This window comes from Stegostoma tigrinum, chromosome 8 (genome assembly GCF_030684315.1).
Source record: "Stegostoma tigrinum isolate sSteTig4 chromosome 8, sSteTig4.hap1, whole genome shotgun sequence".
NCBI lineage: Eukaryota > Metazoa > Chordata > Chondrichthyes > Orectolobiformes > Stegostomatidae > Stegostoma > Stegostoma tigrinum.
The window spans coordinates 32727737-32871915 of NC_081361.1; the positions used below are offsets into that span (position 1 = coordinate 32727737).

The 144179-nt window shown below is 43.8% G+C and overlaps 3 protein-coding genes across 6 annotated transcripts; 1 reads left to right on the plus strand and 2 right to left on the minus strand.

Annotated features, from left to right (window-relative positions):
* Window positions 1-5328: 5328 nt before the first annotated feature.
* On the plus strand, window positions 5329-50514 carry aldh9a1a.1 (aldehyde dehydrogenase 9 family, member A1a, tandem duplicate 1). The gene is made up of 11 exons (XM_048539264.2): window positions 5329-5676; window positions 12787-12932; window positions 25696-25825; window positions 32080-32214; window positions 33049-33245; window positions 34195-34335; window positions 42227-42415; window positions 43757-43844; window positions 47949-48090; window positions 49952-50064; window positions 50172-50514. The coding sequence occupies exons 1-11, from the start codon at window positions 5511-5513 to the stop codon at window positions 50264-50266; spliced, it is 1542 nt and encodes a 513-aa protein (XP_048395221.1). The 5' UTR covers window positions 5329-5510; the 3' UTR covers window positions 50267-50514.
* A 1077-nt stretch (window positions 50515-51591) lies between these two features.
* mgst3a (microsomal glutathione S-transferase 3a) lies at window positions 51592-75920 on the minus strand. 2 transcript variants are annotated; one of them, XM_048539265.2, is made up of 6 exons: window positions 75788-75920; window positions 68922-69049; window positions 64530-64603; window positions 56601-56658; window positions 53890-53962; window positions 51592-51862 (listed from the first exon to the last, which is right to left on the minus strand). In XM_048539265.2, the coding sequence occupies exons 2-6, from the start codon at window positions 69036-69038 to the stop codon at window positions 51726-51728; spliced, it is 459 nt and encodes a 152-aa protein (XP_048395222.1). In that variant the 5' UTR covers window positions 69039-69049; window positions 75788-75920; the 3' UTR covers window positions 51592-51725. The 2 variants fall into 2 exon arrangements, with proteins under 2 accessions (XP_048395222.1, XP_048395223.1); XM_048539266.2 differs by lacking the exon at window positions 75788-75920 and adding an exon at window positions 75459-75565.
* Window positions 75921-104957: 29037 nt separating this feature from the next.
* LOC125456003 (coiled-coil domain-containing protein 190) lies at window positions 104958-117772 on the minus strand. Of its 3 annotated transcripts, none has more exons than XM_048538603.2 (5): window positions 117696-117772; window positions 116228-116370; window positions 112196-112405; window positions 110504-110654; window positions 104958-107989 (listed from the first exon to the last, which is right to left on the minus strand). In XM_048538603.2, exons 3-5 carry the CDS (start codon window positions 112389-112391, stop codon window positions 107317-107319), a joined length of 1020 nt encoding a protein of 339 aa, XP_048394560.1. In that variant the 5' UTR covers window positions 112392-112405; window positions 116228-116370; window positions 117696-117772; the 3' UTR covers window positions 104958-107316. The 3 variants fall into 3 exon arrangements, with proteins under 3 accessions (XP_048394560.1, XP_048394559.1, XP_048394561.1); XM_048538602.2 differs by lacking the exon at window positions 117696-117772 and adding an exon at window positions 117277-117475; XM_048538604.2 differs by lacking the exon at window positions 117696-117772 and having other exon boundaries at window positions 116122-116237.
* Window positions 117773-144179: the final 26407 nt, after the last annotated feature.

The following is a 144179-nucleotide window of genomic DNA, read 5'->3' on the forward strand; positions in this document are numbered from 1 at the left end:
TACAGTTGAACATGACCTAATTCTATTTCACTGTAAATTTAAATTTCTCAAATAACAACATCACTGAAATAAAAGTTTCTCCCATGGCTATAACTTTGTGTTGTGCTTTATCAGCAAACCCTTTTATGTTTCTAAATTAAATGAAAATATTTGGACAGCAGCTGTCCAATCATTATCTACTAACCTTGAAATGCTGAGAGCTAGATTTCTTGAGTCTGTTCACTTTCTGATGACTTTTGTTTTCCACCTGGAATTATACACATTATTATAGAATACATTTTATAATAGTGACTACATTTCTAAAACTTTGTGCTGGAAAGCTCCCTGAAATATCCTGAGCTTCTTAAATTTACTCTATAAATGAAAAATTATATATTGTGATGTATTTTTTAAAAATAAGGATCCTTTCAACTTAGAGACTCCTTTCAAGACTTTATTTGTATTATTCCATATAGGCAAACATTCAAAAGTGTTTATTTTGTTATTTTCTTTTGCTGTATTCGCAATAACTATATTTGGCAGTCTGTCTTCCTCTCAGTGTCCTCCCCTTCCAAATAACAACCAAACACCACCTCCCTCACTTGGCAGGAGAATTGATACATCAATAAAATAAATCTTTCTGCAATTTAAAACAAAATTGACAAACAGTTGTATAAGCCATCTGAAAGTTGCATCTAAGTCCACACACATGACTACACTTTGCTATGTAGAGATTTTTAATCCAAGCCACTTGTGACAGGAGATCAACACATTTTTTTTAACAAAATATATTGATTTCAGATTTTCAATGCATTTTAAAACTTTCTACTATCTTCGCTGGATTACTATTCATATTTATTTCGAAGAAAGTCACATCCTTGATTAAATTAGTTATGATAAATTATTTTCATTACCTATGAAGTAGGTTTACATAGAACATACCTGGATCTTTGAGGTTAAATTATGAGGAGAGGTTATATAAATTAGGCCTATTTTCTCTAGAATTTAGAAGAGTAAGGGGTGTTCTGATTGAAGTCTTCAAGATATCGACAGGAAAAGGCAGGATAGATAAAGCGAAACTATTTCCATTAGTTGGGGATTTTAGAATTTGGGGGCATAGTCTGAGAATTAGGGCCAGACCATTCAGAAGTAGATGCTAGGAAGCACTTCTACACACAACGGGTGGTAGACGTTTCAAAATCAATGTCACAAACAGGAGTTGTTGAGAGATCAGTTGTTTCTCTCACATCTGAGATAATTTTTTTTTAGTTAAGCAAAAATATTAAGGGATATGGGCCAAAGAGAGGTATATGGAATTTGGCCACTAATAGCCATGATCTCACTGAATGGTGGAATAGGCTTGAAGGGTGAATGGCCTACTTCTGTTACTGTGTTAAACTACAAGTATATGCTAGGATGACAGGTTTGGCTTCCTAAGTGCCAACTTATTTCTTCTTTGCAACATTTGTAGTTTTTGATTGTTTTCTCTCTGTCTTACTGGGGGGGGCGTGGGGGGGTTAACAATCATTTATCATTGTACACTTTCACACTTCTCTGACATCAATCTACTTGGCAGTAAGATCAGGAGAAAGGTGCCAAATAAAGTGACATCCAAACAATTTGCAACAGCAGAACAGGAAAAAGAAATCTGTGCCTCACGCCAGCTGCAAAAACTGCAGCTTTTAGGTGGTGCCAGTTACTGTGGTTTGACAAGTTGCTGAAATCTGACCACTGAACTATCAAAATTGTGTACACAAACGATGGTGACGCAACATTCCACATTAAGGTCATGTATAGTCTTCCAACAGGCTCCATGCTAAGTATATGTTGATGGCGAATTCACAAAGTGGACAGGGCTGTGAACCTAGAAGTCCCTAAATAAAACTGTAATCAGAAAACATACATTTAAGAGGTATCTTGACAGACATGTGAATAGGCAGGGAATAAGGGGACACAGACCATATGGAGATAAAAGTTTTTTTGGTTTATCAAGGGGTCAGTTATCGATGCAAGTTTGGGGAGCCAAAGGACCTGTTCCTGTGCTGTACTGTTCTTTGTAGATTGCCGAGAAATGATGCAGGATATTTGCCTTAAAAGTCCATTGCCTGCTATTGAACTGCCTTCAGAAAATACTGAATCTATCCCGTTACAGATATATTTTCTGCAATGTTTACAATTCATTAGCAGCTTTGGAGTAAGCTTGGCCAGGCTAAACATTAAAACTTACAACATCTCATCAAGCCTCGAGAAGAATGGAGGTCGTGATTTGCCACTGGGCCACACATTACAGATGATGTAAGACTCAAAAAGCGGAAGAAAAAGTTGTGAAAATCATGAAATTAACTTGAACTTGGTAAACATAGAAACAAGTATTGTGACAATGTATTTTAATTGAGAAACTATGATAAATGGCCATGATTCATGGTGGAGGACTACATACTTCACCGTAGGTTCTGCCTGCTCCATCCCCACAGTAAAACAAGGGTCCTGACCCGAAATGTCAACTTTCCTGCTCCTCTGATGCTGCCTGGCTTGCTGTGTTCCTCCAGCTCCATAGTGTGTTATCTCCGACCCCAAAGATGTGCAGGCAAGGTGGATCGGCCATGCTAAATTTCCCGTAGTGTTGTGTGTGTGTGTGTGTGTGTTATAGGAGGATAGAACATAGAACATAGAAAATTACAGCACAGTACAGGCTCTTCGGACCTCGATGTTGTGCTGACCTGTCATACCGATCTCAAGCCCATCTAACCTACACTATTCCATGTACGTCCATATGCTTGTCCAATGACGATTTAAATGTACCTAAAGTTGGCGAATCTACTACCGTTGCGGGCAAAGCATTCCATTCCCTTACTACTCTCTGAGTAAAGAAACTGCCTCTGACATCTGTCCTATATGTTTCACCCCTCAATTTAAAGCTATGCCTCCTCGTGCTCGCCGTCACCATCCTAGGAAAAAGGCTCTCCCTATCCACCCTATCTAACCCTCTGATTATCTTATATGTCTCAATTAAGTCACCTCTCAACCTTCTTCTCACCAATGAAAACAGCCACAAGCCCCTCAGCCTTTCCTCGTAAGACCTTCCCTCCATACCAGGTAACATCCTAGTAAATCTCCTCTGCACCCTTTCCAAAGCTTCCACATCCTTCTTATAATGTGGTGACCAGAACTGTACGCAATACTCCAAGTGCGGCCACACCAGAGTTTTGTACAGCTTCACCATAACCTCTTGGTTCCGGAACTCGATCCCTCTACTAATAAAAGCTAAAACACTGCCTTCTTAACAGCCCTGTCAACCTGGATGGCAACTTTCAAGGATCTGTGTACATGGACACCGAGATCTCTCTGCTCATCTACACTGCTAAGAATCTTGCCATTAGCCCTGTACGTTGCCTTCCGGTCACTCCTACCAAAGTGCATCACCTCACACCTGTCTGCACTAAACTCCATTTGCCACCTCTCAGCCCAGCTCTGCAGCTTATCTAGGTCTCTCTGCAACCTACAGCATCCTTCGTCACTATCCACAACTCCACCGACCTTAGTGTCGTCTGCAAATTTACTAACCTATCCTTCTACGCCCTCATCCAGGTCATTTATAAAAATGACAAACAGCAGTGGACCCAACACCGGCCCTTGCGGTACACCAGTAGTAACTGGTCTCCAGGATGAAGATTTCCCATCAACTACCACCCTCTGTCTTCTTTCAGCAAGCCAATTTCCGACCCAAACTGCTATATCTCCCACAATTCCATTCCTCCACATTTTGTACAATAGCCTATTGTGGGGAACCTTATCGAACGCCTTGCTGAAATCCATATACACCACACCCAGATGTATCTGGGTGGGATGCTCCAAGGGACAGTGTGGACTCGTTGGGCCAAAGAGGCTGTTTCCACACTGTAGGGAATCTAATCTAATCTAATCCAGCTCTGCAGTTCTTACCATCTCTGAGTGCTGTAACTTGGCTTTTCACACTAATCTATGTTCTGAGCATAGTACTTACAGCTGACTTGTACATCATGTTCAGTTTGGTCATTTACTCTGCATTGGGTGCAAGGCAGATTTTAAATGCAGTATTTACTAGATAATTTCTCAAATCTCACTGTATATCATTGACTTTTGGAATGCTCTTCTTTAAGCTTCCTGACCTCCAGCCTCAGCAAGCTCAGCTCATCCACAACACTGTGCATTTCCTCGAGCCTGGATCAAGTCATGCACACCCCGGCTTTGGGAATTTAAGAAATAGCCTCAGGGATACGCCATTCAGACTCTCAAGCCTGCTCCACCATCAATGACAGTCCAGTTTCTTTTCTGCCACCACATTCCATCTCCACCTCCTTGACTTTGCTGACATCCTGTCCCCCAAAATGCCTCCAAATTAAAATTCTCGTCTGCTGTTTTTATATAGTTAGATAGCATAAGTTCAAGTCTGGTTCAAGTTTTAGCATAGCCTGCCTCACAGCACCTGGGATCTGTGTTTGATTCCACCTTTCTATGACTGTCTATGTGGAGTTAGCTTATGTGTGGGTTTCCTCTGGTTACCTCCCACAGTCCAAAGATGTGCAGGCTAGGTGGATTGGTCATGCTAAATTGCCCACAGTGTTCAGGCATGTATACACTCGGTGGATTAGCTGTGGGAAATGCAGGGTTTTACAGGGTGAAAGGGTGGGTCAGAAAGCGATGCTGTTCAGAGTCGGTGTGGCCTTGATAGGCTGAATTGTCTGCTTCCAAACTGTAGGGATTCTATCAGAGATAAAAGGAACTGCAGATGCTGGAGACTCCGAGATAGCAAAGTGCAGAGTTGGATGAACACAGCAGGCCAAGCACCAAGCAGCATGTTAGGAGCAGGAAAGCTGATGTTTCGGACCTAGACCCTTCATCAGATTTTCTGTTGAAAGGCCTCGGTCCGCAACGTCAGCTTTCCTGCTCCAAACATGCTGCTTGGTGCTTGGCCTGCTGTGTTCATCCAGCTCTACACATTATGTAGGGATTCTATGAAGTCCAATCTGCTCCAGAGCGTGTAGAACAACATCCCTGAACAGGTTGATACTGGAATTATCTATGATCTTTGCAACTTGTCCCCCTGCCCTTTCTGACCCCCCTTTCTCTGACACCAGGAGATACAACAATCATTCAAATGAGCATCATTTTTAAGGTGCGGTAACATAATGTGCCGGCTTCAGAAACGAAAGCTAAACAGATCGACTTGTACACGCAACATCAGTAGCTAAACGTGTAAAACAAAATCCTTTCCGATAATGCAAAGTTAAAGTGCCTTTATAACAGAATGCCCAAGTGCATTGCACACAACTGTCCATCCTAAATCTCTCTCCAATCACAAAACGGGGGAGGGTCAGTTTGTAACGAAAAGACGAAGGTCGTGTTGTAAATCTGTTGCTGCAAGCTTCATTGAGTATTTGCATTTTTTTGGTCCCTTTATCGAGTTTGCATCCTCGCTGTAAACATTTGATAATAAACAGCTTGGGGCTGGATTTGCTTATGTGCTGCTAGTTCTGGTTGAAGGCCCTGCTATGGAAATCCTCGGCACTCGTCTCATTTCCCCCTCTCTGCTCCGTGCCGCCACCACCGGCGCTTTCCAACTCAAGGAGCCGCTGAACTACCGGCACGGAGGCCGGGTGCAGCCGGCCAAAGGGGATGGGGACAGCAGGATTGAGAAGGTGTATGAACCCGCTACAGGTAAAGAGAACCTGTACATTGGGCAGCACGTTTACTCTAAAGTTCCACTAACCCTGACAATTGGAAATGAAACAGTTTTGTTTATTTGTTTTGTGTAGAGTTCAAAATGCCAGCTGGTGTGAGTGCACGCCGAACTGAAGTCTGCTCGACATTGAAGCTCTACGCGTTGTAATTCGTGAATACAACAGTTCTTGGTGCAATTAACTTCCAAGAAATACCTTGCCATGGGGCACATTTACTGCTTGTTTGAGGTTGCTGCATTTGCCTTAGTCAACATTATAACCCTAGGCAAGTTGGCATGAGTTTGGGATTTTTGGCTAAAGCCTTGTGCCTTTTTTAAGGTATCATTATACTGGCTTCTGATTTTCATGCTGTAGTAGATAGGATTGTAGTTGGGACCAAGTCAACTCTCTTTAAAATTTGCAAAGAACATTTGAATTCTTGGCTTTATTATCTTTGTCTTACCAGATGGCTGCAGTCAAATTAGTTTCTGAATGTTTATCCAGGCTGTCACTAAGACCACCCTATGTCCACCTTTGTAACCTTTCATCTGTCTTGGATCATAAACTGAACTCCTCACTTATTCTTATGATACTCTGGACTTGATTATTCCAGTGTACTCTAGAATGGTGTCTGACTTTCTGTCTGTAAAGTTCAGCTCCTCTAAAATGTTGACTGTCATCACATCTCGTTTCAGCATCACCCCTCAGCTTGCTAATTTGCAGATTAGCTCTTGGTCAAGCAGCATCCTGATTTTACAATTGCCAGCCTTGTTCTCAAAACCCTCCATGACCTACATCCCTCCTTACTTTTGGCAATCGAGTTCATCCTGCGTGTTCAGAGATAACTGCACTTGTCTATTTCTGGCCTGTTGCACAACACTGATTTTCAGTGCTTTACCATTCAGTTGTTTAGGAGAAAATTTGTCTCCATTTAGAGAGGCAAGATTTGATCAGGGATAGTAAGCTTGTTCAGTAACCTTAATAATGAGTAATTTTTAAACTTTTGTTTGAAATGCAATTCTTTAGAACTGCAAAATTGTTATGTAAATGCCAATAATGCAATCAAACAAGACATTTTTACACTTTTAAAGTTTTAAAACAAAATCATGAGTACAATGTCAATAAAAAGTAGGGAAAACAAAAACAAGACAGTAATTACTGTAAAAATGAATTTGTTTGGTAAATGTGGAGCCACACTAGTGTTTTTAAATAAATAGCAGTTTGGAGACCCTTGGCTCTAAGCTCTGGAATTCTCTCTCTACAGCTCTACCTTCATGAAAGAGACTGCTTAAAACCTGCCAAACATTTGACCATCTGACCAATTATCTCCCATCTATGGCTCATACTTGGCTTTATAATGCTGCTGCGCAAGTGAATTTTATTATAGATGCGTTAATGTTGCAGTGTGTTTTGTGTGTATATATATTTTGGGCATGCGTACATGAGGTTGTGGATTCTACATTCAAAGAACAGGATATGCGCTACTGACATAACCCAAGTACTTTGTTGTGCTGTGGTAGCAGGTACTGTTTCTAACAGCATCTAACTAACATTTAACTGTGATGTTAAATAAGCTGCACTGCCTTCAGTGTGGAATTAATGAGCAAACCTAATTTCTGCAACATTTGGTGCAGGGAGCAGTCACATCCACGTTTAGTGGTTGTGAAAAACCTGTTGCCCAAAGATTTTCCACTCTGTCAAGACTGAGACCACCAGTGTCTCATTGGTGGTAAAGCAGCAGAACAGGTTAAGTCTTCAGTGTAACATCTTTCAGAATCTGAAAGCTATACACGCTTGAGGGTAGTCTCGCACCTGGAGCCAGCTGATGTGAGTCCAACCACATGCTTTACAGTGCTATAACAGCATTCAGTTATCACCAAACAGTGTGAAGGTAGCTTAAAACAACTTCACACCTGTGACCAACAGATGTACGTCGAGGCTAGTTTGAGACTTGTGAGCAAAGGACTTGGAATATGTGTATTACATTAATTTCCTGAAAATATTCTTGCTCGAAGACTAACTTGCCTTTTTATACATGGCCAATCCCAGTTCTTGGCTCACTCTGACCAAAGTTGGAGTCCATGGCACTAAATATGGCAGATTAACCTGATCAGAGATGTTATTTCTTACCATCAGAACCTGGGCAATCTAGACCAGAAAAAGGCTAGAATACCACAGAACCCATCCAACTTTGTTTATCTACTTGCTCTTTTTTTTATACTTCAATAAACTTTTAAAGACTTGCCACTTATGTGTCATGTACTGGAAATGACAGGACCCTGGCCCAAATTTTCAAATTGTTTCTGGCCACAAAGGAGGTGTCAGAGGACTGGAGGACAGCTAATATTGTTCCACTTTACACAAATAGTGATAGAGGTGGACTCAATGGTCAATAGACTAAAGAACTAACATCAGTGGTTGGGCAACTATTGGAGAAAATAGTGAAGGAGAAAATTTGTCTCCATTTAGAGAGGCAAGATTTGATCCGGGATAGTAAGCTTGTCTTTATCAGAGGGTGGTCATGCCTAACAAATCTGGTGGAGCTTGGTCAGGAGCTGGCCAAGTGTTTGGATGAGGATAGGCAGTTGATCTAGTTGTATGGATTTCAGTAAGGCCTTCGACAAGGTAAAAGCTCATGTGATTCAGGGTAACTTGGCAAGGTTGATCAAATATTGGCTTTGTGACAGGAGGCAGGGTTGTGGTACAGCTATTTGTGTGACTGAATCCAGAGTGCAGTGCTGTACCACAGGAATCAGTCCTCAATTGTCTGTGACATCCATGAATGATGGAGATGAGAATGTTGGATGGATAAGTAAGTTTGCGGATGACATGAAGATTGACTGAGTGGTTGACGGTGAGCGGGAGGGTATTAGGTTACAGGAGGATATAAATAGATTGAACAGATGGGCAGATCAGAGGCAGATGGAATTTAACCCTGATAAATGTGAGGTGATGCACTTTGGGAGAAGGAACAAGACAAGAGCGAATCAAGAGATGGTAAGACCCTAAGGAGCTCAGGAACAGAACAATCTTGGGGTGCTTGTCCGCAGAGCCCTGAAAGCTGACAAGTGAATAAGCTGGTTACGAAAGCCTCCGGGATGCTTGCCTTTATCAATCATGGCATAGACATAGAGCAGGGAAGTCATGTTCGAGCTATACTGGACTTAGGTTAGGTGAAAGTGGATACTGTTCTAGTCACCACACTATAGGAAGGATACGATTTCATCGGAGGGACTGCAAAGGAGATCTGGGATGGAGCTTTTCTGTTGTGAAGAGTGGCTGGATAAGCTCAGGTTGTTTACTTTGAAGCAGAGAAGGCTGAGGGGGTGTTTGGATAGAGCTGCAGAAGACTGAATAGACAGGCTGAATTGAAAACTGCTGTTCTCCTTAGTTGAAGGGTCAACAACAAGAGGGCATAATTTTAAAGTGAAGGGCAGGAGGTTTAGAAGGGATTTGGGGAAAACTGACTTCAACCAGAGAGTGGTGGGAATCTGGAATACATTGCCTGGGTGGGAAACTTCAGCCTTTATAAAGTACTTGGATAAGCACTTTCGAGGCTGTGGGCCTAGTACGGGAAAGTGGGACTCGTGTAGGTAGTAGCGTATTTTTGATGGTGCAGACTCAACGGGCCAAAATGCCTCTTCGGTACTTGCTTCTGTGACTGGCAGTATCCTCAGTGAGTTGAGTTCAGTAATTGACTCTGTTTAAGTACTCTGTCACTTCACAGATACTAAACCATTTAAAATCTCGAGTGAATCGGAATTTCTCAGGATGTACTGTTTTGCTAATCAATTGAAATTGCATAATATTATGGTCAGTGTTTGCTGCCCAACCGATATTAATATTGACTGGTCTCCAAATACAGACTTTTAATTTTAATCTGTTACTACCCCTGGTTGCTTTGTTACTGAAAATAAACTATCTTGACTAATTTCTACAAGTTTGTGGGTGTTGGAAGGCCATCCGGGGGAGTATTTGAATAGTTGAGTGTGGAAGTACCGAATACGTTTGTGGAATTTTGTGAATTTGTGGAAATTTTGACTCGTCCAGTGTTGAATTTCGGGCAAACATCTTGGTGTCAAAGAGAATGGAAAAGTTGAGAGAGGTGGTAGTGTGTCTGAATTGGGTAATGTGGAACCTGACTTCAGTTGCAGGTAGATGTGATTCGTAATTTTGATTGGAAGTATTTCCGTGCTGTAGCAGGGGCTAAGAAACCTGGTTGGAGAGGTCCAAACATTGTCGGTGTGGAAAAAAAGTGAGCATGAGTCTGGGAGGCAACTGTTAAGGTTTTGGAGATGGGGCAGTGTAGAAGGATGGAGACAGCGTTGGTTGAAGCTGTTGGGTGATGTTTACTAAGGAATTGAAAGGAAGAGAGATGCCATTGTATGGAGGAAGCTACTTAGGGGCCAGCCAGTAGTGGGAGTTGCCAAATGTAGCTTCATTTCATTTGCACCGCTGATAGATTATTTTCTCGTCAAATTTGTATTTTATGGCAATTAGAATGAATTTAGAATAATAGAATGAACGTTAATGAAGATTCAGTAGCAGTATTGCCTGAGAAATTATGCCTGCTTCATGAGGACCTTATTGGTAGACCCAATCGTAGATGGAAGTAGGAGAAAGCAGCCATTACAATGGCTGGATTAAGAAAATGACAGTGAGTCATGTGTGTTGGAAAGGAATACAGCAGTCGGGTGGCTGCCTGTGGTAATTGCACATGTTCTATGGGAGGACTGTGATGTAAATAGTGGTGGATGGCAGCGAGGTTTTACCTTGTGTATGCTTTTCATGTGGTGCAACATCAGTAATAGCATTTCCTACAATCCAGCAAGTGGTTACAACTCAAAAAAAGTACCTCCTTCATTCACCGCAAAGCACTTTTGGAAGACCCTAAGGGCATGAAAGCTACTATGTGGACTGCCTTTTTATATGCTTGCTTCCCTTAACTTTACCCCTTCCTCTTGTGAAGACACTGCCATCTCCGGATGTGAGTTTGCTCGCTGAGCTGGAAGGTTAGTTTTCAGACGCTTCGTCACCATACTAGGTAACATCATCAGTGAGCCTCCGACGAAGCGCTGGTGTTATGTCCCGCTTTCTATTTATATCAAAACTCGCTAACACTGCCATCTGCCCGGAAGTAGATACTACAGATTGCCCATCAGTCATCTCGGGCAAGATCAAGGTCAAAAGGTCCTAGAATAGCTTGTACCAGGTGAACCAAGACCTGCTTAAAACAGATAAGGTGGCTTGGAGGGGACCTTGCAGCTGAAGTTTTCTTATGTAAATCTGCTGCCCTTATCCTCCTAGATGGTAGAGGCCATGAGATGAGCTTGGCCTGCTGTGTTCGTCCAGCCTCACATTTTATTATCATGAAATGGGAAGGTACTTTTGTTCTTGGGGGAAAAAAAAACCCTTGATGAGTCACTGCAGTGCGTCTTGCAGATGGGTACACGTGTCAGCTGTGGAGGGAATGTATGCTTGAGATGGTGGATGGATTATGCTCATTATGCAGATTGCATAGTCCTGCATACTCCAACTGCATTTGTCAAGCGAATGTATTCGGGCAGTGGCTTGTCAATAGTGCACAGGCTTTGGAGAGTCAGGAATGAGTTACTTGACAGGGTTTGACCTCCTGACCTCCTCTTGTAGCCATAGAATTCATATGGCCAGACCAGTTGAGTTTTCTAATTGATGATAACACCCCAGGATGATTGTGCGGGATTTGATGATAGTGAAGGCATTGAATGACAAGCAGAAGTAGTTAGATTCTCTCTTGTTGGAGTTGGCCGTTTGTCTAGTTGTTTTGTCAGGTGAGTATTACTTGCTGCTTATTGGTCACAGCCTGGATATTGGCTGGGTCTTCAGAATCTGGAAAGTCAAGAATGGTAATTTTTCAAAGGGCGGCACGGTGGCTCAGTGGTTAGCACTGCAGCCTCACAGCGCCAGGGACCCAGGTTCGATTCCAGCCTCGGGTAACTGCCTGTGTGGAGTTTGCACATTCTCCCTGTGTCTGCGTGGGTTTCCTCCGGGTGCTCCGGTTTCCTCCCACAGTCCAAAGATGTGCAGCCTAGGTGGATCGGCCATGCTAAATTTCCCTTAGTGTTCAGGGGTGTGTGGGTTATAGGGGGTCTGGGTGGGATGCTCCAAGGGGCGGTGTGGACTTGTTGGGCTGAAGGGCCTGTTCCACACTGTAGGGAATCTAATCTAATCTAAATTAGTTTGTGGGTTATGGGTGTTGCTGCCTGCGACATTTGTTGCCCATCCCTGGTTGCCCTTGTACATTGTCTAATCATCGGTAAGCATTCCTACTTCTGACCTTTTATAATGGGGGCAGGGAGGGCCTTTGATAGAGCAGTTGAAACTAGTTGCACCTAGGACATTACCCTGAGAAACTCCTACAGCAGTGTACTTTGACACAGATGATTGATCCAACAAACACCATCATCTTCCTCATGGTAAAGTGCAGCTCTAACCAGTGGACAGTTTTCCCTGGATTCTAATTTTTCTGGAGCCCTTTACCACACGTGCTCAGTTGATGTCTTGATGTTAAGGTTCGTCACTCTCTCCTCGCTTCTTTGCTTGAAACAAGGCCCACTTCTGATTCAATGAAATGATTCAAGTAAATTGGGCCATGACAATATAGTTCGGAGAAATAGAATTTACTTTTCATGTCAAGTAACTGTCATCAGAATATTTGAGTAAATGGTCTTTGACCTGTGAAATTATCGCAGTTTTCAATCCAATATTACAGTATTTTAAATAGACTGAAGTGTGTTTTGAGGCCCATGGAGGTTGCTACTGAAATGCAAGTCTGCCTTCCACAGATGTTGCCTGATTGTGAGCATTTACTAGTATTTTCTGTTTTCATTAAATGATCACAACATCTGCAGTGCATCGATTTTGTTTTGAATATGATTTAGTCTTGTGGACAGTGCCCTACATGAATGAGTTAAGTGTGGGCGGGTGATCAAATTTTGCAATTTTCTAGATGACTGTTTCCCATGATTGCGTGGTTTGGTGGAACAAATTTGAAACCCTGAACTATTTTACTTAGTTCAATTTTGGAGTGTTTGATTCAGCACTTACCTGTTTCTTTTTTCTTTTGTAGGACGTATGATATGCGACTTTGTTTGCGCAAACCAGGAGGAAGTGGACCTCGCTGTGCAAAGCTCTAAAGAAGCATATAGAAGCTGGAGTCAGCTGTCTGGGTCAGAAAGAGGCCGCATCTTACTTGAGGCTGCAAGACTCATAAGAGTAAGAGGGATATATCTATCTTTCTGAATGACTGAAATACGAACAGTAGAATACGGTAGTAGATTCACCAACTTTAGGTACATTTAAGTCATCATTGGATACGCATATGGACGTACATGGAATAGTGTAGGTTAGATGGGCTTGAGATCAGTATGACAGGCCGGCACAACATCGAGGGCCGAAAGGCCTGTACTGTGCTGTAATGTTCTATGTATGAACAACTTGAATTTCTATATCCCCATTAACTTCAACTGTTGAGGAAGGTTGTACAAGAGTTTGATGGAATTTGACAGTGGACACATAAGGAAATATTAAGACAGGTGAGGACGGTTTTAAGTGCATCTTTGAAGTGAAGAGAATGGTGGATATGCAGAAAGGATTGAGGTGGGAAATCCAGAGTCTAGTGCTGAGATGACTGCGACTGGGGACATCACTGGAAAGCTGAAGGAAGTTGGGTATGTGCTCTATGTTAACAACACCTGAGCTATCTGAAAGTTGTAAGACCGGCAGAGTTTGAGTGGGAGGAGCGTGGGGTTCTGGTTTGGAATCAGTTGTTTTCTATTCTTTAAGCGGTTCAAATTGCTCCCAGACCCCTGGGTCTGGACACTGGACTTATTTAGGGAATATGAAATGAAGAGGCAGATGTTTCAGGGCAAAAAGAATCGCTGCAGTTATTTAAAATACAAAAGGCAATTATAATATGAGAAAATAGGCGATGCAACAAATCAAGTAATCTTTACACAGGAGAACAGTAGCACTTTAAATACATTAGTGACTAGATAACCATAGACAAACACTCCTGCTGACACCAGGAAACGAGAGTGTTTTAATTTTAGACTTTTTAATCATAATTCCTATCTTTGGGGGTCCCAATGCACTATTACCACCCGCCTTCCCCTCCGTGCTAGCTAGGTCGTAACTTTGGGATCTCGGGTGTTTACGCTCACCACTCAGAATGCAGTTCTGAACTGTACCTGGTTCCTGAGTTCTTTGCCATCAGGTTCTTTGGTTCAGAACAGGCCCTGATCTGGAAGCCTTTGTTCAGATAACACTTGGTTAGTCACCCCCTGCCCCTCCCCACCCCACTGTGATGTCCTTTGTTCTGGTGATGGTCTTGGCTCTGCTTCCTGATTCCACTTCTCTTGGGTCTTGCTTCAGAAACTCCTTGTCAGGGGCGGAAGCTTGTGGGGAAGCTGATTATGCAGAAGTTCATTGTTGCTTTCGAGTGAGATCGAATTATACTGACTGCGTGAACTGTTATCTCTCCTCAGGTTTGTCATATTAACTGAGCTGTTGATGTTCTGAATTTTAATTGGCTCTCTGATGGTTGTAGTATGGGTTTCGACCGAGATTGACTGTCCAGTGTCTCTGCAGGCCCCACACTGTCTGCACTGTGTAGCCCAGAATGTGAAAGCTGTCTCAGGCTAGATTTTCTCAAGAAGGGTCCTGACCCGAAACGTCAACGTTCCTGCTCCTCTGATGCTGCCTGGCGTGCTGTGTTCCTCCAGCTCCACGCTGTGTTATCTCTGACTCCAACATCTGCTGTCCATACTATCTCGGGCTAGATTCTGTTGGTTTCGGTCAATTGTCCTTTTGGAGAGGAGGTGTAAATTGAGATTTTAGGCAGAACAATACTCTCAGCCAGCATATCTCCGTTCCCACCTCTGCTGCTTGTGTACTTCCCGCAGACTCATTTCAGCTTTCATTTTTGGTTTTAAAAGTTTTGAAAGTCCAGGACTCTTGTCCCAAATCCAGGGTTTTGTCCAGAAGTTTTAATATTGGGGATTTTTGCATGATCTTACAGGAGAGAGGCCATGAAGGGATTTGAATAGTCGGGGAAAATTAGTGTTTTAGCTTTACTGGCCAGGAGCTAATGTAGGCCAGCAACAAAGAGGCAATTGTTGAGCGGGAATTACTGTAACTTAGAATACGGGCTGGAGAATTATGGGTGTTAGAGGTTCAAGTTCAGAGGTTGCTAAATAGGGGAGTTCTGTCAGGGGAACGTTAGATAGTCGAGCCTTAAAGTAGCACAAGTGTGGATAATAAGTCTGCAAATTGGTAACTTGGCGGCACGGTGGCTCGGTGGTTAGCACTGCAGCCTCACAGCACCAGGGGCCTGGGTTCCATTTCCCCTCGGGCGACTGTCTGTGTGGAGTTTGCACATTCTCCCCGTGTCTGCGTGGGTTTCCTCCAAGTACTCAGTTTCCTCCCACGGATTGGCTGTGCTAAATTGCCCGTAGTGTTCAGGATTGGATCTGGGTGGGTTACTGTGAGGGTCAGTGTGGGCTTGTTGTGCAAAGGGCCTGTTCACTGACTGTTTCTATGGGGGGATAAAAAAATCCCGGAGGATTGTTTGCTTGATCATCATCCTAGGATGGTGCTTTATAATTCGAAATCAAGTAAGATGTGCATGAAGTTTTTTACATGGTGTTACCGGTTAGAAATCAAGAGAGCTAGTATTATTTGTATAGAATGTCAGATGAGCGTAGGTATGTATCCTTAAGAAGGAAAGCAGAGTTTAAGTTGCTATACAGGGAAATATGAGTTGGGGTGAGAAATGTTTTTGTTTTGTGGAGGTATTTCTTTTGGTCGTTGGTTTTCAGTTTGGTTCCCTTCATTTACTGCCACTTCATGAAGGCACTGACTCGAAGTGAAAGTTCCACAGATATCCAGTCACTTGATACCATCATCACTGATTGCCCCTAGATTTGAGGATGATATCTACTCGAGGCTGCAGGCTTCTGCCTTGATTCTCCACGTGACTGGACAGACCATTTCTCAACCTCCAGGTCTGTGGCCACATGAGGCAGAAAGTTCCAGCAAATGAATGGACCCTGAGTGCAGGGCTTGCATCCATTTCCTGTCTTTCTCTGCTGCTGTTCTGCCTCATCATTCAGACACTGTGATTCTAAGGATGATTTAGCTTGACAGGCAAGTTGTAGCCGTTTTGAATGATTTGGCCGTGAATACGTCCCAATCCTTGGCATCAATACCACTGAGTCTTGAGGAGAATTGTAGAGGGTCGTCTTTTTCCTTTGCGATTGCGTTGTTCTGAAAGTTGTTTCTTCAACTTTGCAGAGAGAGACCTTTCAGCCATTCGAACAGTGTTCACATCATCAAAGTTAGTTTTGCAGGAATTTTTCCTGAACGCTTGTGTCACTAAAGACAGTAGCATTTTTTTTGACAGTCCCCTTCGAATCCAGAGGAAGGCAGAGAGTTGGGATAAAAGGCTCTTTTTTCGGAATGGTGTCCCGCAGGGTTCAGTATTGGGGCCACAGCAGTTCACTTTATACATTAATGATCTGGATGAAAGGACTGGGGGCATTCTGGCAAAGTTTGCCGATGATACGAAGATAGGTGGACAGGCAGGTAGTACTGAGGTGATGGGGAGGCTGCAGAAAGATTTAGACAGTTCAGGAGAGTGGTCCAGAAAATGGCTGATGAAATTCAAGGTGAGCAAATGCGAGGTTTTGCACTTTGGCAAAAAGAATACAGGCATGGACTATTTTCTAAACGGTGAGAAAATTTGTAAAGCAGAAGTACAAAGAGATCTGGGAGTGTTGGTCCAGGATTCTCTAAAGGTTACCTTACAGGTAGAGTCCGTGATTAAGAAAGCGAATGTAATGTTGTCGTTTATCTCAAGAGGGTTGGAATATAAAAGCAGTGATGTGCTTCTGAAGCTTTATAAAGCTCTAGTTAGGCCCCGCATAGAATACTGAGTTCAATTTTGGGCCCCGCACCTCAGGAAAGACATACTGGTGCTGGAGCGTGTCCAGCGGAGATTCACACGGATGATCCCTGGAATGGTAGGTTTAACGTACGATGAATGGCTAAGGATCCTGGGATTGTATTCATTGGAGCTTAGAAGGTTGAAGGAAGATCCAGTAGAAACTTACAAGATAATGTATGGCTTGGAAAGGGTGGATGCTGGGAAGTTGTTTCCGTTAGGCAGGGAGACTAGGACCAGTGGGCACAGCCTTAGAATTGGAGGGGGTAAATTTAAAACTAAAATGAGGAGACATTTCTTCAGCGAGAGAGTGGTGGGCTTGTGGAATTCATTGCCACGGAGCACAGTGGAGGCCGGGACGTTAAATGCCTTCAAGGCAGAGATTGATAAATTCTTGATCTCACAAGGAATCCAGGGCTACGGGGAGAGTGCAGGGAAGTGGACTTGAAATGGCCATCAGCCATGATTTAAATGGCGGAGTGACTCAATGGGCCGAATGGCCTTACTTCCACTCCTGTGTCTCGGCCCATCAAGTCCACTCCGCCATTTAAATCATGGCTGATGGCCATTTCAAGTCCACTTCCCTGCACTCTCCCTGTAGCCCTTGATTCCTTCTGAGATCAAGAATTTGTCAATCTCTGCCTTGAAGGCATCATTTGGTTTTGGCAGCATTCAGTTCAGAACCTGAGAATGCCCCACCTAGGAGCAGTAATTCAAGCGGGCAGTTTGCTACCACCTTTCGAGAATATTTGGCGATGGACAAATAAATGCTGGCCCAGCCAGTAATCTCCATATCTCATGAATGATTTTGTTTTTAAATTCATTGAATATGCCAAGTTTCTTGTATGCAGGATTAACAGATTGAGTGTGGCTACCAGGTCCTCCGTCAAATGGGCAACAACATTTCAGTCATTGCCCGCTGTATGTAGATCATGTATGTCTGTTGTCGATTTGGTACAGAGTTTTAAGGCTTTCCATCTGGACCGTACTTAATACTGCCACCAGAGGGCAGTTGATCTTGAGGAGGTGAATAGCCACTGTCACATAGATTGCAATGATAAATGTAAAGTTGCTGCAGTCATTTTGGACCAAGGGGCTGCTCTGTCATGAGAGGTAGGCAGCTAGTGGTGCATTAACGTGACGGTCACCTTTAGGCAAGGGGAGAGGTGGAAAAGGAGAGTCCTTCACAGTATCTTCAGCTGGTGTGGGAATTGAACTCTCGCACTGTTGGCATTGCAGATCCAGTCATCTCGTCGAATTTGTAAATGGTGTGGAGACTTGCTTGGCTCTGGTCTAGATTTTGAAGGTATCTGTTTTCAGATTTCCCACTCAAGAAAGCTGCAGCCATGAAGTAAGGGAAAATAGTGACATAGCCCTAAGATGCTGCTTGGCCTGCTGTGTTCATCCAGCGCCACACTTTGTTATCTCGGATTCTCCAGCAACTGCAGTTCCCATTATCTCTGATACATATTCCGCAAGTACTGGTTCTGGACTGGTATTCCCGAACCCCGGGTTGTTGGTTCTGGGGACATGGATTTGAGTCCCAATTAGATCTGTAATAAATGCTAGTGTAATGGTGAAAGCGCACCTACTGTTGAGTGTCATTTAGAAACTCATCTGGTTCACCAAGTGCCCCTTTAGCGAAGTAAATCCTCCACTCTCGCGTGGCCTAATGTACACGTGAGTTCAGACCTACAGCAGTGTGGTTGACTGTCATCCCTTCTCTGGGCAGTTGGAGATAGGCCAGCCTAATGTGTGACACCCTCATCCTCTGAATGAATTAAAAGACAAAGCAGAAATATAGATTTGTGCTGAAGTTTCTCGGGTGTACAAATCTTTTGGAGTGGAATCCAGAGCCTTGCGGTTTACTGAATCAGATGGCCAAGTCGATGAATGAATGAAGTTGTCACTCATTTGGATCTCAACTATTTTCTTTAAGTGACGTTGAACTACTGAGTGCTGAAGATTGATATTATTACTTTGATCCCCTCTAGCTGCACGTCTGCAATTTCCAGAGTGGGAACACTTTTTGTAGGGAGCCTTTGGTTTCCCTTACTCACCCGCAAGAAAATTAGCCATCTCCAGCCAAATCGGGAACACTTCAAGCTGAGGTGCTTCGGTGTCACACTCGGCTGTGCACTTGTGCACCAGGCCAGTAGGGGACCCTGTTGTTTATTGCCCATTCAACGACAGCAGCTTTTGTTCATCTGGGTATGTTTGTAGTAAAAATCCCAAGGTGTTTCACGGGTGCAATATCAAACAAGCTTTGGCACCACACCACATCAGCAGCCACTGGGGCAGATGTCCCGAAGATTGGTTGAAGATGTAAATTTGTAAGGAGCATCATAAAGAAGGAGAGTTGTGGGGAAGTTTGGCAAGGGACCTGCGGAGTTAAAAGTGATATATAAATGCAAGTTTTTGAAATGACGAGGCATTAGATGCCAGCCTTCGTTTCTTAGAACTAACTGACAGTAGAGTGGGTGGGGGGGTGAACTTGGTGAAACCCAAGAGGTCAGAATCAGAGGAAAAGGGATATCAGAGATGGGGGTTAGGAAGGCATTGTGTTGCGATAGATGAGTTTATGGAGAAAGAGAGAGGAACACTGGGTTTGGGAATTGATATAGACCATTGAGCAGTGAGGTAAAGCTCCCAGTTGTCCAGTGAAGCTTGTGCTGATCTACATGAAACACCGGTAGCATAGAAGATGCATGGAAGGCAGATGAGAATGCTGACTTAAGTCACATATAGGCCAAACCACACAAGGATGGTTGGTTTTCCTCTTCCCAAATAAGTTTGGCCTTTTTTTTTGAAAAAAGCAGGAAACCGATATGATTTTCTTTTGTTCTTGTTTTACTGATGCTGTCACTTTAATTTCCAGATTTATTTTTTATTAAGTTCCAAGATGGGGTTTGAACTCCCATTCCATGGATTTCCAGAACTCCAATTTAGTGACTCAATAAAATGATGCCCACTCTACAGTATTCACATCTCACTGCAGGCCTGACTCAGAACAGAATGGGACTTTGAGACCAGGACCCTGCTTAAGTTTGTGGCTCAGTGCTACACTGCACAACATCTGCTGTCACTTGGCCATTAGCACAAATCCTGATTGTTGTATTTGCTACTGTGCATTCATTGTGGCCAAATTGTAATCCAATTCTGAATTGTGTGGCTTGCAATTTAATTTGTGACGAGCTGAACTTTTGGTTTCATACACCGAAACAAAATAAGTTAAACTAAAGCCCTTCTCCCTCCAGAAAAGCGCACAAAAGCAGGCTAATCCTTAGGATGAAACATTTTATAGATTCATAATCAGAATATTGTCATGAAATTGAATTGTGAACAGCTGAGAAGGAATAGGGAGGTGGTGAGCTTATACCAGACCTAGTACACTGTTTTCCTCCTGATTATTCTAGTCCCAGGAGCCGCAGCTAGACATTCTTCTGATACCATACTTCCGAGGATAATGTGTCGTTATGCTGTGGTTATATAAGATCCAGGTTAGACCCCACTTGGAGCACCGCGAGCAGATCTGGGTGTCACACTTCAGCAAGGATAGATTAGACTTGGAGAGAGTACAATGCAGGTTTGCGAGAATGATGCCTGGACTTCCGGAGTTAAGTTATGAGGAGAGGTTATATGTGGATGCAGGTACAGTTACAATATTTAAAAGGCTTTTAGGTAAATATTTTTTGAGGAATATGGGCTGATTGCAGGCAGGTGGTGTTAGTTTGGTTTGGGATTATGCTCAGAATGGACTTGTTGGAGTGAGATCTCTGTTTCTGTGCTGTATGACTCTAACTTTTGGCTGTTTTCCGTGGAATTTAGAAGGTTCAGGAGGGACCTGTTTGAAGCCTTCACAATATTAGCAGAAAAAGACAGGGTGGATAAATGTAAACTATTTTCACTGGTTGGGCATTTTTAGAACTAGGGGACGCAGTCTAAAAATTAGGGCCAGCCCATTCAGAAGAGATGCTCGGAAGCACTTCTTCACAGAGCGCTAGATGTTTGGACCTCTCTTGCACAGTCAGAAATGGATGATGGCTCATTTATTAGTTTTAAATCTGAGGTGGATAATGCTTTCAGCAAAGGAATTAAGAGATATAGACCAAAGTCAGTTGTATGGAGTCAGACCATAGATCAGCCACGATCTCATTAAATGGTGGAACAGGCTGGAAAAAAAGGGGCTGAATGGCCTACTTCTTTGTTCCTTCCTTTGTAGGATAGTTTGCTGCCCAGTGTGTTGTAGCTGAACTCCATTCTGGCACTGTGCAAAATTCGCAAACAGGCTAGTACTTGGTGGGATTAGGAGCCGAGCCACCGAATGACTGGGTTGTTCGAGGGCACGCGGCCAATCGGTCAAACACTGAGACCCTGAGGAAGAGAGGGGAAGTTGGGTCGCCTTCAGGTTGGAGAGGCGCCGAGCGCAGCACCTCAGCAGGCGAGCGCTACGGCTTGGGCTCGTGCGGTTTTTGCTTTTAGTTCGACCAGCTTCATGGTCCGACAGCCCAGCTGTTGCGCTTGTTTCCAGAGGCCGCTTTGGTCTGGCTGTGGTTCCCCCCAGCTGCTGTATCGAGCTGTACGTTTCTGGCAGCCTTGCTGTTGTTGCATGGGAATAAATGATCTCAGCCTTCACAGATGGGGGACTGGTATGTAAAGATTTCAAGGAGCAAAGGAAATTAATCCTTCGGATAGGGGAAGAAATTTACAAATGAATACAAGTGACCTCACTTAATGTTTTTTGAGTTTGTCCTTCTGGCTATACTCAGTAGTATGCTAAGTGTAGGATTTTTTTTTAATGTGCATCCTCTTGTTTCCAAGCATGGGAACCATGGTTACAGAAATGTTTTGGTGGAAGAATGGAGGGGCAGCACAGCGGTTAGCACTGCTGCCTCACAGCGCCAGAGACCCGGGTTCGATTCCACCCTCAGGCGACTGTCTGTGTGGAGTTTGCACATTCTCCCCGTGTCTGCGTGGGTTTCCTCCAGGTGCTCCGGCTTCCTCCCACAGTCCAAAAGGTGTGCAGGCTGGGTGGATCGGCCATGCTAAATTGCCCGTAGCGTTCAGGGGTGCGTGGGTTATAGGGGAATGGGTCTGGCTGGGATGTTCCAAGGGGTGGCGTGGACTTGTTGGGCCGAAGGGCTGGTTTCCACACTGCGGGGAATCTAATCCAATCTAAATTGCCCACCGTAGTGCTCAGGGGTGTGTAGGTCAGGTGGGCCTGGGTGGGATGCTCTGAGGTTCGGTGTGGACTCGTTGGGCCGAAGGGCCTGTTTCCACGCCGTCGGGATTCTAATGAATTTGAGCTTTCTTTTCTTCTTCCCCCATTTTGTGCCATCGCTGATGTATTCCTTGAGTTGTCTTCCTGTGCCATTCAAATTTCCTACCGGCATGCCAGCATTGCCGAGGCATTATCATGCAGTTGTCCTTGGCTGAAGTGTCATTTGTAAAGTTACCATGTTGGCAGTGACTAACCCAGCCGCCATTTCCTCAACAGTTTGTCATTTGTTTGAAATCTAAGCTCCACCCTTGCCACACTACTTGCCCAAAGGGCAGAACAGTTTAGCAAAGGTTATTGCAGGGTTTGATGATCTGACAGTCGGAAGATTGGCTTTTTTTAAATTACTTCCAGTGTTGGAAGCAAAACCAAATTGGAGTCTCACAGGCCACTGCTCAGGATCATGGAGAGAAGCAATGGGTTGGTGTGACTCAGCATTTGCACGCTCTTCCCGTGTCCGCGTGGGTTTCCTCCGGGTGCTCTTTTTTCCCTCCCGCCCACCGAAGATGTGCAGGCTGGGTGGACTGGCCACCAGAAATGCAGGGATAGGGTGGATCTGGGTAGCATGCTGCACGGAGGGCTGACGTGGATTCAGTGGGCCGAAGGGCCTAGTTCCGCACTGTTGAGGGTTATATGATCCTGTGAACTGCCTGAAACCATTGAATGTCTTTTCTCCCTGAGGATGTGGCTGTCTGGCTACATGTTTCCAGCTATTGCTCAGATACCATGGATGACTCGCATTTCCAGTTTTCTGGCTTTTTATGGAGAGAAGTACTGTGATCCCAACTTTCTTCTGATACTGCAGGCAATGTGAGGGGCTCAGAGCATAAAGAATGTTTATCTGTGCTGCTGATTTGTGACTCTGACGTAAAACGGTGCACGTGATCCTTTTAAAAAGGAAGCCTGATAGTTCTCTCTTGGTGTTCTGGCCAATAATTATTCCTCCGCTCCATTGTTTAAGTATCTGGCCATTATTTTGTTGCTGCTTACGGAATCCTGCTGTGTACGTTATGCTGGCTGAGTTTTCCCACATCATAGCAGTGACTGCATTTTGAAACAAGCACTTTCTTGGCCATGGAGTGCCTTCTGCACCCTGGGGGCATTAAAAAGCAGTCTATAAAAATGCACATTTTTCCCTAGTTTGTCTGTGTGAGCCTTTTTGAACACCTAGATGAGGTTCTGTTACAGGGACTTTATCGTGTATGATAGCCTAGTGCTTCTCTTCCTGGACTATGATCCATAAACCATTAGCTAGAAACATCTCATCATGAGAACTGGAGAATTTAAATTCTAGTAAACTAGAACCTGGATTGAAAAGCTAGTGTCAGTAGTGGTGACAATGAGATGCAGGATTATTCTAAAATTCCGCCTGGCTTACTGATATTCTCCAGGGAAGGAAATCCGACAGTTTTACCTGATCTGATTCCAGAGTCACAACAATGTAATTCATTCTTAGCTGCCCTCTGAAATGGCCTCATGTGCTTGATGTTACCAGATTAAAGAGATAAGTATTTTTGGGGGGTAATTAAAGATAACAGGTCCACAGCATGTGAATATATTGGAAACAAAAGAATTTCAAAAATCTCCCCATCCCCAGCCTCATCCCATGACCAACTCTCCCTCACAGCCCCACCTCCTTGACCTGACACAACCTGTCCATCTTACCTCCCACATAACGGCTCCTCCCATCTCATTGACCAATCCCCACTTAGGCCTACCTGCACTCACCTATCATCATCCCACCTACTTTCCCCAGCCCAACCCCTCCTCTCTCTCTCTTTATTTCTGTGCTCCCTTCCCACTCCCCCATTTCTGATAAGGGCGCCGACCCGAAATGCTTTCCTGCTCCTCTCATGCTGCCTGGCCTGCTGTGTTTCTCCAGCTCCACACTGTGTTATCTCTGACTCGAGCATCAGCAGTTCTTACTATCTCTGAGAAAGTCGGTGGTGAACTTGCTGGCTGCATTCCTGGAAAGAAATGCAAAGTTAACCAAGACTTTTCATCAGAACTGGGAAAGGTGAGAAAGTTACCGAGTGAAGGAAGAGAGGATGGGGAAGTGGACCAATGTGAAACTGAGTGAGGGGAGAGGCAGGAAAAATTAAATGACAAAATGCAGCCAACCTTTTATTAACTGGCACCTATGGGGCCAGGAATGTGCTGTTAATCAAGTATTCCAGTTGATCAAGAGATCCACATTAATCCATGTAAAAACACGCACATTAAGTTGAGAAACGTAATGCAGCGGGTACACGCAATACTGTTATACTTTAAGTTATATATACTGCAAACAATGCAACTTTTCTTTAAATAAAAATTACCAGCAGCGAGCTTTCTCACATGGAGATTGCAATAGTACGGTAAACTTGGTGATATTTGAGGTATATCACTTTTGCGGGTTTATCAAGGGTGCTGGTTAAAACAACGTTTGACGTAGTTTCATAACGCAGTGCCAAAGGGACTGGAAATGAGGCAAGAGAAATAAAACATTAGTCTGGAGGTGGTGTGAATGGCAAGAACGTGAACACTGGCCTTCGGAGAACAACAACTCCACACCTTACAAAAGAAATGATCGCGGTGTAAAATTGTTGAACTCAGAGGTTGCATCCACATGATGGTAGAATGCCGAGTTGAAGGATGAGGGGTGGATTCTTGAACATGCATTCCATTCACTTCTGGAGGTAAAGAACAGGAAGCTGAGAGTGGGAGCAGGTCACTGATCCCAAATACTAGGTGCCGAGAAACCTGAGGGTGAACGGGGAGGAAATGATGATGGCCTTGCTTGCAGACTCAAGAGAGGTATAGTGCAAACCCGTTGACCTATCTACAGTTTGGTCTCCCAGTGTAAAAGTAGTGGCCTGCTGAGCGCGGAATACAATGGGAAAGGGATTTAGGAGTAATAGGTCATTTGGCCCTTTTTGAGCCTGCTGCATCATTCAGTAAGATTGTAGCTTGATCTGGTGTTGGTCTGTGCTCCACTTGCCTGTCTGCCCCTCTTTCTCTACCCCCCGCCACCACCACCCTTCCTCCTCCACCCTCCCCCCCAACTTAACTCTAAAATCTCATGTCAATACAAAATCTATGTACTTCTGCCTTGAATGTATTTAAAGACCCAGCCATCATTACCTTCTGGGGAGGAGAATACCCCATGCTAACAACCTCCTCCAAGAGAAAACCACTTCCCTCATCTCTGTCTTTAAAAGTGCTTTTGAGCCCTAGATTAAGGGAGAGGGAGCAAAGCCTTCAGCACATCAAAACGAGAGAGGGAAGAGACAGAAACTAAACCAAGAGCTGTGAAAACTGGACATCTGAAACAAAAAAAAAGAGCTAGCTGGAGAAACTCAGCAGGTCTGGCAGCATTTGGGGGAAGGAAACAAAGTCAACGTTTCGAGTCTGACTCTTCTTTGGGTGAGAAAATGTTTGGTGACGTTGCATGGAAAGTAGCAGAAATGTTAGAGAATGATCTGATGAGTACAGAGCCTGACATTGTTGCAGGTGACAGTATGGGAACCTTATAAAAATTGGTTGGATGGGGACTGGGGAAGGATGTGATTGGAAGTACTAAAGCGCACACTCCAGGGCCCTCGAAACAAAATGCTGGGGATGCATTTAAGGAGTAAAGGAGATTGCGCACTTCCTAGCTTCTGCGTTGATTGTTTGGGTGGGATACGTTAGTATGAATGTATCAAGTGAAAGAAAATTTCTCTTGTCCTGTGAACTGTTGTACAAAGCACTGAACTATTTGGCTTATGCCAACATAGGAACAGAGAGAAGATATTGCAATCGTAGAATCCATTAATACTGGGAAGCCCATTACCGAGTCAAGAGTTGATGTGGACACAGCATGGCAGGCTGTGGAATATTACGCTGGAATTGCTGGGTCTCTAGCTGGTAAGGACAAACTTTCTAAACTGAATGAACCTACTGCAGTAGTAAATGATGCCCTGATCAGTCAAAGTCAAGGCAACTTCACAAAGTCTTGTAAAACCGTAGTTGAATTCCTAATTTTTCTTCACTCCAGCGTTGACAACCATCCTTTTAGCTGCCAAGGATCTGAGCTCTAGAAATCCCTACCTAGTCATCTTTTCTCATTAAAAAGGTTCATTGAAATAAACCCGAGCATCAAATTTTATTCCATAACAAATCTAAAGTACATTGGAGAAGATATATTGCAGTTGCTTTATCAAAACACGTTGATCCCATTAATATTTCTTCTAAATTTTCTCCCAGTCTGCAGGACAGTATTTAACCATACAGTGGCACCAAACTGTGACCATTACTTTGACATCTGGTAGTCCTTTCAGGGATTTCTCAAGTGAAACTGGGAGGCATTCTGCAAACCTGAATGCAATAAGTTGACTTCCGTTCTCTTCTGTTGCTGAAACAACATGTTTGTGATTCCTCCGTCCCTCCAGTTCCCCCGTTGAAGATGGGAAAATGATTTGTTTTCATAAATTATTGAGGAAAAATAAATCAACTTCTCTGTGCTACGTTGCCTGAAGTTTGCTCCTTGAGTGTGTCTGCCTATCGTGCAAGGAATAGGCTTTCCTTGCCAAAAGGTGGTCTTTTGCCTGAATAATCCGTACAGGCTCTCGGTGTGAGAGCAAAACTTAAAATCAATATGGTCTTTTTCTCTTCTCCCTAGTCTATGATAAGGAGGACATGCCATACCGCACATACAAACGACATGATTTCTATATCAAGTGAGGTATTTGTTTTCTGGAAAAGCAATACTCATTGCTATCATCTTTATGGCCAGGTGCCGAGGAAAAACTTCTTCACCCACAGAGTGGTGGATATATGGAATGCTCTGCCCCAGAAAGCAGTGGAGGCCAAGTCTCTGGATACTTTCAAGAAAGAGATGGATAGACCTCTTAAAGATAGTGCAATCAAGGGTTATGGGGATAAGGCAGGAACAGGGATACTGATTGTGGATGATCAGCCATGATCACAATGAATGGTGGTGCTGCTCGCAGGGCCGAATGGCCTACTCCAGCACCTATTATCTATTGTGTTTGATTATTATGATCTCTGCTCCTCCATCTCCCCACCTCCAGTAGCCTGCCAGCTAAGATGGTTTGTGAGGGATCTGGGGCTGGCTGTTTTTGTTGAACAAGGGTATAAGGAATGTGTAACATAGAAACAGGATGAGGCTGTTCACTTCCTTTAACATGTTTGGCCATTCAATCAAATCATGGCAGATCTGAAATGTAACTCCACATGCCTATCTTTTATAAGGCATAAATATCATGCCTTAATATTTTTGGCCAACAAAATTCTGTCAATCCCTGTTTTAAGACTAAGGGAACTTAGTCTAGTGCATGTCTCTTAGGTTGTGTTAACTTTTTTTTACAATCGTGCAGCTCCTCCTTGAAGCTCTTGCCTGCCTGATTGATGCTCTGAAACTGCAAGGCTGAGTCTTTTTTTTTAATTGAGAACATCAATCTCGCTGAGGAACCCAATCCACAGTTGACAACCCGCTTTGAAAACGCTGCCCACGTTTTGGCAGCTGTGACAAATATCCCACATCTGCATCACTCGACAAACATCGAACATTTAAAAGAAAACAGCTCTCGCGGCTTAAAGTCAGTTCACCCAAGTAAGAGGTTCTGCAAATACTCGAATGGGAAAAGCATGACTAAAGCTAGTGTTGGTTTTTTTTTTTGTGCAATTAGTCTGGGGAATTAGTTAATGCTAAACAAGAAATAGTGAGGACTTTGAAGAGTAGTTTGTCTGTCTTCACTATGGGAGACTTGAAAAACTTGCGAAAGGTATTTGACATTAAGGAGTGAAAGGGAGGAAGGATTTTAAAACAATCACTTACCAGGGAAATAGTATAGGGAAAACCATTAGACCTAAAGGCTAACAAGTTCCCAGGACCAAATGGTGTGTATTCTAGAGTGTTAATATAAGTGGATAGTAGACATGTGGATTTATTTACATCTTAGGGCCATTCCCTCCCTGTGTTCCAGGTTTCTTTAAAACCTGTTAATTTTAGTTTTCATTGTGTATTATTCACAAATAGACTAATGGGTGAAAACCTTGCCTCGGCCCACCTTCAGCGATGGGAGTATTTAACAATTGTTCTATTGTCCTTGCTGAACTTCTATGAGCATAAGAAATGGGAACCCAAGTAGCCCACTCAACCCTGATCTGCCGTTGAATAAGATTGTACCCAGTCTGATTACTCCACAGTCCCACCTAACCCTGAGAACCTTTCATCTCTTTCTTTGGCAGTATCTTACCTACATTAGCCTTAGAATTATTCAGACTTTGCTTCCACTGCCTTTTGGATGAATCGACTTCCCAGGACACTGTACCTTCTGTGGGAGGGGGAAAAAAGGCCTGTTCCTATCCTATCTTAAATGGGTGCTCACCTATTTTAAAACAGAGCCCCCCTCGGCTCGAGATTCTCCCAAAGGTGGAAACAACCTTTCCATCTCCACCCTGTTGAGACACCTCGGAATCTTGTGTTTCAATCAAGTTGCCTCTCAACTGGTCCATTACAGGGATTATTCTAGTAAGCCTCTGAACTGCTTCCAGTGTATTTACATTCTTCCTTAGATAAGGATCAATACCCTTAGTGCGTAGAAATATTTCTTAGTTTCACCACTGAGTGATCCGGCTCTAATATTTTGACTATGCGTCAAAGTTCTAAGGGATTAGCTAACTATTAGAAGACAGAGAATTAGAACAAAAGGGGCACTTTCAAGAGCTGGAACGAGTTGTGTACCATAAAGATCATTGCTGAGGCCAAAAGTTTTTACAATATAAATAGCTTGGATGACAGAAGTCTCTGTGCTATCATCAAATTTGCAGAAAATACATTAATAGATGGGAAGGCAAGTAGTGATGATGAGGCGTAGTCTACAGACGGCTATAGACAGGTTAAGCGAGTGGTGGAAGTTTGGCAGATCGACTGCAGGGTGGAGAAGATGTGAGGTTATGCATTTTAGCAAGGAGATTAGAGGAGCTGAATATTATTTTGCATGGGGAGAGACTGCAGAGATCTGCAGCGCAGTGGGATTTTGGGATCTGTGTGCATGAGTCACAAAAAGTTAGCAGTCAAGTCAGTGGTGAGTGGGGTTCCACAGGGCTCTGTCCTTGGGCCTCTACTGTTTGTAATTTTTATTAATGACTTGGATGAGGGGATTGAAGGATGGGTCAGCAAGTTTGCAGACGACACAAAGGTCGGAGGTGTCGTTGACAGTATAGAGGGCTGTTGTAGGCTGCAGCGGGACATTGACAGGATGCAGAGATGGGCTGAGAGGTGGCAGATGGAGTTCAACCTGGATAAATGCGAGGTGATGCATTTTGGAAGGTCGAATTTGAAAGCTGAGTACAGGATTAAGGATAGGATTCTTGGCAGTGTGGAGGAACAGAGGGACCTTGGTGTGCAGATACATAGATCCCTTAAAATGGCCACCCAAGTGGACAGGGTTGTTAAGAAAGCATATGGTGTTTTGGCTTTCATTAACAGGGAGATTGAGTTTAAGAGTCGTGAGATCTTGTTGCAGCTCTATAAAGTTTTGGTTAGACCGCACTTGGAATACTGCATCCAGTTCTGGTCGCCGTATTATAGGAAAGATGTGGATGCTTTGGAGAGGGTTCAGAGGAGGTTTACCAGGATGCTGCCTGGACTGGAGGGCTTATCTTATGAAGAGAGGTTGACTGAGCTTGGTCTCTTTTCATTGGAGAAAAGGAGGAGGAGAGGGGACCTAATTGAGGTATACAAGATAATGAGAGGCATAGATAGAGTTGGTAGCCAGAGACAATTTCCCAGGGCAGAAATGGCTAGCACGAGGGGTCATAGTTTTAAGCTGGTTGGTGGAAAGTATAGAGGGGATGTCAGAGGCGGGTTCTTTACACAGAGAGTTGTGAGAGCATGGAATGCGTTGCCAGCAGCAGTTGTGGAAGCAAGGTCATTGGGGTCATTTAAGAGACTGCTGGACATGCATATGGTCACAGAAATTTGAGGGTGCATACATGAGGATCAGTGGTCGGCACAACATTGTGGGCTGAAGGGCCTGTTCTGTGCTGTACTGTTCTATGTTCTATGTTCTAAGTTCAGTGCATTCATTGGGAAGGCAAATGGTATGTTAGCCTTTGGTTCAAAGGGAATATAACGTATAAAAATAGGGAAGTCTTGAAAAAACTATACAAGGCAGTTAAGGTGTGGAGCTGGATGAACACAGCAGGCCAAGCAGCAGCATAGGAGCAGAAAAGCTGATGTTTTGGGCCTAGACCCATCATTTCTGATGAAGGGTCTAAGCCCAAAATGTCAGCCTTCCTGCTCCTCTGATGCTGCTTGGCCTGCTGTGTTCATCCAGCTCTACACTTTGTTATCTTGGATTCCCCAGCATCTGCAGCTCCTACTATCTCCTGTACAAGGCAGTTGTCAGAGTCCTGCTGGAATATTGGGAACAGTTTTGTTCCCCTTTAGCTAAGGAAAGATATACTGATATTGAAAGCAGTCCAGAGAAGGTCCATAGAATGCCTACAGTGTGGAAACAGACGATTCGGCCCATCGAGTCCACACCAGCCCTCAGAAGAGCATCCTGCCAGATCCACACCCCCTATCCCACCCCAGTAACTTTGCAGTTCCCATGAGTTAACCAACTTAACCCGCACATCTTTTGGACTGGGGAAAAAAGCTGAGCACTAGAAGAAAACCGTGTAGAGTTAGGGGTAATGTGCAAACTCTGCAAAGACAGCCGCCTGAGGCGGGAATCGGACCCAAGTCCCCACCACTGAGAGGTAGTGGTGCTAACCACTGAGCCTCTGTGCTGTCCTCTTTATTGCACTTTTGTCAATTTAGGAAGGATTTTCTTCCAAAAACAGGTTGTGTAGGTTGTATTTGTTGCAGTTTAGAAGAAAGAGAATGAGTGGAAACATGCAAGATTGTTGAGGGGCTTGGCAGGTCTGGTGCTTTCATATAGTGGGAGAGTTTAGGACCAGAGGAATAAGGTCACTGTAGTCTTTGGGGACTGTAGACCCACTGTATCATTAGAGAGAGAAGACTGGTGGTGGTTTAACCCACAGGTCAGCAAGCCTCTGCATTGCAAACCAGCTATCCAGCCAACTGAGCTAATCGATTCTTCTCCCACTTGTAGGTGGAATACAGCTTTCATGAGGCAATAAATCTCTCCCTGACTCATCACCCAAAAAAAAACTGGTATTTTAGAATCCCTACAGTGTGGAAACAGGCCCTTCAGCCCAACATGTCCACACCGATTCTCAGAGCATCCCACCACATCCATCCTCCTACAACCCATCTAATCTCCACATCCCTGAACACTCCGGGGTAATTTAGCATGGTCAACTTATCTCGCCTGCACATCTTTGGAATGTGGGAGGAAACTGGAGGAAACCCAAGCAGACATGGGGAGAACGCAAACTCCACACAGGCAGTTGTCCGAGGGCAGAATCAAGCCAGGGTCCCTGGTGCTGTGAGGCAGCAGTGCTAACCACTAAGCCACCGTGCTGCCCCAGTTTTCTTGGAGAGTTTATACTTTTGTTGCAGAGTACTCCACTGTCTGTTTATTCCCTTGTTGTACAAATATTCTGTCAAATCTGCAAATATGTGAAAATGCTGAACACTTATGTTGTATCATGGGAAAATATTGGATACATCATACATCAAACCGTATTAGATGGACTGGTAATAGAATTACAAGCCTTGTGTTATTAGCCATTACATCTGTTGACAAGATTAACAGCTGCACAGGGTATAACTTGAGCATTTACTGTCTGTTTGTAACCAGTGTTGATGTTCAATGACTTAATAAGGTGGGAATTAAAATCGAGGACCCCTTGACAAGTGATGTCAAAATATTAGCAGCCAACATCTTCCGGACCATCTTATGTAATGACAATGGGTTCAGTGCTTGACTGCAAGGATGATGATTAATTTAATTTGTTGGCAGAACTGTGCACAAGTTTATCGATCTTTACTGACCTCCTCCTTGTACTGAGGAACCTGGTACTTGAAATGAAGGATGGACTGGCTTGTACTCCTGGAATATTCCTGACCCGAATGGTCCTGCCACATCATTCCCTCAGTCTCTGATGTTCATTTTCTCTGGGATCAATTGTACGTATCCTGAATCTAGCACTAAGTCTCTTTCCTTTATCTCTGTGCACAGGCCAACATATTCAGCTCCCTGGAGGATCATTTGCTTACACAAGGAGAGAGCCGCTTGGTGTGTGTGTGGGCATTGGGGCTTGGAACTACCCATTCCAGATAGCCTGCTGGAAGTCAGCTCCAGCTCTGGCTTGCGGTGAGAATGTGTGTTATGCTTTCATCTTGTGGCAAAAATATGTTCTTTCTAACTTAAAGAGATCGTTTTGATCAGTTAACATGCCTAGTGTCTTTGTTCTCCTCTTAGCCCAAGTTTGTCCCAAGATATATAGTGTATAAAATACATCCACCTTTCTAAAACAAAGTTTCCATTCGACTCATCATGACACCACAAGAAAAGTTTGACGATTTTTTTTAAAGTTTGCACCATTTATTTCAGAAGCATGTTTGATTTTTGACCGTTATTGTACATCCCCTCCATGAAGTCATTAGCAGTCTTTTTAAGCTAATTTTTACATTTTAAAGTATTTTTCTGCATATCTTAGCTTCTATCTTCACCATGTATATATGTCCCAATCTTTATATAAAACAAAATTAAATTAAATTCACTTAATAGTCTCCGGCCAAGCAGAGTCGAATTATTATCTGGTCAGGGAGTTAGGTGAGTTAGAAGTTGCATACCAGTGTTCATTTAAAGCCTGCAGTGTAATGGTTCTGAGTTGTGTGTCTCTGAGAAAAGACATATCTTCTGAGGCAGATATTGGTATCTTTGTGACATACAATTTAGTTGCATTCCCTTTGCAATAATAGGTCTTGCAAGATCACAGTGTAGCAGATATTTGTATCCTCTTTGGCCCAAATATGATTCAGCATCGCAGCAGATGCTGACAAGTGAGTATTTGTCACCAAGTCAGCACCATGTGCCTTGCTTTTATCTCTGGGTGTTACAAGCCAAGAGGGAGGAAGGAAAGTCTTTGTGCTCAGAAGGAAAATTATCTTAAAATATTATTTTTACTATCTCCTGTCCAAACAGGAAATGCCATGATTTTCAAGCCATCACCTTTGACCCCTCTGACCGCCGTGATGCTTGCCGAGATCTACACACAAGCTGGGGCACCGAATGGGTTGTTCAATGTGCTTCAAGGGGCTGTAGAGACTGGAAATCTCCTGTGCAAACACAGAGGTGTGGCAAAGGTTTCTTTCACTGGTAGCGTGCCGACTGGAATCAAGGTAACTTCATGGTTGGGTCTACAAGGGAAAACAGTGTGGAAATTTTTTTTTGTTGAATTTACGGAGCTGCTCTTAATTTAATCAAGCCTCTTGGGATTGAGCTTCATTCATTTGGGATGGAGCATGAGATGTCAGTTGGATACCTCTCTACAACTGTGTATCTAGAGTACCTCAGGAACATGAAGAGAATCGTGGGCAAAAGCCTCATTCCACCTCGCAGTGCCTCCAGTATGTGAGCCCCGCAATCAATCCTAGCTTGGAAGATCGGCTGCTTGTGATCGGCAGCTTTGCCTGGTCAGTTTCAGGGCAGTGTCAATGTAGTCGGGGAAGGAAAGGGAAGGGTTAACTTTAAGGGGTGTGCTGGACGACACCTCCTCACCATCTACCAAGAGATGGGGTGGGGTGGGGAGAGACTGTCCGCCTGATTGGAGACCGGCAGTGTCACCCTGAAGGTACAAGCACCCCTCACTTGAGACCCAAGTTCATTGTTGGATCCCATTGGCTGAGTGACAGACATTGGGTGGCAGGATCCTGGTTCCAGGATGGGAATTATGTGGGTAGGTGCCAGGAGCACAGGCAGGGGCTGGCTCAAATTAGGTTGTCATCCTCTATGAATAAGCTGGGAGAGGTTGCATGTTCTGGTGTCATTCTCCCCATATGGTCTGATCAGGTTCCTCTCATTTATGGGTTTTGACTTCAGCCATAAATATCTGTTGTGTTTGTCTAATCAAACAGCAGTTTGCTGCGTGTCAATACTGTAAAACAGGCCTCCGAGAGACAGCCTGCAGCATTTAATTGTAGATTCTCAATGCTTGTCAAGTGACATTAGTGGAATTATTCTGTGGGGAAAAGTCTCAATAGGTGTTTCATTTTAGAATTTTCTGGAAGCTCCAGATCCCAAATGTGCAAAGCGTTGGACAAATATTCTGTCTGTGCTTCAACTCTCCAGATCATGGAAACGGCAGCAAAAAGCATCAAGCATGTCACACTCGAACTCGGAGGGAAATCTCCGCTCGTCATTTTCTCTGATTGCCATTTGGAGAATGCTGTGAGAGGTGCAATGCTGGCAAACTTTCTCAGCCAGGGAGAGGTATGGAAACCACCCCTCTATGATCTTTGTATCAGCTACTGGTTCTTCTTCTATAAACCATTTCAATTTCCTGCCCTGTCGACGGGGTCACTGGCAAACCCTTGGTTTCTTCCTTCAATTCCGAGCGAAATGCTCAGTCGTTCGTTTTCAGCGTATGGCGGGAACGTTCTGTCCTTTTTGTGAGCAAAGAGCTTTGTTTTGGTTGTAGTACTCAGCACTCCAACATCGAACACTTGAGGCCTGGATTTTTCTTCTTCTGCCTTTGCAACAGGTGGCTGGAGTTGGGACCCTCGGTTCTGCCATCAGTGGTGTGGGTGTGGGATGGATTTGTGCCTGACACCCCTCCAGAAGCAGGTCAGAAGTGGCCACAAATGTGGCTGGCTACCATCTTGTTTAAAAGACCCACCTCCATTCTCTGAGCATGTATCCCATTTATTTGCTTGCATTTTGGGCCCTCTAGCCCTCATCTTTCCCCATTCATGTTGCCAACTAATGTCCCTCACCCACTCCCAAAGGATCCTCATGGGGATACTACTGGATGGTGGGTGTGGACCTGATGGGCTGAATAGCATGCTTCTACACTATAAGGATTCTGTGATTTTCAGGCCTTCGCTATTGGCCTTTCCTCATTTCTTCCTGCTTAAATGAGCCACTTCATAATTCTCTGATGAAATTTAACCACTCACTTTTGGAATATGGTGTGCATTTCTGCTCACCCTGCTACAGGAAGGATGTTGCGCATCTTGAAAGGGTTCAGAATAGATTTGTGAGTATGTTGCCAGGGTTGGAGGGTTTGAGCTAGAGGGAGAGGCTGAATAGACTGGGGTTGTTTTACCTGGAGCGTCGGAAGCTGAGGGGTGACCTTTATAGAGGTTTATAAAATCATGACGGGCATGGATGGGGTAAATAACCACAGGCTTTTCCCTAGGTGGGACAGTCCAAAACTAGACGGCATAGCTTTAAAGGGGATCTAAGGGGCAACTTTTTCACGCAGAGGGTGGTGTGTGTATGGAATGAGCTGCCAGAGGAAGTGGTGAAGGCTGGTACGATTACAACATTTAAAAGGCACCTGGATGGGTATATGAATTGGAAGAGTTTAGAGCAATATAGACCAAATGCTGGCAATGGGGCTAAATTAATTTAGGCTGTTTGGCATAGATGAGTTGGGACTAAAGGGTCAGTTTCCATGCTGTACAGCTCTGAGACTGTGTGACTCGATATGTCTGCCCATACCACCGCGCTGTATGTGTTCTCTTGAAGTATGTACTGTCCTCCTTATTGTTGATAATACTTGCAGGTTTTGTGAGCTTTGATATTGTGTCTTCCGCGCTGAAGTCTAGGTCAGTAGCACAGATCCAGAAAATCAATTACCCTAGTTCCCACCCCTGGACACCCCACTCTATACATTCTTCTTGTCTGTCAAACATTGGTTCAGCTTTTCTGTTTCCTGTCACTCAACCAAGTGTTACATCCGTGTTATCACTGCCCCGTAGACTGTTTAGAAAATTATATATTTTTTTGCCTTCTTCAACAGCATTTTGGAAGTCCATGTCCTTCACATCAACTGCAGTACCCCAAATCAACCCCCTCTGTTCCTCACCAGAAAATCCAGCCAAATTAGTTCACAAATCCATGCGGCCTTTCCTTAATTGATTCACATTTGTCCAAGTGTATTGAATTTTGTCCCAGATTCTCTGCTCTGGAAGCTTTCCCACAGGTGGAGTGAACCTGACTGGCCTGTAATGTCAGAGATAATGGGAACTGCAGATGCTGGAGAATTCCAAGATAATAAAAATGTGAGGCTGGATGAACACAGCAGGCCAAGCAGCATCTCAGGAGCAAAGCTGACGTTTCGGGCCTAGACCCTTCATCAGAGAGGGGGATGGGGAGAGGGAACTGGAATAAATAGGGAGAGAGGGGGAGGCGGACCGAAGATGGAGAGTGAAGAAGATAGGTGGAGAGAGTATAGGTGGGGAGGTAGGGAGGGGATAGGTCAGTCCAGGGAAGATGGACAGGTCAAGGAGGTGGGATGAGGTTAGTAGGTAGATGGGGGTGCGGCTTGGGGTGGGAGGAAGGGATGGGTGAGAGGGAGAACCGGTTAGGGAGGCAGAGACAGGTTGGACTGGCTTTGGGATGCAGTGGGTGGGGGGGAAGAGCTGGGCTGGTTGTGTGGTGCAGTGGGGGGAGGGGACAAACTGGGCTGGTTTAGGGATGCAGTGGGGGAAGGGGAGATTTTGAAACTGGTGAAGTCCACATTGATACCATACGGCTGCAGGGTTCCCAGGCGGAATATGAGTTGCTGTTCTTGCAACCTTCGGGTGGCATCATTGTGGCAGTGCAGGAGGCCCATGATGGACATGTCATCTAGAGAATGGGAGGGGGAGTGGAAATGGTTTGCGACTGGGAGGTGCAGTTGTTAGTTGTGAACTGAGCGGAGGTGTTCTGCAAAGCGGCCCCCAAGCCTCTGCTTGGTTTCCCCAATGTAGAGGAAGCCGCACCGGGTACAGTGGATGCAGTATACCACATTGGCAGATGTGCAGGTGAACCTCTGCTTAATGTGGAATGTCATCTTGGGGCCTGGGATAGGGGTGAGGGAGGAGGTGTGGGGGCAAGTGTAGCATTTCCTGCGGTTGCAGGGGAAGGTGCCGGGTGTTGTGGGGTTGGAGGGCAGTGTGGAGCGAACAAGGGAGTCACGGAGAGAGTGGTCTCTCCGGAAAGCAGACAGGGGTGGGGATGGAAAAATGTCTTGGATGGTGGGGTCGGATTGTAAATGGCGGAAGTGTCGGAGGATGATGCATTGTATCCGGAGGTTGGTGTGGTGGTGTGAGAGAACGAGGGGGATCCTCTTAGGGTGGTTGTGGCGGGGGCGGGGTGTGAGGGACGTGTTGCGGGAAATACGGGAGACGCGGTCAAGGGCGTTCTCGATCACTGTGGGGGGAAAGTTGCGGTCCTTAAAGAACTTGGACATCTGGGATGTGCGGGAGTGGAATGTCTTATCGTGGGAGCAGATGCGGCGGAGGCGGAGGAATTGGGAATAGGGGATGGAATTTTTGCAGGAGGGTGGGTGGGAGGAGGTGTATTCTAGGTAGCTGTGGGAGTCGGTGGGCTTGAAATGGACATCAGTTACAAGCTGGTTGCCTGAGATGGAGACTGAGAGGTCCAGGAAGGTGAGCGATGTGCTGGAGATGGCCCAGGTGAACTGAAGGTTGGGGTGGAAGGTGTTGGTGAAGTGGATGAACTGTTCGAGCTCCTCTGCACATCTGCCAATGTGGTATACTGCATCCACTGTACCCGGTGCTGCTTCCTCTACATTGGGGAAACCAAGCGGAGGCTTGGGGACCGCTTTGCAGAACACCTCCGCTCAGTTCGCAACAAACAACTGCACCTCCCAGTCGCAAACCATTTCCACTCCCCCTCCCATTCTCTAGATGACATGTCCATCATGGGCCTCCTGCAGTGCCACAATGATGCCACCCGAAGGTTGCAGGAACAGCAACTCATATTCCGCCTGGGAACCCTGCAGCCATATGGTATCAATGTGGACTTCACCAGTTTCAAAATCTCGCCTTCCCCCACTGCATCCCTAAACCAGCCCAGTTCGTCCCCTCCCCCCCTGCACCACACAACCAGCCCAGCTCTTCCCCCCCCCCCACCCACTGCATCCCAAAACCAGTCCAACCTGTCTCTGCCTCCCTAACCGGTTCTTCCTCTCACCCATCCCTTCCTCCCACCCCAAGCCGCACCCCCATCTACCTACTAACCTCATCCCACCTCCTTGACCTGTCTGTCTTCCCTGGACTGACCTATCCCCTCCCTACCTCCCCACCTATACTCTCTCCACCTATCTTCTTCACTCTCCATCTTCGGTCCGCCTCCCCCTCTCTCCCTATTTATTCCAGTTCCCTCTCCCCATCCCCCTCTCTGATGAAGGGTCGAGGCCCGAAACGTCAGCTTTTGTGCTCCTGAGATGCTGCTTGGCCTGCTGTGTTCATCCAGCCTCACATTTTATTATCTTGGCCTGTAATGTCTGAGGCTTTCCCTGCACCCTCTTTGAAGAAGAGTGTAACATCTGGAAGTTCTCAATTCCAAACCGCGCCCAGCCCCAGTGCCTGTATTTGAGGACGGTTGAGCGATTCTCATCAGTGCCTCTGAAGTTTCCTCCTTCGTTCATTCCAACCCGTGTGAGTTGCCAACTTTTAGCACAGCCACTTTATCCAAAGACTATCAACTTTTACGCAAACGGTACGTCAGCGACGGGGAGGCAATGTCTCGGTGGTAATGATCACTAGACTAATAATCCAGAGACCTAGGCAGTGTTCTGGCAGACCTGGGTTCAAATCCCATCACATCAGATGGTGGAATTTGAATTCAGTAAACGAATCTGGAATTAAGGGTCTAACGACAACCGTGAAATCTCTGTTGATTGTTGGGTAAACTCTTCTGGTTCACTAATTTTCGTCAAGGAAGGAAATGTCATCCTTATCTGGTTTGGACTCCATGTGACTCCAGACCCACAGCAATGTGGTTGACTCTTAACTGCCCTCTGGAGAATTAGGGATGGGCAATAAATCGCATGCGAAGGCGATGGCCTGGCGGTAGTATTGTTATTAATCCAGAGACCCAGATGATGTCTTGGCAGACCCAGGTTCAAATCCCATCACAGCAGATGGTGGAATTTGAAATCAGTGAGTAAAGAAAAATCTTAAGTTAAGAATCTATTCATGACTGAAATCATTGTCTGCTGTCAGAAAAACCCATTTGGTTTGCTAATGTCCTTTTAGGGAAGGAGATCTACTATCCTCACCTGGTCTGGCCTACATGTGACTCTAGACCCACTGCAATGTGGTTGTCTCCCCGTTGCCATCTGAAAGGAAACCTCCTACTGATTACTGTGTACCATCCTCCCTTGGCTGAGGAATCGGTACTCCTCCATTGTTGAACAGCATTTTCAGGATGGTAAGGGCACAAAATATGGGGGATTTTAATGTTCATCCCCAAGAGTTGCTCAGCAGCAGTACTACAGATTGAGCTGGTCGGGCCCTAAAGAACATAGCAGCTAGACTGGGTCAGCGGCAGGTTGTGAGCGGGGGAAGAAAAGAACCTTACCTCATCCTTACCATCCTTGCCAGCTGCAGGTGCATTTGTCTATGACAGTATTGACCACTGCACAGTCCTTGTGGAGACAAAGTCCTGCCTTCACATTGAAAACAACCTCCATTGATTTGTGGTACTATCACCATGATAAATAGGACAAACTTTGCACAGATCTAGCAAATCAAGACTGGGCATCCATGAGGCACTGTGTGCCATCAATAGCAACAGAATTGTACTCCAGCGCAATCTGTAACCTCATGGCCCAGCATATCTCCCACTCAACTGTTACCATCAACCCTGGTTCACTGGAGGGTGCAGGAGGGCATGCCAGGAGCAGCACCAGGCATACCTGGTGAAGCCACCAAGCAGGACTACTTGCACGCCAAACAGCGAAAGCGGCAAGTGATAGACAGAGCTAAGTGATCCCACAGCCAACGGATCAGATCTAAGCTCTGCAGGCCTGCCATATCCAGTCGTGAATGGTGATGGGCAATCAAACAACTCACTGGAGGAGGAGGCTCCACAAATATTCCCATCCTTAATGATAGAAGAGCCCATCACATTAGTGCAAAAGAGATGTGTGAAGCATTCACAGCAATCTTCAGCCAGAATTGTCGAGTGGATGATCCACCTGGCTTCTTTCAGTGGTCCCCAGCATTACAGGTACCAGTCTTCAGCCAATTTGATTCACTGGATCCTGTAAAGGCTACGGGCCTGATAACATTCCAGCAATATTACTGAAGACTTGTGCTCCAGAACTTGTCACTCCCCTAGCCAAGCTGTTCCAGTACAGTTACAACACTGATATCTACCCGACAATATGGAAAATTACCCAGGCACATCCTGTACATAAAAAGCAGGACAAATCCAACCTGGCTAATTATCGCCCATCAGTTCCCCTCTCAATCATCAGTAAAGTGATGAAAGGTGTCATCAACAGTGCTATCAAACAACACTTACTCAGCAATAACATGCTCAGTGATGCCCAGTTTGGGTTCTGCCAGGGCCACTCAGCTCTTGATGTCATTACAGCCTTAGTTCAAACATGGACAAAAAGCTGAATTTCAGAGGTGCAGTGAGAGTGACAGCCCTTGACATCAAGGCAACATTCGGCTGATTGTAGCATCAAGGAGCCCTGGCAAAACTGGAATCGATGGGTAACAGGGGGAAAACTCTCAGGTGCTTGGAGTCATACCTGATGCATAGGAAGATGGTCGTGGCTGTTGGAGGTCAGTCATCACAGGTCCAGGATATCTCTGCAGGAGTTCCTCAGGGTAGTGTCCTTAGCCCAACCATCTTCAGCTGCTTCATCATGCCTCCGTCATACAGTATGAGGTGGGGATGTTCACTGATGATTGCACAATGTTTAGCACCATTCGCAACTCCTCAGATACTCAGTGTCCAAATGCAGCAAGATCTGGACAATACTGAGGCCCGGGCTGACAAGTGGCAAGTAACATTGACGTCACGCACATTCCAGGCTATGCATCAGCAATAAGAGATAATTAAACCACCAACCTTTGACATTCAATGGTGTTACCATCACCGAACCCATCAACATTCTTGGGGTTACCATTGATCAGAAACTCAACTGGACTCACCACATAAATGCAGTGGCTACAAGAGCGGGTCAGAAGCTAGGAATACTGCAGTGACTGTCGACTCCTCCAAACTCCTCAATGTCCGGCCACCATGTACAAGGCACAAGTCAGGAGTGTGATGGAATACTCCCCACTTACCTGAATGAGTGCAGCCCCAACAACTCTCAAGGAGCTTGACACTATCCAAGACAAAGCAGCCCGCTTGATTGGCACTACACCCATAAGCATCCACTCCCTCTACAACCAATGCTCAGTAGCAGCAGTGTGTACTATCCACAAAATTCACTGCAGAAATTTACCAACGATCCTCAGACAGCACCTTCCAAACCCATGACCACTTCAATCTAGAAGGACATGGGCAGCAGATATATGGGAACACCACCAATTCTAAGTTCCCCTCCAAGTAACTTGTCATCCTGACTTGGAAATATATCGGCACTATTTCATGGTTGCTGGGTGAAAATCCTGGAATTCCCTCCCTAAGGGCATTGTGGGTCAACCCACAGCAGGTAGACTGCAGCAGTTCAAGAAGGCAGTTCACCGCCACCTTCTCAAGGGCAACAATCGAGGTGAGCAAGAAATGCTGGCCCGGCCAGCGACAGACACATCACACAAAGTGAGTAACTAAAGAAAAAAGCTGACCTAGCCAGAGACGCTGTGATATCCTGTGAGTGAATGAACGAAAAGCTGCGTCAGCTGTCGCAGTGACTTTAGCTGCATCTTCCTAGGCAAAGATTCTGAATATTCGTTTAGTGGTTTTCTGCATTCTTGTATTGACCCCGTATTTTGGTTCCTGATTGGCTCTATTCCTCCTCCTTCACCTTCTGAGACTTTGTAGAACCCCGATTGGATTCTCTTGGTTTAGCTGCCAGTCTCTTCTCTCGCTCTCTTTGCTTCTCATTTCTTTCCTCACTTTCCCTCTCAACTTACAGCTGAGAAGCAAGTTGAGCTGAATTCCGGCTCTGAGGTTACAAAGTGTGATTTTCTGCCTCCGATGACAACGCCACAGTTGAACCACAGCCGACACTTCATGTCGGGACCTGAAACGTTAACTCTGAAGTTTTCTTCACTGATGCTGCCAGACCTGCTGAGCTTTTCCAGCAACTTCTGTTTTTCTTCATGTCGATCATCTGTTGTGTACGAATAATTATTTGAGGTCAACATGTCTGGTGATACTGTTTTGATTTTGTTTTCAGGTGTGCAGTAATGGCACCAGGGTGTTTGTACAGAAGGATATAATGTCCAAGTTTGTGGAAAAAGTGGTGGCAAAGACAAAAGCAATAAAAGTTGGGGACCCACTGCTCGAAGACACGCAAATGGGAGGGCTCATCAGTCGCCCACACATGGACCGAGTATTGTCTTATGTGAAGCAAGCCAAGGAACAGGTAATAAAGTGTGAAGCTGGATGAACACAGCAGGCCAAGCAGCATCCCAGGAGCACAAAAGCTGACGTTTCGGGCCTAGACCCTTCGTCAGAGAGCTCTCTGACGAAGGGTCTAGGCCCGAAACGTCGGTTTTTGTGCTCCTGGGATGCTGCTTGGCCTGCTGTGTTCATCCAGCTCCACACTATTATCTTGGATTCTCAACGTATACATTGTTTGTAACATGAAGTCGGGACAGGGGTCTGGTTTGAAGCAATGCAAGCTCTTGCGGAGACTGGTGTGGCTCATTGTTTTAGTTTGAGCGCTGCATTAGAGATCTGTTAGAGCTCCTCAGCACGTTATAAACTAAAGTAGCAGACGGAAGTGATGATGCGTCGGATTAATGTCGGCTGCCTTCAATCTTGCATCTCCCAAATTTCATTCATACATGGGAATTGGGCATCGTTGGCTGGGCAAGCATTTATTACCCATGTTTAGTTGCCCTTGAGAAGTGGTGGTGAGCTGCCTTCTGGTACTGCCACAACATTTTTGGTGTAGATAAACTCAGGGTTACTTTAGGGACTGAGTTCCTAAGGAACGGTAATATATTTCCAAGTATAAAGGTGGTGAGTGGCTTGGAGAGTGAACTTGCTTGACCATGTGTTCCACACGGAAATGACTTCTCCATAACCTACACTGTTGCCTATCTGAGTTTTGGATTATCCCATCAGATATCAAATCCCTAACCATTTCATGCTGTCCCTGTTTAGCTTCACCACTGCCTCTTCTAGGTGTCTTCAGCTTTGAGCTTCAACACATTTAATGCATCGTAGTCCGTGTGTTCACTTAAACTTCATCCAACATTATCATCTTCCTGTCTGGTTTGAGCTTTACTGCTTTAGCTGTAAATTTCTGAATTTTTGTACCTCCTGTCAAATTTCTACATGGCTTCTCCCCAAGCCCACTTGGGATGTCCTCCATGTTGCCTTGCTGTACACCACCTCTGTTCATCAAACACCTTCCCTGCACTCTCTCGCTCCCTTCCTGGCAAATGTTCTTTCTCAAATTGTGGTCTGTTGGAATTTACTGTCAGCTTTCTTCCATGCTGCCTTTTTAAAGTCTGCCCTTTTTAGATTAGGGAAGTCAAGGTCACAGAAGGTCTCCAGCTCACAGGGAGGCCATTTGGCCCATTGTGTCTGCACTGTTTGAGCAATTCAGAGTGCCTCTCTGCCCCGTTTCTCCTTGTAATTCCTTCCTATGCCCAGTGAGCAGGGTGTCATTTTCCACATCTCTGCAAAGACGCTGTGAGTGAGGAAGTACACATTATATTTGAATAACTAATGTGATTATGATCCTTGTTTACAGGGTGCAACTGTTCTTTGTGGTGGAGATCGTTTTGTTCCTAATGATCCGAAATTGAAAGATGGATATTTCATGAAACCTTGTATTCTGGGTACTGTTGCCTAATGCCATACTTGAGACATCAAATGCAAGTTAAGCTTGATAGAAGATAATTTTTAAAATATTTAACTCAATTGGAGCAAAGTGATATTTTGACATCCTTAACAATGATCAATACACTATGAACGTGTAAGGTGCAATTGTTCAGCCATTATACATAAGTGAAATTGTTCTCTTTCCGAGGATGGAATGTTTGTAGAATATTTAAAGTTGCAGCCGGTCTGTTCTCCAACAGTATATACATCTCACTTCAAAAAGCCACTTCCTGCAGTAGGTTGTTGTCTCTAACTTTTTGGTGAATTTAGTGTTGCATATACTAACATCTCATTTAGAAAATGCTGCACTTCCTAGACCATGTATTTCAGGATCAGCCATGGCTTTTTTGTTCCATATCACCATCATGGAGAGGTACAATTGACCAGAGACTTGAACTGCACTTTCCATATGAGTGCTGTGGCTACAAGAGGCTAGGAACCTTGCAGCAAGAAACACATCATCTCATTCCTCAAGTCCACATCAACAGGGCACAAGTCTCACTACTGTGAATAGGTACTCTGCACATGTCTGGACAAGTGCAGCTCCAGCAACACTTGAGTGGCCCTTGCTTCTGACATGCCATTCACTACCTTAAACCTTCATTCCCTCACAGTGTGCACCATATACAGGGTGCACTGGAACACCTCATCCAGGTTCCTTCATTTGCGCCTTCCAAACCTGTGACCTCTGCCATGAAGGACCAGGGTAGCAAATCCATTGGAACACCACCACAGCTTGATTATATCAAAGCCCCGCACCATCCTGAGTGGAACTGTATAATTTTCTTTGCTTGTTACAAGATCAAAATCCTGCAAATGCATTCCCAGCAATACGAGATAACGTGGACTGTAGCTTTGAAGAGGTGGTGAACTTTCACCTTCTTGAAGGCAGTTGAGGATGGACAATAAATGTTGGCCTAGCCAGTGATGTTAACGTGCTGGGAAAGAATGCATTTTAGAAATGCCATCAGTGAGTCTTCGCACCTGATTCAGTTCAATTGAAACAGCAATAAATTGCTTGATTACGTATTGCTTTTGACCATATTTCAAAGGTTTTACTAATGTGGAGTTTCTTTGGAGTCTTTTTAATCAGCATCTTTAGATGAGCATTTTACATAAATTCTCACCTCGACAATGACCAAGCTCTGTCTCGCGATAATGATTCGGAACCAGTTTGAATTACTGGTATTGTTAGCAAGCTGTGCTATTTATTGTCCGTCCCTAGTTGCCTGAGTGAAGGAGTGTCAAGTCTGTCTGAAGGCCTTTATGCTAAGGGAGGTTTCAGGTCACAGGACCTTGCCTTAGGACATCAATGTTTTTTCCAGTAGGATGCATCATTGAGGGCGTCCATTAGTGTTAATGGGTCCGCCTTCTTGCTGCACATACTGTCTGGGGAATAGTTTACCTCATAAAGTCTTAATTCTGAGAGAAATTGATAAGCAGGTTGGTAGTCACTTGAAGCAAGTTGCAATTGTGGGTTGGATTTCCGATGTAACCCAGCACCGTCAGGTCTGTAGTTATTTGCAGTCCTTTTGTGTGTTCGCTGTGGCTAATGAATGTGGCAGCACACATACCTGTGAGCCATAAGGTTGTGGGGTTCAGTGCTCCTCTTCAAAAGCAAGCCATGTTTAACCCTCAACCAGATCACTTTTTTTAAAAAAGATTATCTGGTCGTTTAGCATTGATTAGCTGATTTAGGAATCTTACTGTGTCAAAATTATCTGCTCTGTATCCTATTTGTGGTAGAGAATTCCTCAGATTAGTTACCTTCCAAGAAGAAATCCCTCTTGATCTCAGTGTTAAATGGGTGCCCCCTTTCCTTTATCATTACACTTTCTGGCCCTGGGCTGTCCTCCAAGGGGAACACTATCTGTCCGTATCTACCTTGTGAAGTCACTATACTTTTGAAAGTGCATCAGGGTGCCTTGAGGTCATGAAAGGCGCCGTAGAAATGCAAGACCATCTGTCTTTTCCACAGAATCATAGAATTCCTATAATGTAGATGCAAACCAATCAGTCCATCAAGTCCACACAGACCTTCTGAAGAGTATCACACCGAGACCCGTTGCCTACCCTATCACCATGCCTCTTTATTTCCACCTAACCTGCTCACTGTGGGCGATTTAGCATGGCCAGTCCACCTAACCTGCTCACTGTGGACGATTTAGCATGGCCAGTCCACCTAACCTGCTCACTGTGGACGATTTAGCATGGCCAGTCCGCCTAACCTGCACATCTTTGGACCGTGGGAGGAAACTGGAGGAAAACCATGCAGTGGGTGGAATTGAACCTGGGTCCCTGGTGCTGAGAGGCAGCAGTGCTAACCATCGAGCCACCATACCACCCCGATATATTAAATCGTTTAACATAAAATAGTTATGAACACCTCCAAACAAAATGTCATCATTTTTAAAATCACAAGCGTTCATAAGAAATTGTCATTACCTTCATTTTTAAAAAAATTCCTAGTGTTGTCATTTCACTAAACTATTTTTTAAGCAAATGTAAAAATGTTCTAGCTTGGAGCAGGATTGATTTTTCTTTTCCCTCCATTGGTTGAGAGGAGCGGGCACGCTGAAGGACCAGAAAAGAGCCCACTTTTTGTATTGAAACATAGGTGCTCATTTAGGAAGGAATAATAATGAAATATTGGACAGGAAGAGCCTTACTGCTTTTTTTTGTAGCAGTAGTACTATGATTATCAGTGGGGGTTGTTGAAATACTGCTCATAGAGTTCAGACTGAATGCTGTTTGAGCATTCTGCTTCGTATTGGTGCATTTCAAAGTGATGGTGAACAATTTGCCTGAGCCTGACTCCTCATCATATCACTGGTAGTGATTTGAACATCGATTTCACTTTAAGTCAGGCCTGGTGGATTGACTTTTTTTTCTGTTGTGAGATGCTGTAACGTGATCTGTATGGTGGAAGTACACTGATTTACACCCGTTGGTGATGAGTTCCTGCTCTCGAGCCAGTCCAGGTGGCTCAGTGGTTAGCACTGCTGCCCCACAGTGCCAGGGACCTGGGTTTGATTCTACCCTCGGGCCACTGTGTGGAGTTTGCACGTCCTCCCCGTGTCTGTGCGGGTTTCCTCCGGGTGCTCTGATTTCCTCCCAAGGTCCAGAGATGTGCAGGTTACGTGGATTGGCCATTCTAAATTACCCATAGTGTTCAGATATGTAGAGTAAGTGGATAGGCCTGGGTGGGATGCTTTGAGGATCGGTGTGGATTTATTGGGCGAAAGGGCCTGTTTCCACACTGTAAGGATTTTGTGATAATCTACGATGATAAGTACATAGCCTAAGTGTGTGTTGATAGGCTGAATAGCAAGTCTTTGCAGGTGATCAAAAGTGTTAAACGATGTGAATGAAGTGTCAACAGCTGAATAACAAGTGAAGGGATGACCAATGAACGGATAAATTAAAGTGGAGAGATAACCTAAAATCAGATCATGCTGAAGATAACCCACATGGCTGGATACCTACTCATGTTATCCCAGCTGTTTGGTTTGTTAGCAGGAATGTTGATTTTCCGAAAGGGAGAGTCGAGGAGCAGAGGGCATGATCTCGGGGGTCACACATTGAAGACAGAAATGAGGAGGCATTTCTTCTCTTAAAGGCTACTGAATGCTTTACCACGAAGAGTTAGAGGTTGGGTCATGGATGATGTAGGTTTTAATCAGTTAAGGAATAAAGATTATGGGGTAAATGCAGGAAATTGGAGTGAGGTTTATCAAATCGGCCACGATCCCATTGAATAGCAGAGCAGACTCAGTGGTCTGAATGGTGAACCTGTAACTACCACCTTCATGCCAGATCATGACTACAAGTTTCCAGACAACCGTTAGATGGAAGGAATGTTTTGGAGAAAAAGCCACATTAGTTCTGTCCTGCACATGAATCGGTGTTAGGGATGAGGGCGCCTGGCCCCTCTCTGAATTGAACAATCGTCTGATGCTGGGAAGATGGTCAATGCAGTGGAGAGGTTGAACACTTTCTTTCGTGTTGCAGATGAATCTGTGGCATCCATAAGTAGTGATATATCGTTTTTATGTATGCAGGAAATTGCAACGATGAGATGACCTGTGTTAAGGAGGAGATATTTGGACCTGTAATGTCAGTGTTGGCATTCGAAACAGAGGAGGAGGTTATAGAGAGAGCGAATAACACTGACCTCGGTTTGGCAGCTGGCGTGTTCACCAGGTACAGTACCCCTCACGGAGATCGCTCACTTAATAATTTACTGAGGATTACTGTGGTTTTTTCTGTAATGTGGACCCAGCTAGATGATCTCAACAAGGGTGATTTTAGGGATTGAGAAGAGAAAAATTGACCAGAATTTTGAATCCTGGCCACTAAGTGATGCTTACTGATGAGATCAGTCCAGACTGTTAGGCAGTTGCAATAGGATTGCTTGCCCGTACTATGCCCATACATGCCCGGAACTACACACTGAGCATGCATGTGGATTTCCAGAGCTAATTCCTAAGCAGTTCTTTCCTAGTGAAGAGGTTATACGCTCTGAGGAGAATGCAGTCCAGAACATTAATACTAATGCTTAAGGGGCTGTTCGTACCTTTTTTGTTTCTAAATAATTTCAGGGAAAACAGCCCCTAATATGATGTGATGAAGCCTCTGTTCTCTGTTTTTGAATACTTAGATCCTTAAGGCTGCTTTCCTTACTGAGTGGCAATTACGTTTCTTTCCTCAACTAAATGGTTAAACCCTCCCTGAGATTGTCTCTGTCTCTGTATCATAGTCCTTGATCACAACATTTTGTCACATAACTGAGCTGTCAGCATGGCATCCTACTGAAATGCTGCAATAGAATCGGTCAAATTAACGATTTTGCTGATTTGGACCAGCTATTTAATGGCCTGACCTAATGTCTTGCAAAGTGTTTTTGTCTAATTATTTGAAGTGGGGCTGGGGACAGTGTAAATTTGGATTCACGTGAACATTTGGTTCCTGCTCTAACCAAAAGAGGAGGAAGAGTGGTTAACGTGTGGGTAAGTGAGCAAGTATCCATTGGTTGAGAGGAGCGGGCACGCTGAAGGACCAGAAAAGAGCCCACTTTTTGTATTGAAACATAGGTGCTCATTTAGGAAGGAATAATAATGAAATACTGGACAGGAAGAGCCTTACTGCTTTTCTTTTGTAGCAGTAATACTATGATTATCAGTGGGGGTTGTTGAAATACTGCTCATAGAGTTCAGGCTGAATGCTGTTTGAGCATTCTGCTTCATATTGGTGCATTTCAAAGCGATGGTGAACAATTTGCCTGAGCCTGACTCATCATCTTATCACTGGTAGTTCGCTTTAGGTCGCCTGGGTTCAAAATGCGCTTCACTTTTGGTCACCTTTTGATCTCTGTGGCCATGTTAGGGTGTCGCTAAACCAAGCTGCAGAAAAAATTCGCAGACTGTTAGGAATAATTTTTGTTTGGTTGTTGCTCATTCACGGGATGTAGGCGTCACTGGCTCTGCCTGCATTTATTGCCCATCCGTCATTGTCCAGAGGGCAGTTACGAGTCAACCGCACCTCTTGGGTCTAGAGTTGTATGCAGGCCAGACCAGGTAAGGATGATATTTTCCTTCCCCAAAGGGCATTAGTGAACTAGATAGGTATATTCTGACAGTCAACACTATTTTGGTCGTCATTAGATGCTTGAATTTCATTAAAAAACTGAAATTAAATTCCACCATCTGCCACAAATGGGATTGAAACCTGGGTCCCCAGAACATTACCTGGGTCTCTGGATTAACAAACCTAGTGATACCATCACCATTAACAGAGTTAACATTTTGAGACAAGTGACCATAATATTTCGATTCTAGAATCTTCTGAAGAAGGGCCACTTGACTTGACACGTTAACTGTTTTCTCTGCAGGGATGCTGCCAGACTTGTTGGGCCGAAGGGCCTGTTTCCACACTGTAGGGAATCTAATCTTAAAAAATGTCACTTTTATTGGACAGTTGTGAAATAAGGAGATGGTTTTGGTGGGCGGGGGGGATGTTTGCTTCTTTCTGTAAATGTTGATTAAATGGGTAATTTTTTTTTCAGAGATTTGACTCGGGCTCATCGGATGGCAGCCGCTCTTGAGGCAGGGACATGTTTTATAAACAACTACAATGTCTCCCCCATTGAAATGCCTTTTGGAGGATATAAAATGTCAGGTATCGATCCATTCTGTTACGTGGTGGGGGAGTGGGGGAGCTTTTTTTCTTCCCCTTAAAGAGTAATTAAATTTGCAGATAACTGAAAGAAATCTCAACTGTTGCAGGGTTTGGAAAAGAGAATGGAATAGCGACAATTGAATATTATACACAACTGAAAAGCGTTTATGTGGAAATGGGAGATCCAGAATGTTCTTTCTAAATTGCAATACTGTTCGTGCCTAAACTCGACCTCTTGTTTCAGGTTAGTTTATAACAGTGGTGGCTCATTTTCTTGTTTCTGATTTAAATGTCCAAACTGTGTGTGTTGATATTGATTATTCTGTCATTTGAAAGCCCACGATCACCATTCAAACCATAACTGGACCCTCTCTTGTAAAATGATTTTTGCTGTCCTGTTCTTCATTAAAATTGGATTGTCTTGCTTAATAAAATCAAAACATATCTTCACTGTTTTCAGTAGTAACTTCTTGCACGAGTAGCTCTAACTTCAGGTTGGATTGAAGCAGAACGTTTTGACCAATTTCTTTACTTTGGTGTCAATGGAAGTTTTAACCTAAACCTCTGATTTGTCATTGTAGCCTCAGTCCCTTCTCTTGCTTGAAAGGAAGGTAACCCATTATCTACTGTAAATTGTGATTGCTAAAATCTAAACCAGGAATCCCAAGTTGGATATGTAGCTATGCAACAATTTGGATTTTGGTGCTACTTGTACATAATTATGTTCATGGTACTATACACCTCATGGCGTAAAGGCAGAAAGTTTAGTGTATTGCTTGACGATGAATGTCAAAGGCAAGGGATAGCATCTGAAAGTTTTACCATTTTCAAATGGTGGGAAAAGGTAAACTGCAAAAATAAATAGCTAATTTAGTTTTGTTTTAAACCACACAAACTGAAGACTCAAAGTTGTTTTTAAAAGGTGATTTTTTTTTATTTTTGCAAGACAAAATGACTATACCATTCATGAACATTTCTATGCAAGATGCTCATTAAGGTTACTGTTCTAATTTCTGAATTTCTTAACAACTGAAAAATTCTTCGGCAAGGTCATTTTTTGAAAGTTAGTGTGATGTGGGAGTTGGTTATTAAATGTCAGTCTTTGGTATATTTCACTACTATCTGAAGAACCTGCTGTTGAGATGCTATGTTTACTAAAGCAGGCAGCTGTGGTTTCAGTGCACTGTTGAGGACTATAGAAGTCAACTTGAGAGTAAAGGCTGAACGAGTCCTTTGGATGAAGTTGTAAACTCACCCAGGCAAGAATGCTACAGTAGAACCAAGCTGATAATCAACCTTATATTCCCATATTCAACTTCTGCCCTTTCCAGAACTAATGGTAGGAAAAACTTGAACCTCACTCTTTCAGCAGTCTGGAGCTTGTCTTGTTCAACAATCTGCTTAATAAATAGGCCGAATACTCAGTTTAAAGCAGTTGATTAAAAATTCACACTTGTAACAAGTATGTACATTTTCTGAAATGTAATGTATGGGAGGATGCACTGCTGTACAAAATCAATGAAACAATTACCACATGCAAGAACTTTATTCTCATTTTATAAAAAAAAAGTTCACTATACAAACGTCAGAAGCAACTGATTGCTATTAGAGATAAAGTTACTGCCAAGCGATTTTGCTAATAGAGTATACACTCATCACGGTTATAAATTGACTTTCATAGGTCTCCCATAGCAAGATCTTTGCCATCCCAGTTGCTGAAATCCAAATGACACTGCAGTCCCCATGAGGCCCAGCAGTGCTATTGAACCAAAGTCACCATATCTTCTCTTACTAGGATCTAAGAGAGAACACAACGAATTATGAATTCTAGTTTAAAGAAAAACTCTGGATTAACCTGATGCTCATCCATTACAAAAGTGCTTCAATGTTGAAGTGTGACTAGTTCACTACTAGATAAAGGCAATTGGAAACGCCTAGAAACGCCAACATCCTGTGAAGACTAAACACAAAAAGGCTTCAAGTTGTCAAACTGAGAATTGGTGCATAAGAACTTTAAGGAAACTACCAGAGGCTACACAGTACCTTTTTAAGCCTGTGACTCATCATTTGCGACACAGGAGGAGTGGAATTAAGCAAGCTTGGGCTCACAGACATGTTTTAGGACAAAAAGGTTTTGGGGCGGGGGGGGGTGGGGAGATTGATTCAAGTAAAGACTGCATGATATAAAAGCATTTCTTAACTTGCTGTTGAACATTAAAATGTGACAGATGTTCAAACCTGATATTTGTGAATCCCTTGACACATCCTACTGCCATGTCTGATTTAGCACACAAATCACCCCAATAAAGCTTGAAGAGCCCTTAACACTACTGTAAACACAGGAAGAGATCTTACAAGCACCTATACTTTTGTTGGATTGAGTGTTGGGAAACTAGAATATTATGTTTAACTGGGGTGGTTACAGTATCTGTGGAATGCTCCACATTCATATAGCCCTTCTGGGAAAAGGTATTTAAAGGAAAAAAAATCTGCATATTCATCTCTGCAAAAACAAACAAGCAAAGTTATGAAGTGTTTGAGAAAAGGTGGAGTTTTTAAGTGCACACAATTCAATGCAAAACCTTAATCAGGTCCAGGCTGGAATAGCACATTGGAGTTAAATGATAGATTTGAGGGGCTTTATTTCTCACTCGAAATTTCTTGGTTAGTTATCGAAGACTTGAAACAGAAGCATTTGCCACTGACTGGATGGAGACTGAAACTGGTTAAGACCAGTGGTCATCACTTAAAGTTGTTCAACCTGAATCTAGATTCTATCTTCACACTTGCTCAGTTTGACTCATGGTAGATGCACAATGGCTCATGTGGAAGCATTTCAGACACAAACCCATTTAGAGTGCAGGTTCTCCATGTGTCACCTCATCCTGAGGTCAGGCCACCTCCAGGATGGACAGAGAACACACTAAGTGTCAGTGGTATAACTACCATCCCTCAAGATACTCAATGTTTCAAGCCCAAGCCTAGCGAATCCATTGAAAACTAACTTAGAGGCTGCCAGTCTCTTTGATATTTAAATTTCCAACCTGCCTCTCTGTCAGAGAGTCCACTTTTGGAAATAAAGGTGAATGTAAAACCATAGGATATTTACAATCATTACAGTGCTTCCCCCCCGCCAAAGGAATTCCACTATGTACACTATGCTTGTGGATAGTCACATCACCCTGCAATAAGATGGACTCATCTCCAATCAGGTCACTGTGGTAGCATTTCTGTAGGTTAAGGAGTGATCCTCAACAACACTCAATGTTATACTATGTTGTGGTAGCGCAGGTGGAGAATCTGCGTCTTTGTAAAAGAACTAAAATGTTAAATACTGACATCATACTAAATACATGAAAATAAAGCTGTAGCTTAAAGTGGAGGGCAGCACACTGCAAGTATTTCAGTTAAGTCAGTACCTTCACACAGATGCACCTGGATGAAGGGAGGGTGAGGGTGGAAAGTGTGTCAAGGATGATCATTTCAGAGAGATTATAATTCTTCAGCCTGCCTCTAACTCTGTTCATGGAGACAAAATGCTGGTTTTTGTTAAAAAAAATCACAAACAGTTGTTTCTTAAGCCGATTTTTTTTTAAAACAGTGTGCTGCCAAAAATGTTAGCTTCACTTGGGAGAGTTGCTAACTTTTTAAAACCACTCTTAGTTTCCATTAATGTTGAACCCAAATAGTGCAGCTATTAGGAAATTGAAAAATGTAAGTTGTCATGTTGTGCTGTTGAGGATAATGAGTAAAACTGTACATTTGAAATAATACAGAAATGAAAGCAATTTGTTTTATACACGTTATTTAGGACAATGTATTTACCTCCAGTGGAATAACCATGTGCATAAACAAGTCTTCCAATTATCCAAATTCCTCCAAGTGTACTCGCCAGTCGCTTTAAAATAAACAGGAAAACAGCATTGGTGAGTTTCACTGAACTTGGGATACTTCACAGGATTGGCCTACAGACAAGCATGTGTAAAGTTACAGTTCGTAAAGTTGGAAGGGTTGCACTGTATTAGTCTAGTGTTAATTTGAGGTATTGACGAGAGGTGGTCAAAATGGATCCACTGGTAGATAGTTCTCCTAGTTACTTCACCAATATTCCTTCCTTAGCCAAAATCACTAATCAGCTTCTTCAGTTATACATTTCCCTTTTGTGGAGTCTTGCTGTTTACAAGCTGCATATTGAGTATGTGCTTGCCGTCCTGATGACAATTGATTCAGAAATATTTTCGGGAAAAAAAAATCAGGAAGTTGTCCAAGTCTCTGCAGCTCAGGGGAGCAAGAGGACTACTGTGGCTCAATTAACTGCAACTTCAGTCTTGCCTTGAAGATTCATCATTCGGCTTCATCCAACATTCCCGGCACTTATTGACAAGGTTCTAGATTCTGGAATGCCGATTGCAGTTAGATGTGGCAGTGTGTAGCAAAGTGAGGAATTTCATTTGTTCATCAAATGCAAATCCATTAAGCCAAAGTTTTTATTCCCTCATGAGACTTGGACATTGCTGGCTGGCCAGCATTCATTACTCCTGAAGGTGGTGGTGAGCTGCCTTCTTGAATCCTGTAGACCACACGCTGTAGGTCATCCTACAATGCCATTAGGGAGAAAATTTTGACCCAGCGACACAATGATGCATTTCCAAGCTAGGTTGGGGAGTTTTGTTTTGAGGGGAACTTGCAAGTGGTGGTGCTCCCATGTATCTGTTGCTCTTATCTTTCTAAGTGGAAGTGGTCCTGTATTTGGAAAGTGCTGTCTAAGGATCTTTGAATATCTGCTGTGCATCTTGTAAATAGTACACACTGTTGGTAGTGGAGGGAGTAGATCTAGTGCCAGTTAAGTGGGCTGCTTTGTCATAATTGGATGTGCAGCATGGAAATGAACCCTTCGGTCCACCTCATCCATGCTGATCAGACGTCCTAAATTAATCTGGTTCCATTTGACCCACATCCCTGTAAACCCTGCCTATTTAGGTACACATCCAGATGCCTTTTAAGTATTGTAACTGTACTAGCCTCCACCACTGGGGTTCGAGAACACCCGCGACCATATCTCCCACAACTCATCCCTCACACCCCCTCCCCGCAATAACAACCAAAACAGAATCCTCCCATGTCCTCATGTACCACCCCCACCAACCTCCGGATCCAATGCATCATGCTCCAACACTCCCGCGATCTGTAATCCGACCACAACGCCAAAGACATTTTTTCCTCCCTACCCTTTATATGCTTTCCGGAGGGGCCACTCACCATGACTCCCCTGTCCGCTCCCCACACCCCTCCAACCCCACCACACCCAGCACTTTTCCCTGCAACCCCAGGAAGTGCTACACCTCCCCCCTCACTCCCGTCCCAGGCCCCAAGAAGACTTTGCACATCAAGCAGATGTGCAGGTGAACATCTGCCAATGTGGTATACTGCATCCGCTGTTCCCGTTGCGGCCTCCTCTACATCAGGGAAACCAAGCAGAGGCTTGGGGACCACTTTGCAGAACACCTACGCTCGGTTCGCAATAAACCACTGCACCTCCCAGTCGTGAATCATTTTAACTCCCCTCCCATTCCTCAGACGACATGTCCTTCCTGGGCCTCCTGCAGTGCCACAATGATGCCACCCGAAGGTCGCAGGAACAGCAGCTCATATTACGCTCGCGAACCCTGCAGCCCAATGGTATCAGTGTAGATTTCACAAGCTTCAAAATCTCCCCTCCCCAGTGCATCCCAGAACCAGCCCAGCTCGTCCCCGCCTCCCTAACCTGTTCTTCCTCTCACCTATCCCCTCCTCCCACCTCAAGCCCCACCCCCATCTCCTACCTAATAACCTTGACCCTCTTGACCTGACCGATCTCCTCCCTACCTCCCCACTTACACTCACCTTTACCAGCTCCATCCCTGCCTCTTTGACTTGTCCGTCTCCTCTCCACTATCCATCTTCTATCCGCCTTCCCCTCTCTCCCTATTTATTTCAGAACCCCCTTCCCCTCCCCCATTTCTGAAGAAGGGTCTAGACTTAAAACGTCACTTTCTTGCTCCTCTGATCCTGCTTGGCCTGCTGCGTTCACCCAGCTGCACACCTTGTTAGCTCAGATTCTCCAGCATCTGCAGTTCCTACCATCCCTGAATCATCTCCCCAGCACTGTTGTTGACAGGGCCTTCAGCTGGGTCCAAGCCACCTCCTGCACTTCAGCCCTCACCCCCTCTCTCTCTTCCCACAACAGTGATGGGGACACCTTGTCCTTGCCTACTCTCCACACTCTGAGGATCAATAGCTGCTATTTCCACCACCTCCAGTGGCTCAGTGGCTAGCACTGCCGCCACATAGCACCGGGGAGGCAGGTTCGATTCCACCCCCAAGCTGCCATCAGTTCTGAGGATGCATTACTTGACCTGGAACATTAACTCTGCTTTCTCTTCCCAGATAATGCCAGACCTACTGAACCTTTCCAACAATTTCTACTTTTGTCATAGGAGGGAAAAAAAAGAGAGGCTTCAGGAAAAAAAAATTCAAGAAAATGTAGCTTTACTTACTGGATAATGTATTCCGCCAACTGCCAGAAAGAACAGGAATGCCGGATATGCTTCTAGTCTAAAATATTTAGTGAGAGATAGGAAAAAAAATGTCATTAAAGTTGATTCCTTTCCATCTTCTAGATAGTAAAAGTCAAACACGTAGTCATTTTCAAACTAAATCGCATCAACTCCCAAACAAAAGAATGCTCAAACTGGATGGAGCCAAATTTGAACAGCTAACCAAACAAAATAGCCTGATACTTCTGATCTGCAGAGATCCTATGTGGGGAGAAGTCACAGGACCCTGCTTGTGGGCTTCCTCCTGGGTCTGGCTAATGTAGCCATTAACAGGTCCAGGCAGTGGCTGTGTGTCACCAGTCCCTCTTTTGCATTATGTCCCACTTGGGTGTCTGTACAGAGTGAGCACGCATGCTCACTTACATGGTAGAGATCTTTAGAGACTGCTGCTCATCGCAGGGACTAGAGTACCGGACACTTAATTTAGCATGTTTCTGGTTTGTATTTTGTTCCAATCCCCCCAATTAGGGGATGTTTAACAAGAAAGAAGTGCCAATGGACTTGAATAGTCATCTATACAGTCAAGCATTATGTACCAGCTATATACAAGGTGGACAACTGTACTGAAAAGCAACATTTAGTGCCTGAAGACATGAATGCACGTGAACAGAATTCTAGAACATTCAAGATATCAGCAAAGTGCCAGAGAAACTCAGCAGGTCTGACAGCATCATCTGCAGAGAGAAACTGTTGATGTTGAGAGTTTGGTATTTAAGAGTTTGAGTTTTGACTACATCATATCAAACTCAAAAATTCTGGCCTTCGTCTCTCCATAGTTGCTGTAAGACCTGTTGAGTTTTTCCAGCACACCAGAACTCAAAGAAAAACAGCATTTTGCTTATATTCGATGATGTTAGTTGGAACTTCTCTCTCCGAAACTGAAAGACAAAAATTATTAGTTTGCAATTCAATCTTGGTTGGCTGTTAATTAGATAAAACTTTGTTTCATGCAAGCTGCAGAATAAATGGACACATTCTTTTTAAAAAGGAAGAAGCTTTGTTACAGTAGCATAAAAACTGCAGATGCTTTTATTTCAGATATCTAAGGTGTTGGAAAAACTCAGCAGGTCTTTGTCAAGTGTAATCAATTTGTAGCTGCATATTTGTATCAATCTGCCCTGAGATGCTATTACACACAGGGGTGAGTTCAACTTTCAGCCAAGTGGCCTGAGATAGGGACACTGCCACTGCAACACAAGAACACGGCTCTCTTCTTATAGAAGGATTTTTGTTTATATTTTACATTTATTTCAATTAATCTAGCACCGAATCACCTAGGTCTCTAATTTAAACATTTGGTGAAGTGAAAGTGCTGCCCTCCAACAACAAAAGGAGAGGGTAGGAAGAATTGTTGTCTACCTTACTGCTTTTGGTCATTTCCACCCACTTCCTGCATTCCTTTTTTAACGGGGATTTTAAAAAAATACAGCAGAGGAGAAAGCCAGTCAGGGTGAAAACTACGTAACGCAGCCGTGGCTGAGCGGGTAAGGTGACAGACCCAAGATCGATGAGGTAAAATGCTGTTCAGGTTTGAATCCTGCTGATCTACTTTTGTCTTCATGCCTGATTTTGGGGCTCATGAGACACAGCAGTAGTGTCATTACCTCTGGGTCAGAAGGACTGGGTACAAATCCCATCTGGCCTGGAGGGGTGTCATAACATATCCATTAAAAAATAATTTAAATATCAACTTGATCAAACAGCAATGCAGACTCCAAGTCTTCTGTTCTTTCACCAAGTATTTCTCCCAGTTTATATCCTGGTCAGTTTAAAAGGCAGTGCATCCCAAACCCCTGACCATTCACTGGATCAAAAATGGTGTTGCCCCCTGATATCATCACTGATTCTTTGTCAAATATAAGTGTTCCTCTGCAAGTCTGTGTTTTTTGGTTACCGGCCGTTCATCTTTTACAGTTTTCAATATTCACCCCCCCCACCTCCAACTTCAATCCCCCGATTCTTGGAATAGCTGTAAACCTTTCTCTAGCTCCTCAAATGGTTCCCTTGTACTATACTTTCAACTGTCTTTCCAACAAAATGGCTCGTTTTTTTTTGATTTTGGAACTTCAGCTCCCATTTCCAGGAGACAAATATCCTCCTCAGGTCTGTTGCTATTTTCTTATTTTCCTCATGTGTAAGATCTTAAAGTTTTAATATTGTAGCCTCCAAATCCAATACTCAAAAACTGTGCATTTAATACTGAAAGCAATAGACTGAAAAGGGCCAAGCAGTTTAAAAACAAAAGAAAAATTCAACTCCAGTTGGTTTGAGATCCTTTGGTAATAGTGTTTCCTTCCAACTACTGCCCTTAAGGTGTATAGGTGCCAAATTTAACAAGTGTGATATTTCAAACAGTTTTGAAAATCCATATAAACACTAAGTATGATGTCATTATTAGTACTGAATTTTTTTTTGTTAAGCTATTATCAAATACCATGTCATAAGTCATTTAGTTTCTGCAGCTGCTCAGGTCGTCACTACAATATGATTCACATGGATTTCCCCAGGCTGAGGCTTCTACCTCGTACAGTCCATTGCTAAGACTGCAATATTTTCCCCATTTCCAAACGCTGCTAACCAACCGATTATTCACTAATATGCTCACTGAAGGGGAATGTCCCATCATTACATCTTCCAGAAACTTGATATAATAGGTGACACTGCCCTCACGTTCTTTCATGCGGAGTGCTGTACAAATACAGTAATGCATCGTCACTAGTTGACAAAGAATGTTGCTGTTCCAACAGATCAGCTCAAAACAGTTAAATCACACGTGGCGTCTTACAGGGATCTGAGCAATGTGGGGCAATGGAGAAATTTGTGGCAAAATTTGGAAGAGAAAGCTGGCGAGGCTGATCTCCATGGCAGGAGCATCTCACCCTATCTCGTGCTTTTGAGAGTTTACCGCTACGCAGGATGAGTTGTCAGTGAAGGGGGATTATTGCTTGTTATTGCCCAACTCACTTCATTAAGATTCAGTTTCCTAGCTTACTAAACAAAGGTAGACATTGATAAACAAGAATGGACAACTGGTGAATTCAGCTCACCACTTGCTCCCAACAACTGCCACTTTATGTATGACCAAACAGCATCTCAGGTCCACAAGTGCCAGCTACAAGCACCACTTGTCCATTAGCATTGGCATTTGTGAACACATCACAATCATCTTAGCACCTCCCTGATCCACTTGCTCAGTGGAGATTTACATTACACTGGCAGCTAGCATTGAAATGCCAGAACAGGGACACTTTGCACCCAGCTTGTGGATTGAACCAGGGTGTAACTCAGGGCTTGCTTGCTCTCTCTCAGTGCTTGTAAACCTAGCGCCTACCTTGTTGTAAACATCATAGAGATGTACAGCATAGAAACTGAATCCTTCAGCCCAACTTGTCTGTGCCCACCAGATATCATTTGGCCCATATCCCTCTAAGCGTTTTCTGTTCATGTACCCATCCAGATGCCTTTTCAGTGTTATAATTTCACTCGCCTCCACCTCCTCTGGCAGCTTGTTCCATATACACATTACCCTCTGCGGGAAAAAGTTGCTCCTCAGGTCCCTTATATATCTTTGCCCTTTCACTTTAAACCTATGCCCTCTAGTTTTGAGTTCCCCGACTCTGGGAAAAGATCTTGTCTATTTACCCTATCCCTGCCCCTCATGATTTTATAAACCTCTATAAGGTCATTGCTTAGCTTCTGACGCTCCAGGGAAATAGTCCCAGTCTATTCAGCCTCCCCATGTAGCTCAAACCCTCCAATCTTGAGAACATCCTTGTAAATCTGAAAGAGTTTGGAAAAGATTTACTATCCTTCTTGTTGCAGGGAGACCAGAATCGAACGCAGTACTCCAAAAGTGGCCTCGACAATGCCCTGTACGACCACAGCATGACCTGCCAACTCCTATACTCAATGCACTGACTAATGAAGGGCAAGCATGCCAAACGCCACCTTCGCTACCCTCTCTACCTGCAACTCCACTTTCAAGGAACTACGAACCTGCATCCCTAGGTCGCTTTGTTTAGTAACACTCCCCAGGGCCACACCATTAAGTGTATAAGTCCTGCCCTGATTTGCCGTTCCAAAACGCAGCACCTTATACTTATCTAAATTAAACTTCATTTGTCATTCCTTGACCCGCTGGCCCATCTGATCAACGTCCCACTGTACTTGGAGATAACCTTTGCTGTCCAGTACACAACCAATTTTGGCATCACATGCAAACTTACTAACCATAACTCCTACATTTACACTCAAATCATTTACATAAATGAAGAAAAACAGTGAAACAGACACCAAGCCTTGTGGCACACAGCTGATCACAGGACTCCAGTCTGGAAAAAAACAAATGCTTCATCACTACCCTCCATCTCCTACCTTCGAGCCAGTTTTGTATCTAGTTGGCTGGCTTCATACCATACCTGTTAGTACTTTGGTACTCAGGGCCAAAAGATAACAGACTGCTGCACTGATGTGCCGTGTTGCACAGGCACATAGACAGGCTGGTGATCATCAATAAGGAATTGTCCTGGTGTGGAGCAACCAGGATCATGAACGCACACTGACATGTCGATCTAACACCTATAATCATGTGCCAGCTCTCTGTAGTAAACACCTGTTTAATACAGCCACATGGCACCTTCACAAGCTGGAGGGTGCCAGTCCACAGTGCAGTCGAGGGGAGGTCACGGCCAGTTGAGGGTCCTGATCCGCATACAGACCAGGGGCTTAGCTAGAGTCAGGAGTCTGCTAGGGAAAGGCAGGGGGACAGGTCAGACTGCAGTCTAGGGGGGGGTCAGTCGTGCGAGGCCATCAGAGAGCCACAAACACAGCAGTCAGAGGTCTACTCAGTCACGTCTGTGGTGCAGTGTCCGGGGGCGGTGTGCAGGCTAAGGGCGGTGTCTGTAGGGTGAGGGGGAACAGCAGGGGCTCAATGCCAATAAAAGGGGTGGCGAGGATGAGAGCTGGGGACAAGGATGGGGGGGTGGGGGTTGGTTGGGAAGGGAGGAGGGGAGAAATGGTGGTGGTGCCGGTTGCTAATGCCAGGTGCATTTGGACGGGATGTGGGGGCGGTGTGGTATTTGGAACAGCAGGCCATGGAACACAGGTGCTGTGGAAATGACAGCCATTGTGGCTTCCAGAAAGGGCATCATGTAGCAACGAGGCAAGTGTCATTAAAGTTGTTCTGCCAGGAGGAATGCAGGACAGTTGCAGGTGAATTTCAATGTGATCTTCACACTTTGGTGAGCGTGCTGGGAAGAAGAGAGAGGTCGCCTTTGGAAATGCACTGTTGGGGTGCTGTCCGGTAAAGTAGAGACGTAGAGGCTCTGGGAGACGTGGGCGAGAGACCTTGCAACCAAGCAGATGTTGATGGTGTCCACTGTAAAGCTGTATTCCCTGATTTGGCTTGCTGTGCTCTACATGCAACTTGCAAAGGGCTGCAGCAGTGCCCAGAATGGAGGTGGGGACAATGCCAGTTTGATGGGCAAAAGGGCAAGTGCTACATCCACTGGGCACTTGGACATCAAAGAGCAAATACGTGGAGCAGCCATTTGCAAACCCCATGTTCATTGTCCATTTGCTACGTGTGCAGAGTGAGATGTTTAGGGGTCATATAGTCAACAGCAACATTTGCTCTAACCTCTGTGGCTGCCCTATGTTTCTGTGCACACTAGTCGGCACGCTGACCCATCGACACCTAGGTTTGGAAACAGCTCCCTCGCACAGCTGCGAGAGGTCCACGTGGTGGCCGGAATAATTTTACAGGGAATGTAAGTCAAAAGATGCTTTACACCACACCATTGTGCCTACGAATGGAACATTGTTACAAACATCAGCATCATCGACATGCCAATGGTATTTAAAAAAAGGTGAACCATGATTTGTACAGCTTCCAAGAAGGCTGAGAGAACGATTGGAGATAATGGATTCTCCAGCATCTGCAGTTCCCAAGATAACAAAGTGTGAAGCTAGATGAACACAGCAGGCCAAGCAGCATCTCAGGAGCACAAAAGCTGATGTTTCGGGCCTAGACCCTTCAGAGAGGGGGATGGGGAGAGGGAACTGGAATAAAGAAAAAATAAATTAAAAAAATCGGGAGAGGGGGGAGGCGGACCGAAGATGGAGAGAAAAGAAGATAGGTAGAGAGGAGAGTATAGGTGAGGAGGCAGGGAGGGGATAGGTCAGTCCAGGGAAGATGGACAGGTCAAGGAGATGGGATGAGGTGGTAGGTAGGAAATGGAGGTGCGGCTTGAGGTGGGAGGAAGGGATGGGTGAGAGGAAGAACAGGTTGGGGAAGCAGAGACAGGCTGGGCTGGTTTTGGGATGCAGTGGGGCGAGGGGATGAGCTGGGCTGGTTTTGGGATGCAGTGCGGGGGTGGGGGGGGAGGAGGGGAAGAACTGGGCTGGTTTTGGGATGCGGTGGGGGAAGGGGAGATTTTGAAGCTTGTGAAGTCCACATTGATGCAATTGGGCTGCAGGGTTCCCAAGCGGAATATGAGTTGCTGTTCCTGCAACCTTCGTGTGGCATCATGGTGGCACTGCAGGAGGCCCATGATGGACATGTCGTCTGAGGAATGGGAGGGGGAGTTGAAATGGTTCGTGACTGGGAGGTGCAGTTGTTTGTTGCGAACTGAGCGGATGTGTTCTGCAAAGCGGTCCCCTGAATGAGGGAGACATGGCCCTTGTTATTGGGTGTTTTACATATCACCGTGTGGAGGAGTTTACAGTGCTCATCTGCAGCATATGTTACTAATGACTCAGAGACCCAGAACCCCTCTTGTTCTTTTTATTTCCAACATAGGTTGTCTACTGAGAGACCTGCACCCTGTGCTGGTGAGGGATGCCAGTTGCTGTGGATGTATTTCAAGCAGCGTAGGAGGACCAGAATTGACAGCAAGCCCAGGAGCAGCACTAGGTCACTCCAGTGAGTGAGGGCACTGGTGAAGTTGACGCTCTTCTTGTCTGTGAGAGAGTGGAGCTGTGTCGGGTGCTACAGGCCTGACAGAAACTCAAGTCCTGAGTGCAGCAGACATTACGGAGTGTAACATGTAGTCATTGGTCACCATGCCAGAATTTGGGTTGCACTGTGGAGATGAACTACAGCCTCTGTTGGTTTTGTTTATGCTCTTTCTTTTTGCCGTCCATAAATAAGAGCGCATGTTGAATTTGTCTAGTTGCTTGCACATGTGATGTTCCTCACTGGACAATGACAAGCTGCAGGTCTTCAGAGAGCAGACAGAGGGAGTTAGAGACAAGTAAACCACGTGATGATTGAAGAGCAAAAAGGTTGAGAGAATGGGTTTGTATGTCTATCAGCCATGCCAGTTCTATGCAATGGGCAGTGTGGCTTTGTAGCTCCTGTGCCATTGTGTTGCTGTGAAGGAAACCTGGATTGCCTGTCCAGGTGCACAGCAGTCTCTATCAAAAGATGTGCCCGGGTGCCAGGGTTTCTAGTCTTTTGTCAGACATCAGAAGAATGGAGCACGGTTTTGGGAATGGCAACGGGGCAAGACGGGGCCAGAATGAGACACAAGGGACACCGCAGGGGCAGAGTTGGTAAGCTATGTTGAGAAAACTCATCATCTTCATGGTGAAAAACATTCAAAAAAAAAAATGCCTTCATGCAACATACACTTAGCCAAACAAATGAAAAAAATTCCACTCAAAGACTGCGTGTCAAATCTTAAACATTCTATAAATGATAGACAGACAGACAGACAGACAGACAATCAAGCAACTTCTTGCCAGGGTTTGATCTTCAAGTGGAATTGATGTTTTTTTTAAAAACAGCCCTTTTGAGATATAGAAAAGGTCATATGCAAATTCATGGAAATTGAATGGATGTAAATTACTGCAGATTGTCATACTTACGTGTTCTGGTGAGCTCGTTGGATACAGTTGAACAAATGTCCATTTTCTGGATCATCACTGTACATTACAGGGTACTTAATAAAGAAAAATAACACACATTGTTAGAAACAGAGGATCCCTAATGTTGAGATTTAGACTATACACAACTGAACTGTACCTAACATGACTATAGAACCCCTAGTGGGGAAGGAAGCTATTCAGCCATTGAGTCCTCACTACCCTTCAGAGCATCCCACCCAAACCCAGTCCCCTACTGTATCCTGCGACCCAACACTTAACATGGCTATCCACACCTAGCTGATACAATTCTGAACACTATGAACAGTTTCAGTATGGCCAGTACACCTGTGGGAGGAAACCAGATCCGGACTGTATTTTTAGTTGTAATTTTATTGGACTTATTGTTGCATCCAAACGTGCTGACAGAATATAAAAACCAAAAGACCAGTGGATGCTGCAAGTCAGGAAAAAAAACAAACTTGCTGAGCTTTTCCAGCAACTTTGCTTTTGTTCCGGAGACAATATAGTACATCTGTATCAATTAATGGTAGGATCTCAAGAAGCACCAGAGGATCAGAGCATGATATCCTGGAAGGTAACAGGACAGATAGATAAGGTGCTTAAAAAGGCATATTGGATTCTTTCCTGTATTAGGAAAGGCATGAAAGGCGAAGGCAGAGAGTTATAGTGGATTTGTGTGAGATCTTGGTCAAACAACAGCTTGAGTACTGAGAGCAGGTCTGGTCACCACACTACAGGAAGGGCGTGATTGCACCGGAGAGAGTACAGAAGAAATTCACTGGGAATGTTGCCTGGGCTGGAACAGTTCAGCCCTGAAAAGATACTAGATAGGTTGGAGTAGTATCCTTAGAGGAGAGGAGAAGTGTACAAAATTATTACAAGCATAGACAGGAAGAAACATTTACTTTTAATTGACGGATCTGTCACCAGGGACACAGATTTAAGGGAAAGGCAGGTGTGGGGTTTAAAAAGGAAGAACTTTTTGTGGAACTCACTGCCTGCAAGTGGGTAGAAGCAGAACCATCTGCAGCATATGTCACTAATGACTCATCAGAGACCCTCACATCATTTAAAAAGAATTTATATGGTCATTAGAAGGGTCAAAGCAGACAAGGCTATAGGCCAAGTGCTGGAAAAAGGTGAGTAATTAGGTGCCCATGACTGCCACAGGCATTGTGGACTGAATGAAGAGCGTATTGGTGACCATGTAGTGACTTTTTTTTGGAGCAGACTTATGAATTATCATCATCTGCTACGGTAGGATTTGAATGCATATCTCCAGAATATTAGCCTGAAGTCCTGGATCACTTGCCCAGAATGCCTCCAGCTTCCACAATTACTTAGTTTATGTTTTTGTAGCAAGTGTAGTAGGTCATTAATGTGCAAAAGCAGTGACATCATGACACAGTCAAAGAGAAGATAAGAGCAAGGTGTTGTCTTGTCGATTGTAATTTGTGTAGCATCCTTTGCTCACTACAAATTGCTGGCTAATTTGTATATTTAAGGTCCTGCATCATTTCTGCAAAATCTGGCTCATGGTAACTAAAGGCCTAGTATGCAAACAAATGTTGCTCAGCAGGTTCACTTTGTTCATTACTTGGTTTCCTAATCCCTTGTATATGGACTACACATGGTTCCCCTTCAGAGACAGTCTAGGACAAGAGGGCCTAATCTCAGTGTAAGGGATCATCCATGTAAGTCCATAAAATATAGGAGCAGAATTCGACCATTCAGCTCAGCGAAGTCTGCTCCACCATTCAATCATGGCTGGTAGGTTTCTGAACCCCATCCTCCTGCCTTCTCTCTGTAGCCCTTGATCCCCTTACTAATCAAGAAACTAGCATTACGTCCTTAAATGCACTCAATGACTTGGCCTCCACAGCCTTCAGTGGCAATGAAATCCACAGATTCACCACCCTCTGGCTGAAGAAATTTCTCCTCATCTCAGTTCAAAAAGGTCATCACTTCTGAGACTGTGCCCTTGGGCCCAAGTCTCTCCTGCAAGTGGAAACATCTTCACCATATCCACCCTATCCATGCCTCTCAGTATGCTGCAAGTTTCAATGAGATCACCCCTCACCCTTCTGTAATCCATCCGGTACAGTACCAGTGTCATCAACTGCTCCTCACATGACAAGCACTCATTGCTAGGATCATTCTTGTAAACCCACTCTGGACTCCCTCCCCAAGGCCAGCACATCCTTCTGTAGATGCAGGACTTACAGTATTCGAAATGCAATCTGACCAGAGCATTACACTGCCTCAGCAGTATATCCCTGCTCTTGTATGCTAGTCCTTGACAATAAACATTAACGTTGCATTTGCCTCTGTAACTGAACCTGCATGTTAACCTTAAGAAAATTTTGAACCTGGACTCCTAATCCCCTCATGCTTCAGATTTCTGAAGCCTTTCCCCATTTCAAAAATAGGATACAGCTCTATTCTTCCTACTGAAGTGCATAACCTCACACACTATGTCACAGATGAGGAATTTTCTTCTGTAAGCATAATCAATCCAAAAATCTTTACTGCAGAGGGCGGTTGAAGCTTAGTTGTTAAGTATATTCAAGGCTGAGATAAAACAGGGATCGTTATCGCTACACACCTCAAACCAAGCTCTGAATCATCTGAAATTTATGTTCAGTGATGGTGTATGCCCTTTGGCTTCTTCCAAATCGCATTTCCTGCCTTTCACAGCTAACATAATACTACTTAGTTACAACCTCTCCTCCCAATTTGCACATTGATCAGCAACCTTGTGGTGTACACTTCATCATGTGACAACAGAACAGGAAATGTTTTCCACTCTTCTTCCAAATCGTATTTGAATTTTACATTAGATACTCATTCTCACATACAAAGAGAAAAATGCATGAGTTTTTCTAAAAATTAGTTGAAGAAATGCTCTAGTTCAGTCCTTTTCCCAAATTGATAGGAAGGGCCCCAGTTTATCATTCAACTCAAGATTAAGTTTAAATTTCAACTTTTCAGTCAAATTCAAAAGATATACATGCACCAGTTAACACAAAAACGACAATATGGTATGAACACCGCTCACTGTTGCTAAAAAGTTTATTTACACTTCAAATTAAACACTTTATTTGGCTCAGAAGATGCTGAACCAACTGTTTGTAGGTCCTTCTGCCTGTTTGATGTTGATACACAAAGTATGACTAAGTTGAGACTGTTATCTGAAATAGCATTACAACATCTGCAATGCTGGGCATTCATGGAATGGTCATTCCCTGCACACAATCATCTTAAAAATTAGATTTGCCACTGGAATCTAAGGATGTGGAAAGCTGTAGCGACAGTGTATTTGTTTAAAGCTTTGCTCCCTCTCCTCGAGAGGTGTGGGTGTTCGAGTTAAACTACAGCTACAGAACTAGAGAAAGGGAAAATTCAAGCAGTACAAAATTCCTGAGTGAGAGACATCCCACATGAGGTTATGATATAGTGGCTAACTACTGGGAAGTACATTCATTAGATAATGCCTTTTGTTGAACATGACTGAATTGCAGCACAATTTGTAGGATTCAGAAAAGGATAGGAGCAAGATGAGGCAATATTCTGGTTATTCTTGCCCACCACCCCACAGGTGTGCCGCCCAGCTTTGTTGGTAGTCAGTAATTGAGTCAACATCTTGTGTTTTTGTATTAATCTTCTTGAGCTACAAGTCAAGCAAAGCAAAAACAGGTTTGAAAGACTCTGGAGGTCTAATTATAATGATACAGCTTGCAATTATGCATTGAGGTTTCAAAAAAAAATCACTGAGAAACCAGAGGTCCAAATGCAAAAACGTAACCAGGGTTGAGAACTGTTACTGTGAAAAGGCAGAACAGAAAAGCCATGAGACATTATAGATCACACAAAAGAAAGTCAGCAGGGCAAATATGAATGGTGTAACTGATGTGCAATTTGACAAAAATGTAATTAAGCAAAATGTTTGTTGTGTCTTGTAAATCTCCACATCACATGGCTTGTTCAAGTTGGTGACCTACACTTGAACTGGTTAATAACTAAACTGGTCACAGGCATTAACCACTTGAATTCAGACGGCAGTTGGAAAATATCTTGAGTGTAGAAGAATAAAGGAGTTACTCAGATTAAAATTAGATGACATGTTTTAGAAATTGAACAGAAAAGGCTTCAACAGCAGGTACCCACTGCCTAAACCACACTTACACAGACCTGAAAGGCTTTACAACTGTCTCTACTTCTTCATGGGTTGTCTTGAGCCATACCGAAGAAAGGTATGGCAGACTGTGCATCAAATGTGAACTTGCTCAATGGTTTCACTGACAACAATTGCTTTTTTCAGTAGGATCCACAGGCAACCCCAGCTGGTAATGCCCCTTGGCATAAACTCACCTCCACTTGGTACTTTTTGCGCGCTGCTGAAACTTTGAGGGCAAGGTAAGTGACCATGGCAAAGCTGGCAGTGCCAGTCAGCACCACAAACCCATACTCTTTGGAAAGCACCACCATTTTTTTGGCCCCTAAAAACAAAACAGAAAAATAATTATCTTGTTCCAGCGATAAATATACGACTTACCATGCTAGGTTTCTGACTACCGATTAGCCCAATTATGCTCACTTCCCACCCGCTCAAATAAATTAAGCTTTCGCCAAGACCACCAAAATTTTACAACATTCTCTCAGAAATCAAAGTCTTCCTCATCAGTTTTAGCAACTGAGGACTTAGGAGCAGGAGCAGGAGCAGATCCCTTCGACTCATTGCGGTCACTACTGAATGGCAGCACAAGCTCAATCAGATAAGCCATTCTTAAGGTTACTTTTCCAGAGAATGAGAATTCCACTGATTGAAAAAGGGGCCCCTCAGATAAAGATTTCCTATCGCCATCTTAAAAAGGGAGACCTCTTATTTTTAAAAACAATGTCCTCTAGTCCTACTCTCCCCGCCAGTGGAAACATCCACCCCGTCAAATCCTCTTGGGATCTGATGTGCTGCAATAAAATCACCTCTCATTCTAAACTCCAATGGTTAACACCCATTGTTCAACACCCCTTCATGAGACAATTGTACATCCCAAAAATGGGTGAAATGAACCCCTCCCCCCACCACCACCAAAATTGCATCTTACTTGTAAAGAGGATGTAGATGAAGGTCAAAACTATACTGAGTACTCCAGATACAGTCTAACTAAAGCTCTATACATTTCAATATAATTTTCACAGAATTTCAATACTTTTACATTCCAAACTCCTTACAATAAATACCAACATTCAAGTTGGCCTCCTAATCACTTGCTGTAAGTGCATATGAACTTTGATTCACTTACCAGGACACCCAGATACCGCTGTATTGTATGTTCTGCAATAACTACCCAGTTAAATGGACCAGATTTCATCGAGACGATAGCATATCTGACAGTGCAACACTCCCTCAGTATTGCACAACAGTTTGGGCTTTGTTTTTGTGGGCGGTTGTGGTTGCAAACCTTAGAGATCTGATCCAGAGCCTAGAATGCTAACAACTGAGCCACGGCTGACAGACGGGCGGCAAATTAAGGGGGAGGAAGGCGAGACTACCAGTCGGTAAGATTTCCATCAAGGTTACAATGTTGATTCAAATTATCCAAATAATACTCCAGAATGGCAGCAGGAAAAAGCCAGGATCAAGGAGTAAAGGCAGCTTGTGGTGTTAAAAAAAAGCCCAGATCTCCTGAAATGGGAGAAATGAGAAGATGCATGACGGAGAGGAGGCCTAAAGAGAAAAATAACATAAAGGAAGAAAAAAAAAGAGAAAAGGGAATAGCTTGTGGAATTCATTGCCGCAGAGTGCAGTGGAGGCCGAGGCATTGGATGCCTTCAAGGCAAAGATCGACAAATTCTTGATCTCAAAAGGAATCAAGGGCTACAGGGAGAGTGCAGGGAAGTGGTGTTGAAATGTCCATCAGCCATGATTTAAATGGCGGAGTGGACTTGATGGGCCGAATGACCTTATTTCCACTCCTATGTCTTATGGTCTAAGTGAAAGCTTTGGAACTGGAATGGCAGCCAAAATGGACATGTGAATGGATGTAGGGGGAAAAATTACACATAGTGAGGTCAGGGTAGCTACCACCTGGTAATAAATAAACAGGGGTGAGAAGGAAGACAATTAGAAGACCCTCATTGCATTAAGGTAACTGCCAATAGGTAGGGTGGCATCTGCTTAGAACACGGATAAACTGATATCATCTGATTTTGAAATAAGACGCTGGGGTGATGAATGTGGGGAGAGCAGGCACACGTAAATTCTTGATAGAACGTTGAAGGGTGCTAACAGATGACCAAAAGATTTGTTTAAAAAGTGGACAGAAAATGATCCAATGCAGCCACCAACCGTGACAACCGGCGGTGGGTGGGGGGGGGGGGGCTGTGGGGTAAAAATCTAACAGTATTTTAGACTCTGAATGTGCAATTAGCATGATATTGAGACCAGTTGACTCTTTTTCTTAAAAAAAAACCAAACTGCATCTCCATCTGTTGATGTCAATTAAAAGATCAAGCTTGCCTGGGATGGTGGTGGTCAAAAATGAATAATTTTAAAAAAAGTGTCCAGCCAAATCTGTTAGTGCGTGTCTAAACTGACATTGGATACTTTAAAGTCTTCCCCTCTTGTATTGGCGGAAGGAATGAGTAAGACGGGTAATTGTAAGCCTTTTACTGTGGTCAAGGGCATATAAAAAGATATTCATGACCAAACTAGTCAAAGCCCCAGAAATTTTTACAGTAAGTTCAAAGCTAAATGCAAGATAGCTGAAGACTTGAAAATACTCTAACAATTGACTTAGAGGTGAAGGAGAAGAATTCTTTTTCCAAACACTAAACACAGTAGCAGGTAAGACAGGATGCAGATATTGAGGAATACAAAGATATGATCAGAGATAATCTGGTCTGTTATTATGGATATGGGCGTGGTGGGGCTCACGAGAGCACAAGGTTGAGAGGGTTTGTATGGAGGGAACTGATCAAGGAGGACAGGAATAGTTTCAGAGATAGTAGGAACTGCAGATGCTGGAGAATCCGAGATAACAAAGTGTACAGCTGGATGAACACAGCAGGCCAAGCAGCATGATAGGATCAGGAAAGCTGACATTTTGGGCCTAGACCCTTCTTCAGAAAACCTTCAGAAGAAGGGTCTAGGCCCAAAACATCAGCCTTCCTGCACCCATGACACTGCTTGGCCTGCTGTGTTCATCCAGCTCTACACCTTGTTATCAAGGAGGACAGGAAGACTGGGAAAGTGAATTTACACCAACATTGTAATAACCGAGGGTACAGATTGACTCAGTGCAGAAGCTGAGGGAAAGAGATTGCGGGCAGAAAATTGGGATGGGCATGGGATTAGCAGTGGGAAGGGGAGAAAGGAAGTGGAACATGGTGAGCTCTGAAATGGATAAAAAAGTGGCAGGTACAATGTGGAAAGAGACGGAGATGAGGTTTAAATTTAAAAGCTGAATCTCCAGGGAAGAGTCAAATTGTCAGAAACTCCACTAAATGCTTCAGTACCCAGCCCGAAGCATATTTAACTAAATGGAACCATTATTTTACTGACTTCCTCAATAAAAGTAATCAAAATTTGTCATTTTTGTTATCTGTAAAAAGCGTTTCAAGGCAACACAAAAAAGGGGGGAGGGAGGTTGTGCAAAGTATAGACAATATTATCAATGACCTAGTAACTCTGAGATAATCTTAACTCAGTTCTTATCTCAAGTCAAGCGTTAGCTTTACACAAAATGGTTGAGTGAAAGGAGACTGGAATGTGTTGACCTACACAGGAAAACTGGGTGGAAACCATCCATTTACAAAATCTCAAGTATAACTCATACCAGAAAATAATCAAGAAGCCTCACGGAATGTTGTCATTTTTATCTGGAAGGCTGGAGGGACAGGGATGCAGAAGTTACACTGCAGCTATACAAAAGGGTCATTCGAGTCTGCTTGGAGTGCTGACAGCAAATCTGGGCACCACACCTCAGGATGGATATATTGACCTTGGAGCGGTACAATGTAGGTTTACAAGAATGATACCTGGACTTCAGGGGTTATGAGGAGAGATTTTACACTTAGGCCCGGTTCTCCCGAATTTAGAAGATAGACTTATCTGATTGAAGTCTTCAAGATATTAACAAGAAAAGAGAGAGGGAAGATAAACTATTCCCGCTGGTTGGGGATTCTAGTACTCACGACATTGTCCAAGAATTATGGCCCAACCATTCAGGAAGCATTTGTACACACAAAGAGTGGTAAAGGTTTGAAACTTTCTTCAGAGTTGGCCATTGATGCTAAATCAATTGTTTTAAATCTGAGATCAATACATTTTAATTCAAAAAGATAATAAGGGATATGGGCCAAAGGCAGGCATATGGAGTTCAGCCACAGGTCAGCCTTGATTTCATTGAATGGTAGAACAGCTTTTTGAATTGGGGGTCTGCAGAAAGGCTGAGATACAGTTCATAAACATTTCCCCAACACAACGATAGCAGAATCCCAGCATCAACCACTGCAGCCTTACAGCTCTGGAAGATGAGTCAGCTACAGCCCTGCTTTCATATATGACAGCCCAACCCCAATCTGACCTTGATTGTCCTCAGCATTTGGAAAGGCAAATCAGGGCAGAACTTATTCACTTCAGGGCAAGGTTCTGGGGGAGTGTTGCTGAGCAGAAACTTTGGAAAGTGGTGTCCCAGGTGGAGACGATACAAACAAAGTGTTTGTTATGCTTGTCTTTACTGGTCACCACAGGGAGAATAGGGCTTGGGACATCACGTTGCGGCTGTACAGGACATTGGTTAGGTGACTATTAGAAAACTGCATGCAATTCTGGTCTCCCTGTTACATGAAGGATGTTGTGAAGCTTGAAAGGGTTCAGAAAAGATTTACAAGGATGTTGCCGGGGTTGGAGGGTTTGAGCTAAAGGGAGAGGCTGAATAGGCTGGGGCTATTTTTCCTGGAGCTTTGGAGGCTGAGGGGTGACCTTGTACAGCCTTATAAAATCACGAGGGGCATGGATAGGTTGAAGAGCCAAGGTCTTTTTCCCCCCTGAGTAGACGAGTCTAAAACTAAAGGGTGAGGGGGGGAAAGATTGAAGAGGGAACTAAGGAGCAACTTTTTCCACACAGAAGGTGGTGCATGTACGGGAGGAAGTGCCAGAGGAAGCGGAGGCCACTAGTACAATGACAATATTTAAAAGGCATCTGGATAAGTTTACAAATAGGAAGGTTTTAGAGGAAACAAAGTGTGGAGCTGGATGAACACAGCAAGCCAGGCAGCATCTTAGGGGCACAAAAGCTGACATTTCAGGCCTAGATCTAGGCCCAAAACGTCAGCTTTTGTGCTCCTAAGATGCTGCTTGGCCTGCTGTGTTCATTCAGCTCCACACTTTGTTATCTCGGATTCTCTAGCATCTGCAGTTCCCATTATCTCTGATCACAGGTTTTAGAGGAATATGGGCCAAATGGAAATAGATTAATTTAGAATATCTGGTCAGCATGGACAAGTTGGACCAAAGGACCTGTACAGCTTTATGGGTCTAAGTAATTTCAGTCAGTAATAACCAAGTTCAAGCTGAATGGCCTGCTCCTGTTCTTAGATAGCTTCTGAAGATATCAGAAAAGTCAGGTTGGGGCTGTTTTCTATAGATAGAAGACTTTAAAAATTAAGAGTTTGAAGATGCAAACATATTTTGATGTGTAGGGGTATCCAAAAGCCAAGGTTATAAATATAAGCTGGGAAAGTCACTAAGAAATCCAAATGGCATTTCCTTACTTTGGAGAACGCAGACCTCACTATCAAATACAGCGATTGAGGCAAATAATGGATGATTCAGGGAACGCTAGATGAGAACAAGTGCTCAAAACAAATCTAAGAAACAAAAGCATGGAGAGACCAGACTGCCATTCAAGCCTGCTTCAGCATTCACCACGGCTGACGTATACATCGACTTCCCAACCTGTTCCCATTATGGCCAAACATTTAAAAACAAAATGACCTCAGTTCTAAACATACTCAAAAATGGAGCATCCGCATGTCTCCGAGTTGGAAAATTCCAAAAACTCCAAACGCTTGAACGAAACAAAAGGCTTGTATCTGCCTTTAATTGACAGCTCTGACGTACAAAACAGCCTCTCAGCGTGCACCAGCATAAACACCTTTCTGAATTTTATACATTAAGGGACTGCTTCTCATTTTTCCAAACTGACGTGAATGGAGGCCCATTCTATGCTTAGCCCTCAACACAAGGCAGCCCCTAGGAATTAAAGCAATCGACCGACATTTGCTGCCCCACCTCTAGGGCACACAACCTTTCTGAGGTGGAGTCTGAAACCGCATATCTGTAGGTGTGGTGTATCCGAAGCTCTCTGTACAATTGCAGCGCCAATCTTTACTCACGTCCCCCAAACTCATTACAAACAGAAGCCAAGATATGGCTCTTCAACTGCTCGCTGGATCTGCACGTTTCTATTCTGCATTTTAGCAATTAACCAGCCTTCAATTCGGGCTGAAATATCACACAACCCACGAGCACTAATTTTGAAGGCTTTTTTTTAAAAACGAGACGCAATTACACCCAAACCCATTCACCCTGTTAACTATACCATGAAGAAAAATCAAATAAAATGGTAATGGTGAGTGGGGTGTTTGAAAGGGGCTGTAGTGTAAACCTAAGCACAAAAATATCACTTTGAAGGGCGAACGTGAGAACGAGGAATATCGAGAGCTTGCTAGTAATAAAAGCCTCATTTAAAAAAAAATTGAGTCGGTGATCGTTGGAGGGCACGTGAAAGACAGTTCACCAACGTTTCCCAAACAGAATGACAGCAAAATCCCACCGTCAACCAGTCAAGCGTGGTGCCTCCTGAGGGAGAGTTAGTTACACAGCCCTCCCTTCACACTTACGGCAGTTTCGACCTTGTCTGTCCTCCAGCAATTTCAGTCTGAAATAACCAAGTTTAGGTCTTCTCCCTGATAACAAAGTGTGGAGCTGGATGAACACAGCAGGCCAAGCAGCATCTCAGGAGGAGAAAAGCTGATGAAGGGTCGAGGCCCGAAACGTCAGTTTTTGTGCTCCCGAGGTGCTGCTTGGCCTGCTGTGTTCATCCAGCTTCACACTTTGTTATCTCGGATTCTCCAGCATCTGCAGTTCCCATGATCTCTGATACAACTTTAGTCTTCTCCCTTCTCCTCTTAATTCCGCGCCCGCCCACCCCAACAATAACCATGCATACCGGTGTTCCTGCAGAATACTCCGGCTCTCGCCTTTGTTCCTGTCCGACTCGCCACTCAAATCACTGACAAAGCTGGGCGTTTGCAGGGACGCCGCGTACGGGTGGTTTGGAAAAGGCGGATTGCGGATCAAGGGAGAGTAGCGCACAGACTGTGCGAGAACATTAAAAATGAAGCCCACGCCAGAAGAAGTTCCCTTGATTGATTGCCTGCTGAATTACTCATGGCATCAGCTGGCAATTGGGACGAGTGTAGATTGAGTGTACCTATAGCAGTGCAGACTTGGGTTTCTGAATTGCACTGCATGGTTCTGGGAGCTGCATATTTGGAAGGAATGAGATGTTGGAGAGAGACGAACGCAAAATTCATATGAAGGGCTCCAGGGATGAGGAACTTCGTGGACTGGAGAAGTTGGGACAGTTTTCTTCGGAATCAAGAAGGCAAAACAGGAAATCTGATAGTGGTATTCCGAATCATGAGAGGTCCAGGAAGAGTACTTAGAGAAAAAGTTCCCATTCATGAGAGGATCGTGAATAGGAGGACGCACTTAAAAAGTTGTTGGCAAAATAAGCAAAAGTGATATGAGCAAATGGTTATGTAATGAGAGGCATGTTAAGGTCTGAAATGCACTATCAGCAGGAATTCCTGAGAACAGTGTCCTAGGCCAAACCATCTTTAGCTGCTTCATCATTTGCGATTCCTCAGAGATTGTGTCTAGGTACTGTAAGACCTGGACAGCTTTGAGGCTGGGGTTGATAATGGGTAGGATTCACACCGCAGAAGTGCAATGACAAGAGAGAATCTATTACCCCTTGACGTTATCACCATCGAACCCCTGCCCCATCATCATCCTTGGGGTTATTATTAAACTGAAACTGAACTGGACCAGCCATATAAGTACTATGGCTGCAAAGCAGGTCACGCACTAGGAATCCTGTGTTGAGAAGCTCACCTCCTGACTTCCTAATGCCTGTCCACTATCCAAAGATATAAGTCGGGAGTGTGAAGGCCTGAAGAAGTGTAGTTCCAATGGCACGGAAGAAACTTTGTCATCCATAGCATCGAATGCACCTCTTTCAACATTCATTTATCATCAGCAATGCACTGTGCAGCAATGTGTACCATCCATGAAATGCACTTTTAAAACTCACTAATGCTTCTTTGATAGCACCTTCCATATCTGCAATCTCTACCAAACAGAAAGATGAAGGCAGCAGATAAAGGAAACACTGGCACCTGCAACTTACCCTCTAAGCCACACCTTATCTTGACTTGGAACAGCACCACTGTTACTTCACTGTCACTGGGTAAAATCCTTTCTAACAATACTGCGCATGTCCTTACACCCCTTCGAATTTTTTGTTATTCATTTGTGGTATGTGGCTGTCACTGGCTGGGCCAGCGTTTATAGGCTGTCCCTAATTGCCCATGAGAAGGTGGTAGTGAGCTGCCTTCTTGAACTGCTGCCATCTACCTGCTGTAGGTTGGTCAGCAATGCCATTAGGGAGGGAATTCCTGTTCAAGAAGGCAGCTCACCACCACTTGTAAGTAGGGATAAGCAACAGATGTTAGTCTAGACAGCACTGCACTCATCCTGTGAATGAATATAAAGAATAGAATACTGGAGACAAGTTGAAAGCATTTAGAAGGAAATTGGATTGAAGAAGGAAGAATTTATGGGACTAATGCAGGAGAATGAAAAGATCATTGGAGAGTCAATGCGGAATCAGTAGGCCAAGTGGGTTCCTTCTGCGCTTTAATATTGCTGTGATTCTGTTACCTTATTCAGCAATTTTAATAAACATTTTAGTTGAGACACCTGACTTCTGCTAAAACCCAGCTATTGTGCAGCTGGCAATCCAGTCCTGAAATTAGTTAGGATTTCAGAGCTCTACTGAAATCTGCACTGCTGCTTTTGAACTGATCTATTCTATGCTGTTTTGTATACATTGGAATATGTATTGAAATTAAGAAAAATTAAGGTGAATTTCAATTATTTTGTGACTGTAATATATATGGGATATACAACAGGTTACTTTAAGATATTTTCTAATCAAACTGTACAGAGATATTACAACATACATTTGGAGCTGGCGGGACCTGAATCCAGGCCTCCTGGCTCAGAGGTAGTGACACTCTTATTGTGCCAAAAGATTCCAAACCTCAAACTGATAATGCAACATGCAAATGTCACATTAAACAACAACAATAAATTGCATTTATATAGCGATGTTAATATAACTAAATGACCCAAGGTGCTTCAGACAATTAGATTCTGTGAAAAGATCATACTATGAAAGAATTTCCTTTTTAGATTGTGGCTTGAGCCTGTTATCAGTTGGCTCAGCTGGAATTTTGTGTCACGTTCTGGGTTTCAAACTTTAGGGAGGATGTGAAGGCACTGGAGAAAATGTAAATCAGAAATAAAGATTTGACGCAAAGTCATGGACTAGGATGTGAGGTCAAGTGACATAAAGAACATGAGTCTCTGCAGGAGATGAATAAAGTAATCCTTGGTCAATCTCAATCAGAATAGGTTGATGCAATGATTCCAGATAGCCCATTATTGCAGTTTGTTGCTTGCTTATAGGCAGTAAAGTTCAACGTTGGGTGAGCTATAATATGACGGCTAAAAAGATAATGACCCTGGTAGAAGAGAAAAGGTTAGGTCTTGTGAAGTTTGAACCAAAGAACAAAAAATATCTTTTGTTAAATGTTGAGGGCACTTACTTCATGCCAAAGCAATTTCAGGTTTGAACTTCCTTACCCGTAGCCAGGATGGCAAATAAAAGATGCCAATGAAGCTAGCATTTTGGACCTTCGGAAATAATCTAATGGACTTAAAACATATTTTCCCTTTTCAATTTAAAAGATTCCTCTTGAACTCAGTTAGTTTAAAACTTTTTTATTTAACTTCTTGAAAAACAATCTAACCATTCCCAGCCTGACCGCATGTTCCAGCCTTCACTTTCTGATCTCCTCTGTATCATGCCCCCGTCCTTTTCCTCCTGCACCCCTCCCCACTCCCATACCCCCTTCACTTTTGAGAGTGACAGTAGCTTGTATTTATAAGATACAGTAAAATCCAAGTTACTTCATGATGAAAAGGAAAAAGATTAGGAGAAGTAGCAAAAAATCTGAACACTTTATAAAACTTTATAAAATCATGAGGGGTACGGATAGGGTGAATGGCCAAGGTCTTTTCCCTGGGGTGAGAACGGTCCAAAACTAGAGGGCATAGGTTTAAGGTGAGTGGGGAAACATTTAGAAAGGACCTGAGGGGCAACCTTTTCACACAGAGGGTGGTGTGTGTATGCTAGATGAAATGATGGAGGCTGGTACAATGACAACATTTAAAATGCATCTGAATAGATATATGAATAGGAAGCATTTAGAGGGATATGGGCCACATGCTGGCAAATGGGACGAAATCAGATTCGAATATCTAGTTGACATGGACAAGTTGGTTCAAAGGGTCAGTTTTTGTGCTATATGGCTCTATGACTCTTTAAGGAGCAGGAGAAGAAATGACAGCAAATTTAGGAGGTTGATGCCAGATCCCAGTTAAATGTTGTTAGAAGTGATAGGATGAAGGGGACTAGACAGAGGAATGGCAGTTTGGGGTTCTAGTTTGGCAGAGCTAACAGAGAGAGTTGGGGAGATGATAATGGAGGATTTTAATCAAAATAATATGGCGAACACAGGTATTGGGAGATTAGGTGCCAATATACTCTTCAGAATAGTATTGATGGAGTGGATGGAATATTGTGGAGATAGGATATTGGAGGAGAATTTTGGATCTTCTTTATCACCCTCCCTCCCCTTTTCAAACTCTTCTTCCCATCTGGCTTGTTCCCTTTTCTCACTGTGTTTCAGCTACATCATTGGCCTTTTAACTCATGCTTGATCAGAACGCTGTGCTTTGTTCTCAACTCCTGATGTGTACATCATGGAAGGTCAACCTGTTATAAATGGTATTTGCTGTTACAATTTTCTTTTCTATTTTGCACAGCTTTATACTGATTGTTTTATTTGACAGTTACAAAGGTATACATTCCAACTCAACAAATTCTTGGTGTGCAATTTACAACCTTTGTGATGCTCAAAATTGATGTCCAGAAATACATTGGCACAAGCTCCCTTTCAGTTGGTGGCGCACATTATATCCTGGTTGGTTGATGTGACATTTGTCTTTGGTTTGACAATCTGATTCACCAATATTATTGTACAGTTATTCACAAAGATTTACTCACAATTAAAGTATGTTGTTAATACTTAATTTTAAAGGAAATGTTTAAACAGCCATGGTTCAAAAGATAATGTAATACAACCATTTGTAAATTAATATTTACAATTAATAAGCCATTAACTCTTGCCTACAATTTTAATTGAAATCAAAATCTGAATTATTTCAAAATGAAGTTGCCAACATTTTTCAGATGTTGCAACTGGAAGGGAATGGAAATCAGGGTTCTTCAAATATATCCTCAAAGAAAATAGACCTCAGTTTGGACAGAGCATGAACATGTTCTTGCAGTTTTATTTATTTTAAGTTTCTTACTATTATAGCTTGCACAGAAGAGGTGCAAAATTATACCATATGGGTATATGGATAGCAACAATCAACAGGAAATAGAAGCTCTAAAGAGCATCATTCTAAATTATTGAAATGAACTTGGCTCCACAAAGAGAATTGCATATTCAAAATTGCAGCAATGCAGAAATATTTTACATGCATACTGGTAGCATATGTGTTGTGAAAGTTAGAATAAATGAAACGCTTTTTGCCGATGAAGGATATCACATGGCCTGTCTCATTAGATTTTTGTTTGCATATGTTTAGATTTTAAAAGACTTTGCCCACAAAAGTTCTGGAAGTGTATTTTGATTTGATTGATTTATTGCCGCTTGTACCTAATTACAGTGAAGAATTTTGTTTATGGGCAGGACAGGCAGATCATAGTAAGCAAGGGCATACAGATTATTGGGTGACAAAAATAAACTTAGATGAAGCTGAATAGGTTACGTTGCACGGGGCATGTGCTGAACAAGATCAACATTAGCAAGATCAGCATTATTTGAAGTTAGACAGTCCATTCATCGGTCTAATAATGGCCAATATGAAGCTATTTCTGAACCTGTTAGTGCATGTATTCAATTTTCCGTATCTTCTGCCTGATGGAAGAGGTTTGAGATAGCATTGTTGGGGTGTGATAGGTCTTTGATGACGTTGGCAGCATTTTCATTGGCAGTAAACCGCGTGAACAGAGTCTATGGATGGAAGGGATAGTAAGAACTGCCGATGCTGGAGTCCGAGATAACAGTGTGGAGTTGGAGGAACACGGCAGGCCAGGCAGCATCAGAGGAGCTGGAAAGCTGGCATTTCAGGTCAGGACCCTTTTTCTGAAGAAGGGTCCCGACCCAAAATGTCGGCTTTCCTTTCTGCTCTGATGCTGCCTGGCCTGCTGTGTTCCTCCATCTCCACACTGCGTTATCCATGAATGGAAGGTTGACTGTGCACGCAACATTCTGTAGCTTCTTACAGTCCTGGGAAGAGTAGTTGCCATACGAGGCTGTTATACACCTGGACAGTACTGTTTCAATGGTGTATCTGTAGAAGTTGGTGAGGGACCTTATGGACACATCAAATTTCCTGAGTACCTGAGGAAGAGGAGGTGTTGCTGTGCTTTCTTGATCATCACATCTATGTGGGATGTCCAGGCAGGTTGTTGGTTGTCATCGCTTTGAGGAAGTCAATGCTCTCTACCCTCTCAACCTCAGTTCCATTGATGTAGATGGTGGGGGAAGGGGCTTGTTCTTCTGCTTTCTTTCTGAATTCAATGTTCAGTTCTTTAGTTTTGCCAATGTTGAGAGACCACGTCACCAAACCCTCTGTCACCTTTCTGTATTCTGACTCATCATTGTTAGATATCCATCCGAGCATGATAGTGTCATGAGCAAGCTTGTAGAGGGCGTTCATGCAGAATCCGGCCACACAGTTGTGAGCGTACATGGAGTACAGGAGGGGGCTGAGAGCCCATCCTTGAGGGGCTCCAGTGTTGAGTGTTATTGTGGGGGAGGTGCAGTTACTTATCCTTAATGATTGTAGTCTGTGAGTCAGAAGGCTGAGGATCCAGTTACGGAGGGTGGAGCTGAGACAAATTCTCGAAGTTTTGACATCAGTCTGGATGGGATAATGGTGTTGAAGGTGGAGCTGTAGTCAATGTGTGGGAGCCTGACGTAAGTGTCCTTGTTGCCCAAATGTTCCAGAGATGAGTGCAGGACCAGGGGAATGCCATCCACTGTGGATCTGTTGTGTCAGTAGGCAAACTGTAGGGGATTGAGGTAGGTTGGGAGACTAGGAGTTGGTGTGGGCCATGACCAATGTCTCGAAGCACTCCATGATAATGGAGGTCAGAGCCACTGGGTGGTAGTTATTAAGGCATGTTACATATGCTTTTGTAGGTACGGGGTGATGGTGGTCAGCTCTATGTTATTAGCAGCACAATAAGGGGAACAGGACATTTGGAATCACATTGAAAAACACGACCAAGCGTTCATTTCCTTACCTAATGAGATTTAAGAAATGAGAAAAGTAGCAGAGGGAGAATTGAGAAGGAACTAGATAAACTGGAACATACAACATAGAGCATAACAGCACAGTACAGGCCCTTCGGCCCTCGATGTTGTGCCAACCTGTCATACCGATCTCAAGCCCATCTAACCTACACTATTCCATGTACGTCCATATGCTTGTCCAATGATGACTTAAATGTACCTAAAGTTGGCGAATCTACTACCGTTGCAGGCAAAGCGTTCCACTCCCTTACTACTCTCTGAGTAAAGAAACTACCTCTAACATCTGTCCTATATCTATCACCACTCAATTTAAAGCTATACCCCCTCGTGCTCGCCGTCACCATCCTAGGAAAAAGGCTCTCCCTATCCACCCTATCTAACCCTCTGATTATCTTATATGTCTCAATTAAGTCACCTCTCAACCTTCTTCTCTCTAATGAAAACAGCCTCAAGTCCCTCAGCCTTTCCTCGTAAGACCTTCCCTCCATACAAGGCAACATCCTCGTAAATCTCCTCTGCACCCTTTCCAAAGCTTCCACATCCTTCTTATAATGTGGTGACCAGAACTGTACGCAATACTCCAAGTGCGGCCGCACCAGAGTTTTGTACAGCTTCACCATAACCTCTTGGTTCCGGAACTCGATCCCTCTATTAATAAAAGCTAAAACACTGTATGCCTTCTTAACAGGCCTGTCAACCTGGGTGGCAACTTTCAAGGATCTGTGTACATGGACACCAAGATCTCTCTGCTCATCTACACTGCTAAGAATCTTACCATTAGCCCTGTACTTTGCCTTCTGGTTACTCCTACCAAAGTGCATCACCTCACATTTGTCTGCATTAAACTCCATTTGCCACCTCGCAGCCCAGCTCTGCAGCTTATCTATGTCTCTCTGCAACCTACAGCATTCTTCATCACTATCCACAACTCCACCGACCTTAGTGTCATCTGCAAATTTACGAACCCATCCTTCTATGCCCTCATCCAGGTCATTTATAAAAATGACAAACAGCAGTGGACCCAACACCGACCCTTGCGGTACACCACTAGTAACTGGTCTCCAGGATGAACATTTCCCATCAACTACCACCCTCTGTCTTCTTTCAGCAAGCCAATTTCTGATCCAAACTGCTATATCTCCCACAATTCCATTCCTCCGCATTTTGTACAATAGCCTATTGTGGGGAACCCTATCAAACGCCTTGCTGAAATCCATATACACCACATCAACCGGTTTACGCTCATCTACCTGTTTGGTCAGGTGCAATTATAACATTTAAAAGGCATCTGGATGGGTATATGAATAGGAAGGGTTTAGAGGGATATGGACCAAATGCTGGCAAATGGAAATAGATTAAATTAGGAAAGGGGAGGAAGAGTCAAAACAGGTATGGAAGGAAGGAAAAGAAACCTTGGATTTAGAGAAAGAGAAAAAGGAGACAAAGTGCAAACAGATTTATTTTTCCCATAAATCTTTGGCCAACAAGGGAGCAAAATACAGGGCCGGAATTGGTAAGTCGGGACAGTCCCTTAACTGGGGGAAGGAGGCTCTGTGAAAACAAAATTACCGTAATGGAGAAAGTAAGGGTCAATTTTACATTTGAGGTTTAATTAAGTACAGGGGAACACAGTTATAGAATGCAAAGGACGTGAAATGGGGAGAGATGTTACCTTATGTAATGTTGACCCTTTTTGAGGATATGATTAGGTCTCTGTTTTGTAGAGGGGAATTTATGTGAGAAGATCTAAGTGCTTTATTTACATAAATACTGAGGGAAGCACAGTTGGAAGAAGAGCAGGAGAATCCTGTGTCCTGGATAATATTAATGGTATAGTAGGCAGTGAAGAAGGTCACCTCAGAGTGCAACGGGAACTTGATCAGATGAGCCGAGGAGTGGCATGTGAGTTTAATTTAGATAAATGTGAACTGTTGTATGGTGATAGGCCAAATCAGGGTAGGACTTATACACTTAATGTTAGGGTCCTGGGAGAGTTGCCGAACGAAGAGACCTTGGGGTGCAGGTTCATTGTTCCTTGAAAGCAGAGTCGCAGGTGGATAGGGTAGTGATGAAAGTATTTGTTACACTTGGCTTTGTTGATGAGTGCATTGAGTATAGGAGTTGGGAGATCATATTGCGGTTGTGCAGCACATTGGTGAAGCCACCTTTGGAATACTGCATCCATTTCTGGTCTGCCTGCTATAGGAAAGATGTCATTAAACTTGAAAGGGTTCAGAAAATATTGACAAGGATGTTGCGGGTTTGGAGGGTGGTGAGCTAAAAGGGAGGGACTGAAAAGGCTGGGGGCTATTTTCCCTGGGGCTGGACTGTTGGAAGCTGAGGGGTGACTTTACAAAAATTTATAAAACCATAAGGGGCTTGGATAGGATGAATATCCAAGGTCTTTTTCCCAGGGCTGGGGTGTCCAAAACTAGAAGACATAGGTTTAAGATGAGAGGGGAAAGATTTAAAAGGGACCCGAGGGGCAATTTCTTCCATATTGAGGGTGGTGCATGTTTGGAGCTGCCAGGGGAAGTGGTAGGGGCAGGCAAAATTACAGCATTTAAAAGGCATGTGGATGGGTATATGAATAGGAAGGGTTTAGAGGGATATGGACCAAATGCTGGCAAATGGAAATAGATTAAATTAGGAAATCTGGTCAGCATGGATGAGTTGGACTGAAGGGTCTGTTTCTGTGCTGTCCAACTCGATGACTCTGTAACCAACATTGGAAGCAGCTGAACTGGTCATTTATTCCACTGATCTTTGTGGGAGCTTGATGTATGCAAATTGGTTGATCCATTTGCTACATTTCAACAGTGATTATGTTTCACAAGGACTTAGCTTGTTACCACATGGGACATGTTGAGTAATGAAAGTCATGATGTAAATAAAAATACTTCTTTTTGCCTTTCATTACATCTGTTTGAGTGTTAATGAGTGCAGTCACAAACCACTTTCATGTTGCCTAGCAATGTCAAAAATATTGTTCAAACAAGTGTTGATGACAGATTGTTTCAATATCTGTGCCAACTATGGAGCTTGCTTAAGCAGGTAGTTTCTGACAGAAATGCCTCAGTTTTAATACATACATATTAACCCAAAATTTGCCAAGTTACCTGAAATATACTTAAATGAATTTGAATAAAATGAGGAGAAAAGAAAGGCTGGAGATGACCTAATGCTTAGAAAGGCTTTTGAGCATTTCTATATTTCGCTGAAAGGATGTGTGTGTTTATTATCAAGTATTGCGACCCGACAGTAATGGATTGAACTGTCACAGTTACCCTGGAAAATCTGAAGTTTTATTTTCAAAACAGAAACATTGAATCACATGTGACAATGTATCAGATTGTGATAAAACTGTGCTGTGCAACCATCATATGGTTGATTGCATCACATAAAAGTGGTGAAAAGTGGGACATAAACCTCTTTCCAAGGAGACATGAGCAAGTCGTAACAAATTAATTGATGAAACTGGTTTGCTTGCCAGCAGTCAAACTGATCGTTTGCTGGACACTGGACAAGGACACTTTTGAAAATACAACATCTTTGTATGGGGAAAGTATAAGAAAAAAGCTTGCCTTTTAGCTGATTGAAGAGGTCTCGTCTGATCAATGACTAGAAGTTGGGACACAACAGGCTGATCACCTGTTCTGGTGAGATCTTCAGAAAGGTCCACACAAAGGGTTCTCTTGTGATTGCGAACATTGTGTGGGTAAGATTTTCCAGTATGTTTTGCCGAGTAATTTGCTTTAACAAAACAAAGGTATACTTTGTTGTTAGTATTGCCTTGTGTTACCAATATTGAGTAAACCTAATGGACCACAAAGTGGGAATAAAAGCCTATGTTGTTCGTTGAGCTCCCAAAGGAGGGATATATTCTAATCATACCAGCAGTTGTTCCACAAGAGGGTTGTTCTTTTGAAGGAATGTGAAAACATTTGGAATAAAATTCTTGAGACATTTTTGGTTGTTAAACATGGTGGTTCTACTCCTCTAAGAGCAGGGTATTGCGACTAAGCCAAAGACAAAAATGACACCAGATGACCAGCAACCACCAAGAGTCCAAGCAGCAGCAGCACCGTATTAGATTAAGAATCATAGAAGTAGGCCATTCTGCCCATCGAGCCCCACACTGTCCCTCTGAAGACTTTCCCACCCATACCGTATCCCTGTAACTCCACATTTCCCATAGCTAATCCAGCTAACCTGCACATTGTTGGACTGTGGGAGGAAACCTATGCAGACACGAAGAGAATGTGCAAACTCCACTCAGGCAGAAAGTTGCCTGAAGGTGCAATTGAACCCAAGTCCCTGGTGCTGTGAGGCAGCAGTGATAACCACTGAGCCCCCCTGGATGTGAACACAAGTTGCTCCGAACTGCAAGTTATCAGCTTGTCTGTTCAGTAAACCGGTTTGAGAATTTCAAATTGTATCTGTGCTACCAACAAAGACAAAAATATGACATGGTGATCAGTGATAATAACATGTGAGGCTGGATGAACACAGCAGGCCCAGCAGCATCTCAGGAGCACAAAAGCTGACGTTTCGGGCCTAGACCCTTCATCAGAGAGGGGGATGGGGAGAGGGAACTGGAATAAATAGGGAGAGAGGGGGAGGCGGACCGAAGATGGAGAGTAAAGAAGATAGGTGGAGAGAGTGTAGGTGGGGAGGTAGGGAGGGGATAGGTCAGTCCAGGGAAGACGGACAGGTCAAGGAGGTGGGATGAGGTTAGTAGGTAGATGGGGGTGCGGCTTGGGGTGGGAGGAAGGGATGGGTGAGAGGAAGAACCGGTTAGGGAGGCAGAGACAGGTTGGACTGGTTTTGGGATGCAGTGGGTGGAGGGGAAGAGCTGGGCTGGTTGTGTGGTGCAGTGGGGGGAGGGGATGAACTGGGCTGGTTTAGGGATGCAGTGGGGGAGGGGGAGATTTTGAAACTGGTGAAGTCCACATTGATACCATATGGCTGCAGGGTTCCCAGGCGGAATATGAGTTGCTGTTCCTGCAACCTTCGGGTGGCATCATTGTGGCAGTGCAGGAGGCCCATGATGGACATGTCATCTAGAGAATGGGAGGGAGAGTGGAAATGGTTTGCGACTGGGAGATGCAGTTGTTTATTGCGAACCGAGCGGAGGTGTTCTGCAAAGCGGTCCGCAAGCCTCCGCTTGGTTTCCCCAATGTAGAGGAAGCCACACCGGGTACAGTGGATGCAGTATACCACATTGGCAGATGTGCAGGTGAACCTCTGCTTAATGTGGAAAGTCATCTTGGGGCCTGGGATAGGGGTGAGGGAGGAGGTGTGGGGGCAAGTGTCGCATTTCCTGCGGTTGCAGGGGAAGGTGCCGGGTGTGGTGGGGTTGGAGGGCAGTGTGGAGCGGACAAGGGAGTCACGGAGAGAGTGGTCTCTCCGGAAAGCAGATAGGGGTGGGGATGGAAAAATGTCTTGGGTGGTGGGGTGGGATTGTAGATGGCGGAAGTTTTGGAGGATGATGCGCTGTATCTGGAGGTTGGTGGGGTGGTGTGTGAGAACGAGGGGGATCCCCTTTGTGCGGTTGTGGCGGGGGCGGGGTGTGAGGGATGTGTTGCGGGAAATGCGGGAGACGCGGTCAAGGGCGTTCTCGATCACTGTGGGGGGAAAGTTGCGGTCCTTGATGAACTTGGACATCTGGGATGTGCGGGAGTGGAATGCCTCATCGTGGGAGCTGATGTGGCGGAGGCGGAGGATTTGGGAATAGGGGATGGAATTTTTGCAGGAGGGTGGGTGGGAGGAGGTGTATTCTAGGTAGCTGTGGGAGTCGGTGGGCTTGAAATGGACATCAGTTACAAGCTGGTTGCCTGAGATGGAGACTGAGAGGTCCAGGAAGGTGAGGGATGTGCTGGAGATGGCCCAGGTGAACTGAAGGTTGGGGTGGAAGGTGTTGGTGAAGTGGATGAACTGTTCGAGCTCCTCTGGGGAGCAAGAGGCGGCGCCGATACAGTCATCAATGTAATGGAGGAAGAGGTGGGGTTTGGGGCCTGTGTAGGTGCAGAAGAGGGACTGTTCCACGTGACCTACAAAGAGGCAGGCATAGCTGGGCCCCACGCCGGTGCCCATGGCCACCCCCTTAGTCTGTAGGAAGTGGGAGGAATCGAAAGAGAAGTTGTTGAGGGTGAGGACGAGTTCGGCTAGGCGGATGAGGGTGTCGGTGGACGGGGACTGGTCGGGACTGCGGGACAGGAAGAAGTGGAGGGCCTTGAGGCCATCTGCATGCGGAATGCAGGTGTATAGGGACTGGATGTCCATGGTGAAAATGAGGTGTTGGGGGCCAGGTAATTGGAAGTCCTGAAGGAGGTGGAGGGCGTGGGTGGTGTCACGGACGTAGGTAGGGAGTTCCTGGACCAAAGGGGAGAAAATGGAGTCCAGATAGGTGGAGATGAGTTCAGTGGGGCAGGAGCAGGCTGAGACAATGGGTCGACCAGGGCAGGCAGGTTTGTGGATTTTGGGAAGGAGATAGAAACGGGCCGTGTGGGGTTGGGGAACAATGAGGTTGGAGGCTGTGGGTGGGAGGTCCCCTGAGATGATGAGGTCATGAATGGTGTTGGAGATGATGGTTTGGTGCTCGGGTGTGGGGCCATGATCGAGGGGGTGGTAGGAGGTGGTGTCGGAGAGTTGGCGTTTGGCCTCGGCGATGTAGAGGTCAGTGCGCCATACTACCACTGCGCCACCCTTGTCTGCGGGTTTGATGGTGAGGTTGGGGTTGGAGCGGAGGGCTGCCCGTTCTACGGGGGAGAGGTTGGAGTGGGTGAGAGGGGTGGAGAGGTTGAGGCGGTTAATGTCTCGACGGCAGTTAGAGATGAAGAGGTCGAGGGAAGGTAGGAGGCCTGGGGGTGGTGTCCAGGAGGAGGACTTGTGTTGGGAGCAGGTGAAGGGGTCAGTGGAGGGAGGGTTAGGTTCCCGGTGGAAGAAGTAAGCGTGGAGGCGAAGGCGGTGGAAAAACTGTTCTACGTCCAACCGTGACTGGTATTCGTTGATGTGTAGTTGTAGGGGGACAAAGATGAGCCCCTTACTAAGGACTGACCGTTCGTCCTCAGTTAGTGGAAGGTCTGGGTAGTGATCAGTGTTGAGTTTTCTTAAAACACACATGCAGTAATGCACACTTGAAAACCACAGGAAAAAGCCTCAGTAATGGATTACAACAGTAAAGAGTGATAGCTTCATCAGGATCCCAGAGAGAGAGAAAAAAAATCACTAGAGAAATGCCACTGGCTAAACAGTGAGCACTGGATTTGAGGGCTGGCCAGATCGATGATCAGTTTAGGTGGTCAGTTGGTTCCAAAGCAGTTTGTAAACACTACAGGGCCATCAAGACAAATTTAGATACCATTCCTGTGCAAAAAGGAAACAAAAATATGTGAAAGAAAGATACTTGAGCCACAGCCAAAAATAGCACAAGGAAAAACATTTTTCAAAGAAGCATAGCAGCTGCATTGCTGAGTTTCCAGCCTTATACTCTCACTGCTATAAAGTCCCTTGCACATTAGCTTTTTAAAGAAAAAGACAGGGAACGTCAGGAAGAGGACTACCAAATTTTGATGTTGATGTTGATGTATCATGAACATCATGTCACATGAACATCAACTAGCCACAAAACAACATGACCCACTATCACTCGTATCCTTACATACAGATAAGGAAGGACACCACTTTGACTAGAACAACACATCCATCCTAGGACAAGCCAAACAGAGACACGCACGAGAATTCCTAGAAGCATGGCATTCCAACCGGAACTCCATCAACAAACACATTGACTTGGAGCCAATCTACCATCCTCTGAGAAAAAGAACAGGAAATGACATCACCAACCCAAGGAAACCTAACCAGATAAATAGAAAGCGGGACATAACACCAGCGCTTCGTCGGAGGCTCACTGATGATGTTACCTAGAATGGTGATGAAATGTCTGAAAACTAATCTTCCAGCTCAGCGAGCAAACTCACATCCACATTTCCTGTTACATTGTGGAAGATATATGGGATCAGTTTTGCCTAAAAAGTGAACTTTAGAATTCACCATCTCGTGCTGATGCCTTTTGAGCCACAGCCAGAATAAATCAGTAGGTGCAGGGATAAAAGCAAATGCAATATGTGCTGGGATGCCCTCCACTAGCAGAAGGTTACCACAGCTGCTATTGCCTCCTTTTTGACCAGAACTAAGGCCTATTTGGTTCTCACTGACAGAGGGTAACCATTAATGAGTTTTAAAGTCTCTTCTCCTTCAGCAAGATGTGGTTTATTGCATGCATGCTGGCAATCAGGTACAAGTCGTAGTGCTAAGTTAGCCATTATTAATCAGAGAATTGGGAAATCCGTGGATTTGTTTTTTTTTATTCTGTAAGACCTTAATATGTTCTACCTTTCCTCACTCAAGGCTTTATGACATTGGAAAATTGATTAGACCTATTACGCAGCCACCCCTAGGGCTTTTCTTCTCATTGTTAAGATTTACATATTCGCCTATATAATTATATTTACCACCACAACCCCATCTGCCCACAACATTTTTGAGTTTACAACATTCAGGTATCCTGGATATTTCATAATTTCTTCTAGAAGGCTCTTTAGGCCTGGAAGATTGGTAAATCTTTGGCTTTTGAACCGTTGACCTTGGTTCTGTTCTTGACTCTGCGAGTTCTGTAAATGCAGAGTTTCCTCATTTGGTTCACTCCAATCAATTATTGGTGGACAGTTGTTCCACAAAGAGAGGAGACTCCTTCATACAATTCTTTCAACTATTCAAATGAAATACAATCGCTGCTGGTTTGCTGTCTCTTGATTGAACACACCTTTCCTACAATAATCACATACCTAAATCTATTGCCCATGACCTGAAAGTGTCAACTGCCAGGCACTATGTCCTTTGTTATAGAGAAGACTGTTCCTTCTTACATACATTGTTATAGTCCCCTTCATCTAACTGTAGAGTCAATATCTTTGGTAGGAAAGGAAGTTGAGCCTTTAAATTTTCTGCCATCAGCAGTTCTGATGGTGATAAACTGCATTGGAGTTGGACTGGTAATTTAATATTACTTTTCTTCAAAAGGGACTTAACCATCTGGACTCCAAACTCACCTTTCCCATTCAAGAGTGGGTGTTTCAGCCAACAATCAAAGACTGCTGGCTGCAAGTTAGCAGAAAGATGCATTTGCAAAATTATCTGATACAACCGCATGAGCGATCCCAAGTGGAGCAAATATTTCATACAAGACGCAGCAATAATGGTGGTACAGAAGACACTCCAACCTCCATCCACTGTGAAAATCAAGTAATAAGGTAAGGTTGTCTGTCAAAAATAAATAGATCCAATGCCATCTGTTTGTAGGGTCTGTTGGGGAAAGTGTTCATTGTCAGCAGCTCATGCTTCTCAGGCCTGAGACAGTGGCGCATGTTTCACAGGCAGTGATGAGATGCTCAATCTGTTGAGATTCCTGGCCATCACAGGAGAAACTCAGCAGTTTTTGGCAGCAGTCATGGAGAGAGAAACATGGTTAACGTTTCAAGCCCAGTGTGACCCTTCTTCAGAAAAGCTTACCTCCATGTTGGACAATGTAGCGATATTGCACCAGTGTTTGATATTCACCTGGTTGCTCTCAAAAGGGTGCTGACCTTATCCCTGTAATTGAAGCATCCACAGCTATAATAATTGAAAAGAATGGATCGTTGTGGCTAGGATACCAGTGTCGACCTTTTGGAAAGACTCTTCCTGCTGATAGATGCAGCATTATCCTTGAATCATTGGATTGCACTGGGTTATGTGAAATATACACACAGAAACAGGCCATTCAGTCCAGTCTATGCTGGTGCTTATGGTTTAATGGAATCTCCTCTCATCTTTCTTTGCCAAACCGTTTAGCATAACCCTCTATTCCCTACTCTGTCATATGTTCGTCTGGCATTCCTCGAAATGCATTCTAACCACTCACTTCAGACATTCCTTCAAACAGAATTCCTTCTTGCCACTCCTCTCATCTATTACTGGCTAAACTCTGCCAGGGTCATCCAGGGGTTTTCTAAAATGAAGATGTTGGTGAGAACAATTGGGTCAGTGGGCCGAGTGGAAGGTGGAGTTTAGTTTAGACAAAGGGAGGTGTAGCTTTTTGGTGAGATAAACAAAGGCAGGACTTTCCCCTGGGCCCTACAATTAACTGTGTCTGTTGTAGAAAAGAGAGGTCTGGGGGTGCAGATACATAGTTCATTGAAAGTTGTGTCACAAGTAGACAAGAATGGTGAAAGAAGGCATTTGGCATTCTTCCCTTCATTGGTCAGTGGATTGAGTAGAGGAGTTGGAATATCATGTTGTGGTTATATAGGACATTGGTGAGGCCCCTTTTGGAGTACTGTGTACAGTTCTAGTCTCCCTGCCTTAGGATGGACATTATTAATTTGGAGAGGGTGTAGAAAAGATTTATCAAAATGTTACCGGGACTGGAGAGTTAGAATTATAAGAGGAGGCTAGATTGGCTGGGACTTGTTTCATTGGAGGTTGAGGAGTGACTTTAGATATTTATAAAAACGTAAGGGGGCATAGATAAGGTGAATTGGTCCGTAGGGAGGAGGGTAACTTCTTCAGGTTGGGGAGTTCAAACCAGAGAGCACAATTTTAAGGTAAGTGGAGCAAGAGTTAAGAGGGACCTAAGGGGCAACATTTTCACACAGAAGGTGGTTCATTGTGGAATGAACTACCAGACGAAGTGGTAGGAATAGGTAGAGTGCCTACATTTAAAGAATAATTGGAAAGTTATTTGAATAGGAAACATTTAGAGGGATATGTGTCAAGCACAGGCATATAGTTCAAGTTTATCTTGGGAAACTTGGTTAGCATGGACAAGTTGGACTGAAGAGAGATAATAGGAACTGCAGATGTTGGAGAATCCGAGATAACAAAGTGTGGAGCTGGATGAACACAGCAGGCCAAGCAGCATCCTAGGAGCACAAAAGCCGACGTTTTGGGCCTTGGCCCTTCATCAGAAAAGGGGGATGGGGAGAGGATCCTGAAATAATTAGGGAGACAGGGGGAGGCGGACCGAAGATGGATAGAGGAAAAGATAGGTGGAGAGGTAGGGAGGGGAGAGGTCAAGGCGGGGAGGACTGACAGGTCAAGGGGGAGGGACGAGGTTAGTAAGTAGGAAATGGGGGTGCGGCTTGAGATGGGAGGCGGGGATAGGTGAGAAGAAGAACAGGTTAGGGAGGCGGGGACAAGGCAGTTGATGTCTTGACAGCAGTTGGAGATGAAGAGGTTGAGGGAGGGTAGGATGCCTGGGGGTGGTGTCCAGGAGGAGGCCTTGTGTTGGAGGCGGGTGAAGGGATCAGTGGAGGGAGGGTTAGGCTCACGGTTAGAGAGGTAAGCATGGAGGCGGAGGTGGCAGAAAAACTGCTCGATGTCCTGACGTGACTGGTATTTGTTGATATGTGGGTGGAGGGGCACAAATGTAACCTCACTGCGAAGCCTCTTCCAGGATGCCCAACCTGAAGAAGTTACCCTCCTCCCTACGGACCAACCTCAGGGATTCTCTCTCCCACTGCAACTCTCTTGTCGTCTCTTCAGCCTTGAAACTGCTCGACCACGTCCTGAAGCAAACCAGGTACCACAGCCACATCACCTTCCCCAGCACCTGCCTACGGAACCAGATCATTCCCAATAGACTACAGTCTACATTCATGCCTTCCCAATTTGACCAAATTTTCACCATCCCCCCAGACCTCCCCCAGACGGAAGACGAACTGTCAGTCCTCAGCAAGGGGCTCACCTTTGTCCCCCTCCACCCACACATCAACGAATATCAGTCACGTCTGGACATCGAGCAGTTTTTCCGCCGCCTCCGCCTCCAATGCTTACTTCTCCAACCGTGGGCATAACCTTCCCTCCATTGACCCCTTCACCCGCCTCTATAACTGCAGAAGGACATGGTGTAAATGTGGAATGAGGTAGCATAAAGGAAAGTTTGCGTCAGAGGGATAGATGCATTTCGCTGCAGCACTGACTGGGAGCTCTGAAGGTTGTGTTGCCGAGGTTAGAGACATTTGCTTATGGTTGGAGTAGGATGGGGCAGGAGGGTGGATCTAGTTGCTTTCTTTTATATTATATTCGTAGGAACCAACAGCATAGCTAGACTGAGGAATGACATTGTGCTGAGGGTGTTTGAGAAGTTAACATCAACATTAAAATGCAAAAGTAATAACCTCTTGAATCATGCACCAATTGCACGGGATCAAGCAGATTAGAGAATTAAATGCATGACTCAAGGAGTGGTCATAGAGTTAAATAACACAAAAACAGACCCTTCAGTCCAACTTAAGATAACAACGTGTAGAGCTGGGTGAACACAGCAGGCCAAGCAGCATCTTAGGAGCACAAAAGCTGACGTTTTGGGCCTAGACCCCTCATCAGAAAAGGGGGATGGGGAGAGGATCTGAAATAAATAGGGAGGGAGGGGGAGGCGGGCCAAAGATGGATAGACGAGAAGATAGGTGGAGAGGAGAGTATGGGTGGGGAGGGAGGGAGGGGATAGGTCAGTCCAGGGAGGACGGACAGGTCAAGGGGGCGGGATGAGGTTAGTAGGTAGGAAATGGAGGTGCGGTTTGAGGTGGGAGGAGGGGATAGGTGAGAGGGAGAACAGGTTAGGGAGGCGGGGATGAGGCGGTTGATGTCTCGATGGCAGTTAGAGATGAAGAGGTTGAGGGAGGGTAGGAGGCCTGGGGGTGGTGTCCAGGAGGAGGCCTTGGGTTGGAGGCGGGTGAAGGGGTCAATGGAGGGAAGGTTATGCCCACGGTTGGAGAAGTAAGCATTGGAGGCGGAGGCGGCGGAAAAACTGCTCGATGTCACGTCTGGACATCGAGCAGTTTTTCCGCCGCCTCCGCCTCCAATGCTTACTTCTCCAACCGTGGGCATAACCTTCCCTCCATTGACCCCTTCACCCGCCTCCAACCCAAGGCCTCCTCCTGGACACCACCCCCAGGCCTCCTACCCTCCCTCAACCTCTTCATCTCTAACTGCCATCGAGACATCAACCGCCTCATCCCCGCCTCCCTAACCTGTTCTCCCTCTCACCTATCCCCTCCTCCCACCTCAAACCGCACCTCCATTTCCTACCTACTAACCTCATCCCGCCCCCTTGACCTGTCCGTCCTCCCTGGACTGACCTATCCCCTCCCTCCCTCCCCACCCATACTCTCCTCTCCACCTATCTTCTCGTCTATCCATCTTTGGCCCGCCTCCCCCTCCCTCCCTATTTATTTCAGATCCTCTCCCCATCCCCCTTTTCTGATGAGGGGTCTAGGCCCAAAACGTCAGCTTTTGTGCTCCTAAGATGCTGCTTGGCCTGCTGTGTTCACCCAGCTCTACACGTTGTTATCTTAAGTTGGACTGAAGGGTCTGTTTTTGTGTTATTTAACTCTATGACCACTCCTTGAGTCATGCATTTAATTCTCTAATCTGCTTGATCCCGTGCAATTGGTGCATGATTCAAGAGGTTATTACTTTTGCATTTTAATGTTGATGTTAACTTCTCAAACACCCTCAGCACAATGTCATTCCTCAGTCTAGCTATGCTGTTGGTTCCTACGAATATAATATAAAAGAAAGCAACTAGATCCACCCTCCTGCCCCATCCTACTCCAACCATAAGCAAATGTCTCTAACCTCGGCAACACAACCTTCAGAGCTCCCAGTCAGTGCTGCAGCGAAATGCATCTATCCCTCTGACGCAAACTTTCCTTTATGCTACCTCATTCCACATTTACACCATGTCCTTCTGCAGTTATAGACTAACCAACGTCTTTGTGGATCACAATACCAGTATCTAGGATTGCTTTTCAGTTGTTGAGTTTTTTGGGACAGTATCAGTTTAACTTTTGAGAGATCCTGGTCAGGTTTTACTGGTTTAAATTGGCCTGGACATAACTTCTCATGTTTGTGAGAATCCAGCTTGTCTTTGCAATGCACCACATAGTGAGTTTATATTCTGAGCCAGGCAGTCTCGGTTCCTGATATTTCTTCAGCGAAAATGAGGGAAAATCTTTAATTTCACCGACTGGGACATTATTGCCCTTTTGCTACAACCTAAGAGAAAATTGCAATGAAGGGGACAGGGTGTGAAATTATGAATGCCACTGCAAGACTGGTAAAACATGAAAAACAAGAAAGTAATCTGCACAATAAAAAGGAAGGCATTGAATTGTGGAATGTTCAATCTTGTACACCCTCTTTGTGGCATTTTCGAATTGTGTGGGGGAAGACAATGGAGTAGTCAATTCCAAAGCGTAGGTGTTGCAATTTGGCATTTCATTACTGAAGTGAACTTAAAAATAAATTGAGGAGTTTCTATCACTAGTGGCAGATCCACATTGCTAGATATGAGCCCAGGTAAATCAGTGGAATTCTACTCTCTGCTTTGTAGTTTAATTAGCTGTGTGCATGAACAAACAAACAAACAATCTGCAACAGCAAATTGTGAAGTAAAGAATCAATTTCCCTTTATATCTTCCTTATAACTTGGATTTCTCAAATTGTTAGGTGAGCTGCTTGGCATTTATTTTGCCAAATCTATGCTCTGTAGTCCATCAACAGTTTTCTGACAAGCAACAAAGCATAGAAATGTCTCAAGCAAAAATTGTGCAATGCAAAGCAAGGTATGTGTGAGAGAAAAAGAAGAGGTGAGTAAATAAATAGGCTTGGTACTGTTAATTGATGTCTACTGAATACCGTCAACTTCTATTTGCAGTAACAGTTTGCATCTGAATAGTGCTAGGACCAATACTTTAGCTAATTGTTTCTTTAGGGAAGTGGAGAGGACTTTAAACTGAACAATGGGACTGAGAGGTCAAGCACGGGCTGGTATAATAAAAGATATTGGATGCTTGTGATAAGGAACAGCAATAATTATTAGTTATTTTAATAGCTTTACAAACCGCAAAATCAAATTGGCACTCAGTCTGGAACAAGAGTTCTTAGAATGCATCTGAGATAGTTCCTTAGAGCAGCATATTGTGGAACCAAGAAAGCATTTTATACTTGAATTGTGTAATGTGACAGGATTAATGATCCCAGAGTAAAGGCACCTCAAGGAAGCAATGGTTATAATTGAACTTCCATCCAGTTTAAAAGGGAGAAGTGTGGGTCAGAGACTAATATTTTAAACTTAAATAAGGACAACTATGTGGCAGGAAAGTTAAGCTAGCTGAAGTGAACTAGGATACTAGATGAGGGGATTGATTGATTGAGAAGCAGTGTCAGACATTTATGGATTTATTTCACAATACTCAGAATAAGCATTTACATAATACAAGGGATTAGGTTAGAAGTTCCATTTTTAAGCTGATTCTTCCTGCTTTTTTTTTGCTTTTCCATGATTATTCATTTATTGTCAAGTTTTGAATTATACTAAGCCAGGGGCTCATCTGCTTCACCCACTTTTCTTTTCCTCTCTTTTCTCATTTATTCTTCTTTATTAAAAAAGAACTTACCTCTTGTTGAAGAGCTCAGTGGCGGTGATGGCAAACGGGCCCGGCAGCAGCAGTGTCAGAGATGCATCTGTGTTCCTGGCGCTGCCCGCATCTGGCGCACAATCAAGGAGGTGGCCGCACCATTGATGTGGGCCTGAGGTGGGCTCACGAATGGCGGCGAGTTTGAGTCAATGCAATGTGCATTGGCGAAGTCCATGTGGAGGACTCAATGGAGACGGCACTGGTGGAGGTAGGATGGCGCTGAAGAGCAGCAACTGTTGTTCCAGCAGGCTGCGGGCACAGCAAAGTGGGCTTGTGCCGGGCCACCAGGCCCATGATGGAGAACCTAATGCAAGGGATTGTAATATTGAATATTTTCTTTATTTCTTCATTTTTTTTTGCCTTTATAGTCTATGGTTGTGTTTATTTTTCTGTGTTTGGAGATGGTACCGGACAATGGTGACACTATACAACACTTTTCACTGTATTCTGTATCAAAATACATGTGACAATAAATTAAATATATACTATTTCGGTTTCCCAGAACAGTTTAATTGTGGGCTATTAATAGGTTGTTCCTTCTTGTCACGCAACTTCCTCTTTTCATAAAAATCTCAGCCATTTACATTGTGTGTTCTTTTCTCATTTGCATATTTCCCATCACAGACTTGTCAAAGTAAGTATCCATGCAAAATATGTCTCATTTCAAACTGTGTCGTTTGTTGCTGGACCCAGCAGCTGAACATTTAGTAGCTATTAAGTACCACATGATGGCTGCAAATCCTACCAAACGAGAGATTTCATCTTCCTTGAATACATAAGGATCTATTATCAGACAGCTCTGCCCATGGGACATTATTTTCAATATGTTTAAAATTCATTTTTTGAATGTAAGTGTTACTGACAATTATTGTTGCTATTTCCCAAGTTGTTCTGGGATGGTGTCAGAATATTTCTTGAATTGCTGCTTCTGAGTACCTTGGACAGAGAAGAGATACTAAAGTTGGTGTGGAGACAGCTTGAAGAAAGAAAGGAAAACTTTTCTGTTTAAAAACTGTTGGGCTTTTACAGAAAGGCAGTCGTTTCTGTGTTAATTTTTTGAGTTCCACATATCTTTAAACCAATCGATGTGGGGAGATGTTGGGAATTGTGTTCGGTCAGTATTAAAGGTGCCACTGTCCCATATTAGGGAGAGAGGTGACTGGTATAAATATTACCATGCCTCATGTAAGAGGAGAATTCAAGGACAGTCCTTCATAGTAACCTCAGCAAGTACAGGAATTGAACCCACACTATTGGCTTCAATTGGCATTACAAACCACCCATACCTGAGCTAACCAACACACTGTTGTTTTGCCCACAACTTTCTGAAGCATACTGTCCAGCAGCAAAACCACGGAGTACCTGCTCTTTTCAATTTGAACATCTCACGCAGACTAATACTTGGCTCTGATCATGGAAGTGCATCACATGAATGCAACGTTATAACCATACACTGTCAGCAGATGAAGGGAGATAAATACATACAGGGGAAATAACATTAAGTGCTAGTGAGATTAGGTGAAGCAGGATCTGTCACAAACAATTTGGGTCAAATGAGTTGTAATTGCCAAATAACTCTATGTAATAACCTAGTTCCATACTGCATTTTAATTTACAAATAGATTCGCTAACCATAGAATGCAAAGTTTTCACATGTGCAACTGATACAAAAATTGACCAAAACTGTACTCACATTCTGGCCAGAAGCTTCTGCAAAGTGAGCAAAGGTGCACCCATAGTCTGCGGTGAGAATGCTTCTGTTAGTTGATATGTGATCAGAAGCAGTATTTCAGATCCACAGTAAGTGTTGGCAATGGCTGCAGTTTAGTTCTGCCATTTAATGTTTGGGAGAAACTTCCTCACTGAAATGCTCAATATCTCAGGGTGCACTGGTAGTACAATGCTCACTTGAGAGGATTGTTTCCAATACCATGTCTGGAGTGAACCAGTAGTCAGATACCGAGATTAAAAGCAGGATCATGGTAATGCAGAAGGTCATTTGCTCCATTGTATCTGCTGAACCCTCACGAGTACTGACCAAATATTCTCTCTCGCTGTAGCTTAGGAGTAAGTCCAAATCTGAACCGAACACTTCTTAAAAACAAATTCTGATGCTCTATGGTGAGCTTTGGTATGAATGCCGAAGTCTTAGAATTCTACTTTAAAATTCCAACCATCATCATCTTACATTTTGATGTTCTTTTCACTATTTTTGAGAATTTTTCATAGGCTTTAAGATAGCATATTTGGTGGGAGTCACCAAATAGTAGTTTACATTGTGGGTAGACTGGCTGGCACTCCATTCTGTGCCCAATTATTCAGCCTGGTAAATGCGTCATTTTGACCCATAGCCCAGCATGGATCCTACAACCCATATTACCACCTGTGGCCCAGTATAGATCCTACAACCCATATTACCACCTGTGGCCCAGTACAGATCCTACAAACTACATTATGACCCGTGGCCCAGTATGGGCCCTATGACCCTCATTGTGACCCGTGGTCCAACATGGATATTATGAACCACATTATGACCATGGCCCAGTATGGATGCTACACCATTGCAACATCTGACCCTTACACATTCACCATGAGCCCATATTGACAAATTCAGCTACCTCAGTAACCCCTGGCATTGTAACCAATGGAGACTACACTGACTGATGTTAGCCCTCCTCTCATACAAACATGCATTCTCCGTTGCACTTCCAACTTGCATAAAATCTCTCCTTACCCGTAACTTCTACCCTGCTCCAGTAATTTATTCATTTCTTTCTCTGCCTTCTGCACTATAAAAATAGTGATTCAGTGGTGCACCACTCTGGACATTTAGAAATTTGTTGGTGAGTGACCAGAGTGTGAAAAATTTACCTGTCTAATGTATTCTGTTTCTTAATGTCATTTTATGAATTTTGGTTGACAGTCCTTTTTAAAAGTTGATTCATAGGAAAGGGGTGATGCTGGCCTGGGGCTAGCTTTATTGCCCATCCCTCAATACATTGAGAAGGTGGTGGTGAGCTGCCTTCTTGAACTGCTTCAGTGCTGTGGATAAACCCAAAATGCCCTTAAAGAGGGATTTTCAGGAATTTGACCAAGTGGCACTGAAGGAACAGCAATACATTTTCAAGTCAGGATGGTAAGTGACTTGGAGGGTGGTGTTCCCATGAATCTGCTGCTGTTGTCTATCTAATAGTAGTAATGCTGAATTTGGAAAGTGCTGTCTCATGAGCCTTGCTGAATTTCTGCAGTGCAGTTTATAGATGACACACACTGCTGTTTACTGGGTGTCAACGGTGAGTGTGGATGTGGATCCTATCAAGCAGGTCACTTTGACCTGAATGGTATCAAGCTTCTTGTGTGTTGTTAAAGCTGCGCCCAACCAGGCAAGTGGCGTGTATTCCATCACATTCCTGACTTGTGCCTTATAGATGATGGGCAGGATTAGGTGGATCAGGAGGTGAGTTAGTCACTACAGGACTCCCAGTCTTGGACCTGCTTTTGGAGCCACAGTATTTACATAGTAAGTAAGTTCAGTTTTTGGTCAATGGTAGCCCCACTGATATTGACTGTGGGGAATTCAGTGATGGAAATACCTTTGAATGTCAAGGGGTGATGGTTAGATTCCTCCTTGTTGGAGACGGTCATTGCCTGGCTCGGGTGTGGCATGAAAGTCACTTGCCCACCTGTCAACCCAAATCTGCATTTTGTCCAAGTTTTGCTGCATTTGTACACGGACTCTTTCAGTATCTGTGGAGCTGCGAATGGGGCTAAACAATCAGCAAACATTCCCACTTCAGAATTTATGGTTATCCAATGTATTCACATCATCTTAAATTTATTAATTTGCAGCATCTGCTGTACAAGTTCATTGATTCATGGTCTAATAAGAACAGACAGCACCAATTTCTTAAAATTAAATTGTGTTGACTATATCATCTGAAATTTTGGATTAAGTAACAAAGAGAGTGGGTGAGGGCAGTGCAGTTTACACCTGGGTCAACTTTTAAAAGGCATTTGATAAAGTGCCATGTAATAGGCTTGTTAGCAAAATAAAAACTCATGGATAAAAGAAAACCAGTAGCAGCATAGATACAAATTGTCCCAGGGATACAAATCATAGTGCCATATAATTGAATGTGTGCTTTGGGACCTTGAGGAAGTCCAGATATGCTGATTTACCTTTGAAATGCCTAATGCCTGCCTCACCCTGACTCTATCCTGTCTGATGGACTTCTTTGTTGGATGCTATATTCCACAATTCTGGAAATCCAAGCTCAGAAGATGTTGGAAGTAACGTAGAGCAATGCTAAGTCCAGGGAAATTTCAAGTGGCATGGGAATTTGATTACAATTGATACACCATGGTCCAGGCTATAGGGTTGCAATTAATTTCTCCATGCTGAGTGATGTTCACTACTCAGATTATTGCTGATTTGAGTGTGGGTTAATGAGTTATACTTGAATTTCTATTTGACACGAGCCTTGGAAATACAGCCAGAAGTTGTGATGTAAGAAAGGGCCTGGTGGAATGGACAAACAATGACAAAGAACTTACCAGATGAGGCATTTTGGTCGTAAGAATGAGGAGAGGCAATGGAAGCTAAATCAGACTGTGTACAGGGGGTTGCATGTTTCTAAATAAATCCTTGAAAGAGGTATACAGGTTCCCAAAGCAATGACCAAAGCATTTGGGATCTTGAGTTTTATAAACAGAGTACAAAACCCAGGAAGCTATGCTAAACCTACATAAAACACCATTATTGCCTGGGCTATAGTATTGTATCCAGTTTTGGATATCACACTATAAGTATGGGGAAAGGATCATGGAAAGTCTAAAGAAGCAATTTACTGGAATGGTTCCGTGGACGAGAAGTCATCCTTACGTGGTTGGACTGGAGAAAATGGTGTCTTCTGTAAAAATTTTCAAAGTGTAAATTTAGTAGAGGTGTTTAAATAGTGTAAATGAAATGAAAGCAGCTCCAATGGCTGAAGGGATATTAACGAGGGGTAATTATTTTACTTTGGTCAATAAAAAAGTGACACGAGGGAAAATGTTTTCATGCAACAAGTAACTAAGTTTCGAATTGCACTCCCTGATAGGGTGGTGGATGCAGGTTCGATACCAACCTTCAGAAGGAATTGGATAAATACTTGAGGGAGAAACAGAATTGTAGGGGTCTAGGGGAAGATTGGAGCTAACTTCAAAATAGCTGGCACTGACTTTATAGGACAAATGTTCTCCCTCTGTGTTCTGTTATTCTGTGATTCTCATGTTGCCTGCTATTGATTGTCTTCAGTCGTGAGTTTTGCTAGTGTCCCACATTCAGTCTTCTTGCTGTGATTGAGATGTTAAAAGAATCTCTGAAAAGTGTTACATTTTGTTCCAGTTTAAGTTCTTCAGCAGATTCTGTTACTTTGTAACCTGGATTCTATTGCAGTCACAGCCTGTTTAGTCCACTGTATTTGGATGAACTTTCATCATGGTCTTTGGGAGCATTGTTACTTTACAGGCTTTGAAACCATGTACAAACATAACAATATAGAACATGAAAATTTCATGCTTACATACAGGCCACGCAATGTTTATATCTCTAGAATATACACAATCATATACATGAAAACATACGTATGAAATGTACACACATGTACATACAAATGGGATTGAAGGGCTGCTCAGGTTACTGCTGCTTCTATTTCTTACATTCTAATGTACCCCTAGCCATATATAAACATAATTATTACTTCTTTGGCCTGAAATAAAAGCCCATATCCTTAAGGATCCACACTGAAAGAACTGCAGATGTTGTAAATCAGAAACAAAAACCAGAAATTGCTGGAAAAGCTCAGCAGCTCTGGCAGCATCTATGAAGAGAAATCAGAGCTAACATATCGATTACCCCTAAATAACTCTAATTTCTCTTCACAGATCCTGCCAGATCTGCTGAACTTTTCCAGCAATTTCTGTTTATTGTTCCTTAACAATACAATCAATGTTAGAACAGGCAATGCTTGTCCAGCTTTGGATTCTGGAATGTAATTTATAAAGAGGAAAAGAGCTCGTGTATTAAATAAAAAAATGAAACAATAGTAACATTTCCACAAGGTTAGTTTTACAATGGAAAGTAGCAATACATTGTCACAATTTGACATTTGCATGAACTGAAGGAGCAGGAGTGCAAAATGAAATAAAAGTACAAATAATGTTTTATATATTACTACAGTCAAACTGTGATTTCTATAAGTGTTCTTGATATCAATACATTTTTAAATTGCATGCATCAAGAATGTTGTAAACATGGGTTCACAGAATTGGTTTTGTCTCATTCTTGGGAATAATTGGAACTGAAGGAATGAGGGAGGAGTGCATTGTATGGTGGATGGTGTTTTAAGGCTTGTGGAACATTATTAAATTAAATAAGTGCAAACAAGCATCAATAGAGGTAGTCCAAAAGTAACCTGTTTATGTTACTATAGATGGGAACCTGCACATTCTCTCAGGTGAGCACAACTGGCATAGACAAATGTACCACTACTCACCTGGAAACATGTTCTCAATGAAATAACATGGAAAAACTGTTGCGCAGTGTTGAGACTCCATTTTCAAGAAAAGTGGAAGAAAATAACTTCATCCAACATAAACAAAACAGCAACAGCGTGGACTTTCTTTCAGAATATTAAGTCTCATGTTGAAAATAAAGTCAATGACAGTGATAATGCAGTCCTCATATTATGGACCATGATGTGACAGGTTATGTTCACTTCATGACTCATTATATCTCATCCTGTCCTTTGAGGTATTTCTGCTGCTTTTCTTGAAATGGTCAAGGATTTTGAATAGGTCAATTACTGTGCAATCAGTAATGAGGAAATAACCCATTTAAGATGATCACTCATTGAGCTAGCAGAGAGGTTAGGATAGACTTTTATTTCAGAGGAGTTACTGAGGTATAGGGCTGGTGAAATGGGGAAGAGTGGGATGAGGAAATAGAAGAATAAACTGTACTTAGTAAAATTGTGTGTTGGTTATTCTATGTACGGGCTGCAGAGAGAAGTACTAAAATAACAAACTCTTGTACATTTACAATCAAGATTTTATTTAAGATAGTTTGAACTTTCTCATCACAATTGAAGACTATTTGTTTCATAATTAATATACAGATTTAGAAAGTCAAATGATGCTTGTCACAGTTACATTTCCCGATTTTGGAAAATAGTGATCTTATGTCAAACATTCCATGACTTCACAAGTTATCATGATGACCATGAAAGAAATGAAACATCTCATTTTGGTTTTAGTTCATGTAAATGACAAGAAAGTGACTATATCTCAGTGTTTCAGTGAAAATACTTCATACATTATATTAAATAGCAACGTATTATAGCATAAAATCTCACAATTGTAGAAAACCAGAGAAATGATGTACTTGTCTGCTAATAAATTGTGCTGCTCACAGTTTGAAAGTAGAAGCTATGAATGTTCAGAAGCCTCACAATAAATACAAAATAGGATATTACAGTATTTGCATTTTACCTGCAGGCTCCAACTTGGAACATAAATGTTCAAGGTAATTTGTTCTACCACAGCTTTATATGTACATTTTACTTGAGACTACTTCATTTTGTAGACCCCTATTTTGCCTTGGAACACCTATATTTTGCAACTTAGTCTTAAAGGTTTCAACTAAAAGTATCATTGTCATGCCTAAATATTTTTAAAAAGTATTTTAATTAACATTGATGCTAAAAATGAGAAATTAAGAATTAACATTACATTTTATTAACATTACTTACTAGTCTACTATGTCATAAATTTCATCAATATATTTTAAATAAGTGAAGGTTAGATGCCTCTTGATCTGCAAGTCCTCTTCAGTTCTGGTTTACTGTTACACTGTCACTGTGTCCTCTTTGTAAAACAGCTTTGGGGCTGGAACAGAAATGGACAGGTATGGAATTTTCCGAATGTGAGCAGATGTACTGGTTCCAATTGTCCTGAAGTTCACAATTCATGGATTATTTCTGTCTCATCATAAATTGCTGAATAACATACGTTACGAATAGCACAGACATCTCAGCCAATCGTATTTAATATCCATTTGGTGAAACTTTTCACCTTTACTTTAGTGAAATGAGCTTCCTGTTTGGCTGCTGGAGAGCAGAACTTCAAGCTGAATCTACACTGCAGTTACAGGCCTTGGCTTGAGGGAATATGGCATACAGCTAGCAACCGAAGTTACTACCACCTGTGTCCCTCAGTCAATGATGTATAACCTCTGTGTATTCACGCTCCAAATGGTAAGCCGAGCTCTGGTTAATTTTTAAAGTAATGAGTGTTCAGGCAGAAGGACTCCTTTTCTCCCAACACTAAATAGACTAATGCTGTCTGCACTTTAGCTAAGAAGCACCGACCTTAAAGAAATGTGGGACTGATTCAGCAGAATGATACAAACTGGAGAAACTCAGCAGGTCTTGCAACATCTGTAGAGAGAAAAACAATATTAATGTTTCAAGTCCAGTGCATGTTTTATCCAAATGAGGCCAGGCCTTGGAGAGTTCAGTTATGCTTGCACAAATTACGTTTGTATTCTGCGTACAGAAGGAATGTTCCTATTAAAGTATTTAAAATGTTAAAAGGATATTACAGGGTTAAAATGGAGAGTCTATTTAATTTGCTGAGAGAATCAAAAACTAGGTTGCTCAGTGGCAAAATCAGGAAGTAAGTTTCTCATGAAATGGGTAATAGGTATTTGGAATTCTCTTCCCCCAGATACTGGGAACTTTCAAGACTGAGAGAGATAAGTATTATGTATTGAAAGCAAAATACTGTAGGTGCTGGAAATCTAAAACAAACTCAGAATGCTGGAGAAACTCAGCAGGCCTGGCTGCATCTGGGGAGACAGAAATGGAATAAGTGTTTCGAGTCTTATGTGGTTTTTCTTCAGTATTATGTATTGTTATTTTCTTGGGTACAAAATGCCAAGGATACGTTGCAGGAAGTCAGAAATCAGGACAAGGCAGCAATGCTGTAGCGTGGCCAGCAAGTTCAATGAGGTAAGCTATACTCTATAAATGCACATGTAGAGGCTCAACTCAGCAATTTTTTTTCACCCATGAAACACAAATTGATCCTTTTGCTTTGGGTTGATTGAACCAGTGCATGGGTCAAGGCAGAAATTTATTTGACATCTTTCAATTGGACAAGTGTGTCTGGTCATACTTCCACCTGCCAGTGCCAAGCTAACGCGGTGCTCTCCCATGCCCCTTTGTAAGCTACCTCGCAAGGTCAACATTGGAGCATGGGGCATTATCCTACCTCAACCACTGCAAAGTCAACCCAAGCACATTTGGGACCAATCTCCTGAAGGAGAATGTTGTCATTATGGCACAGAATTTATTTTCATTTGTTTGAATGGATCCTTGAATATTCCTTTAAGCTGCATTTATTCCTGGGAAGAGCGTTTCCTTGTTGGTTTCCAACTCTTTGACAGTGATATCTCGAGCAAGGCCCTTTCTCTTCGCAAAGATTTCGCTGATCGAGAGTTCCCTCTCATCTTCGGGTTTGATTCGGTGCCTGATGTACCTCGCTTTCTTCGCTTCCGCAAAGGCTTCCAGAAAACTGGGCATGGTATGCATGGTTCTGGGCAACCCATCTGGAGCATAAAACTCCGAATCGTATCCAGGGTTTTCATGGCAAGCTGAGAGCGGTGGGCTGCTTGTGGACTCCCTGGATCTGCTTTGTCCTTGGGCTTGATCGCTGCCATCAGTCTCGACATCGCTTGCTTCTTGCTCTGTTTGGTCAACTACACCTTGGTTTTCTCTCCCACTGGCCTCATCCAGGACTGTTGACTTCTCTGAAATACTCACGTGTTTGGTGTTGGGGTGCTTCAGTGCTGATAACTTGATGCTGTTGATTGAGGTTTCGGCTTTGAGTTTGCTGGATGGTGTGTCAGGCTGGATCTGTCTTGCACCCGGGTGCCCGTCAGACTTTTCCTGCCTGCTGCTCAACCCATTGAGGAAGTTGTTTATCTGTGTCTGCAAAGTGAGCGAGGCACTAGGTGGCATCACAATCCTGCCAGCCTTTGTAGAGTAACAGCTCTGCATCCTAAAATTGTAAAGCAAAGCAAAACATTTGAGCTTATGTATGGCATGTTCTTTTGCGTGTTGGCTCCAGTGCAAGTTGGCCTTTTAAACTTGGTTTGAGTTTGAATATACCAGTCATGTCTAATCCATTTCAAATATACTTCCGCTGGACTGACTGGAGTGAGAAAAAGAGATAACTCAAGAGTTTCTGAATAGAGTCAATAAGAAATCTTGGTTCTTAAAAATTTAAGCCGAAGTCACACCAAAACTTACCCACAGGTAGCCCAGATAGATCAATGTCTTCAAGCTAACTGTTGCATTAATCCACATTCTTACTAATTTCAATAGCATGCAATGGGCTAGTATTTGGCATGGGGTGCTGGTGGGGGAGTGGGTAAGAAATAAGAACATTGAGTTCACGGGTTATCTCCTGCTCACAAATGAAGAAAATAGCTTTATTTTGGATGGGTGGAACTTCTCGAAATAAAAATTAAAGCACTTTACCTGCTGTGCTCAGTGGATTTCTGAGCTACAGATCTTTCACTGTTAAAAACAGGCAGATCTGTGAAAAGCTACAGCATCACAGAGATCAGAAGTGCTGCCAAGAAAATATTCACCAGGGGGCAGTGTAATTACTTTATCCCGATCACCCCACTGGAAACTGAGTGGATGAGTGGCTAGTTAAAACTCGGAGTCACTTGATCTGGAGATTCTGCCAGTCCCCGATTGTAAGTGAAACTTCTGGATAGACAGTTACATTGCGTATTCAAAGCTAGTAGGGTCCTAACTTACACATGCCAGTTGTAGTTTGATCTTGACCATCATTAGTACTAACCAGCCGGAATGTGGAGAGTGAGGCAGGTTGGCGCAGGGGAGACAAGTTTGCTGATGACACAAAAAATAGATGGAAAGGCAAGTAATGATGATGACTCAAAGAGTCTGCACAGGGAAAACAGGCAGGTTAAGCAAGTGTGAAAAAATTTCACAGATGGGATATAAAGTGGGAAAAACGTGAGGTTACGTTCTTGGGTGGGAAGAATACAGGGGCCGAATATTATTTAAATGGAGAAAGATTGCAGAAAGCTATAGAACGGAGGAATTTGGCAGGCCTCATTCCTGAATCACAAAAGGTCCAAGTTCCGTGGAAAACAAAGAAGGCAAATGGAACGTTGCCCTTTATTTCAAAGGGAATGGAGTACAAAAGTAGGAAGACTTTACCAAAACTACACAACAAACGTGTCAAACCACAGCTGGGACATTGTGATCAATTTTGGGCTATCTACCTGAGGAAAGATATCCTGACACTGGGGACAGTCCAGAGAATGTTCAGTTGGCTGACACTGGGTACAGAGGGAATGTCTTTTGAGGACATGTTGAGTAATTTGCACTTGAACACACTGGAGTTTAGAAGAATGAGAAGTAACTTGATTGAAACATCCAAGATTCTTAGGGTAAATGGAGAAAGGTTTTTTTCATCCATTTGTGGGAGAGACAAGGATGGCATCATCTCAGAATGATGGGTCACATCCTTAGACATGTGGTGAGAGGTGAAAACAGAGGTGAGGAGGAATTTCTTCTGTCAGAGGGCAATGCATTTGTAGAATACTTTATCACAGAAGGTGATCAAGGCTGGGGTATTAAGTATATTCATGGCTGAGACAGACAGATTTTTAATCAGTCAGGGAATCAAGGGTTATAGCGAGAAGGCAGGAAAGTGGAGTTAAGGAATATCACATCACCCAAGATGTCACTGAATGGAGGAGCAAACTCGGCAGGCCAAATACCTAATTCTGCTCCTATGTCTTTTGGTTTTATGGTTTTGTCCACCAGATAAAGAGAACATGAAGCCATTTTTTTCTAAGTTCCTTTGATCTTTATCATATCCACTCAGTGGAGATCTTGTGGTGCTGCAGGCAGAGTCCCTGCCTCTGAACCACAGCTCTGTGTTCAAGTCCCAAGCTTTCTGGTGGCCAAAGAAGGGACTTTCATAACATCATTAAACAGGTTGAAGACTCTTCTAATATAATGGCAGTGGCAGATGGTAAGGTAGGAGAAATTCCTGGTTGGCCATCTGATAGTAAGAACATTGGAGCATTCAACATTTCTGTCCAATAGCTTCAGACTATATACTTGTTGCCATAGTAAATTTCTTAACTTGGAGTGCCTGACTGAACCACTTAGACCTGAAAGTTGAAAAGAAATTCTCTCATGATCACTGAGCGTTCCTTCTTAACATTTAATGTTGTACAACTAGCAATGAATATTACATAAAAACCAAATAAATTGCAGATGCATGGATAAACAGAAATTGCTGGAAAAGCTCAGCAGGTCTGGCGGCATCTGTGGAGAGAAATCAGAGTCAATGTTTCGAGTCGAGTACCCCTTCGGTTTTGAGAAAGGAAATGTTAACTCTGAGTTCTCTCCACAGATGCTGACTGACCTGCTGAGCTTTTCCAGCAATTTCTGTTTCTGTACCATTGAAGATTATTAGAGACGGTCTTTAGGTTTACACAAATCTAGGTAAGTATTTCATTACCTGATTCTTTCTGATTCCAGTATGACAGCGTGATTATTCACGCCCGGAATGCTGGGCAAAATGAGATTACTCAAGCCAGACTTCCCTCTGGTCGAAGTGCTATTATCAGGATACAGCATTCTGAGATTTCCTAATGCCTTCTTGGAATAACCTGAGGATTGAGAGAGTGTTAAATATTTGAGCCAGATTTGCAGATAGGAAGTAAAACTTAATAACGCAACAACTTGAGGAACCATGATGAAGGAGTTAGGGTTGAAGTTGAGTGAAACCGCAGTATCAATAGACTTAATGTTAAACATATTCAGAGCCACCATTGGTAAAGCCAAAGGAATATTGAATTTCACATCAAAAATGGTAGATTATATCAAAAGAATCTATGATCAAACCATATCAGAGCTTCCCCAAGTCGGGATCAGGATCCCCAAAACAGGTAGCAAGCTACAACTTTGGGGTTGTGATTTCTGAGTCAGCAAGGGTTACCACTGCCCTATCAGAGACTAGCAATTTTGCAGCAAGTGACTTACATCTTGCATCCACAAAGCCTGTCCCCCATTTACAAGGCACACTTCGGGAGTGTGATGGGATACTCCCCATGTGCCTTAAGTAACTGTCAAGAAATTTGACGCCATCCAGGACAAAGCAAACTGCATGACTAGCACCCCCATCCACCACTTTCATTCCCTTTCCCACCAACTCACAATGGCAGTACTGTGTACCATTTACAAGATACACTGTAGTAACTTAGCAAGCTCCAGTGACAAACCCTCCAAATTTACATTCTACCACCTAGAGGGATGAGGGCCACAGATGTATGGGAACATATGGCCTTCAAATTTGCCTGCAAGCCACATATTACATTGAAAACGTATGTCTGTTTCTTTATTGTCACTGGGTCAAAATCCAGAAATTTCCTCCCTTACAGCACCGTGGGTATCCCCATACCTCAACAACTGTAGTGGTTCATCATCACTTTCTCAAGCACAATAGATGCTAACTTAGCAACTGACAACCAGGTCCCACGAATGAATAAATTTAGGGATAGTTTCCATGAAGACCCTTCCCATTCCTACTTCTATGGATCCCTGGATTAGTCTACACTGCTTTAGAAGAGAAGGCTACTGACCAGGAAATGTGCAAGGACGGACTTGCCTAACGTGGAATGTCGTTTTTTTATGTCTGTTTCTGCGTTGTACGACTATGACTCTATATGCATATGGATAATGATGGGATAGTGTGGGGGAGGGGCTTAGATTGGTTCACAGGTCGGGGCAACATCGAGGGCCGAAGGGCCTGTTCTGCGCTGTAATGTTCTATGTTCTATAACCGCCTTTCAGAAACCACCCAGGAAATTCATGAATGAAAATTCAACTGAAGAAATTCAGTTCTGTACAAATTTCCTCAGAGAAAACATACTTTTCTGCATTTATGTTATAGTTCTGTTGACATTTTACAGGAGATTCAAGCATAATTTTCCCTCCCTCCATTGTATTTTTCCATGGCAACAACTCTTTTGCACGAGAGGGAAGTAGAGCATGGAGGTCTCGTCAAATAATTGACTTTCAGGATAATTTGCATTTAAGGAGATTGCATCAAACTGTGAAAAAGTTGAACTGTGAGAATATCAATATTCTACTGTAATCACTCTTAAGACAGAATCTGAGCGAATCTCTGGGTTAACAGGGGGCAACTCACCATTTTTTATTCTTATCAGGTCTCTCTGGATCTGCCTTTGTTCTTTGATCATTCTGTCAATGCAATAAAATCTTGCCTCCTCCAAATTCTGTAATCCATTCTGGAGCCTAGCTTCTGCACGCTTGGACTCACGCCTCTCTGCCTCCAACTGCCTTGTTATGCCTCCTTCGAAAATATGCGACCTCAGGCGTTGCATTTTCTCGGTGGAAGCTACAAGGCAAACATTATGCATTAGCGGCCACTCTGTACATTGACACTCTGGCAAAGACAATCCTACCTGTATTAGGGTCAATCTCATTAATGGCACAACATGGAGAATACTTTTGGGTCCCATTTACAGAATTTGACAGATTTTTGAAGGTTTTTTCATCAATGTTTGGACCTCAGAAAGGAAGAAAGGAGGGAAGACAGAAACAGGAGGAGCTTTCATACAGTTCCTTGAGCATGTTCCACCATTCATGAGGAACTTGGCAGATCTGTAACTATTCTATTGATGGATCTTGTCTCTGTAAACGTTAATACCCCTATCTACCATAATCACTTTGAATGGTTTCTATTGACCCAGTCACAAAAAGTTTTTGGGGAGAGTGTTATATATTTCCAATGTCATTTTCACAAACAAACTATTTCCTGCCATTAACATCAACTGTCTCACTGTAACATTAAGATTACGCACCCTTGTTGGGAATTCCTCCAACGAAGGATATAGTTTCTTTTGATCAGACTTATCAACTCCTATAATCAAGCAGAATGTACCTTAATCATCTATAGGTAAAGAAACAGCTGAGTCAATGCAACTCATTCTTAGGAGTTTACCGCTTTAGTTCTGGTACATCTGTTCTGTGTTCTATCTTGTATTTCTTTCCTGTGGGAAAATGTCCAGGCTGAACAAAGTACTCCAAATTGGGTCTAAACAGAACAAACACTATTACATGACTTCAATTAGCGTATATTTCAGCCCCCTGAGGAAGAAAGACCAACATTCCACTGGCATTTTATGTAGCCGTGAGTAAATATTTAGAGTAAGGGGAAGGGAGTGGGAAAACATTATCATGGATGATTTTGAGAATGTTCGTTGGGAAGAGAGAAAGGGAAAAAAAGCTGAATGATGGCAGGCTGGTTCAACTACTAACTTGGCAATCTGGACTCCATTGTGATTGGAGTGGTTCAGAGCCATACCTGATAAAAGGACAGTCAGAATTGAAAACTGGTGAATTTATACAATGCTCTCTATCCAGCAACAGAAACTCCAGAAGGTTTTGAAGTTTACAGTCAATTAGTAGGTTTTCATGTATGCATCAGAAATTTTCACCTGAAGCTTACTGTTGTCAGGAAGTGAACAAAATCAATCTTGAACTGTTAACTCAGAGATAGGGAATAAAGGCTGCTGATCAAATCTGTTAATGGCAGTGCCAGTATTGCCAGCTCATGGCAGTCACTGAAAGTTGTAATACTTTCTCGGGGTTTCAGAGAAACATAAGGCCAGATTTCTGTGAAAAGAGCCATCACTTTCCTGCAACATTTCTCACAACTTACTCAATTATGATTGATCTTTCTTCCACCTCAGTTTGTAGAAGTGTCGTGGTTTACACAATCAGTGCTCACCACTGATTCTGAACAAAGCTGCCCACAAAAAGCTGGTAGCCTCTGAGGCATAGATTCCCGCTTTCGAGATGTCACACTGAATCTGGTGCCAAGTCAAGGGGATCGCTAGGTGCCCAGCAACAGTGATGTCATCAAGCAGGATAAGTAGCCATTCGCAGTGAAGTATTCTCACAGACACCAAACCAGGAAGCAAAATGCACTGCTCACACCGTACTTTAAAAATAAAGGTTTCATAAAACAAATGATTGGGACATACACAAGGAATTAAGGTGGAGATATGATAAACGAAGTTTTAAACAGAAATACAGAGTTGGTTATAATAGATATTTAGACATTAATAATATTTGATCAGGGTTAGTGAAGCACTCAGGAGTACAGTTCCTATCTTAACTACAGCTCAGGTATTATAAATGTCTCCCTAATCCTTTCCTTTGTTGTTGTTTAAACTTAATTTTCTAATTAACTTTTTCAGAGACGTTATTACACACACCTGCAGCAGGTGGAACTTTTTCCGAGCCTCCTGGTCTAATAAACGGCCCTTTAAATGTGCTGTCACATGAAACACCCTTAACACCTTAAAATTGTATGTAGAGCCATACAGATGTACAGCATGGAGACAGACCCTTCAGTCCAACTCCTTCAAGCTGCCCAGAAATCCTAAATGAACGTAGTTCCATTTGCCAGCATTTGGCCCATAACTCTTTCAACCTTTCCTACTCATATGCCCATCCAGATGCCTTTTAAATGGTGTAACTGTACCTCTCTCCATCACTTCCTCTGGCAGCTAATTCCATACGTGCACTATCCTCTGCGTGAAATAGTTACCCCTTGGGTCCTTTTTAAATCTTTCCCCTCTCACCTTGAATCTATGCCCTTTAGTTTTGAACTGCCCTTCCCTGTGGTTAAAGACCTTGGCTATTCACCCTATCTGTTCCCCTCTTGATTTTATAAACCCCTATAAGGGCACTCCTCAGCCTCCAATGCTGCAGGGAAAATAGCACCAGCCTATTCGGCCTCTCCCTATAGCTCAAATGCTCCAACCCCGGCAACATCCTTGTGCATCTCTTCCAAACCCTTTCAAGATTCACAGCATCTTTCCTATGACAGGGAGGCCGCAACTGAACACAGTATTCCAAAAGTCACTTGACCAATGTCATGTACAACTGCAAGATGACCTCCCAACTGCCACACAACTCAACACATTTGATATAAATGATAAAGTGGCTTTGGGCAAACTGTTACAGAAATAGTAGTAACTGCCGATGCTGGAGAATCTGAGATAACATGGTGTGAAGCTGGATGAACACAGCGGGCCAAGCAGCATCAGAGGAGCAGGAAAGTTTGACGTTTGGGGTCGAGGATCTCGATCCCAAACGTCAAACTTTACTGCTACTCTGACGCTGCTTGGGCTGCTGTGCTCATCCAGCTTCACACCGTGTTATCTTTGAGCAAAATGTTTCTGTTTTGGATTTTCTTTGCACTATTTCTTTTTGGTGAGTGAATGTCTTCTGATTGCACTCTGTAGCGAGGTGGGTCAATTTTCCTTCGTTTTTCAGAAAAACATTTACAATTACATAGTGCCTAGAAAAGATCTTCCTTCATTGCATTCAGATAATCAGACAGAATTGGAACCTTAGGAAGTAGAAATGGCAAACAACTTCCAAAGTGTTACTAGGTTAACACCAAAAAAAATCAATCAGTCTCCTATACAAATAAATTGTCCCGACATGCTGCTTTATGTTTACCTCCTGATAGCGCATGTTGCTCTTTTGACTTTTAAGTGGACGTGCATCATTATTACAATTTGAAAAGATTTGCTGTATATGATTTGAAGACTCACCTTTCCGATGATCTAAAGAATTTGCCAGCAAAAAAGATTCATGGTTCAGGCTTTTTAACCTGGACGTGTTGCTTTCATATAAACTAATCTTATTAAAGCATGTTTTTTTAGCTTTCACTCCAGATTCAGAATTTGAAGATGGGGTAGTTATATTGCGACAACAATGGTAACATTCACTAAGGTTTGTAATATTGGGTCCACAAAAAACTTGTCATTGTTTATGGTTGCTTGGCTATAAGCTTCAAATTGGTGTCCATTGTAAGCAATACCAAAATCGTCTACGTTAACTATGTTTATGTATCCAGGATTTAGACATTGCCATGCTCCTGTTTTATGTGAACTCTAAAGTACTTTTTGGATCTTAAAAACCGATCGTGAAAGACTACAAGAAAGCTGGCTGCAGAAGGAGCACCTGAGCTTCACTGTGAACCAAGGGGGTCAGGCCATATCTGACAAAAGGACAGTCAGAATTGAAAATTACCTTAGTGAGATTGCACAAAGTCCTCTATCCAGCAAAAGGAACTCTAGAAAGTTTTGGTATTTGCGGTCACTAAGTAGGTTTTCACATATGCATTAGCAATTTTCACCTGATGCTGGTGATGTCAGGAATTGACCAAAATCAATCTTGGGTTGTTAACTTAGAGCAGCTGACTCCTTTTGTGGAGAGAATCATTCCACACAGTCTGTCATCATGGAAACATGCTGACTGATGTTGACTGTAGTCCTTTTCCTGAAATAAATCAAAAGGTAAATTGAAATGGGATACAGAGAAGCATTTTAACTCTGAAGATGTGAATGTCACAACAAATGTTCAGTTGACCTCAGCCTCACCTCATTTGGAAAAACACTTTGAAATGCACACGATGAGATGGTGAGTGTTTCTCAGTATCTTAGCAGTTTCCTGCTGCTGGCCCAAATAAAACCATCCAAACCTTTGTCTTACACCGTTAGCTGGAAAGGAGTGAGATCCACTTCAACCACCAGCAACTGGATAAATTCCTATCCATTCTACTGGTGAGACAAGCTGGCTGTTCAGCCATAAAATCCCAGCATCACTGAAGATCTGATTTGGTTTTAGCCATAACTCAGATAGTGGGTCTTAGTCCCATTCCAAAGTCGTGATCCCCACATGAATGTTGACACCGGAGAGTGTGGTACTGAGGGAGTATTGTGCTGAGGAGGCACAGTCCTTTGGGTGTTATTAAACCAAGACCCTATCTAGGCACCTGCAAATGAGCCCATGGTACTAATTCAAGAAATGCAGGACAGTGTCTTGGGCATGATCACATTGAAACATACTAATGCTGTTTACTAGACTGCATGTTTGTTTTAAAGTTAGCACAACATGCAGTCAAATAAACAGCATTTAATGCAGAAATATTGACAGCAAAGTTCGTACAAGGTGAGTGCAAAACAAAGTTGGTAATGAACGAACAATTTAACGAAAAATAATAAACATAGAAAGGTTAGCAAACGGTGTGCAGTAATTGCACATCCAGGGGATTAATGGAGTACAAACAATACATTGAAACTATTCCAGCTCTCTCCTGCGTGGTCGCTATTTTAACCTTACTTTCCAGCCTAGTTTACCTTATGTCCCTTCCACCAGTCGTAATGGACAGAGGAAGTTACTTACCGCTCAGAGAAAGGATGAATGTGAAAAATAACACGTCTCTTTCGGGAAGCTCACGGTGATGTCGTGGGCGACCTTCAGCGTGTGAACGGCAGAAGTGCTGATGCTGATCAGCGCGTCCCTGCTCAACACTGCTGCTGCCGGAGGCCCCAGCTCCCTGTATAAATCTGCACCTCACTGAGCGGCCTGCTCCCCCCTGCCTTTCTCGTTGCCACTGGGAACGAACCGTCCGTCAAATTTTGTCACAAGCCCCCGCCTTGCCTTGTGAAAGTAAATAGGCCTGTGATATGAGGCAGCCGGAAAGGAACTTTTCTGTTTCAAAGTTATGATAACAAGAGCTCTTGTTCAAGTGAGAAAAATGCTCAGCCAAAACGGTGTTGGAGAACAGATCAATTTTTATATGTTTTCCCACATAATCTCACCAGTATTTGCCTGCTCTACCTTCATGTGGTGCTGGGTAAGAGGTAGTTTACTGCCGTCATTCCTCATTGTCTTTACTTTGCCTTTTGCAATTAGTGACAGAGGATGTATCACGACAGAATATTTACAGCAGAGGCACTGCATTTAGGTGACGAGATGGTTTATTGCACAAAAACCGAAAGAACTGCAGATGCTGGAAATCAGAACCAAAAAGAGAAATTGCTGAGAAAGCTCAGCTCGCCTGGCAGCATCTTTGGAGAGAAACCAAAGTTTTTTGGGCCCAGTGACTGCTCCCCGGAACTGATGATTTACTGCACAATGGCAAAACATACAACCTCATTTAGTCAGATTTTATTACGAGCCCCTTTTGGGAGCTGGCACAGAAACATCTGCCCCTCCAAAACCTAGATTTCCCTGTCTCTACCCACAGACTGTGTGTGACATCAGACTAGGTTAGATTCAGGATAGACCCGATGAAGGGTCTCGGCCTGAAACATCAGCTTTCTTGCTCCTCTGATGCTGCTTAGCCTGCTTTGTTCATCCAGCTCTACACCTTGTTATCTCGGATTCTCCAGCATGTGTAGTTCCCATTGTCTCTAACATTAGATCCAGAACTATTTTACAAACATCTCACCCCAAACGGTCTCACACATAGTCATACTGCTTTGGGTGTAGCTGTGTGACTTACCATTTTTATGCTAAGTGTTATTATCAGGGAGTTTCATGGAAGGTTTCCCACCTTGGCTCAAAGTGACATATCTCACAGATCTTCCACTGTTCACCTTATTAAATCTACAATGTCCTTCCAACCCATCAGGCAGCACTGTAACATTCATGTTACTGGTCTCTGTTTAAAGCAAAGCTCCATACCACTTCAAATGCTAGGAGCCAGGAACTCCTTTTCATACTATGCTGCTGGACCATTGTTTGGAAAGGAAATATCCCCAAAAGGAAAAGTGACAACCCACTTTGGTGAAAGGGACCTCGCCACAATGCTCTTCATTGAATCCCTGCGGTGTGGAAACAGTCCCTTTGGCCCAACAAGTCCACATCGACCCTCAGAGCATCCCACCCAGACCCATTTCCCCTATAACCTACCTAATCTACACATGCTTGAACACCTTGGGCAATTTAGTACGACCAACCCACCTCACCTGCACATCCTTGGACTGTGGGAGGAAACCAGAGCACCCAGAGGAAACCCACGCAGACACGGGGAGAACGTGCAAACTCCGCACAGACAGTCGCCCGAGGGTGAAATTGAACCCGGGTCCTTGGTGCTGTGAAGCAGCAGTGCTAACCACTGAGCCGAGCTCCTCTTCAAAACATTTGTAAAGATCAGTTCAGCAATTGCAGATCAGTCAGTTTAACCTTTGTAGTAGGGCAAATTGTGGAAACAATTATTCAGGGTAGAACATACAGTCCATGGAAAGATGTGGATTAATTTGGAAGAGTCAGCATGGATTTGTTAAGGAAAAAAATGCATCTAAATAACTTACTGGAGTTTTTGAGAGCAAGCAGAGAGGATCAACGAGGGGAAGACTATATTTGCGGCATGCATTTACTTCCAAAAGGCCTTCAATGTAGTGCCACCACAACAGACCTGAGGAAAGTTATAGGTTTAAAAATAAAAGGGCCAGGAGCAGCTTAGATACAAAAGTAGTGGAGGGATAAGGAACAAAGAATAATTTTGGGCCGGGAAGGTTTGTAGTGTAGTTCCCCAGGCTCTCTGTTTTAAATGAAAACAGAAAATGCTGGAGAAACTCAGCAGGTCAGGCAGCATCTGTGGAGATACCAATGGAAGGCTGAACTTTACTTCTTTTTGGGTTAAGTGTCAGTTGCATTAAGTTTTTTAAGAGGGTTTTTCACTGATTAGGTGAAATCTTAGCAAACTCACCTCATTAACTAGATACCCCAACCCATGACATCTCTCTCATCTGATTCCAGCTCCTCCTTACCATGCAGTACTCCTGGAACAGCCTTGCACTGCCCTGACATCCTAGATTCAACAGGCACAGTATAAGGCTGTCTTGTAGCTAGACAACTGCTGTTGTCCGGCGCTGCCCTACACAGTACTTGACGTTTGCCCTGGACATGGCAGACAAGGGAAATTTGCGGTCTCACTTTGTGGCTGAAGCCCTCGAGGTCCTGCTGGACTGGTGAGGCGAGCAGGCAGAATGTTATCTTTCCCCTGGACCAGCAAAAGAGGCCACGGCACCAGATCATAGTGCTGCTCTGAGGTTGCCTCCCAGCTCAGTGCACATTCAGCATTTGGAGGAACGCACATCAACACAGGGAGGAGATCAATGATCTTGTCCAGTCCACGAGCATAAGTGTCACCTTCTTCTCTCTGAAACCTTACACTCACTCTGACCCTGCTGCTGTACTCACTTCCATCAAGGCTCATGCTTTGCTCTTTTACTATTGCTGACAATCACCCAATTCAACCCTGTTACCACTAAACCTGTATGCTCCCTGCACTGCCTACTCATTTGCTTGGCACACCTCCTCAGCTGCGTTGAAAGTTGTACTGTGCCACCCACATCCATTTCCTGTCATATTCTCTAACTCCAAGAGGAAAACAGTGCACAATAAGGCAGAACGAGTAAAGAAGGGTGGTGACCTGCCCAACACACCCTTTATGTAGACAGTGTCCCGACTCTCACTGTCGTGACCAGCTGACAGACCGTGTCCAAGCCCCAGGATTGGTTTCGGAGGCTGCCATTGTCTTCCTGTGCCAGGACCCCCCACTGTGTGAGGGCTATCTCCCTTCACATGACTGAAGCCCGCTAACAACCGTGACCAGGTTCCTGCTTATGTGTCTGCTCTAAGCTGAAAGGCAAATCAGAAGTATTTTGAGCCTGATATCTTTGGCTGAGGGGGCAATGTGCATAAAGGCAAGACAAGGCAATGCAAGGCAGCGATGCTGTGAGCGCTGTAATAGTGACTTAAGAACTAGGAAATGCAGCCTGAATCAGTCCATTAGCTGAGTGTATGTTCCTCAAAATACAGCAAATGTAGGAGCATTGCAATGATAGTTGCCAGTTCAGCAATGAAGTGCAGCAGTGTACTGTACCTGCATTGGAAACATGCAATGAGAGTTCTTAGAGGCTGACAAATATTGGATGCCGATGTTTGTGGGCATGGCGTGTGTGTGGTTGATGCCCATGGAACGTGCCCTGAAGTGTTGGTGCCCACTGTCTAACATGGATGTCCTTTGGAGCAAGTGGTGAACCTATATGCCCGCTCTGATCTCCATGTTGACATTCCTTGATTCCTAACCTGTTTGGTGAATTTGGTAAGATAGGACGCTGAATATTTGTGAGGCACATTGTATCATTAATAGGCACTTAAAAAAAATTAACAAGCTGTAATCCACTTTAGTTAGCAACTTGTCATTGCCTAGCGAGAATCTCACCCCACCAATCATCAAAAGCATTAAAGACTGTGCAAAGATAACAAGGTGTGGAGCTGGATGAACACAGCAGGCCAGGCAGCAGAGGAGCAGGAAAGCTGATGTTTCGGGTCTGGACCCTTCTTCAGAAACCATTTTTTTTTCTGAAAAAGTGTCCAGACCCGAAACGTCAGCCTTCCTGCTCCTCTGATGCTGCCTGGCCTGCTGTGTTCGTCCAGCTCCACACTGTGTTATCTCCGACTCTAGCATCGGCAGTTCCTACTGTCTCAAAAACTGTGTAAGATGCTACCATATTCGAGACGTGCTTTGCTGGAATTCCAGTCTGTTTCTGCCACAAATCACACTGTAGCCCGAATCACTCACCCATGTATGATTCCTCCCGTAGTTCAACCAAAAAACCTTGGGCTGGCCCTTTCAGGAAGTTTCAGATCATATTGGAGTGGCTCGTGACTGTATTTCCCTACCGTTGACCAAAAATAAATTAAATGCTTATTTCTTTAATAGCTGTACAAACAGATTGCTCAATAAAATTTCCAGAATCTCGTAGCTATTACACATTAGCTTCAACAAAATCAAAAAATCAGCTAATGCAGTGGAAGTGTGCCAGCAAATAACCAATACGTGAAGTTGTAATGCACAGATAGGTAGAGTTCGTTTCCAGCTTGTGTTAAAAAGAATAGAACTGTCAATCTCGTATTGCTTACTTTCTTCTATTATGAAATATCACTTGAAAAAGAAGGCTGTTGCGTACTATTTAGTAATAACGTAGTCAGACAGGCGTCAGGGTGGTACACCTAGTCTATTGTTATTCTTCAGAGAGGTGACATTGCTTTGCTTAAGAAGAAATTGTTAGTACAGGAGGAACTTTATCAATTGAAATTCAATGGCCTTGAAAGTAAGAAGAGTCTGTACTTGTTTTATGGCTCAAAGCCTGGATAATCTTGGCAGGCAGCAAAGGACATGTTCATAAAGATATTTCTTTGTCACACCTGCTAACCTGCGGACTGGATTAGTTATGATTTGACCTAGTTAATTTCAGGCCAGTATCAACTTGCTTTCTAAGATTATACTGTTGAATGAGATGAAAAGCATGATAACTCCTCAGTCCCAGTTCACAAAGATTCGACTCAATTAATGCTGTTAATGGGCAGAATTGTAACGGTGAGATTTGCGGGGGTGAAGGGGATGGCAGTGGTGATTGGGTGAAACGTTCAGGAGTTTGGCCAGTTCTAAATTTGACTTCACAAATTAGGAGGCGAGTAGGAGATCCTTATGGAGCTGTCAGGTAAATAATTTCAATTGATCAGTTGTAAATTTAATCCAGAATTCTAGCTTTAACAACATGCTTGAACTGTGTGGAACTAGCCAGGGTCTATAAGTCAAGAGCACAGCAGGAAATTATCATTGATCAATGAAACTGACAAAGTGGAAAGCCTTTAAAGAGGGATAACAAAGTGTGGAGCTGGAGGAACACAGCAGGATCAGAGGAGCAGGAAAGTCGCTGTTTCGGGTCGGGACTCTTCTTCAGAAGTGGGGAGGGGGCAGGGAGCTGGGAAATAAAAAGAGAGAGGAGAGATGGGGCTGGGGATGGTAGGTGGGATGGTGATGGCTGAGTGCAGGTAGGCAGTAGTGGGGATTGGTCAGTGAGGTGGGAGGGGTGGATAGGTGGGAGAGAAGATGGAAAGGTTGTGTCAGGTCAAGGAGGTGGGGATGAGAGGGAGGGTTGGACGTGGGATGAGGCTGGGGTTGGGGAGATTTTAAATCTGGTGAATTCCATGTTTAGGTCATCGGGCTGTAGTCTCTCGGGGTGGAATATGAGGTGCTGCTCCTCCAGTTTGCGGGTGGTGTCATTGTGACACTGGAGGAGGCCCAGGATGGACATGTTGCCCAGGGAGTGGGAGGGGCAGTTAAAATGGTTCGTGACCAGAATGTGTCATCATTTGTCACATAGGTGCTCTACAAAGTGGTCTCCAAGCCTCTGCTTGGTCTCATCAATGTAGAGGTAGCCACATCAGGGGCAGCGGATGCAGTAGAGGGAAGCTACTTAGCTGTTGCCCTGATTGTGTGATAGTTTTGCGCAGACAGGACTAGTGCTGTGAATGTGCTTTCATTGCTTTGAAGGTAATTGTCAAATTTTGGAAGCTATTCCACCCTACTTTGGGCTTTATTCAACTTGGTCTGTTGTCCGAAGTCCTTTTGTCAGCCTTCACTGCCAGCACACACTGATAGAAGGTCAGGTTCCTGAGGATGACTGTCCACCAGCACCAATGGGGATCAGGTTTCCATGGCAGATCATTGTGGACATTTACGACCTCCTGGAAGGCGACTTCTTTACTATTGGATCAAACGGACACAAATTACCAACATCCATCAAAGTCACCACAGGCAGAGTTTATTTGCCACTAGTTCCTTTCAGGTGGTTCAGGATTGTATAATTTATTGCCTGGATGTGCTTCTCTCGGGTGACTGATCCCACATTCACCAATGATGCTGCTTATTTCCACTTTACCACTGATGCGGCCAGTCGGACACAGAGGGCTTTTGCTTTGCTGTATTGACTATGTTCCCACAGGTCCAAGAGGTCATGGAATCCACATGTGCTGCATTCAAGGTGCCCTGAGATCAACTTAATCTTCATTAATTGCAAGGGAATCATCCACTCCCTCAACGTTCAGATCATTTGTGACGACTGAAAAATGCTCATGCATGTTGACACTTGATATCTACGGGATTGCCATGATTTTAGTCACAACCCACAGATTTTTGGACCACCACACAATGTCAGGGGTTGGCTCCTTGGCGACAGGGGCTACCCTGTGAGAGCCTGGAGGATGACCTCTTTAAGGAACTGATGTGCAGTGGCTGTAACACAAGCCTCACTTCTACACAGGGTATGTGGAACAGTCCCTTTTGTGCTGTTACCTGGCACTAGCCCTCACCTCTTCCTCTGCTACTTCAATTGCTGTATCAGGAGCTTGAACAGCTCATCAATTTTACCAATACCTTTCACCCTAATTTCAAATTCATCTGGACCATCTCCGATACCTCCGTCCCCTTCCTGGGCCTCTCTGTCTCCATCTCTGGTAACCTCCCCAGCACCGACATCAATTTCAAACCCACCGACTCCCACAGCTGCCTTGACTACACCTCCTATCACCCACCTTCCTGCAAGGATGTGATCCCTTACTCCCAACTTATCCACCTCTGCTGCATCTGCTCCCCAAGACGGAGCGTTCCACTTATGGGCATCCCAGATGTCCTCTTTCTTCAAGGTCCGCAACTTTCCCCCTCCAGTGATTCATAATCCCCTCAAACCGCATCTCTTGCATTTCCCACACTTCTGCCCTCAAACCCCCTCTCCCCCAACAAAAATAAAAGACAGAGCCCCCCTGCTCCTCACATACCACCCCACCAACCACTGAATCCAGCGCATCGTCCTCTGCCACTTCTGCCACCTGCAATCTGACTCAACCCACAACAAGATATTTCCCTCCCCACCCTATTTGCCTTTCATAGGACAGTTCCCTCTGCGACTCCCTTGTCCACTCCACACTCCCCATTAAGCCCACCACACCCGACACCTTTCCCTGCAGTTGCAGGAGGTGCTACACATGCCTCCTACACCTCTCCCCCTCACCTCCATCCAAGGCACAAGATAAATTTCCATTTCCAACAGAGATTAACCTCCTCGTTCTCCAACCTAGTCTACTGTATCCATTGCTCTCGATGCGGACTCCTCTACATCAGTGAGGCCAATTGTAGACTTGGTGACAGATTTGCGGAGCATCTGCGCTCTGTACGTCACAATCAAAAACACCTTCCAGTCGCCAACTGTTTTAACTCCCTCTGCCACTCCCAGGTTGACATGACCATCCTGGCCCTCCTCCAGTGCCACAATGACTCCACCCGCAAACTGGAGGAATGTCACCTCATACTCCACCTCGAAAGCCTACAGCCCGATGGTCTAAACATTGAAACTGGTGAATTCTAAATTTCCCACCCCCAGCCTCATCCATGTCCAACCCTCCCTTTCACCCCTTCCTCCTTGACCTGACATTACTTGTCCATCTCCTTCCCCACCAACCTGCTCTACCCTTCCCACTGACCAATTCCCACCACTCCCTACCTGTGTCCATCTATCGCCATCCCACCTACCTTCCCCCATCCCCGCCTGTCTTCCCTCTATTTTATTCCCCTTCCCACTCCCCAGTTCTGAAGAAGGGTCCCGACCCGAAACATTGACTTTCCTGCTCCTCTGATGCTGCCTGACCTGCTGTGTTCCTCCAGCTCCGCACTGTATCAACTCTGACTCCAGCATCTGCAATTCTTGCTGTCTCCGCCTCTCTTTAGTTCATCTGAGTGTATGAGGCCATTTGACAGTGCAGTCACAAATTCACTGGTTCTCCCCTCAACACTGTTCATTGCACGGTCAAAAATTCAACTGGCACACTCCTACCTCTTTTTTTCCTCTTATAATCTTCCATAACTATTCACCCGAAGACTACTGTCCAGGGCAAGTGGGAGATGCAAAAAAAGTCGAGACCAAGGGAATGAAGAGTTCAAATAATGTGAAATAGACATTAAACAAGTGTACAAACAATGTCAAACATACTGAAGTGAATCCTCATGTGCAACTATTGTATCTTTTTCATTGACTAAATTGCTCGTACATACTGTTAATCCTGTGGCTTCGGGTGAATTGCAGGCAGGCTGCTGGCTCCTCTGTTCCAAATAAAAACCAAAAGAACTGTGGATGCTGTAATTCAAGAACAAAAACAAAGTTGCTGGAAAAGCCCAGCAGATGTGGCAGCATCTGTGAAGGAGTAAACAGAGTTAACGTTTCGGGTCCGGTGACCCTTCCTCAGAACAGTGACCCTTCCAGTTCTGAGGAAGAGTCATCGGACCCAAGACGTTAATTCTGTTTTCTCCTTCACAGATGCTGCCAGACCTGCTGAGCTTTTCCAGCAACTTTGTTTTAGTTCCTCTGTTCTGTCAGCTGAAGTGTCCTCTGAGTGTTAGAGTCCATCAGGGCCTCACCAAAGTATATCCCACTCGTATATACGGAGGTTCAGAATTGATCAACTGGCTGGGAGGCGGCATTTGCAACACATCTTGGGCAACAGTGAGGGGAGGCAATGACTCAGAAGTGAGGTGCCTTGAGCAAAGTTATGCCAAAACCCTTTGCAACATTGTCAACCTTCCTCTTATGTCCCAAGAGCAGTGTCTAATTCTCCACAATCCATTAGTGATACAATGGCCAGTGAGTTCGACATTAGAAAAAATGCCGCCCACGTCCTGCATTTCCCTTAGCTTGCTGGTTTACAATGGCACCCCATTTTCCTCATACAAATGAAATGTCATAGATCTCGCTTGATTTGCGCAGTAAACTTGAATTAAATACATCAAAGAAAGTCACGTCTTAAGATCAGCACAAGTACTCTTTTTGACAAAAAATGTCTATGAATGTCACCACACTCCAAGCCATGTCATGACTTGCCAACCCATTTTCACCTACTTATTGTCCCCATTATCAGCTTTTCTTTCCCCTGAGCATGATTTCACCCATCCTTTATAAAAACCGAAAGAACTGTGGATGCTGTAAATCAGAAACAGAAACAGAAGTTACTGGATAAACTCAGCAGGCCTGGCAGCAGCTGTGAAGAGAAATCAGAGAGACTGTTTTTGGGCTGATGACCCTTCCTCAGTTCTCCAGACCTGCTGAGCTTTTCCAGCAACTTCTGTTTTTGTTTATCATCCATCCTTTGTCTTCCTAGCTGTAATTCTGTGTCTCTGGCCTCCATCTCCATCTATCCTCTCACTTTATTGCCACCATCACCCCCCCCCCTCCCCCACCTTCCACCTACACCCCTGTCTTCACCTTAAATACACTTTTTCTCAAATATCATTTGTCCTGAAGAAGGGTCACTGGGCCTGAAACATTGACTCTGCTTTCTAAACGCAGATGCTGCCAGACCCATTAAGTTTCCCTGAACAAATTGTATTAGTATCTGCCGTCCTGATAGGGAAAACATTTAAACACACGGTCTAACAATTGCTGGTACATGTGTTATGAACTTGAAATATTGTCAAAATGCAAGGAATGTAAAAATGCCAAAAAATTTAAATGTGAAGCAATTTGCTTCAAGATGTTCCAGATATGACTCTTATGTATTAATTATTATTGTGATAACTGTTATGGCCCAGAAAGGAATCTACTTACCCTGTTAGGTCTTTTCCTGCAATGTGATATATATTCCTATTACGGATTTTGGTAAAATTTTAGATATCAGACATTTGAGAGTGTTATTGCTGAGTGTTTGTTGTCAATGTCATGAGGTGCAAAATGAAGAACCTCTGGGTTTGTCAGCTGTCAAAAGATTATTTAACTGTTTTTGCTGTTGTCAGATTACTCATCTGCCCAATGAACCACAATCTCACATTACCGAGCCTTCTTATTTAGTGATATGATGAAAGATATTAATTAGCTTCTGAAGTAAAAATAAACTGCAACCATATGCCAATTGCCTGAGATACTTAGGCATGTCCTAACTAATTCCAGTTTGCTAATTTGACACAGAATGGCTTAATTCAACTCATTTGTCTTGCATTGGTGACCATCAATGTTTCAGAATAGTCCTGTTTCCAATATACCCATGATCAAGCCTGTCATCATAATCATATCATCTTTTGAACAGAAGCAGATCCTGTGTTCACAGTCTGCAGAACTGTGTGAAAGATTTACACTGAACACTTTCTTTTGTAAAATTTTGCAATGTACTACAGTACAAACATGATCTTTCTGATCTGGGCATGTATAACCTTCCCACTTCAATCATGTTCTGGAGGAGTGGGGCTTGGTCAGGACTGTTTCTTCAGTGTTCCTGTCCTTTTAACAGGCTCTCAATGGCCTGCTGCTGGGTAAACTGGGCAGAATGTGCCCGTACATTATTTACTGATTAGCTGGTTCACAGTCACCATGGAGAGAGAATGCGGTTGTGCTGTGAATTAAAATAACACCAATGCCTTTCAAATCCCATGCTTGTAAGGTAAATTCTGTAAACATGCCATTCAACTCATAGAAATAAACTATAAACCATATTTGTCAAAGCATTATTTCAATAAATTTATTATAAATTATATCTAATTACTCTCAAATGTTCTTTTTCAATGGGCTCACTCAAGGTGAGTTAACAAACAACCATAGTGCAATATGAGAGACCAAGCCGACACAGTGCCTGATGTAGTGTTTAAGAAACCAAACATGGCTTTTAATGATTATAGCAAATAGACAAGGAGAGGAAGCATAATAAGGTCTATTTTCGGGAGCCAGGATTGTGATGTCCCATTTAGCAAGGTGCTGCATGCTCACCAAAATGATTCCAGTCTGCAGCCCAGTCTGAAACTTGCTGCTGACCTACTTTATCCCCTACAGGGACCCCTGCAATATATGTGGTGAACACAATGCTCAACTTGTCTGCTGCTGTTAAAGGGGAGTTACACTCATCCAACAGAAACTGCTGCATACTGTTTCTGGAGGAAAAGAAAATGCAGAGCAAATAGACGAGCTATAGATAAGATATTGATAAGGCCATTGATTTTAAAACTAGCATGAGAATTTTTAAACTGACGGACTGCTTGAACAGAAGTGGATGTAGATCTGTCTTTGTGAGGTTCAGGGAGTGATGGGTGAATTGGGAATGGCATGAAAAAGGATACTAACCACCCTGCTAACGATTCCTCTCTGCCATCTGGCTCTGCAAACTCAGTGTTTCTATCATGCCAGTCTTGCAGCCATTGAGAATCTCATGGAATAAGACGCCTGTATCCTTGAACAGTGATTCTGCTGTGTGGATCTCTCAGAAGAAACTTATTTGTGCTCATGCAAATATGCATTCAAGGTTGTGATGCTGTGCTACAGTCTCCATAATGTGGTTGTCATGAGGATGTTTTCAGAAGCAAAGTGCTAGAAACCAGAAATATGAACAGAAAATGTAAGAAATACTCAACAAGTCAGGCAGCGCCATGGAGAGATAAACAGTCAATATTTCAGGTCTTCCTCTTTTCATCAGATTTATAGCCATCAGTTGCATCTCATTTTTGACTGCCCTGACAACAGCTGGCTTATGGATTGCACACTGAGTGTCTCTGATGAGCATTAGGGTGCTTCCTGGAGATGTTCAGTGCCTACAGTCTGTGCCATAATGTTTCAGAATACTGCATGACGTTCATTATAGTTGCTGACACTTTTAAGTGCAGGAAATTACAGAGCTTCAGTGGTCTAAAGTGGGAAAGGAAATCAATTTTCCAGACTGACTAGAGGAGTCTCTAATTGGGATGCTACCAATTTCAGAGTGTTAGCAACTAGTTACATGTTACATCGATACGACAGACATTATTACAGACAGCTTGAGGAGGACCCAAGGCTGAGTATTATTCCTTCAAGAGCCTAAACTGCTGTGCCCACAGGTCCAGATGACAGAGTTTTAGTGGGTGGTGCTTATGGAAGTCCTATTTATTATCCCTTACAAACTCTTCCATACATAACATTTTCAAGTGGCCAGGTGACAGAGGGGAGTCAAATGCCAGGTAACTTGCTCAGCAGCCAGCCCCTGGTTCCTCATGGTTGTCCAAAGATGACAACTTTAGCCAATTTTCCTAATGAATGCTGCTGCCAGGATAGATGTTTACTGTCAGGGTCTGTGGGCATGGTCGCAAACCCAGTGGGCATGAATAACCCCGAACCTCTCAGTTATAGCACATCTTCCCAATAACATGTTGAGCCCTTGCACATAAAGTTTCTAAAAGAAATACTGATATTGCCAATGGCATGCCAAATAAATAAAATAATGTGTGCAAACAGAAACTTGTCGTGATTCATGTATGAAGAGGACGTGCACTCATGTGCTGCCACCAGCACGTCTGAGTAAAGAATAAAAACATGTACAAGTATGCATTTGCAGTAAAGTCCTGCCATTTTAATGCAAGTCTTTTGCAAATTTGCTTGTCCGGCGCAAAGCTTGCTGTCCACTCTTTTGCCTGCTGCAAGTCCAATCTTTGTTTACTCACAGGCTCCCGCAAAAAAAACCTTAATTCCGGAGTAGAATGCATGCATTGTGCATAATGTGTGTGTGTGTGTGTGTGTGTGTGTGTGTGTGTGAGAGAGAGAGAGAGGGAGACAGTGGGGAAGGATGAATTAACATTTTATATTTCTTCAGTGTCTCTCGACTGATTTGGACCAAGACCAGCTGAAGCATTAGATGCAATAAAGAGTCCATTGCTTCTCTCTTCTGTTAATCGTGCAGCCACGTCAGAATGTAAGGAATATGTGGCAGCGAAGCATTCAACTATCCACACAGTAGCTAAGTCTCAGGAGGCGACACCTTTGCCTCTGAGTCAGAAAGCTGTGAGTTTAAGTCCCAGATTCAAAATTGGAGCTCAGAGCCAAGTGGGTCACAACTGTATGGTATTAAGAGGGTGCTGTATCGATGTCAGTGTCTTGTTTCAGCTGAATTACCTTATGTCTACAGAACAGAAACAGATCTAACTATTCCACACAAACTTCCTGTCACACCACCTTGTCCAACGCTGTCAGCATATCCATCTATTCCTTTTTCTCTCACAAACTTACCTAGCTTCTCATTAAAAGCTACTAAATCATTTGTCACAACTATTGTTGGTAACAAAGTTTCTACTAAATTCCCTTTTGGATTTATTAATGACAACATGATATTAATGAGCTTTAATTTTAGACTCTTCTACAAATAGAAAGATTTTCTCTTTTGCACACCTAAAACTTTCTTAATTACCTGAAAGACCTCTTTCAAATTATTCAACAGGCTTTTCTTTCCAAGAGAAGAGATCCATAGCTTGTTCAACCTTTCCTGATAAGCGTATCTTCTCATTTCTGGCAACCTGTTGTGTATATTTTGTGTACTTTATCCTTTTTAGATTGAATAGAAGAGCAGGAGAGTTCCCCTCAGTGTCTCAAACAATGGTTATCCCTTTGTCAACAAAATAGACAATCCAGCTAGTACTATAATGCAGTTAATCTGACCATTTAGTGCGTCAATTGATGGCGACAGTGGCTTTCCTACCATACAACAATGACAACATTTTTAAAGTGCTTCCTTGGCCTTGAAGAATTGGGACATCTGAGTTTGTGAAAGGTGCTACCTACAGTAAAATCTCATTGTTTGGCATGGGTTACATTGCTGAAAAGCCTTGTAAACGTGGTTGGTGCAAACAGCAAACATGGCAGACTGTTGATCGGAAGGTTTGACTGGAACATCCCTGAGAAATACAGACCAGTAAAAGTTTAATCCCCAGTCTGTGCTGAATGAATTTATCTCAGATGCACTGAGGAATATTACCACTGGTTTCACTGCAGTGAACTACCTGACAACTTCCAGACCTGACTATCAAAGCACTTCATGGGGAAAGTATGTACATATATGGTGTTCAGGCGAGGACAGCTTTAGAGATTTGGACTAGTGCCATGCTACAAATGACTTATCCAACACTCCTTGAGACTCAGGGACTTGGAAAGGTTATAGTGCGGAAGCTTACACAGCAGCTAATACAAAGAAGGAAAATAAAGAGTAATTAGTTTACACAGTGAGTTTCTACAATCTGAACTAGATTGCAGCAAGTGCAGTGGATGCTGATTCAGTAGTAACTTACGAAGAGAATTGGATAATAATTGAAAGGAAAACATTGGCAGGATAATGGGAAAGTGCAGAGTGTAGGGCTAATTGGATAGTGTTTTTAAAGAGCTGGCATGAGCCTAATGGCCCAAATGGCTTCCTTCTGTGCTGTAGGATTCTACATCAAAAGCAAAACACTGAGAACACTAGAATCTGGTGTCCATGTCAAATCCATCTCATTAGAACTGGGTGTATCATTACTTTCCTGAGAGGAGCAGAGCAGAGAAATTGGATTCTGAAACTGAAGGGCAGTTCTGATGATAGGGGTGGCTCGGTGGCTCAGTGGTTAGCACTGCTGCCTCACAGAGCCAGGGACCCGGGTTCGACTCCAGCCTCGGGTGACTGTCTGGAGTTTGCACATTCTCCCCGTGTCTGCATAGGTTTCCTCCATGTGTTCCAGTTTCTTCCTACAGTCCAAAGATCTGCAGGCTAGGTGGATTGGCCATGCTAAATTGCCCGTTGTGCCCAGGGAAGTTTAGGTGGGGTGAGTTAGATATGGGAAATGGAGGGTTAGGGGAATGGGTTTGGCCAGGATGCTCTTCGGAGGGACAGTGAGGACTTGTTGGGCTGAATGGCCTGTTTCCACACTGTAGGGATTCTATGATTCTGTAATGAAAAGATAAGTCATGCCAATCTAAAATGTATAAGATGTGGTTGGTCAGACAGAGGCCAATGAGAAAACCTGTGTGTCTCGGTGCTTGGTGCAAGTAAGAATACAAGCAGGAGTGTGCTTTTCAACTCTTTGAGCTCATTCCACTCTTTTATGCGGTCATGTCTGATCTTCTAATTTAATACTATTTTCCTGTGCTAACCCTATATCTCTTGATGTTTTTAAAATGTGGAAATCTATCAATCTCAGCCTTGAACATACACACATGCTGTGTTCCCATAGCCCATGGGGCAGAGAATTCCAAACATTCATGGCATTCTGAGTGAAGAAATTCCTCGTCTGAGAATTGAGGGGCCAGTTACTTATACTGAAGCTATGTCCCCTGGTTCTAGCACCTCCAGCCAAGGGACACATTCTTCATGCAACAACTCTGTTGAACCCTTTGAGGGTTTTGTGTTATTGCCTCTCATTCTTCTGAACTACAGAGAATACAGCCTGTGATCTATGTAAGCCTTGCTCCTTGTAAGATTGCAGGAATTAATTTATTGAACCTTCATTGGTTCAAAAGTTTACATCGGAGATCTTTGTGTTCTCACTTATCATGCAAGGCACCAATCATTTCAAGCACACAGTGTATAATTCTGTGAGTGATTGCTTATTTTGTTAATATTTATCGCTGCTGCCAAATTCCACAGGGCCGTTCCGCTGAGCCATGCTGAACATTGTCACTGAGCAATTTCTTGTGACCTTACTGCTTGAATAGCGAATAACTGCCTGGAGAAAATTTGCCAGGTTTTCTGTAGGGGACGAGAGACTGACCACAGGACATGTCTGCCCAGTATCACTGGACTCTCCTCTAATAGAACTTTATCCCTTCAGAACAATTGCGTCTTTCAGAAAACAACAGACATGCCTCCTTTTTTTTTGGCTTTAGTGAGACAAGTGCGGGATAATGTCGAGGTTATATTGTTCGTACTGCTAAATGTTACACAGAAGACTGATCATACAAGGAGCTGCCCAGTTTCACTGCATGAAGGAGGAAGTCTGCGAGATTATGTGAACACCCGCGCTGCCCGTTTCTATCTCCTTCCCAAAATCCACAAACCTGACTTCCCTGGCCGACCCATTGTCTCTGCCTGCTCCTATCTCACGGAACTTATTTCCGCTATTGACCTGAAACACCAGTCTTCCTGCTCCTAAAATGCTGCTTGGCCTGCTGTGTAAATCCAGCTCAACACCTTGTAATCTCCCCTAACCTTGACTCTGTTTACTCCCCACGATCCAGGAGCTCCCCAACAATGTCTGGGACACCACCCACACCTTCCGCCTCCTCCAAGACTTCCAATTCCCCAGCCCCACAACACTTCATTTTCACTGTGGACATCCTCCACCGACACCCTCATCCACCTAACCGAACTCGTCCTTACCCTTAACAACTTCTCCTTCAATTCTTCCCACTTCCTACAGATTAAGGGGGTGGCCATGGGTACCTGCATGGGCCCAAGCTATCCCTGCCTTTTCATGGGATACTACATTGGCACTAACCCCCACCTCTTCCTCCGCCACATCGATGACTGAATCGCCATTGCTTTGTGCTCCCATGAGGTGCTCGAAAAGTTCATCAATTTTACTAACACCTTCCAATCCAATCCAATCCAACCTTAAGTTCACCTGGACAATCTCTGATACCTCTCTCTCCTTCCTGGACCTCTCCGTCTCCATCTCTAGTGACTGCCTTGAAACTGATATCTATTTCAAGCCCACTGACTCCCACAGCTACCTAGACTACACCTCTTCTCACCCATCTTCCCGCAAGAATGCAATCCCCTACGTCTAATTCCTCCGCTTCTGCTGCATCTGCTCCCAAGACAGGGCGTTCCACTCCGGAACATCTCAGATGTCCTCTTTTTTCAAGGACCATAACTTACCCCCTCTCAGGGGTTCAAAAATGCCCTCAAACACATCTCCTGCATTTCCCACACCTCTGTCGTCACATTCCCTACCCCAACAAAAACAAAATAAAGACAGAATCCTCCTTGTCTTCATATATCACCCCACCAACCTTCTCATCCAATGTATCATTCTTCGCCACTTCTGCCAACCACAATCCAACCCCACAATCAAAGAGATAGCTCCCTCCCCACCCTTATCTGCCTTTTGTAGGGAGCGCTCTCTCCATGACTCCCTCGTCCACTCCACACTATCCAAGAGCCCCACCACCCCGGCACCTTTCCCTGTAACTGCAGGAAGTCCTACACCTGCCCCTACAGCTCCCCCCTTCACCTCCATTCAAAGCAGCAAACAAACCTTCCACATTAGACAGAGGTTCACCTGCACACCCATCATACTGCATCTACTGCTCCCAATGAGGCCTCCTCTACATCGGTGAGTCCAAGCGGAGGCTCAGAGACTGTTTTGTAGAGCATCTGGGCTCTGATCGTGGCAAACGACAACACCTTCCAGTTGTGAACCGTGAGCCGTGAACTGTGAAGCACTTCCTGGGTGACATCTCCATGCTGGGCCTCCTCCAGTGTCACAATGATCCCACCCAGAAACTGGAGTAGCAGAACCTCATATTCTGCATCGGGAGCCTACAGCCCAGTGGTCTAAATGTGGATTTTACCAGTTACAAAATCTCCCCACCCCGAGCCTCTTCCCATAACCAACTCTCTCTCTCATCCCCGCCTACTTGACCTGACTCAACTTGTCCAACTTCTCTCCCACCTATCTGATCCTTCCATGTCATTGACCAATCACCATCACTCCCAACCTGCATTCACCTATCACCATCCCACCTATCTTCCCCAGCCCTGTCCCTCCTCCCTATTTATTTCAGAGCTCCCTTCCCTCTCTCTATTTTTGAAGAAGGGTCCTGACCTGAAGTTTTGACTTTCCTGCTCCTCTGATGCTGCCTGGCCTGCCTCTCGCTCCACACTGTGTTATATGTAAGCAGGCACTTGTTTTACCTCATGGAGAGTGGTGGCAGCCCCATCAGTGAACTCTTCAAGACCTTTAGTCATTTCAATTTAAACAATTTCATTATCAGAACAACCATCTCAGTGGACGGTTCAGTGAGCACAGCACATATAAATGTTGAAGAAGTGCAGATGTTAACACAACTGAAACAGAAGAAGAAATCCAGCTGCCTTTCTATCCTCTGAGATAATGGGAACTGCAGATGCTGGAGAATTCCAAGACAATAAAATGTGAAGCTGGATGAACACAGCAGGCCCAGCAGCATCTCAGGAGCACAAAAGATGACGTTTCAGGCCAAAACCCTTCATCAGAGAGCTCTCTTTTGAAGGGTCTAGGCCTGAAACGTCAGCTTTTTTGCTCCTGAGATGCTGCTTGGCCTTTCTATCCTCATCCTGGAGCATTAAAATAATCTCTAGATCTTTCCTGGTCTTCTCCACTGTCACCTTCAAAGGCAATGTGATGAAGCTTTAGAAGGATTGAAGCCCTGAGTTTAACTTGGGATAGGAAATAAGTATTGTCTAAACAGGCAGGACGTGCCATTTCAACATAATGTGCACGTCCACAGCTAATCCAACACATTCTGACAAGACTTGAGTCCTTGTGCATTTTGTTTTGGTGCACTCTCGGAGTAACATGCAGTTTTGAGTCTATACAGGTGTCTAAATCTCACTTGCCTGTCGACCCGTTTATCAATTCCCCCTGGATGCAACCATTTAAAATGCATGTTAATAAGTATTTCCATTGTCTCATTCCCTCCTTTGCAATGAATCAGTATCGTTTGGTCCTCTATTTCTGGTCACTTCTCAATCTCCATTATTGATCGGCAACTCCTCAGCACATTGCAAAGCCTATTCTTGTCTTTAATGGAAACTCAGCAGCTGAAGGGAAGCAAGATCTGCTCAACACAAGAGCTGAATGCCTTTCTATTTGGTTGCTGTACTCAGTTTTCCTTGCTTCTGCCACTCCGCATCTCACTGCGTTACAGACGCTTATATATAAGCTGAATTGCCCTTATGCGTTGTAATGGGCATATAATTGATTTGGTATGTAAGGTGAACCCTTCTTTCAGCCATGGCATGTGATACTTGCATTAGCTGTTAACCCCAATTTTTCACCCCATAAGTGAATGTTCTTATGGGCACAAGCGGTCAAGCAGGCTATATGGGCTATGTTATGAAGACACACAGATATTTAAGCCACTTGCAGCGTTTGTATCCAATACCATGTCATTTTAAAATGGCAACTACCCACATCCATGCCGGCGCTTCAGTTGTAAACCCTATGTATAAGGTGAGCCTTGATTTTGGAAGGATATTTCGAGGCTTCAAAAGTCAACTTATACCCCGAAAGGCGCAGTGCTACCCCTCTATCAGGTCATTCCAAGAAGGTTAGGAGAAACAGGGTTGAGCATGACAATTAAATTTGTAGAGAAAGCACTCTGCATGATTATTCTCCGTTATTCTCAGTGCTCATGACATGTAAAGCCAAGATAGATACAGAGAGAAGTCCAAAGTATTGAACTAGAACTTTGGAAAATAAGACTGAGCTGGTAAATAAATGTACACATGAACCAATTGTTCAATTGCAAAATTCCTAGAGCAGAAAACAAGTGAAATTTAAGGGTGCATAAAAGAGTTGGGAATTGTATCAAAAATGTTTCAGTGTTTGTACTTTTCAGTTTATCAGTCCCTCACATGATGCTCAGCATTATTACCATAAGAATATAGGTTTCTTATCAAGCACACATCAGAGGTTACCATAAATAAATCGAAGTGAAGTTTGCACGAATTGTTCAACAATATTTTTACTTTCTCAGGAAAATACTATTTCTGTACAGATTAAAATCTTGAACTGATTGCTATGGGAACATCCACTGCCACAACTGAATCCTCAGCAAATTATTCCTGGTGTTCCAAAGAATCTGACAACATGTGACTTGGTTTGCAAGTAGCAAACACATACATCTTCTTTCCAACAAATAACATTCAACTGTCTAAGAGACAGAGGGAGATAGAGTTGAAATATTTCTACTGAAGGAATTATCTTTGGAAACATTGCAAATGCAGCTAGTTGAAATTCTTGAAAAGAGGCAAAGACTTACATTTGTATGGCACCTTTTATGCCCTCAAATCATTAGATAGCCGAAGTACTTGTTGAAGTGTCATCTCTGTTGCAAATCAAAAAGCCAATTAACACAGCAAGGTTCCACAAACAGCAATGAGCTAAATGATTATCTGTCATTGGTGACATAGTTTCAGGGATAAATGTTGCTCTGGGCACCAGGCAAAATCCTTCATCAAGTTGTGCAGAGAATATTTCACATCCAGAGATGGGCAGCGCTTCCGTATATTACCTCATATGAAACTCGGCAGCTCCAACAGCGCAGCTCTCCCTACAGCACCGCACTACTGCGTCAGTCCAGATTATCGGTTGGAACTGCAGTTTAAAACAAGATAAAGGTAGATCCAGAATTATGATTGTATCCTTTAACTCACTAAAGTGTAATTGACTTTAGCTAATGAACAGGGCCAGCACAACCACATGAAAGATAAGGTCATCTACAGAGCACAGGTTGCAAGGAGGCAAAAAACTACATATGAAATTAATCCAAGTGAATTAACAGGCTTTAGCAACAGAAATGAAAGATCTAAATCTCTAGGTATACATCCACATATATTGAATACTGCAATTGTCTTACAAGTCTGCACACTGACATGGCTATTCCAAAGCTGTGAAACAGTAAATATGATCAAAAAAATGTAACCTAATCTAGTACACTGTATTGTGATGATTATACTTTATTGATTGTGTAAGTAGCACATTCATGAGTTTATTGCTCACCTGTGATTGTGAGAAGTGTGGCGGTATGCTTTCTCTCAGTAGGAACTGGCTGAAACTTTGGGAATGGGAGCTGCAGCCTGCAAAGCAAATAGACTTTGAGTGGGAGGATTCAAATGTGAAGCAGAGAGTGTTGTTTGTGCTCCAACAATTCAAATTAATGTCACGGATAAATGATAATCAAAATAAGATTAGAGATAATGGGAACTGCAGATGCTGGAGAATCCAAGATAACAAAGTGTGGAGCTAGATGAACACAGCAGGCCAAGCAGCATCTTAGGAGCACAAAAGCTGACGTTTCGGGCCTAGACCCTTCATCAGAAAAGGGTGATGGGGAGAGGGTTCTGAAATAAGTAGGGAGAGAGGGAGAGGCGGACTGAAGATGGATAGAGGAGAAGATAGGTGGAGAGGAGAGTATAGTTGGGGAGGTAAGGAGGGGATAGGTCAGACCGGGGAAGGCAGACAGATCAAGGAGGTGGGATGAGGTTAGTAGGTAGGAAATAGAGGTGCAGTTTGAGGTGGGAGGAGGGGATAGGTGAGAGGAAGAACAGGTTAGGGAGGTGGGGGTGAGCTGGGCTGGTTTTGGGATGCAGTAGGGGGGGAGATTTTGAAGCTTGTGAAGTCCACGTTGAGACCACTCGGCTGCAGGGTTCCCAAGTGGAATATGAGTTGCTGTTCCTGCAACCTTCGGGTGACATCATTGTGGCGCTGCAGGAGGCCCAGGATGGACATGTCCTCTAAGGAATGGAAGGGGGAGTTAAAATGGTTCGCGACTGGGAGGTGCAGTTGTTTATTGCGAACCAAGCGGAGGTGTTCTGCAAAGTGGTCCCCAAGCCTCTGCTTGGTTTCCCCAATGTAGAGGAAGCCACAACAGGTACAGTGTGGATGCAGTATACCACATTGGCAGATGTGCAGGTGAACATCTGCTTGATATGGAAAGTCATCTTGGGGCCTGGGATGGGGGTGAGGGAGGAGGTGTGGGGGCAAGTGTAGCACTTCCTGCGGTTGCAGGGGAAGTTGCCAGGTGTGGTGGGGTTGGAGGGGAGTGTGCAGCGAACAAGGGAGTCACGGAGAGAGTGGTCTCTCCGGAAGGCAGACAAGGGTGGGGATGGAAAAATGTCTTTGGTGGTGGGGTCGTATTTTAGATGGCGCAAGTGTCGGCGGATGTGTCCATATCAAGCCCACCAACTCCCACAGCTACCTAGAATACACCTCCTCCAACCCACCCACCTGCAAAAATTCCATCCCCTATTCCCAATTCCGCCGCCTCCGCCGCATCTGCTCCCAGGATGAAGCATTCCACTCCCACACATCCAGATGTCTGCATTCTTCAAGGAGCGAAACTTTCCCCCCGCAGTGGTCGAGAACGCCCTTGACCGTGTCTCCCGCATTTCCTGCAACACATTCCTCACACCCCGCCCCCGCCACAACCGCCCAAAGAGGATCCCCCTCGTCCTCACACACCACCCCACCAACCTCTGGATACAACGCATCATCCTCCGACACTTCCGCCATCTACAATCCGACCCCACCACCCAAGACATTTTTCCATCCCCACCCCTGTCTGCTTTCCGGAGAGACCACTCTCTCCATGACTCCCTTGTCCGCTCCACACTGCCCTTCAATCCCACCACACCTGGCACCTTCCCCTGCAACCGCAGGAGGTGCTACACTTGCCCCCACGCCTCCTCCATCACCCCCATCCTAGGCCCCAAGATGACTTTCCACATTAAGCAGAGGGTCACCTGCACATCTGCCAATGTGGTATACTGCATCCACACTGTACCCGGTGTGGCTTCCTCTACATTGGGGAAACCAAGCGGAGGCTTGGGGACCGCTTTGCAGAACACCTCCGCTTGGTTCGCAATAAACAACTGCAGCTCCCAGTCGCAAACCATTTTAACTCCCCCTCCCATTCCTTAGACGACATGTCCATCCTGGGCCTCCTGCAGTGCCACAATGATGCCACCCGAAGGTTGCAGGAACAGCAACTCATATTCTGCTTGGGAAACCTGCAGCCGAATGGTATCAATGTGGACTTCACAAGCTTCAAAATCTCCCCTTCCCCCACTGCATCCCAAAACCAGCCCAGCTTGCCCCTGCCTCCCTAACCTGTTCTTCCTCTCACCTATCCCCTCCTCCCACCTCAAGCCACACCTCCATTTCCTACCTACTTACCTCATCCCACCTCCTTGATCTGTCTGCCCTCCCCGGTCTGACCTATCCCCTCCTTACCTCCCCACCGATACTCTCCTTTCCACTTATCTTCTCCTCTATCCATCTTCGGTCCGCCTCTCCCTCTCTCCCTACTTATTTCAGAACCCTCTCCCCATCCCCCTCTCTGATGAAGGGTCTAGGCCCGAAACGTCAGCTTTTGTGCTCCTGAGATGCTGCTTGGCTTGCTGTGTTCATCCAGCTCTACACTTTGTTATCAAAATGAGATTATATGATTTATCTGAGTTACAGACTTTGGGTTACACTGCCTCTGGCTTACAGCAAATTAATAAAAATGTTACTTCAGAAAACCTCAATAGAGCAGAGACGGCTAAAGGGAGAGTTGATGAGGCCCATCATAACAAAGGACTTTGATAGGAAATTGAACAGAAATTGTTTCCACTGGCAGGATGGTTGATAATGAGGGGACACAGATTTGAGAGAACTGATAAACAAAAAAACAAAGTAGAAATGAGGACACTTTGATGTGGTGAGTTATGAAAGCATTGCTTGACAGGATGCTGGAAGCAAACTCAGTTGTAATTTTGAAACAGGAGTTAATTCGAGATCAAGCAAAAGATTGAAGGGCTATAAGGAAAGAACAGGGACGTGGGACTACTTACCTAACTCCTTCAAAGGACTAGGACAGACACAGTGGGCTGAATGGCTTTCTATTTGTGACTTTATACTATGACCAAGAAGTAACATGCTGTGCATATATTAAATGGATACTGTGCCCTCCACACTATATGTGCCTTTTTGCACAAATCTCCATTAAATAATAAAATGAATCCCCATGATGTTTATTTGCGTCTCTATTTATAATGCTATTGACAGAGAGAGAGAGAGAGAGAGAGGCTACAAAAATCCCTTTTCCTAATAACCCATATGCGAGCAAACCTCAAGTTATACTTTATGTTAATATGTTGCAGGTCACAATCTACTGCTCACCTGTACATGTTCTATATTTATGGCATTTAACCAGGGACTAACATTAACCATGTGGCAAAGAACTCTGGCTGCTAGAAATATGTAACAAAAAACAGAAAGTGCTGGAGAACTGTTCTGTAGGAGGGTCACTGGACTCAAAGCATTAACTCTGTTTCTCTCTCCACAGATATTGTGAAATGTTAAAAATACATTTACAACAGTTTGTTTGCAAATTTAACATTCAAAAGGAATTAAATTGATGTAAAACATACGTATGCTGGTATAATGCTTGGATAGAAGCAAAATACTGTGGAATCTTGACATTTAAGATAAAAATGAGACTTTCTAGAAAACATCAGTTAGCATTTCAGGTTGATGAAGTTTTGTCGAAACTGGAAGAAGCGATGTTATAGTTTTTTTAAACCAAGTATAGAGGCCGGGAAAGGAGTGGAATGAAAAAATATGTAATTTAATGCTCAGATTATGTATTTTTAAAAAAGCACATTAACAAATCTCTTTTCTATTTTCTACTTCCAACCTTCAAGCTTTCTGTAGCCGTCCTTTGTGTGGGGCCATTAAATTAATTGAATATTGTCATACCAAAATAAAATGAACTGTCTTATATTTGCAGATTTTCTGCACCAAAAGTATTGTGCACCTTCAAAACCCAAGCAACCAGACATGTATTGCCATGACTACACAACAAAAGTTGAAAAAAAGGTTGGAAATGTTACAGATTTGAATGAAATCTTGGTGAAGTTAGAGTGCCTTTCATGACATGGAGTCAAGGAAGGCTAATGATGGTGAACTTATAAAAACAGACATTGTACTTCAGCACTGTTTGCAAAACTACAAGCATGATTAGGACAGGACAAAGCAGTAAGACACATTGATGCTCTCTGTATTAGAACTTCGAGTTTATTTAAATTTGAATTTATTTTGCAGGCGAGAGTGAAAGGTTACTCAAAGAGAAAGCTGCGCCACCTACTGGACAGATACAAGAGATGTGCAAATACAGAACTGAAATGAAGAAATATATTGAGATGGTAGGAACTGCAGATGCTGGAGAATCTGAGATGACAAGGTGTAGAGCTGGATGAACACAGCAGGCCAAGCAGCATCAGAGGAGCAGGAAGGCTGATGTTTTGGGCCTAGACCGGTCTCGGCCTGAAACATCAGCCTTCCTGCTCCTCTGCTGCTGCTTGGCCTGCTGTGTTCATCCAGCTCTATACCTTGTTATCTCTGAAGAAATATGTTATTATGTTTTCTATCACAGTGTGGAAGAGGAATGTTTTTGATTTTACAGTTGGTTTGTGCAGTCAGAAACTTTGAAAGCTGCAATATAGTGAATCACTATTAGCAGAAGGTAAAGAGTTAGCATGAGGGTAGCTCAGGAGTTAGGACTTGAGAAGGAAGAGCATGAGTTGGGTGTCTTAGAAGTGATCACATACGAAAGTGGAATGCTTGGTGTATGTGGGAGGGGCAAAGGCTTGGAGATTAGGTTAAAGCTGAGGCAGAGACAACAATGCAGAAAGTCTCAGCCAATCAAGATGATATGTCTGTGCTTAGCATTTGGACGGATGTGTGGTTGAAAGCTAACATGTTTGAAGAGGTGGCTCATTGTAGTTCATTTGCACTGTTTCTTTTACTCTAAACAAATCACTACTTTTGCTATCAGAGGAATGCGCATCAAATATCAGGATTGAAAAGAAGCACTAGCTTTTGGGGATAGTAGGAGCTGCCGATGCTGGAGAATCTGAGATAACAAGGTGTGGAGCTGGATGAACACAGCAGGCTGAGGAGCATCAGAGGAGCAGGAAAGCTGATGTTTCGGGCCGAGACCCTTCTTCGGAAAAGGCTTGTGTTGTAGGGCAGCAGTTTCATTAGGAGGAGATTTCTTCTGCCTAGCCTATTATCCACCAGGGATCCAGTTCCATGGGCAGAGCCTGCTAGTTTATTATGGAAACTGTTACAATTCCTGTTGCTGCAGACACCTGGATATCTGGCCATGGGGGCCGTAGGGATCATGAGTTAAATCGAAACCTCCTCTCACTTGGTGTTGCTGTGGCTACTGAACAGTGATCACGAGTAGGAGGCAGATTTTCATTGCTAACTATAGGGTTTGTTGGCCATGTGCATCAGTTTCCCCGCCACTCTGGCTGAGATTAGTGAACAGATCTGGCAGTGTTCTTTATCAGTATTTTCCTTCTTTACAGTGGTACATAACACCTCTTATCTCTAGGAATCCAGACCTTTGCAATCTGAGGTATAGGGGAGAGATCAGTTTCATGCGTCAGGTAGCCACTGATCAATATTCTCCAGATCTAGGGACATGATAACTTAGAACATGAAAACCTGTAATTTAGATTTCAAGTCAAAAAGGGCTATTTTTTCAAAAAAACATGATTAATATTGATGGTCTCCTATTGGCTTAATTAAGGCAGTCTGATTCCTAACAATACATAATTTAATTTCTAATTGCTAGGACAATATTCTAGAGAGAGATAAAGTGATGGATATCTTGACAGTCTGCGCAGCTAATGGTATGTTGTGTTGTTAATCTGTGCCTTTATTCTCCGCTTTTGATGCTGTATTGATGCTTAATAAATCTGCAAGAGTTGGCTTTTTGGATCAGTTGCCCAGGGTTGCTAACCTTTCAGAGTCTCTGTTAATGGAAATTTCTGACACATTGTTATGCACTATATCAGGTACTATATGGATGATGTGTGTTTGCATTAAAGCTAATCATTGTTGCTGTAGCAGTCAAAATAATCCTTTCCATCTTTTAAACCCACTGGCA

Coding starts and splice junctions, on each gene's coding strand:
- aldh9a1a.1 (XM_048539264.2), top strand. CDS start 5,511: ATGGAAATCCTCGGCACTCGTCTCATTTCCCCCTCTCTGCTCCGTGCC. Junction 33,246..34,194: donor GCGTGCCGACTGGAATCAAG/GTAACTTCATGG, acceptor TCAACTCTCCAG/ATCATGGAAACGGCAGCAAA. Junction 42,416..43,756: donor TGAAGCAAGCCAAGGAACAG/GTAATAAAGTGT, acceptor CCTTGTTTACAG/GGTGCAACTGTTCTTTGTGG.
- mgst3a (XM_048539265.2), bottom strand. CDS start 69,038: ATGGTGGTGCTTTCCAAAGAGTATGGGTTTGTGGTGCTGACTGGCACT. Junction 56,659..64,529: donor CAACGAGCTCACCAGAACAC/GTAAGTATGACA, acceptor TAAATATTTTAG/ACTAGAAGCATATCCGGCAT. Junction 51,863..53,889: donor ACATGGTTATTCCACTGGAG/GTAAATACATTG, acceptor GTTCTCTCTTAG/ATCCTAGTAAGAGAAGATAT.
- LOC125456003 (XM_048538603.2), bottom strand. CDS start 112,391: ATGCAACGCCTGAGGTCGCATATTTTCGAAGGAGGCATAACAAGGCAG. Junction 110,655..112,195: donor CCTGATAAGAATAAAAAATG/GTGAGTTGCCCC, acceptor CTCAATCCTCAG/GTTATTCCAAGAAGGCATTA. Junction 107,990..110,503: donor CTGGAATCAGAAAGAATCAG/GTAATGAAATAC, acceptor TTACAATTTTAG/GATGCAGAGCTGTTACTCTA.